The 142,537-nt window shown below is 36.7% G+C and overlaps 6 protein-coding genes and 2 long non-coding RNA genes across 20 annotated transcripts; 3 read left to right on the forward strand and 5 right to left on the reverse strand.

Annotated features, from left to right (window-relative positions):
• Nucleotides 1–1,315: 1,315 nt before the first annotated feature.
• Nucleotides 1,316–13,852, forward strand: apba1b (amyloid beta (A4) precursor protein-binding, family A, member 1b). Of its 8 annotated transcripts, none has more exons than XM_065290246.1 (13): nucleotides 1,316–1,445; nucleotides 4,130–5,734; nucleotides 6,781–6,882; nucleotides 6,965–7,004; nucleotides 9,004–9,149; nucleotides 9,646–9,678; nucleotides 9,892–9,975; nucleotides 10,073–10,279; nucleotides 10,361–10,540; nucleotides 10,647–10,859; nucleotides 11,844–11,963; nucleotides 12,046–12,186; nucleotides 13,356–13,852. In XM_065290246.1, exons 2-13 carry the CDS (start codon nucleotides 4,175–4,177, stop codon nucleotides 13,425–13,427), a joined length of 2,898 nt encoding a protein of 965 aa, XP_065146318.1. In that variant the 5' UTR covers nucleotides 1,316–1,445; nucleotides 4,130–4,174; the 3' UTR covers nucleotides 13,428–13,852. The 8 variants fall into 8 exon arrangements, with proteins under 8 accessions (XP_065146318.1, XP_065146320.1, XP_065146319.1 ...); XM_065290248.1 differs by having other exon boundaries at nucleotides 10,076–10,279; XM_065290247.1 differs by having other exon boundaries at nucleotides 9,895–9,975.
• A 2,856-nt stretch (nucleotides 13,853–16,708) lies between these two features.
• Nucleotides 16,709–58,521, reverse strand: tjp2a (tight junction protein 2a (zona occludens 2)). Of its 3 annotated transcripts, none has more exons than XM_065290241.2 (24): nucleotides 57,973–58,521; nucleotides 42,098–42,227; nucleotides 33,885–33,938; nucleotides 31,957–32,081; nucleotides 31,702–31,804; nucleotides 30,269–30,983; nucleotides 29,543–29,646; nucleotides 29,267–29,420; nucleotides 28,851–28,962; nucleotides 26,748–26,875; nucleotides 26,504–26,594; nucleotides 25,619–25,769; nucleotides 25,409–25,517; nucleotides 25,088–25,307; nucleotides 24,820–25,004; nucleotides 23,848–23,943; nucleotides 23,675–23,754; nucleotides 22,861–23,071; nucleotides 22,340–22,440; nucleotides 22,032–22,253; nucleotides 20,686–20,787; nucleotides 20,284–20,568; nucleotides 17,720–17,802; nucleotides 16,709–17,644 (listed from the first exon to the last, which is right to left on the reverse strand). In XM_065290241.2, exons 3-24 carry the CDS (start codon nucleotides 33,927–33,929, stop codon nucleotides 17,479–17,481), a joined length of 3,588 nt encoding a protein of 1,195 aa, XP_065146313.1. In that variant the 5' UTR covers nucleotides 33,930–33,938; nucleotides 42,098–42,227; nucleotides 57,973–58,521; the 3' UTR covers nucleotides 16,709–17,478. The 3 variants fall into 3 exon arrangements, with proteins under 3 accessions (XP_065146313.1, XP_065146311.1, XP_065146312.1); XM_065290239.2 differs by lacking the exon at nucleotides 57,973–58,521 and adding an exon at nucleotides 43,819–44,134; XM_065290240.2 differs by lacking the exon at nucleotides 42,098–42,227.
• Nucleotides 50,294–51,168, forward strand: LOC135779831 (uncharacterized). The gene is made up of 2 exons (XR_010544875.2): nucleotides 50,294–50,450; nucleotides 50,954–51,168. It is a non-coding gene; the product is annotated as an uncharacterized lncRNA (long non-coding RNA).
• Nucleotides 58,522–58,653: 132 nt separating the features above from the next.
• Nucleotides 58,654–83,024, reverse strand: pip5k1ba (phosphatidylinositol-4-phosphate 5-kinase, type I, beta a). 3 transcript variants are annotated; one of them, XM_065290242.1, is made up of 16 exons: nucleotides 82,892–83,024; nucleotides 75,280–75,420; nucleotides 74,482–74,608; nucleotides 73,838–73,906; nucleotides 68,134–68,264; nucleotides 67,198–67,315; nucleotides 65,276–65,428; nucleotides 63,815–64,111; nucleotides 63,528–63,724; nucleotides 63,107–63,187; nucleotides 62,961–63,009; nucleotides 62,788–62,872; nucleotides 62,562–62,702; nucleotides 60,550–60,685; nucleotides 60,269–60,374; nucleotides 58,654–59,754 (listed from the first exon to the last, which is right to left on the reverse strand). In XM_065290242.1, the coding sequence occupies exons 3-16, from the start codon at nucleotides 74,503–74,505 to the stop codon at nucleotides 59,752–59,754; spliced, it is 1,590 nt and encodes a 529-aa protein (XP_065146314.1). In that variant the 5' UTR covers nucleotides 74,506–74,608; nucleotides 75,280–75,420; nucleotides 82,892–83,024; the 3' UTR covers nucleotides 58,654–59,751. The 3 variants fall into 3 exon arrangements, with proteins under 3 accessions (XP_065146314.1, XP_065146317.1, XP_065146316.1); XM_065290245.1 differs by lacking the exon at nucleotides 74,482–74,608; XM_065290244.2 differs by lacking the exons at nucleotides 75,280–75,420; nucleotides 82,892–83,024 and having other exon boundaries at nucleotides 74,482–75,267.
• A 5,079-nt stretch (nucleotides 83,025–88,103) lies between these two features.
• On the forward strand, nucleotides 88,104–101,393 carry LOC135779830 (uncharacterized). The gene is made up of 3 exons (XR_010544874.1): nucleotides 88,104–88,241; nucleotides 91,092–91,138; nucleotides 100,548–101,393. It is a non-coding gene; the product is annotated as an uncharacterized lncRNA (long non-coding RNA).
• A 17,500-nt stretch (nucleotides 101,394–118,893) lies between these two features.
• LOC135779454 (polymeric immunoglobulin receptor-like) lies at nucleotides 118,894–122,024 on the reverse strand. The gene is made up of 6 exons (XM_065290168.1): nucleotides 121,939–122,024; nucleotides 121,515–121,811; nucleotides 121,104–121,427; nucleotides 120,718–121,017; nucleotides 120,384–120,638; nucleotides 118,894–119,060 (listed from the first exon to the last, which is right to left on the reverse strand). The coding sequence occupies exons 1-6, from the start codon at nucleotides 121,976–121,978 to the stop codon at nucleotides 118,894–118,896; spliced, it is 1,383 nt and encodes a 460-aa protein (XP_065146240.1). The 5' UTR covers nucleotides 121,979–122,024.
• A 12,683-nt stretch (nucleotides 122,025–134,707) lies between these two features.
• Nucleotides 134,708–141,066, reverse strand: LOC135779829 (polymeric immunoglobulin receptor-like). The gene is made up of 4 exons (XM_065290744.1): nucleotides 140,604–141,066; nucleotides 140,200–140,517; nucleotides 138,792–139,106; nucleotides 134,708–134,996 (listed from the first exon to the last, which is right to left on the reverse strand). Exons 1-4 carry the CDS (start codon nucleotides 140,803–140,805, stop codon nucleotides 134,794–134,796), a joined length of 1,038 nt encoding a protein of 345 aa, XP_065146816.1. The 5' UTR covers nucleotides 140,806–141,066; the 3' UTR covers nucleotides 134,708–134,793.
• On the reverse strand, nucleotides 135,280–138,674 carry LOC135779828 (E3 SUMO-protein ligase ZBED1-like). 2 transcript variants are annotated; one of them, XM_065290743.2, is made up of 6 exons: nucleotides 137,899–138,674; nucleotides 137,236–137,783; nucleotides 136,860–137,004; nucleotides 136,343–136,752; nucleotides 136,125–136,205; nucleotides 135,280–135,937 (listed from the first exon to the last, which is right to left on the reverse strand). In XM_065290743.2, exons 1-4 carry the CDS (start codon nucleotides 138,435–138,437, stop codon nucleotides 136,473–136,475), a joined length of 1,512 nt encoding a protein of 503 aa, XP_065146815.2. In that variant the 5' UTR covers nucleotides 138,438–138,674; the 3' UTR covers nucleotides 135,280–135,937; nucleotides 136,125–136,205; nucleotides 136,343–136,472. The 2 variants fall into 2 exon arrangements, with proteins under 2 accessions (XP_065146815.2, XP_065146814.2); XM_065290742.2 differs by having other exon boundaries at nucleotides 136,125–136,208.
• Nucleotides 141,067–142,537: the final 1,471 nt, after the last annotated feature.

Consider the following 142,537-nt stretch of genomic DNA (forward strand, 5'->3'; position numbering starts at 1 on the left):
CAATAGCTGCAGTATAACACTGCCAAGATCCGAGAATAAACCACAACAGCTGGAAATTATAAACAGAAAAATAGCTGGATGGGATTAAAAATGTATGTATATATTTCTTTAAAGATATTAACTGAATACAAAATCCATTGATAAGATCACATGACCAAGTAAATCCCTAAAAGCTAAGAAGTGATTAATAATGAAACAATGTTCACATTTCAATAATGACAAAGAGCACCTTAGGAGTGAAACTGAAAAAATATAGTGAGAATTAACTTAATCCATGAGGAATTGATTGGATAATGAGGAGTCAGGTGACAGGTGGCTGGAGAAAGAGAGTTGAGAAATACAGAGGGATTGGGAGGTCACATATAATCCACGGACACAGATTGGTAACATGATATAAACGTGTAATGCAGTCAGAATGTGAAAGAGGGCCAAAGGAGGGTGGATATTAATCGTACTTTACTGGGTTCAACTGAGATGGGTGGGATTTTTGACCTCATCAAAACAATACCCTAAAGGATTCACACGAACTTAAAGTCCAAATATGCAATTTCTCGTTTCAAAAGAGTCGAACTAACATAAGGCTCTGTATTGCATTTTCAAGCACATTGTTGATACAGTGAGTAATACTTGACCAAACCTTGACTTTTGGATTATAAGGAGTAGGCCTATACACTAAAGCTTAACTATTTAAGACCTGTCATGGCAACAGTATCGGTGCAGGGACATTTTATTTTAATTAACTGTGCATTACATTTGCAAATCATAATAATATTATAACAATTTATGATTAATTAAATATAATACTAAACTGTACAATTGTTAATATTCTGAAATGTCTTAATGACGTATTCAGCCTAAAAAGGCGACCTCCGAAGTATGCAGCCCTCCGTTTGAGATCACTGCCAATCATCTCTCATCTTTAAACGCAACTACGTGATACCGGATTTGGACCAATGAGATTCCACTATGGGTGAAGCTCCCGGTTCCGGACCAATAATATTACACTTTAAATTTGGCTGGAGCGATGCGACATTGTTATTAGTACAAAATAAAAATACCAGAGATGATTTAATGTTTTTTAATGTTTGTCGCTTTATCCTGTCAGATAGTTGGTAAAGAAATATCCGCTATGAAGTTACTCTTGAATTGACATGCAACAGAAAAGTGGATTCTGGAAAAAACTCCGAGAAAATGAATGAACATAATAAAAAATGAAAAGTCGTTTAAAAGAAAATGTCCCAAAAGAACACCAGATGGTGCGATTTGTCGGGTATGGTTTGGGGGGCAGAGAGGATATTTAATGGTGTATAATCCGCTCTGATGTCACTGTATGCTGAAGGAGGGGTCTGGGATCCGCTCGCCTAATCCCAGTGTGTTGATAAGAGCAACCGACGAAGATGAAAGCAAACCGAAGAGCCCTCCTTTATCGCCTGTATTCATAACAGGTAAGCAGCCGTGCTATACAATAAACGATGCTGTGAACAGATGTGTCTATAGGTCTATACGCCTTTTACTGACTGTATCTGATTGTACTGGAGGTGCACCTGCCACATACATCCATTCATTGGGGATGGACGTCTGTACCAGCACCATAGCGCAGGCCCGTTTCGTTACAGAATAACACGCTTTTAACTTTTAGTAGCGTGAAAGTCGTCAGATAATGTCTTAAAATCGGTTACAATTTGTGTTTCAAAGTGCAAATAGTTTTTTTTTAAACAAAGCACAAGTTTACCGCGTAGAGAGGTGAATGGCGCTATATATGCTACCTGTACGAGAGACCACTGTGCCGCAGCGAATACAAATGAATCAATAATCGTAAATCGTAGCCATTTGTAAGATACAATAACGTTACGTAAAATGCGATTAAATGATTTTTTTTCCTACTGTCATGATGAATACAGATAGACATTGTTGCTTTTTTAAGAATTTGGTATAATTGCGCATTAGGTGATACGAATATTGTACGTAATATTTGTTATTGTTGCATTATTACCAATATATAACACAATTAACCAATTTAACCTGCTGTGCAATAATAATAATAACTTTTATTTCTCATTTTAAAAAGTATTTAAAAATAAATAAATGATTTTTATTACAATTAACCAAATATTAATATGTTACTTTACTGTATAATTTATAAAACATATGCTTCCTATATTGTGTATAATTTCACTTTTGACTGACTGTAAAAAGTGACAACATTTGTTACATCCAGTGCAGCACATAAACTGAGTTGATGCACTCTGTAAACAATAGGCCTACAATACGAATAAAAGTGGATCTCTTGTTAATAGGGAGGTAAATCCCTTGGCTTTGGGTTTTCATGGGAGGTTTGACAGATGAATTTGCTGAACTCCAGTACTGGTGAAGTATGACGACTGCCCACAGTGAGGCCATCTGGGACCGAGCCACTGCCATGATGAACTAGCTCTCTGTACAGCAAGACAAAACAGTTTGATACTGTGATATTATACAAGCTACATTATTTAATTGTTCCTGTAGCTCAATTGGTAAAGCATTGTGCAATGCAAAAGGTCATGAATTTGATACTAAGGAAACACGTGAATAGCTTAAATGCACTGTGTTTGTCAAACACATTTAATGTAAATGATTAGAAAGTCAGCTGGATATAAAGCATATGTTAGGTGAATATTGGCGATGTGTGATTTCAATTTCTGACCAGACTCTGTTTATCTCTGTCGTCCCTCTCATTATTCTTGTGGTGAATTATGATAAGCCATATTGTGAGTCATAAAGTTTTAAAGATGACTTCTATGAACATTTTAAAGATTAAATCTTTACTAAAAATACAATGCTATTACCATGTTTTTACACATGATGTCATAGTGAACATCCATATCATGATGTACATCAAAGTAGTATTTACCAATACAGTTGAAATTTTCAATTTAAATGTATTTTCTATAATCCTGTTCACAATTGTGTGTTATTGCAGCAAATCAGCCTTACAGTAAATATAGAGTAGTAGTACAGGCAAATACATTATAATATTACATTTATATTAATAGTAGTATTAAACAAGCCTTTTATTTTTCATAAAATGTTTACCCTAACAGTACTAACTGTAAAAAAAAGTTGTCTGTAGGATTGTAATTGAAGGTTTATTTTGTAGTGATATTAAGCAAATATGCATTGCATACCAAAAGGTATATGATTTAAGGTGTGTGATACCAACTACCATAATAAAATTGTCCAAAAAAGCTGTCCCTGCGGCAGAAACCTTCAAAAAGGTCCTAATATGGACCATTTACATACAGATATGCATACATTTGGTAAAATAAATACTTTTGAGGTGCTAATATGCATGTTTGAAATACTAAAATGCACTTTGAGGTACTATGCACTCTTAGCTACCAATATGTACTTCTGTTCTGAGATACTTATATGAACTCTTTAGGTGCAAAGGTTTATTTTTTGGCAGGGTACCACCTCTTTGACAACTATGGGCCATTTTGTGTCCTTGTAGTTGTCTGTAACATCGTAATCAGAATGTTAACTTAAAGGCAACATACCATGAAAATCTGACTTTTTCCATGTTTCTATTTGTCCCCAGTGATTATATTAACCTAGAAAAATGTGAAAAAGAACAACCCATTAACTTAATTTTGGTAGACCATTCCCTGCAAGCATGAAATTTGAAAATTGTCTCCCCTTGTGATGTCAGAAGGGGATCTTATTGTAATAATACCACCCCTTTATCCCAACCACCGCACTGCCATTTAGTGCAGAGAGAAAAAATTATTGACCGCACAATTAAGTTTCAATTTCAATAAACCACTATCATTGTGATCAGTGTTTGCTTTTCATTAGCTCATTTGTATTTTAAAGGACACACCCAAAACGGCATTATTTTTGCTTGCACTTACAAAGTGGCAATTTTAACATGCTATAATAAATTATCTATATGATATTTGGAGCAAAAACTTCCCATAAGTACTCTAGGGACACCAAAGACTTATTTTACATCTTAAAAAGTCTTGTGAAATGTTCCCTTTAATAGCGCTAATAAGTAAATATGCATATTCAATTAAAAATAACTATAAAATAAACTGTTTGAAGAACTCAATCAAGAACTTAACCATGGTGTTTACTTTGTGTCATTCAGGCTATTCTGAAGCATCTAAAGAATGATCAGTGAGTGGGCAGAGTCATGAGCCATAGGGAGGAGCCAGATGAGGTGGGTCCCAGGGGTCCTCCCCCTCACCGCAGCAAGCAGCCTAATGGGACTTCCCATGAGGGAGGTCGAGCCAGATGGAGGCCATGTCAGCTCCACAATCCGGATGCAGAAAGCCAAGGCCACCATCACCACCATCATCACTATCATCAACCAGCCAACCAGCAACAGTCTGGATCTAGCCGAGCTCCACCGCGTCATTGTAGGCGGCATGTTCCCGGTCAAGCACAACGCAGGCGGACTGAGAGTGTAGATACAGAAGCAAAAGCTGGCCAACAGCCCAAGCCGGAGGCGTCAAGACACCATCGGAGCAGATACAGACAGCAGCACAGAGAAGAAGAACAACAGGCAGTCAACTCTCCTCCAAAAGATCAACCTTTAGAAACTGTGTCTCCGGAAGATTCCTCGCAAGAACTGCTGACCCCTTCTCCTCAGGGTGAACCAATCACTGATAAACTGAATGAAGACAGCCCAGATGCACAAATTGCTCACGATCCAGATATAGAAGAACCAGAGTCTTCAAAGCAACTGTTGGAGGAGAAGGTGCAGTGTGAAAAATCAATGTTTGGCGAAGAGAATAAGGAAGACCAGGATTACCCCAAAGAAATACCTGACCGAGAGGAGGATTGCGGCACAACAAAGACTACAGCTTCAAAAAGTAACTTTCATCCTGAAAGCAAAAGAAGCAGCCCACTAAGAGTAGATGTTCCACCATTCGCCACCAACAAACCTATTTTTAAGTCTCAGCGATCCTTCACTGAGTCACTTCGAATGTACAATGCTGAGCTGATGTCTAACTCTACTCATTTTAAGATGGGTAACACTCACACAAACAAAGAAACAGAAATTGATAGTAGATATCATGATGAAGACCACCAAGATGATCTTCCAGACTCTAGTCCTGAGACCTGCACTGATTCATACTCACAAATAAGCCCTGATTCACAACTAGAGACTCCAACGGAATATCAGACAGAATCTGAGGAGCCTCAAACCTTTGAGAGGACCCAGAGCACATCCATGGAGAAGTACGACAACCAGCATGACCCAAATGACGTTATTCAGCCTTCTTCAGTGGGCTCTAGGTTGCACCACTATGATGAACAGTCAGGAGATGAAGCTGAAAGCTCAGGGAGAGATAGAGTACAGGTCACGAATAGTTCAAGTTCGGTCAGTCTTTCACAGAAAGTTCTACCTCAACAGGAGCAATCTGAAACTACCCTCTTAAGTCTTTCACCTGACCAACAACTAGAAGCAGCAGGAGGACCTGACAAATCATACACTTCAACACAGCAACAATCAACAGAGTCTTGCAGGGTTGCAGGAGACGCTGTGTCTTTGGCCATTAAGGACATTAAGGAGGCCATCGAGGAGGTGAAAACCAAGGCTGTGCGTTCACCCTACACACCCGACAAGCCTACCGAGCCCGTGTGGGTGATGAGACAGGATCTGAGCCCCGTCGATGAGTTTCAACCTCCTTTTCAGTCATATCCAGAGTCCCCATCACAGCACTCAGAATCTTCTCCACAGAAAACGGTTAGTGATGGTTCTCTTTCATGGTTTCTAGACGTAATTGGACAAAATGGAACAAACTAGACTTACAAAATGTCTCAAAGATGATTTTGTTTAATGAGCACAGATATGAAGTCATGGAAACTTCTTATATAAAATCTCCTAGTTATGCTGAAATCTAAAATATTTTACAGCCAAGAAATTGCTTTTAGTGAAACGCACATGAAATACATAAATTTACACTGCAAAAATGAATCTCACTTAGCATTTTACACTTCTTTTCCTGTATTAATATCTAATGTTTTTTAATTAATTAAAAGGAATTTGTCTCTCGACCAAAACGCATCTTAATAGCAGTTGTAAAAATGTTATGAAGACACCGCTTGAATGCTGCCGCCTGAACAAGAGACCCACTGACTGTAGTGAAAGGGTTGGCTGGGTTACTTTTAAACAACAACGAAAAAAATGTAATCCTATCTTCATTTGTTTTTTATCATCTCTTAAATATTGTTAGGTTTTTTCAAAAATACCAAATTTTGAGCAAAAAGCTGAGATAAATGCATTTTTGTAGACGACTTTTGTTAGAGATTAGATTCAGAAGAGTCTTTACTGTTTTTGAATTCCGTGGATGCTTAAGTGTTTTACAAGTTGGGTAACAAGAGCCCCACCTAGTGGATAATAGTGAAAATATGGATTGCCGTAAAAACTCGTCATTGGTAGGGAAGCATTTTCTCTTAATTGACGAGATAACTCATCAATGACAGTGAAAGATTTAATATACTATCTTGGGTCATTTTAAGTATCAAGTAAATGTACCGGTATCTCAGATTTTTTTATATTTATGATGAAAACAAGACAAAAAAGTAAAGCAATAATTATTTTTTTTGCAGTGAAGGAACATAATTATGTTTAAGTAGTTCTCCTTAAGTTTATTACTGGTTTTATACTGTAAATAATCTCATATATCAAATGATTCAAATCAAGTTATCTGAAAAGACCATAAATGATAATCCTGCAAATGTAAACTATTACATATAGTACACAAACACCGGTTCTCTTCATTTTCATAGGCTCCAGTTCAAGATGTTGTTCTTCCTGTGGGAGCAGAATCCTCCAGTGTTCATCATCATGACCCGGACACAAACACGATTCCCAACATGCCAAGTGAAGAGGTAATACTTGACTAAGACTTGGTATAGGCTATGTCTTACACTTTTACTGTAAATGTAACTATATTGTGTTTTTGGTTCTCAGCTGAGGAGAAATTTGGCCTCTTTCCCTGCATATGTTGATGGTAAGTTTAAGCATACCAACCTCAAAAAATATTTCTCTAAATAGGAAAATTCTGTTTTGTTTAGTCACCTTTACGTTACTCATAACCTCTATGAGTAATGCTGAGTTCAAACCGCACGATTTTCAAAGTAGTCGGGTCACAGATCTTTTCACACTGCATGACTATCTGGGGTAGCATTCAGTCGGTGCTGTGTCGACACTGCACGATTGATTGGCGACAGGGGGTTTCAAACTGCATGACTTTACCACAATAGGAAGAATCGCCGACAATTTTGTCCTGATCTGCAAACTACATCTCACAAACAAACACACTCGAGTGACAAGGAAACACGCAAGTGTGTGTTGACTAGGGGTGTACTGGATCGCAGTTGATCCATGATCCATACAGATCACGACCCACGGTTCGGCTCGCATGGGATTTGCAGATTAATACGCAGACTTAAATAGGGAAAGTTGATCATTTACATGTGTTTCAAAAGCTTGGTATTGTTAATACTCAAGTGAATTTAAACAATTTAACCACAAAAATGTGCTAAAGTCAGCAGTTTCTGTACCCACAGATGCACATGCGTAATTAGTAATTTGTTTAAGCGCACTCAAAAGTGAATACTGTACATGTAGAGACGCGTTTCAAAATCCAAGCAAACATAAAATCTTTTAGTTCTTGATACAAAATGATCTTGAAATACCACAGTATTCTTTCTCTAATAAAAACATTGGTTTATGTCTTAAGTGTATGTAAAGATTAGAGGCAGAAACCAGGTTCGTGCTTATCTTAAAGAGACTGTAACCTCAATTATCCTATTTAAGTCTGTGTCATTAATGTTAATCAAACTATCCAGGACAAAAAGAAAATCACTTCTGTAGCTTTTAAAACATAATAATTATATTTAATTTATACAATAAAGACAGTGTTTTAATCATTTGATTTGATTTTTTATGCTAATTTTAGCTCTTTACTTAATATGCAACTTAAGTAATTTCTTTATTTGTTCTTATTAGATTTTCCCACCCCTTTTTAGATTTTCCCACCCCTTTTTCCAAAAAATTATCTGATCCGTGCCTCAAAAAAAACGCAATGTGATACGAACTGTGAGTTTTGTGATCCGGTACACCCCTGGTGTAGACAGTGTGTGAACACAACCACCCTAGAATAAAACATTCATCACACTTTTATCCTTATTAAACCAAAGCAGATTCTCTTGTTATTGTGACTTCACACTGAAAGCTCCGCCCATGGCAACTGATTGACACGCCTGCATTAGCATAGTTTCTGCCCTCATGGAGTTATACACTGTCTGCCATATCTCAATACTGAGATACTAGTGTCTCAGACAGTATTTACAAGAATCAGATCTTTTTTAACTAAAAGCGCTCACTGTCTCTTTTGTTAAGAGAGTGAGGAGCAGTTGTTCATATGCATTTAAAGCTACAGACACAAAAAATGATCTGTGGGGTTTTTTAATCTAAAACGGCACAGACAGATTATGGAAACACATGAGAATTATATTACATGTTTCCTAATAAATAAATTCTAATCTATTAAACATTTTATACTTTCCTTTGACTATGAGATGTTTAGTCAATAAATATATAGATAAAGATTATTAATAGGTAAAATATTACACTATTATATATATTACACATCTTAGATAGAAACGACCCTTAAATGAAGAGTGACATGACAGCACAAGTTTTACATTACATAGAGAATTGGCAATAATACAATGAACAACGGTGCAAAAATATTATTATTAAGTACATCTTAGCACAATACAATTAAAAAAAGTAAAATAATGAAACTTGAGATTTCAAAGAAAGAAGTCATACAGGTTGAAGCTACATTAAATTGAGTAACTGAAGACAGAATTTTACATTTTAGATGAAAAAATCCTACTTATTTTTAGATTATTAAACTATACAAGGAAATTTGTGCCTGTGGAGCAGATTGATGTTCACTTTTCTTTATTTTCTTTGATATGATTGACTGTTTCTCATAGTTCCTGGCCCATGTGACCCTGAGGATTTGATTGATGGCATCATTTTTGCTGCAAACTACCTTGGTTCCACCCAGATGCTGTCAGAACGAACACCCACAAAGAGCGCACGCATGCAGCAAGCCCAGGAGGCTATGACCCGCGTCCGGGTGAGAATCACACTGATATATATATATATATATATATATATATATATATATATCAGAGTTTCCTCTGGTGTACAGTACTAATTATTCATCTGTCAATTTAAAACACGTTTGAACATGTGCTATACACACAAACCCTCGCTTTGCTGGTTTCATCTAATTTCATATAAGGTTAAAGAAGAAAAACAATTCAGCCATCTCTGTGTTAACAAATAGATCTGAGTGACAGCTGGCTGATTCTGAAAGTCAGATTTTGTCTCTGGGGCTGCAGTGGATGTCATTCTGATCAGAGCTGAGGTTTAAATCTTAAGCCTATCACAATGCGAGAGACTCCTTACCATGACATCCCACCCATCCTTTACCCCCTTTGCCACGCCGTCCTATTTTGTTACAACACCACCTCCAAACCAATCACGTCGTGTCTGAGACCCCCTTTATGTTTGTTTGTTTGCATGCTTTCTTTGACCATTTTGTTTTTATTTTGTCCCTAACCGAGCAGACAGCCCAGAAACAGGCCAAAATTCGAAAAAAGGTACAGTATCTGTTCCAACGTGTTTAGAAGGACAAACACATCTGTGTCTACACTATCGTATTTTCTGCTTTTTTACGCAGTTTTATTTAATGTTTAGTTTGGTTTAAAAGTAGAAGATGATTTTAAATTGATAAATCTCTCTTACCGATCACATCTAGAAAACAATGTGCTATTTTTGGAGGAATAACCGCTTTCCTTTCTTCATGGCATCAGCAGGATACAGAGAGCGGGGCGGCATCAGAAGTGGATCTGTTTATATCTACGCAGAGGATCAAAGTGCTTAGTGCTTACTCACAGGTACACTTTAAAATCACTTTATGCTATGAATTGTCTTGCAGAACTAACATCAATAGAAGTCTGGCCAATTTAAAGTGTATTTTAATCTTTATTTTAGCAGGACACCATGATGGACCATCCGCTGAGGACCATCTCCTACATAGCTGACATTGGCAACATGATTGTGCTGATGGCACGCAAAAAGATGATTCGCTCTCAGAGCGCTCAGGAGAACCTGGACAGCGTCGAGACCCAACACGAAAACCCGGCGCAAGACAGCCAGCGGCAGTACAAGATGATCTGCCATGTTTTTGAATCAGAAGACGTAAGTGTGCGATGTTTTTACTTCGTCCTTCACGAAATGCTGTTGGTAATTGATCTTGATGCAGTTTTATCTCTGCGCCAGGCTCAACTGATCGCTCAGTCCATTGGTCAGGCCTTCAGCGTTGCTTATCAGGAGTTCCTGAGAGCCAATGGGATTGACCCTGAGGACCTGAGCCAGAGAGAGTACAGTGATCTGCTCAACACTCAGGACATGTACAACGATGACCTCATTCACTTCTCCAAATCAGAAAACTGCAAAGATGTAAGTTTTACAGCACTACAATGTTACAGTAACAAAAAACTGCTGAAATTTGATCTAGTTAACATGAAAAGCATAAAAATAAACGGGCATTTTATGGCTGTGTCAGGTGTACATAGAAAAACAGAAAGGAGAGATTTTGGGCGTGGTTATCGTGGAGTCCGGTTGGGGTTCGATTCTTCCCACTGTTATCATCGCTAGCCTGATGCACGCTGGACCTGCCGCCAAGTCTGGAAGACTCAACATCGGTGATCAGATCATGACTGTTAATGGCACCAGTCTGGTTGGACTTCCCCTATCCACATGTCAGAGCATCATTAAAGTATGTTTTCAGTTCTTCTGCAATGTAAATTTTTAGCTAACACTTTAGCTACAAAATCAGATGAATGGGATTCTGGGATTGTCTTATCCATAAATGATATGTGCGATGCTACTTTAGAATTATGTTAAAATTAGGTATCTTACATAGGGGCATAATGTTTATCCCTTTATACCAGACTTTCAAGTCTACACTGCAAAATATATGACTTTCTTACTTAGTGTATTTGTCTTGTTTTCAGTAAAAAATATCTAAAAATTATTAAATTAAAATGTATTTTCTTAATGAGCAAAATGACCTATGAAAATAAGTGGTTTTTAGACAAAAAATATAAAATGTAAGCGAATTTGTGCTTAAAACAAGCAAAAAAAATCTGCCAATGGTATAAGAAAAAATTTATTGAATATTTATGAAAAAGTAAACTTATTTCAAGATTTTTTTGCTTGTTTTAAGCACTTATTTACTTAAAGTTTATATTTGTAAAACTATAAAAATAGACTTATTTTCCGAGGTAATTTTGCTCATCAAGAAAATACATCTTAATTTAAGAATTTTTTGATATTTTTACTGAAAACAAGACAAAAACTCTAAGTAAGAAAGTCATTTTTTGCAGCGTAATAGGTCTACACTGCAAAAAATTAAAGTTAAAAAAGTATTTTTGTCTTGTTTTCAGTAAAAATATCAAAAAATTCGACCCAAGAAAATAAGTCTAGTTTTTAGACCAAAAATATACAATTTAAGTTATTTTGTGCATAAAACAAGCATGGGGTAAGCAAAAAATCTTGAACATTTTTCTTAAACACTAAATTCAAGAAAAATTCAAGAAAAATGTGCGTATCCCATTGGAACATTTTTTTGCTTGTTTTATGCACAAAATCACTTAAATTTGATATTTATGGTCTAAAAACTAGACTTATTTTCTTGGGTCGTTTTGCTCATCCAGAAAAAGCATCTTATATGGCTGCATTTTTTTTTATCTGTCTTCAGGGACTAAAAGCTCAATCCAGAATCAAGATGAACATCGTCAGGTGTCCTCCTGTCACCATGGTCCTCATTCGCAGGCCAGATCTGCGCTATCAACTGGGCTTCAGTGTACAGAATGGCATTGTGGGTACTGATATCAAATGTTTATGCTATGCTGTTTGTACTCAGTTTATGGAGCTTGATAGCGTTTTTGTTTTGTTCACAGATTTGTAGTCTCATGCGAGGGGGGATCGCAGAAAGGGGAGGGGTTCGTGTTGGGCACCGCATCATCGAGATCAACGGTCAGAGCGTAGTGGCCACACCCCATGAGAAGATTGTACATATTCTGTCAAATGCGGTGGGAGAGGTAACGCACACTGAGGTTTTAAAGTTGTAATATCAGATGGGTGATTCTCGCGAAATCCAGATTTAGAAGGAGTCATCAGAATTTTTAAAACGCCCTTGAAGCCAATTTATTTTTTGCACATATAAAATTAAGGTCTGAACTTAATAACCACTATTTTTAGAGGATTTAAAAATATTTCCTATAGAACTATTTACATTTTTTAGATTATCATTATCAAAAATTATCATTACCGCAACATGATGTTACATTAAATATACACATTTACAAACATGCTTGCTTACCTGGTAGCCATCTTGAGTGTCACAGTCAATTATGTCCCTTCCAACATTTTTGTGGAAAATGTTAGTTCCTTGAGGGCTTAAACAATGATAGAAAATTGTTGCGGAGGATGAGAAAATTGGTCTTGGACACATTTATACTCCTTATTATTGTCTTTACATTTACCAATGATCACCAAACACCACATGTTTCTTTATTGTAAATGTTTATAGTATAACATGCACTGAAGCTTTTTATTTTTTAGATTTTTTTATTTATAAATATTTCCATGTCAAAGAACCCAAATCCGATCATGGACATGTTGTGGTAATGAAAAATTTCCTCTTAAATGTGGAAAAAAACAAAATTGGTTTATATGATGTCATTTGAAATCATGTGCAAAATAGTATGAAGAGATGTTTGTAACTGTATGCTTCTTATTTTGATAGCATTTACTTTTTTATAAAAATGTTTCATGATGTCTAATTTTGTGAGAATCACCCAGGTGTGCCTAGAATGTGTCTGTGAAGTTTTAGCTCAAAATACCCCACAGATTATTTGTTATAGCAAAAAACATGTTTCCATGTGTGTACCTTTAAATGCAAATGAGCTACTGCTCCTCGCTCCCTTACCAACAGACAGTGAGCACTTTCGGTTAAAAATAGATCTGATTTCTGGAAATACAGCCTGACATAATGGTATCTTTAGCTGCAATGTGCTAACAAACAAATTAAGAAGAAATCTTAGCATTTAAAGTGGGCAAATATGTAAACATTGGTTAGACAGTCGGATAGCAGAGGCATTTCTAGGCTGTCTAAAATAAAGCTGACACAAAATATTATGTCCGTCGGAGATTTTAAAGTAAGTTGAATATTATAATCAGTTCTGATGTGGTCTTTATATTTCCTCAGATCCATATGAAGACGATGCCTGCAGCTATGTATCGACTGCTCACTGCCCAGGAACAACCCGTCTACATCTAAATCTCTGCAGGGCTTCAAAAAATCATCATTACATATGCTGATTCATATTTATTTAAATATTAATATAAGAGTTTACATATTTATTTAACTGGATGTATTTATTATTCCATTAGCGTAGAAACCAAACCATTCCTCGATCATTTGACTTGCCTTAATCTCTTTGAGTCTGAACTGGTATTTAAAAGCTTACTATCAATCCACTGGCATTAGTTAAATGTGTTCAACCAAGTACCAAAGATAAATGAATGATAACCCATCACGTGCCCATCACACTACTGGACCAGAGAGCTGAATGACAGCGAGCACAGTGAGAGTAATGTTTGTTATAAATGTCTGTATTTTGTGTTGCTACTGTATGAATTGTTGCTGACACAGATATGAGCTGTAAGATTGCCATCAATAAACTAAATGTAAGGATGTTTTAAGTGATTTTTTTTATTTTAAGTCCAAACAATATTCTTCTGCGTAATAAAAATGAGCAAATGTCTAAAGAGTGCTGCAGGGATGAGATATTTTGAAGGACAACCCAGAAGTAAGTTGGACCATGGGCGTCAGAAGCTAAATAAATGTGTGGGTCTTGGTTCAGACGCACATTCATTTTCCTATTCACCTGCTGTCCGACTTCCGCTAAACTGACACGGCACTTCCGGTAACTAGCTTCCCACCTAACAATTTTTGGTTCACAAAATTTCCCCCAACGTTAGTTTTTGGTTTCCAGAACATTATTTTTCAAGGTTTGTTTTTGTTTAGAAATTTTTCTTTACGAAAATAGAATGTTATTTTTAGGTTGAACGTTATGAGAATGCATAGGTGTCATTTACACTGGGGACGCTGGGGACATGTCCCCACGACTTTTTGAAATGGCTGATTTTGTCCCCACCACTTTTTGAAAGCATTTGGTTAAAATGTTCTGAAAATCAAGCAATACCTGTGCGACTTACACTGCAAAAATGACTTTCTTACTTAGTATTTTTGTCTTGTTTTCAGTAGAAATATCTAAAAATTCTTAAATCAAGATGCTTTTTCTTGATTGAGCAAAATGACCTAAGAATAGTTTTTAGACAATTTAAGTGAATTTGTGATTAAAACAAGCAAAAATATCTGCCAATGGGGTGATAAGATTTCTTTTTTCTTAAACACTTAATATAAGCAAAAATGTCACACCCCATTGGCAGATAATTTAGCTTGTTTAAACTAGACTTATTTTCTTACGTCATTTTGCTCATCAAAAAAATACATCTTGATTTAAGAATTTTTAGATATTTCTACTGAAAACAAGACAATAATAATTAGTAAGAAAGTAATTTCTTTGTAGTGTACAGATTTTCAAATTCTTATATTAAGATAAATTAATTTTAGTTTTTAGACCAAAAATATCCAATTTAAGTGATTTTGAGCATAAAACAAACATAACAATTCAAGATTTTTTGCTTACCCCATTGGCAGATTTTTTGTTTGTTTAATGCACAAAATCACTTATATTTGATATTTTTGGTCTAAAAACTAGACTTATTCTCTTAGGTAATTTTGCTCATCAAGAAAAATCATCTTAATTTAAGAATTTTTTGATATTTCTACTGAAAACAAGAAAAAAATACTAAGAATTTTTTTTTCTTGAAAATCATTTTTTGCCGTGTACGAGTGTATGTTGCGTTGTGTGCTTATGGTGTGTTTTCTTTTACATATGTAATGAATTTCATTGTTATCATTGACTTAATGTGCTGCTGTTTTCTACAGTATGGTGCTTTGGCACTGTTCAGTTAAGCTGGTGTTGCAGTTACATGTGCAGTCGACATTGTTGAGGGTTTTATGCTGAGTATTTTTGTGTTGTTGACTGGCCTACGCTATGCCTATGTTGATGCGCCGTTATTCAATATTTTTCCAGTCCTGCTGTAGTGTTTTTTATCTGATCTTTTGTCCCCACCACTTTTCAACACAAACTGACGCCCCTGTGAGAATGTTATACTAAAGTTAGGGGAACATTAAACTAACATAAAAATAAAAATATTTCATAAAGAAATCTTTCCTGGCTAACCAATTACAAACCTTGGAAAATAAAGTTTAGAAGATTGTTTAGGCTATAGTTAACTATGTAACTTAAGCTAAATGACAAATAACGTTAAAGCAACACCAAAGAGTTTTTTTTCCTTAAAATAATGGTTCCAAAAAAGTTTAAGTCGTTCGAACCTTTGAAACAGGTTGAACGGCACTTTCACATTCGCTTTGCAGCCCTCTATTGGCCAAAACCGCACTTAAGAAGTTTCCAACCATCGGTTCGGGGTCCTGTAGTTCGAATGAAAACTACAAAAACTTGATTTACGGCAGACCTACAATCCAATCAGAGCCAGCTATGCTGCAGTAGGCTAAATTATTTATGACAGTGGTTATGGACAATTCCGCTTCCAACCTGTAGGGGGAGCAAAGAGCAAAAACTCTTTCGTGTTGCTTTAATGCCGTAAATGTTTTAAACTGGGAGCATAGAGGAAACTTTATATGATGCTTGGATGGTCTCCCAGCTTACAATTGTTGGTCCCCAAAGCGTTCCCCTGAAGTTAGTTTTTGGTTCTCAAAACGTTCCCCTAACATTAGTTAATGGAAGTGTGTCCTGTTAAATGTAAATGTGCTGATGAAATGCAAACAATGATCGCCATGATGGTGGTTTGTTGAAATTGAAACTCAATTGTGCTGTCAATTATTTCTCTCTCTCTCTCTGCATTAAATGGCAGTGCCGTGGTTGGATAGTACAGATTAATAAGGGGCGGTATTATTATAATAAGATCACCCTTTGACATCACAAGGGGATATCAATTTCAATAATCTATTTTTAAATGTGAATGCATGCAGAGAATGGTTTAACAAAACTAAGTTACTGGGTTGTTCTTTTACCCAATTATAGCACTTAAACTTGTAAAACGTCAGATTTTCATGATATGTCCCCTTTAAAAAGTCACGAGTTGGTATTACTGGTGAGTGTTGTTGTAGAATAAAACTGCAAAAACATTCTGGACTTATGTTAACCCAAGATTTTATTTTAGGAGTTTAACTAAATACCTATTCAAAAAAATATAGACTTCGGGCAATGGAACCTGAAGTGCTATAATGCTAACTTTAGGGTTTTGCCTACAAAAATAAGTTATCCCTGCAGAACTCTCAAAATCATTGCATAACAATAATCACTCAATATATATTGTTATGCAAGGGTCATTCATGGTGCGGCATGTTTTTAATACTTGGTGTAACCTCAAAAATGAACAATAACAATAGTACAGGAAGCAAAGTAATAATATTAAAAGTTTGGTTTATTTATTTTTTCTTTACACTTAAAAACAGTTTTATTTCCCACAAATCTGTGTTTTAGTGGTAAATCCAAAAGATTGATCATAGTAATTTATCAATAGTGTTAACATTATACGTGATACTCTCATATTCTGAATGAATCCAAACTCTGAACGATATAAAAACAGATATAACACATCTTTATCATAAGCATGTATGGCAATCATAGCACAGTAATATATGCAGGAAATATAAAAGCATTTATTAAACCTAAGACCTACAGTAAGTCAATAGCTGTTTGATCAATGGCGTTAAGGCACTCAAAGTTGTTTTGAAGTATTTATCCTACTATTACTTTTGGTTGATGGTAAATTGCAGTGTTAAAAGGTAACGCTAACTCCATCTTGTAGCATTTCATTATACATGATGGTATTGTGGGCAAATTGAATCAACTAAAGACATACAAACAGACATAACTACAAGCAGATATGAAGCATACACTGAAATATTCATATAAAACATTGCAGGTATAAAAGTAAAAACCCTTAACAGTGATTTAACTGTGCTTCAGTAGGAATATAACTGTTGTATTTATACTATGCATTATTTATATGCATTTACCAACAGCTGGTAGTGTTTAACGCTGCATCTGCTTTGTCAATGGTTCTAAATGACACTTTATAATGACATGCATAGAAAATACACGCACATGCATTTGAGATTTAACATGTTATGACATATCACAGTGAAGGTCCACGTGTTTACAGAATATGGGTTACAGTTCAGTGTCGTTATATTTCTGGGGGTTGTAGTATCCTTTGCGGGTTTGATCGGCTAACTGACGTCGATAAACTTCCTCGTCGTCATCGCGGTGGTGGGAGCGGCTGTCTGCATGCGGTGGTTTGGAGGCTGAGCTGAAGGATTCTGAATTTGAGCTTGACCTGGGGGGAACAGATTCATTACTAATGAGATGTTCCAAAAAAATTAGGGACTGACACACATTTAACACAACTTACCCGATAGGTTGGGGTCTGTTTTGATTGGGTTTTGGTTTGTGGGGCACCGCGTAAATGTCCGGATGTTTATGAGATATCTCAAGCTGTTATTCAAAGAGAATAGAAAGTTAGTTCAATTTTCAATAAACGGTTCCAATATGAACAATTTAATTGATTTGATCAAAATCAATATTATCGAATGAATGAATAAATGTCCATATATTTCCTTTTATAAAAAGTAAATAAACAGAATTTTGTTTCTTTAGAACAGATTTCCTCTCCAAATTTTTGTTAAATAAAAATATGTTAATACAATTCAGTACATAAACTATGATGTATTGTTTGCAAAGATATTCAACAAGTGCAATATTTTTGTTTACATGCCATTGTAATGTTGACTGGATGGGTAAAATGTGCTTGATTGTCATTTTAATTAGGGGTGTAAATTGGGGAGCTCATCACGATAATCCGATACAATTCGCTTACCCATGGATACCATGTTTCCCAATATTTCAAAAAATTATGTGAAACAATGTCAATTTGATTCAAGGGTACATCAATTGATTTATTGATATCTAGACATCGTTCAACATCAGACACAAAGGGTAACGCTTTACTTGAAGGGGTGTTGTTCATAAGACTGACATGACACCTTCATAATCATGACACAACACGTGCCATGAACATGAAGGAGATTTTATGCAAATTTATGACAACAGTCATAAGTGTCATTTGTTCGATTATGTCATTTTTAATTCAAAGATGACATTGTTTGAAATGTCTTTATTATGACAACTGGACACTTACCAATACATCATAACTTGTCATAAATCTGTCATAAACATGACATAGCAGAATAATGATCAAACTTAAGAAACTACCTAGCTTTATGTCATTTAAATGTCATTAAGGGTTAATACTGTCAATTAATTTTAAATACCTTAACAAAATGCAACAGACATTTAAAAATATTATACTTAACTTTATGTACGTGCACAATACATAAAAAACTGACAACTAACAGAGCGCGTTCTTCCTCACACAGAGGGTTCTAAAATGTTCTGACACAAAACAAAACTTTTAATTAACTAATTTAATGTAATTAACTGTTTTTGCAGAGATATGGACCCAACACTGCATGGCTTAACCCATTATTGTACCATTTTCATTTAATTTTAAGTGAATCGGTCTCATAATGCAATTAAATATAATTGTATAAATTGTATTATTATTATTATTCTTGTTTATTATTTTTGTTATGGTTATTATTTTATTATTTATTATTTCTTAAACACATGGAGAAACATTATGACCTGAAGAATATTCATGACACCATTATAAAACTATTTGACAGAGTATTAACACTTAATGACAAATTATATTTGTATCACTGTAGTTGAGGTCAAGAAAAATATTCATGACGCTGTTATAAAACTATATGACAGAGTTATAACACTTTTGACATTTTTACGACAAATTCAATTTGTATCAAAGTGGTCAGTTACGTTGTCTTGGTAATGTCAAGTTGTCATGACAAGTTATGATGCATTGGTTAATGTCAAGTTGTCTTAAAGACATCTCAAACAATGTCATCTTTGCATTAAAAAGGACATAATTGAACAAATGACACTTGTCAAAAACGTGCATAAAATCTCCTTCATGCTTATGGCACGTGTCATGTCATTTATTTATTTATTTTATTCTTATTCATTCATTTAGCTGACGCTTTTATCCAAAGCGACTTACATTTGCTATATGTCAGAGGTCGCACGCCTCTGGAGCAACTAGGGGTTAAGTGTCTTGATCAGGGACACAATGGTGTATCACAGTGGATTTGAACTCGGGTCTCTCACACCAAAGGCGTGTCTCTTATCCACTGAGCCCATGATTATGAAGGTGTCGTGTCAGTCTTATAAACACCCCTTCAAGTAAAGTGTTACCACACAAAGTTTTGTACATCTGTTTTTCGCTGCTACCACCTTTTTATTGTTGCGTTGCAATCTGATGCACTTGCAGATATATATTGTTAGTAGAGATGCAGCAATATTACAGTTTTCCACCGATAACAATTATTGCCAATTATTGGGACTGATATCTGCGGATACCAATTGTTTGGTGATTATATTAACTACATTCTGAAGATTCAATTTTATTCAAATGCTATTCATTCATATAGTGATCATTAATATTGAACTTTAAACTAGTGATGTTTCTTTACATTTTCTATACACAGAGCTCAAATTCATTGCATTTCCAGTTCTCTTTTAATTTTAATTAAACTATGGTGTGAAAAACAGGGTTTATCGCCCGATACGGGTTATTGGTCGATATATCGGTGCATCTGTAATTGTTATTAAACGGATATATGTGCAATGCTAAAAATGCATAGACGAACATTACATAAACGTGTCAAAATAAAGTAGGGACCTCGTATCAATATTTTACGTGTGGCATCGATAGAATGTATCAGTAAACATTTGATCAGTGCATTAATCCATATCGAAATATTGTAACACCCCTAAATATAATGTTTAAAAACCCAGATGCAGGAATGTGTGTGAGATGGATTCAAATAGGACACAAACCCGTGCTTGTTCAGCCTCCTGTAGCTCAAGCATCCTTTTAGCTCGGGCCAGGTGATCCATCTTCTCAAAGGCCTTCACCTTGCCCATGAACGAGCGGTTTGCTGGGTCATCGGCAGGGTCGTTGGAGGACGTGTCGTCAGCAGGGGCTGACCGCATGTTGAAGCTGGGCTTTAGGGCTACAGGCGGTGGAAGAGGTTTGGTGCTTACAGGCACGTCACTGCTGACTGTACTGCTGGAATGAGAGTCCAATTTTTTAGAGTCTCCAGCACTTGAACTCAACCTGACCTGCGGAGATGGGAATAGTTTGATTTTTAGTTGTTAAGGGGATCACAGAATACTTCAAAGAAAAAAAGAGATAGAAAGGTACAAGGTGCTCGATGGGAATGTAACAGGACTGCTTACTTTAGGGGGTTCTGGCACAAACGATGGCGGTGGACTTGGATCCTGCAGCACTTCTTTGCTTCCTGCTCTCTTAATACGAGCGTGAGGAACTGGCATGGATCTCTGCATGGGTGTAAAAAGAGAAGAAAACAAAACAAAACTGAGTTAACAGTAGAGTCTTGGTTTTGAAACATAAACAGACATGCAATGATGGAGGAATGTAAGAACAGCATTGCATTTTACCTTATAATGGTTACTGAAGAAACAAGATTTTTCAGAAGTTCAATATATGAAACTTTTATAACATGAATTGAAGGATTGCTCTTTTAATCTGGACAAATTGGGAGTCCTATCTGTCCACCACAAATCCACATTAAAGAATTAGTCCATTATTTTTGTTTAAATCTCGATAATTTACTCACCACCATGTCATCCAAAATGTTGATGTCTTTCTTTGTTCAGTCGCGAAGAAATTATGTTTTTTGAAGAAAATATTCCAGATTTTTTTCATTTTAATGGACTTTAATGGACCCCAACACTTAACAGTTTTAATGCAGTTTAAAATTGCAGCTTCAAAGGTCTCTAAATGATCCCAAACGAGGCATAAGGGTCTTATCTAGCGAAACAATTGTCAAATGTGAGTTTCATATATGTAACACCTGACCTTTCCACGTCATTAAACAATTACGTGAGGTCGCGCTGGCTCATCACACAGCTGGAGGAAGACGAGAAGTTGTGGTTTAAAGTGCATATTTTTTATTGTTCTTGCCAAAAATGAAAATCTTTTTGCTAGATAAGACCCTTATGCCTTGTTTGAGATCGTTTAGAGTCCTTTGAAACTCTGTTGAAACTGCAATTTTAAACTGCATTAAAACTGTTAAGTGTTGGGGTCCATTAAAATTAAAAAAATCCTGGAATGTTTTCCTCAAAAAACATAATTTCTTTTCGACTGAACAAAGAAAGACAACAACAATTTGGATGACATGGTGGTGAGTAAATATCTGGATTTTTTTGACTAATCCTTTAACCTAACCATTTTAGTAGTGTGCTAGCTAGATTAGGTGTCTATGCACTGTATGCAGTTTTATGAGTGACCTGTAGGAGTCAGTGCAAAATCTTGATAAGACAACATATTTAGCAGGGACTGTTATGCTACTGTAACTGAATACCAACCAACCTCTAATCCCGGATATGAATCATACAACTGACAGTGATAATGAAAGTTGGATGAATGACAGACCTGATAAAATGATGGTTATGGTTACGGTGGTAAAAGGTGACTAGACCTTATAAAACACATTCTAAGCAATCCTAAAAATGACACACAAGCAAGGAAATGCTTATAGATGATGTAAAGGTGAGCTGACCTCCTCGCTAACAGGCTCAGATGAGCGATGGATGGCAGATGTTGGCTGCGGATCGTCGGCGGGCTCGTCAAGTTCGTTATCCGTATAGGCTCCGCCCTCGTCGGCCGTATCATCATAATCACTGGTCAGACGGCTGTCCATGCTCAGGTAATCCGCTCCCATGGCTGACAGGTATGACATACGGTCGTCATTGAGATCCAGGTCTTCCTCTGATCCATCAAGCTGAAACGGCACAGTTTTCCCTTTAGAATGGCTTCTCGTGACTTTTTCAATTATCTCCTTTGTGTTTAAGATGAACTAATGCTTACTTTGCTCTCACAGACCCAGACAGATTTCTCTTGTTGTTCTCGTATGATGTCCTTCAGACTTCCAAACCAGGCATCATGAGCAGAGTTCAGATCAATCGTAGCTGGACAAAGAAACATGTTTAAAATATAAATAATCACTTATTCAGATGATCTGAATGAATTGAGCTGATTCAAACTGATTTCGATGGACACTTCCCAATACTGGATTTTATAGTTTACATTTACGTATTTTTTGGCAGACACTTTTACACTTTTTGTAAGTTTCTTTTATCCAACCCTTGACTCAGAATTGAGCAAAATTTGGTGTGGCATTTTTTGATGCTGATCAGATTGATAACATTATTGATTTAAGTAATATACTTTTCAAAATACGTTTAAGTCTCATCTTTTTTCACACATGACAATGTTATGCATATATAATTACAGCTAGTGTTGTACGATGTCAGCACCACCTCGTCTTACTCATAGAAATAAAGTATAATTCCTCATAGTTAACAAAATGAACACTTGATCAGACTAACCTGTGAAAAGGTGCTGGCAGGTTTTGCGTAGTTTAACCGCTTGCTCATAAAGCTTGCGTGAACTGCGGGTCGATCCTGGAACTAGACGGTTTCTCATGGTCTTCACTCCCTGCTTGCTATCAGGGTTCATGAAAATGACGATGGGATACCACTGAGTGTAATTCAAGGTGTCAACAGCCTTGGGGGTGACGTCGAGCAGAGCGTGTAGATCCTGAGAATAAGAAGTTTTATCAGATACTAATGTTTTATATTCATTCAATCTTAACTCTATCCCCACCACTGACGTGTTAACTCGTCAATTAAGAGAACACACTTCCCTACCAATCTGTATTTCCGCTATCATTCACCAGGTGGGGCTCTCACCCAACTTATAAAACTCTGTATATGTTTTGATCATCGCTCTGAATCTGATCTCTATCAAAATTCCTTCACAAAAATGAAATTATCTCAGCTTTTTGCTCAAAATTTGGTATTTTTGAAGAAACCTACCCATATTTGAGAGGTGATAAAAGAGAACAAATGAAGTTTTTTTTTAAAGCAGAGGGTCTGTTCTTTCATTTGATATATTGTATGTTTATATATTTAAATAAGAAAATTTTCTGAAAGGAATTAAACTTTTGAGAAAATCATAAAAAATACTGGTGCTGGCTGGCAACTTAAAAAAAAAAAAAAACACGCTGGCGGGGAAAGAGACAATTCCATCATCTATGGCGATACTCATGGCAAGAACCGTTACCCAGAGTAGACCTAGACTGACAAAGAAAGATGCACAATATTATTAAATAATCATCTAATTTGTGTATGGGATATTTACCTGTTCAATAATCTGACGAATAGTGTTGAGCCTGACCACACCTGACGATTTCTCTGTGCCTGCGTCTTTAGGTTCGGTTTCTGTCAGTGCAAACATGCATAAGTTAATACACATGCACACTATGAACGATCACATTTGTAAAAGGAAATTCATACTGGCTATGAACTGCTTACTTGCTAAGACAAACTCATCTGGAAGTTCATTGGCAAGTTTATCGTTGGCAGCATCAGCAATCGGTCCAAAAATTACAACAGGTCGTCTAAACCCAGCTGGTGAGAGAGACAGATAAAAACTAATGAGTTGGGTAAAATGTTAAATGCTAAAACGGTGCACGAAAAATATTTTAAAAGTAAATATTTAAAAATGTATTGCGTTGTTTTACATTACAGATGTTAAAAAATTGCCTTAGAATATTTACAGACAAACTACGTAATGTAGAACATTAAGGAAAAAAATAACACTTTAATATTAAAAAGTACTTAATGTATTTATTATTTTTATTTAATTTAAATATTAAACTATTAAAAAATATTCACCTAATCATAAATATCCCATAAATATGACTACATTTATATAGGTAACATGTTGATTACCTAAAGCAAAATAACATAATAAGCAGGACTTAATGTATTAAAAAGGACTTAATGTATTTATTATTTTTATTTTACTTAAATATAAAATATTCTGATATTAAAAAGTGTTTATTATTTTTATTTGAATTAAATATTCTGCTATTTAAAATGAATGAATGTATTTATTTATTTTATTTTAGTTAAATATTAAAATATTCTGATATTAAAAATTATTTATTATTTTTATTTGATTTAAATATTCTGAAACTATTAAAAAATATTCAACTAATCATAAATATCCCATATTATTTTTATTTGATTTAAATATTCTGAAACTATTAAAAAATATTCAACTAATCATAAATATCCCATAAATATGACTACATTTATATAGGTAACATGTTGATTACCTAAAGCGTAATAACATAATAAGCAGCATGCGCTTTTGCAATGCGTGGTGATGTCACAGACTAAACAAACTGATGATGACATTCGTCAAACACAATTTTCATTAACTATTATTATTGATTATTTAAATAGTTGTCGCAACCCTAATATATATTTTGCATGTACCTTCTCGCAGCACCACTCTTTCATATGCTGGGAAACGTGTAGTGACCGGTGTTGCACTGAGATCCTCTCTGCTTTTGCGAAGATCTTTCTTCTTGGCTGCCCTTTGACCCCTGAGTCTCCAAAAGTCGCCTCTGTCATTGCCTGCCCCTTTCTGCGCATTCTGAACGTTTGCCATCTGTTCAGCCCTAATAGTGTGCAAAAATATCAATTAAAACGAAACATTACACTGAATATCACCTACATCTACACCATCTTACAATCTTCTCACCTGCTTTTGCTGGGTATGATGCCCTTCTCCAACAGCTCGTTGTCTTTGTCGGTGCGGATGGCGAGGTAGTTGCCCAGCTTTCCGTCATAAAGGGTGTCCACTACTTTAAATATCTCTCCTCTTGAGAAGGTCAAGCCCTGAGGGAGCTCTTTCTCATATTCAAAATGAGTTCTAATAAAGAAGTTATCTCCTCTCCCAGACTCCAAGATGTCTTTAAAAACTACGAAACCACAGGAGAGCTTATTAGTAGGAACACTACCTTCTTAAGATACAACACAGATTTGTAAACTTTGTTATTTGACTGAATGGAGGTGTGTTTACCATCAGGTTTGGATTGAGCCAAGATGGTCACATCCTCTCCTTTGGGAATCTCTAGTAAATTCAAAACTGCATCTTCGCGGATCATGCCTCTGAAATCGGTATTGTTCACCTGCAGGACAAAAATGAAAATGCTAATGATATAGTCTGCATGACAAATAAAGAGACATAATACTTAATGTACATATAGTACACTTGAGACTTTGTTTGTACCTTCACGATCTGGTCCCCGGTGCATAGTCCCTCAATCTCCGCTGCACTGCCCTCTTGAATGCCTGCAATAAAAATGCCCACGTCGTTTCCACCAGCCAGACGCAGGCCAACGCTCTCACCCTTCTGGAAGCGCACCATTACAGTATTGAGGCTGTGGAAGAATTTTTATTAGATTCATATGCATGTGATAATTCTCAGGGTCTAAGCACAAGGGTCACATGATCCCTATTTTAGAAACATTCTTCTATATGAATTTAAATTATGCTTACGGCATGTAAGAATTACTCCAATGACAAGATTCTACTTGCAAAAAGCGTTAACTTGTAAACGTTGAATTTTTTGAGCGCGCTAACTTTGCCACCTTACCAATTGGCATCAAATGGCACAAAACCTTAAAATGGCAGCAACTTCAGGAGTAAAATGTAAATTACACTTGTCTTGCAATATATCTGTTTAGTAATCCTTATACTTAACTATTGTCAATGTAGACAACGTATTCATTCAAATTTAATATGAAATAACTAAAGATGGATGTATTTTGGAGCAACAAGTGTTACCATCCTAGTCCATAAACATGAAAAGTGTGGAATGTCATGGACTGCATCTAGTAATTACGACATGGCGTGAATGCAGCAATAGTTTATCAGCAAAAGTTTACCAAGTTTTTATCCTCCTAGAATGGTGGCTGAAATTCAGTTGGCTATTGGAAGTCTTTTTTATTAATAGTCAAGGATTGATTTTTATGTTAACATTTGCACCACTGAAGAAAGAAGTTAATTCAAAGTTCAAAAATAGCTTGAAATCCCCAAATTACAGTAAAAATGTAAGCATTTTGTATCTTAGAATCAATTGTTCATATATATTAAGGTTAAGTTTGATACAAACCCATATATTTCCAGGTCTTCGGGACTGGGTTGCAGCAGGACCTTTGGCAAAGGTTTGGCTTTAACTTTTGGAGCAATATTTACCACTGGTACTGTTTAAAAACACAAAATGAAATGCATAAATCATTGTCATCTATTTGGATTTAACAACAATAATTAATTTATAAATGTAATATTTTTTAGTTTTTAAAGTTTGTGAACACTATTTCCCAAAATTCAGTTCAGTGTGGTGGTATTGTTGGTACCTGGCAGTGGTGATTCACTACGAAGCTCCTCCTCTTCAGGTGGAGGTGGGGGCAGTGACTCTGCTGGTGCTGCTCGGAATGGAGTCGGCATGGCTCCCATTTTAGCCAGTCTATTGGGAGGTTCATCTCTAACAAAAAAAATATATATATATATATATATATATATATATATATATATTTGTTACCTCGTGAACACAGCTTGAATGTCATATCTTTAACAAACAGCATAGTAGGTAGTAACACAAGTACATTTTAAGTTGCATAAATGTAGCTCAGTCGTTTTAATACAGTGTGGCTGTATCAAACTTTTCAACACGTAGCAGCATAGCATGACTTTCCAGTTGAAATAAAATCCTAATAGTTTTCCCTGTGCAGCAACTTGTTTTCTTATTGCAGTTATTTTGCAGCACTTAACAAAATATGTCAATGATAATTAGTTAAGCAACCTTGGTTAACGTTAGTGTAAATTTGTGTGTGTTGGTTTAACACTCATTTTATTTATTGCATTTAATATGATATTGCGACCTTGAACAACTTAAATACAACCCCAAATCAGAAAATGTTGGGACACTGTAGAAATTGTGAGTAAAAAAGGAATGAAATAATTTACAAATCTCATAAACTTAACATATCATATCAACATATCAAATGTAGAAAGTGACACATTTTGAAATGTCATGCCAAATATTGCCTCATTTTGGATTTCATGAGAGCTACACATTACAAAAAAAGTTGGGACAGGTAGCAATAAGAGGCCGAAAAAGTTAAACGTACATATAAGGAACAGCTGGAGGAGGACCAATGTTTAGGAATAAGAATGTTGTCCCATTCTTGTCTAAAACAGGCTTCTAGTTGCTCAACTGTCTTAGGTCTTCTTTGTTGCATCTTCCTCTTTATGATGCACCGAATATTTTCTGTGGGTGACAGATCAGGACTGCAGGCTGGCCATTTCAGTACTCAGATCCTTCTTCTACGCAGTCTAGACATTGTAATCGAATCAGTATGTGGTCTTGCATTGTCATGTTGGAAAATGCAATGTCTTCCCTGAAAGAGACGATGTCTGAATGGGAGCATATGTTGCTCTAAAACTTGGATAAACTTTTCAGCATTGATGGGCCTTTCCAGATGTGTAAGCTGCCCATGCCACACACACTCATGCAACCCCAAACCATCAGAGATGCAGGTTTCTGAACTGAGCGCTAATAACAACTTCGGATGTCCTTGTCGTATTTAGTCCGGATGAAATGGCGTCCCAGTTTTCCAAAAAGAACTTCAAACTTTGATTCGTCTGACCACAGAACAGTTTTCTACTTAACCAAAGTTTACCATTTTAAATGAGCCTTGGCCCAGAGAAAACGCCTGTGCTTCTGGATCATGTTTAGATATGGCTTCTTTTTTGACCTATAGAGTTTTAGCCGGCAACGGTGAATGGCACGGTGGATTGTGTTCACCGACAATGTTTTCTGGAAGTATTCCAGAGCCCATGTTATGAATTCCATTACAGTACCATTCCTGTATGTGATGCAGTGCCGTCTCACGGGCATCCAGTATGGTTTTCCAGCCTTGACCAATTTTTCTCTGAGAAACTATTTTTCGCTGCAGCATTTGGGGAATTGGTGATTCTCTGCCCATCTTGACTTCTGTCAGACACTGCCACTCTGACAGGCTTTTCTATACTCAATCATGTTGCCAATTGACCTAATAAGTTGCAAATTAGTCCATAAGCTGTTTCTTATGTACATTTAAATTTTCTGGCCTGTTATTGCTACCTGTCCCAATTTTTTTTGGAATGTGTAGCTCTCATAAAATCCAAAATGAGTCAATATTTGGCATGACATTTCAAAATGTCTCACTTTCAACATTTGATATGTTATTTATATTCTATTGTAAATAAAATATAAGTTTATCAGATAAGTAAATTATTCCATTCCTTTTTTACTCACAATTTCTACAGTGTCCCAACTTTTTCTGATTTGGGGTTGTAGTTAGCTTTTCATTGCTAACCTCTGAAAGGCTGTTTACACTTTGTATTAAGATGTGTTTTTGGTCGAGTGGATAAAGACAGCTAAACATGGGTCTAAATGTGCCGTTCGCCCGTATTACCTGTTTTTGTCTTGTAACCTCTCGTTGGAGGAGTGCGAGGACAGGTCAGAGTGATCTCTCCGCCTCTCATCCTGAGGAGAGTACGAGCGGTATGACTCAATCTCTGAGATATCTGCAACACAAATGTACGCAATAGATGTGTTCATCACAATGGAATAACAAGATGGATAATTTGTGTAAGTGGATGACTGTGTCACTTAGAGAGGTGTAAAGGCTGTAAGACTGACTAGGACTGAGGGTGGAGATAAAAACAAATCTGTAAACATGGCATCATCTTAAGAAATATCTATGTACAAACAAAATACACTTAAACTGGAGAAGACGACTTAAACCTTGTTGTTGTTGTCCATAATTCTGCAGCACAAAGACAAACATGTAGTCATGTAAATTTCCTCCCGTTGTGGAAATTCACTTACCATCTATTTCAGAATCACTGTCTACCATGGGTGGGACTCTGACGAGCACCTGACTGCGATCCCTCTGAACCACCAGTTGCAGCTTTCCACGAGACTTCTCTATTATCTTTCCGGCATCGCCGAGGGAAAGGTTCTCTGTGACTGTACCGTTAATCTGAGACAGGAAAACTAGTGTTAATAATTTACATTCTATAGCACAGCTGACTGAAATAAAACATTTCAAAGATTTGAGATTAACATAACATTTAAATTTTTTTTAATTAGTTTTAGACATACTTTCAGAATAACGTCACCCTGATGTAGTTTCCCCTCTTTAGATGCCAGGCCGGTGCTTGTCATCTCTTTGATAAACAACTGACTGCCAAGTCGAAGGCCATATTCTGGATAAATACAATAAAACAGAACGTTAGAGGTTGGGCTATTGGTTGAAAGTTTTTTAAAGGGGCCATGGCACAAGACTTTTTTAAGATTTAAAATAAATCTTTGGTGTCCCCAGAGCACATGTGTGACGTTTTAGCTAAAAAAAAAAACATATAAATAACTTATTATAACATGTTAAAATTGCCCCTTTGTAGGTGTGTGCCAAAATGTGCCGTTTTGGGTGTGTCCTTTAAAATGCAAATGAGCGGATGAAGTGCTGATCGCAATGATGGTGGTTTGTTGCAATTGAAACTCACTTGTGCTGTGAATTATTTTCTCTCTCTCTTTTTCTCTGCACTAAATGGCAGTGCTGTGATTGGATAGTGCAGATTAAGGGGTGGTCTTTTTATAATTAGAGCTCCTTATGACATCATAAGGAGAGACAAATTTCAACGACCTATTTTTTCATGTGCTTACAGAGAATGGTTTACCAAAACTAAGTCACTGGGTTGATCTTTTTCACATTTTCTAGGTTGATAGAAGCACTGAGGACCCATTTATAGCACTTAAACATGGAAAAAGTCAGATTTTCATGCCATGGCCCCTTTAAATAAAAAACAGCACAAGGTGTCATGCATCTACCATCAGTGGGTCGGTTCTTTAGAAGAGTAACATTGAGGGGCTTATCCAAAGGTTCAAGCCGCTGTGGTGGGGAGGGTGAGCGGTCCAATCGGTCTCTACTGTTACTTCTCCTGACTGCGTTGTCTTGGCGAGGATCGTATTTCTTGCGGTCGTCTCCTTCGGCCAAATTCTCTCTGCTGTAACGTGAAGCTGGTACTGGCCTGTACTGTGTATCTGGACTGTGCGTTCTGTTCAGTGTCCGATCGCTGCGGTATCGCCTGTCTGGACTCCGATCTCTGTCCAGATTGTGTTCACTACGATAGCGTCGATCAGGACTGTAGTTGCGGTCCAGTGTCCGATCGCTTCGGAAACGAGGCTCCGGACTGTGGTCACGATCGAGGGCGTGCTCACTTCGATAAGGTCGTTCTGGGCTACGTTCACGGTCGAGCATCCGTCCACGGCTGCCGTCTCGCCGGTACTGTCTATCGGGGCTCATGCCTCGGTCCAGGGTCCTCCCTCGACCGCGTTCATAGTCACGGTCGTGTACGTCTGCATAGCCACCTCGCTCTCGTTCTAGACTGGCATCGCGATCGGGGTAGCTACGTCCACTGTAAACGCTGTGGCGGTCCTGGTCGTAGTCATAATCGTCATTGTAGTCGCCGCTGAAGACGCGGTCGTCCGGTGATGGGGCTCGTTTGAGAAGACCGGCTGGGATTTTTCTAGCCCTCTTAACTGTCTGAATAAGAGGACATAAAGATGGCATTTAAAACTCAATATTTCAGGTCTCAAATTCAACTACACATGATGAGCTCAGATGCAAAAGCCACTAAATGTCACCTTGGTCAAAAATAAGATAATGATATTAAATTAATGCTCTTGACACGTATTATATGCCCATATATAGAATTGTGTCGCTTCAAATATGATTACTCCCATCCTCAGGCTATTCAGAAATACCAGTTTGATGGCAGAGTCTTGAAAAAATGCTAATTTACAAGAAAAAACGTCACTTAGAGGGTTTTGCATCTCAGCTCTTCAAATGTAACTCCCAGTTCAGTTATAAAGTTTTGTTTAATCATCAAATGATCTTTAAAAAATGTTTTAAGTGTAAATTTTGTAATTTCGTTATTACTTATAGTACTGACTATATTTATTCTATAATTATTATTATATTCAACTACCTTTCTACTCCAACTACCGCCACTGGTTAAGCCAGTGGTTCTCAAACCTTCGTTGTACACCTCCCCTTGTGTAGGGTGCACCCAAACAGAACATTCATGATATAAAACAATCTCAAACGTAGAATTTATATTAAACAAAACATTAAATTATACAAATGTAGTGCTGCTGGTTTAATTACACAGAATTTATGATAAAGTGTATGTATTTTATAAATGTAATAAAACTGACCCCAAGCAATATCTACCCCCCCAATATAAAAGGCAAAAACTCACAATTTTGGCAACTTTGCCACACTTGCGAAGAGTCTGTACTGCAAATGAGTGTGGGACACCATCCATGGGCACAGCGTTCACCATGATGACTCTGTCATTTTCACTACACAGAAACAAAAAAATGCTTATATTCTTTATAATGCAAGTTTGACAAAAAAACTTGAGTACCAAGTTATTGGTACAGGACAATGAAAACCATACAAAAACACTTCCACGTTCATCACAAATCTTAACAGCAGTGCAAGTTTAACTTACTACAACAAGCCATCTGCTGGACCTCCCTGAAGCACATCGGATACAGTGATTGATGTTTCTCCGCTCTCTTCGTTTGGGTTGTCGCGCCCGCCGGACACAGCAATGCCAAACCCCTTCTTGGAGTCCTAAACCAAAGCAAGGAATACAGTGTTAAATCTTTTGATTGGGTCCCTAATAAAAATTTATTAAAGACATGAACACACTTTCAACTAGAGGACAGTTTAAGAAGCTACCCTGGAATTACTGCTTCCTGCATTTGGGAATGACTTTGTTGCAACAATGACATATTTAATTCAGATCACCAGGACATGAACAGTGAAGTTGTAATTCTTTGTGTACTGTGAGAGAGGACCAGCGCACCTGGCCATGTTTATTTCACATTACTGAATAATTCTGATGAGATTTCTAGCATCCCTCCCCTCCACAATAACAATCACAGCTTAGCTCTATATGTGTAAGGCATTAGTGTTTCATCCAGATGGCTGAGAGAGGGACAGAGAAGAGAGAGTGAGAGAGAGCGAGCGAGCTAGAGAGAGAGAGACCGCGACCGTGTCTTCAGCAGTGTCCTAGCACCATAGGTTGTAAATCAGTATAACGTACATGCAATCGGGCAATGGTAGGTACACTGTATCACTACTGATTAGGACAGTGATGACTTGTTTTCCCACAACCTGACTACTTATACATGTCATGATACATAAGATATCTCTCAAGAGTTTATTTTGGTTAAAGTACAATATGTAAAACACTTATTCTGTTACATATCCATTAAATTTAATTGTTAATGTGTTTGTGCATTGCGTTCCCTACCCGTCTAGCAGTGCGTGTTGCTTAAATCATTATATATTTGTCCTTTCAAAAGATCAATCATATTTCATGATGTTAGTTGGTAGAGAGTTCAATTGATTTTTGCTAAGTTTAATGGTTCCTTGTTGTTGTGTTGCATTAGGGGATTTTTATTATAAGAATGAACGTTTCAGTCGACTGGAAAGATTTTAGGATTGGGACAGCCCTGAAAATTGCCGACTCTCTGATCACTGCCCTGACTACTGAACAAGGGACCTGAATGAGATGCACCCCGATTTTTTGTCTACCAGTAAAAGTCGTCAAGAAAAAAAATCACATTTCTGTTAAGCATGATTTTTGTGACATGTGTTCTTTCTCTAAGTGATGGAAATATGCAAAAGCTAAATAATGCCACTGTAAAATCTATTTAGCATTATATGTGATTATTTATTATCATTTTGAAAGCCAGAAACAACACAAAGACTGACAAAGCAAGGCTAGGTGGTATATCAAGTTTTGGTAATTTAGCAGTATTTTTTTCCCAGCGGGACATGGAATGAGACATACCGTAATTTTTTGTATGTTCTAATATGACCCACAGAATTTTCAAACATAAACTTTCCAAACAGCTTTCATGTTGTGCAGCTGTGTATTTTTAAACATAAATACAACCTCTGTCTTTTGATTTTAATTTCATCTGCTGTTTTAATAAAGGTGCATGTAAACATTTGTAGACTTTTGGAAAACACAGATATGGATCACATATATTCATTCATCCCAAAATTACTGAGATATGAATTTGGGACAATATCACCCCGCCCTATCACAGAGTTATGTGAAAGCCCTCATCTAATTGCCATCACATTAAAAAAATAACATAAATGGCGTAAAGAAATAAAGGAAGAAGAAGAAAAAATACATAGGAACTTTCTAGAGTAATCATTCATGTCTGTAGCACAAACACTTCAGGTACATGCCAAAGTTTAATATGTTTCCTTACCCTCAGCCTAAGCAATAACAGTGACACATGCCCTAGCAAACACACCATAATACAAACCGAATCACAGTACGTTTCGATAAGATACATTATTCAAACGAACAAAACTTTATACTTTACAGGTATAATATAATGAAGTACTCACCCGCTGTAGGGTCACAGTATACTGCTCCCACACAGTCTCCTCCATTTCTGGGCTCTGAAACAGTACAAACAGGCTGATATGTAAAACAATGATGGAAAGAGTCAAGTTACAGTGGATATCAGCAATGAGGTGAAATCTGCAACGTGGTGCTGCACCAGTGAAAAACTATATGGCTGTTCTCATACAGGGTAATCTGAATACTGAAAGAACCCAATGAACTGAGAATGTGTGATAACGGTGACATCAAACACATACTTTCTGTGTTCTGTAATATTTAGCATAACCAGTGAAATGTCATTTAATGTTATAATTATGTGTTTTACAGGCATGCACCAGTATGACAAAAAAACATAGGCGGCCTACAGGACTGTTTGTGCTCCTCAAGATATAGAGTTAAAACTTCACAAAATTATAAAGTTTAAATATTATCGTATATCTAAACAAAATTAGATAGACGTTCTTATTGTTCTATAGAGGAATGTGTATGTATGCAGGCATGTAATGTTTCTTTACACTTAACCATCTACTGGCCTGCCCTGCAAAACTTTAATAATTTAGTCATCGTCGATCCTTGCAAACGCGGATCTTTATTTTAAAGTAAATTTTTGGGCCATTTTGCCTTTATTTGATAGACAGTGTACAGGAGGGGACAGAAAAGTATAGGGTGGAAAGAAGGAGCACTGGATGGGCAAAGGAACACAAGCACTGCCCATCACACCATTGGCTCCAACAATGTGGATCTTTTGACAGTGTTGTCACATATGTATTATATTTTTATATTTTTGCGTTATATGATGTAGCTTTATGAAAAAAGTTTAGGGGAGATCATTTTTCTAAAAAGAACAACAAGTTTTTAAATGCAACTGAATGGAGCAGTTGCAACGAGACTCTTGTTACAGAATTACAAACAAACTAAATCAACAATTCACAAAGAATTAAAAAAAAAACATTAATAAAAAAGTTCTTCTCAATTTATGTATACCATTTGACTTTTTTTCTTTTGAAATGAGACCTAACCAATGAGTTTAGCAATACATTTGCCCCCGTCAGGCCCTTTAAAAAACCTGCACGCACATAGCCCTACACACACACACACGAACACAGATTATGATTGTTGCACTTTAATCTTCTCAACCACGTATGTATTCAACTATTCCCCTAAATCATCCATAGTCAACTGGAGACTTGGACTAATATAGTAAATATTGGTGAAGGGATGCAACAATGTTGTGCAATGCATCAGATCAACAAAGCAAATTTATTTTATTGCATTAAAATTTTGCCAGTTTCCAATAAATAACAATCATTGCATAATCCTTGACCTGTATGAGTTTTAACAATCCGTAAAAATAAATGGTCTCTTCAATTACATGAATGCTTTTTAGCATTACTTTAAAATACTTAAATTGTCAACACCACCAAAAACAAAACTTAATGCTGCATCAATCTTCAATCATAACAAAAGGCTGATCGCCCAGTCAATATTTACATCACTCACAAATACAACATCATTCAGTTTAAGAATCAGTCAACTCTAATCATTAACCCTTACTGACTGCAGTGGAAAACAGGCCATTTGGCCAAATCAAATAGTCCCAAATAAATAAACTGAACTTATAAAACTTTTACGGTGCAAGACATTAACAGGTTAAACTGTGCGCTTACGATGCCCTGGAGGATGCGAATGGCCTTGATGGTGTGCACCCATTTTCTGTGCAGCGAGAGGACGGTCTTCATTTTGTCACCTCTCCCGTGAGCACAATGAAGACTCTGGCCCAAAGCGCATCACCCTCCAGCACAATACATCTGTCTGCCTTTGACGTAAGACTGATGCTGCTGGCCTACATACGGCACAAATCCAACCATCCAGGCCACACAAAAATCTCCTGCCTTTGTATTAAATTAAAATTGCTTTTAAATTCATCAAATGATGCTGCTGGGATGATAAGCTTCTTGTGGGTTTCAGATGGTAAGTAACACCTTTGAAGCACTGGTATATCAAAGCTGATGCTTTTGAATAGTGATCTCTTTTGCATGATGAGCTTTAGGATGTGCAGGACTGTTAGATAGCAGATTCACCACTGTAATTATAATTTATAATGATTTTTCAGTTTGGTGAAATACTACTTTTTAAGAAAGTAGAACTTACTTTAATTAAAGTCTAAAGTCTTACTTTAAATAAATTCATTTCAAACAGCGTAGAATAAAATAAAAGAACATAACATTTATTTTTTATTTGGAATGGATTTTTAAGTCTGAACTCTATCACTACCCTGACATTAACATTGACAAATTTTTTGCATTTTTGTTTTAAAATGCATTACTTTTTTCAAGTTTTTGGGCCTCGTAAACAGAGACTTTTGTGTAAACACTGCAGACCCGGTTTTTGACTGCGTTTACGTTTTGTTGTTTTTGTCATTTAGTTTCAGGTACATGCAGCAACACTGTCAAAAAGATCCACGTTTACACAGATCCACAGAGGTAACAAAATACACTGTATTGCATATGCATTATGCATGCCAGGCCAGTATATGGCGATGTTACCTTAATAAGAAACACTACATGCCTGCTCACATATGCATTCTTTACAGAGTTAGAAATAAAAACAATTAAGATCAACATTGAGGTAAGTTTATTACTACAAAAGTGACCCTGGACTATAAAGTGCCAAAATTGTGTAAACTTTGTTGGAAAAGTGTTAAAGCAACACCAAAGAGTTTTTTTTTACCTTAAAATAACGTTTCCAAAAAAGTTTCAGTGGTTCATCCACTCAAAACAGGGTGAATGGCACTTTCACATTCGCTTTGCAGCCCTCTATCGGCCAAAACCACACTAAAGAAGTTTCCAACCGTCGGGTAGTAGTCCTGTAGTTCGAGTGAAAACTACAAAAACTTGCTTTACGGCAGACCTACAATCCAATCAGAGCCAGCTATGCTGCAGTATTTACGACAGTTCTAATGAACAATTACGCGTCTAACTTGTAGGGGGAGCAAAGAGCAATAACTCTTTAGTGTTGCTTTATAGCTCACCAGTTTCATTGCTAAATAACAATTTTATTTTGTGTACTTTGTTTATGGTTAAACACCACATTATTTTCCACATACCGTACATTTTTGTAGCTCCAGATTTCATTCTCTTCCTAAAACGAACTGATTGTATACAAAACTCATCGATTTGAAAAGCGCCTTGTCCCTGATTGGCCAGCTAATCTGTACGTTGTGATTGGCCTGAATACCTTTGACGTCAGCCGGAAATGTGATGCTCCTCACCATGTTTGAAAGATTCGCTCACAAGTGCAATGCTAACAGGAGTCCAAAGCGGAAGGAATTATGATAACATCGGTCTTGTCTACATCACCAATCCCAGGAAGTAAACTGTTGCCTACCATACAGTTTGCTTTTCAGGACCCCAAAATACTGTTTTATTATAAATAAACAGTGAAACCGCAAAACGTTCCAGTTTAAGGTTGAAAACGTTGTGTAAACGGACCCTTAGTTTGAAAACTCATGAGTCACGCTGCAGTGTAGATGGACCTTAATGGAGACTTGAAGTCCTGATTGGGTGTTTTAGATCAAGGGTTTTCAAACCTGTCCTGGAGGACCACTAGTACTGCACATTTTGCATGTTTCCCTTTTGTGACACACCTCATTCAGTTACCTTACACACCCAGTTCAGGTCTGAGCTGAAGATTTAAACCAGGTGTGTCTAATGAGGGAGACATGCAAAATGTGCAGTACTAGTGGTCCTCCAGGACAACCCCTGTTTTAGATCATCGCGTATTCTTTCCTGATTCACCAAGCACCTATCACATGGTCATCACACTGCATTAAGCACATTGTGTGTTTATTCATGACACAAACATGGTCAAGTGATCAAAAGTATTTTGCTTTTTTAATAAAAAAATGCCTCTTTCAAGAGGATAGCAACCCAGTCTAGATCAGTCTTTGGCCTGTTTCTTTTTAAAACAAAACGCATTAATTTAAACAGGGCTTAAAATGGGATTTAACTGTGGCGTATGAGCTGCCCTCATTTCTCATTGTGGTAACCAGAAGGGATTACCGGAGAACAACATCAGATATTGATTTCTCACAACAGTTTTTGACTAAGCATTGCATTATAGACCAAAGACTGACCTAGATTGGTTTAAATAAATATTGATCAGATAGTGAATATCTGTGTGTGTGTGTGTGTGTGTGTGTGTGTGTGTGTGTCCAGTATGCAGAAAATGTGTTTTTTTTATTTAATATGTGCAGAGATGTAATTAAGGCAGTGTGTCCACACTTTTAAGTGTTTCTAAAAATGTGAGGAAACGGTCATAAGTGTAGTAATAGCCCACTAAGTTATGTTCAATTATTTTTGAAACAATGTATACAACATCTGGACTTGCAACATGCAAGCAGCAGAAATGTTGTTATTACTATGAAAAATACAATCAAGAAACAAAATGCCACCATCAGAGTAAACAACAGATATGCACTTTGCTCAGCTGTATTTACCTGTAAACATATAGCATCACAGAAAACATTTTAACGGTAAGACTTTTCACTACAAAAGTGCCCTTAAATGTCAACAAGAAATAACTAAGCTGTGTTTTAACCCAATTTTTACCCAGAATGGGTGAAAAACATCTAAGCCATTTTTTAAGAGTGTACTCTAATGCGGAAACTGGCAAACCCATATAGATAGCGATTACAATTCAGACAAGCAACATAACACATTTCTTAGTACTTGGTTAACTAGCAACATTGCGTGCAGACAGCACAAGCAGACATTATTCCCTCAATGCATTATAGATAAGCAGCTTTAACTGTCTATGTCCACTAAAACTGATTGAAATCAGTGACCACAGTAACCTTTCATTCAGTTATATCATATAGGTTTCTAGTCAAATATGAAACGATGGTACATAACAAAATATTACATAAGGCATGTAAATACAAGCATGGTCAAATACAATTCCTTTAACATAAATATTAAATGTCTTTTAAATGTGGCTCTTTGGAGGTTTGTGGGGCAGGGGATGGGGTATTAGATTTGTTCAGTTTGGTCTTGTAATCAAGTAAATAAAAAACAAACAATTAAATAACTCAGATTCATATTTTTGTTGAGGCTGTCATATTTTAAAAGAGGTGCAGTGGGCCCTCTGCTGGTAATTCAACAGATTGTTTGAGACGTTTATTTTAATGTATTTTAGTCTCCATACTTAATATTACTGTAACTAATAATAGATCATACACCAACCCAATATTCACGTCTTAAATCTGATACATTCAAGTTAATACTTAAGGTAAAACATGTATTTATGAGCAAATACTTAATTCATGCTAAATTAAATGTGGTTTATTAACACCTTAGACTATTTAATATTTGCTAAACAGATAACTGCAGCACTTTTCAATAGTTAAAAGTATCAGTCAATATCAATAAATATATTTTTATACATTTTGTGGAATGTACTTTTTAATAGTTATAAAGTGTAACACAAAATAACCAACTTATTTTACGCATTAAATGAAAGTAACTTACTGTAGATTTATGGTTATCGTTATTACAGAGGTAGCAGGTGGTTGATATATAACGTGGTAGTAGTAACACGCGCACGTGTGCCTCTCATAAAACTGTTTATAGTTTGATATAAACGCCTGCCTTTAAAATTCCTAATAAAGGCTGAGCAAGTACTTACATGAAAATACGTCTCAATATTTCTATTCAAAAACAGCCGCCGCCCCACAGTCACAGGCATTTTGGAAACTAGGTTTACCTCAGCGTCACAGACAAAGGTTCAAACAAAGGTGCTTTAAATAAATGAAACACTTTAGTATTTCATCGTGACGGCGTAAATAAACCATCACAGAAACTCCGATTCACTGAATGATACAAAGCGCCTTAAACATTCAAACTCTATTGTATTGTAAATCCCGAACGGACCAATACATCTCTGGGGGTCGACTGTTCATGATATAAACAGTATTTAAAATCTCTATCATTAAGAATAGCATTCATAAATACTTCAAAACATATAGTATCTATACTGCCATCATACGTAGTTTATTATGTTTTAAGCAACAAAAACTCGGTACATGTTAACAAGTAATATGTTACATGTACTGAACCACCCTATGCAGTTAAATGGATGGTTCTGGGTTAGCTCATAAATATTAATTAGAACGCGCAGGGGTTGCCTGGTAACCTTCCTGTAACGTCCAAGCACGTATCTTACGTAATAAATATTAATTAGCCAAACCTTTTCGCATAGAGACAGAGCGCCGATATGCAAATTTGAAAACCACGCCCACCGGGGGGAAAACAATCCAACCGTCTCCATTGACTTTGTATTGCGAGAGGCTGCCTCCTTGTCATTTCTGGCTTATAACAAAAAACAGAATAATGCCTAAAAGCTGCTGTGTGACAATATGTACAGCTAACAAGCCAAAGAACCCAGAAATAAGTTTTTATAAGCTGTCGAGCCGTAAAAACCAGCTTTTAAGGAGAATAAAGTGGATCGCCGACTACGTTTCCCCCTAGTGGACGCAGTTCTACTAATAGAAGTACTATGAAAAGTTGCCTGTTTCCACTTTTGTTTCTTTAAACGCTCGTTTTATGAGGTCGACAGCTTAAAAAAAACTTATTTCTGGGTTTTTTGGCTTTTTAGCTGTACACCTTGTCACACAGCAGCTTTTATGTATTATTCTGTTTTTAATTTTAATCTGTAAATAAGTTTTTATAAGCTGTCGACCGCAAAAACGAGCGTTTAAAGACACAAAAATGGAAACAGGCAACTTTTCATAGTACTCATATTAGTAGAACTGCGTCCAATAGGGGCAAACGTAGTCGGCGATCCACTTTATTCTCCTTAAAGACAGGGTTTTACGGCTCGACAGCTTATAAAAACTTATTTCTGGGTTCTTTGGCTTGTTAGCTGTACATATTGTCACACAGCAGCTTTTAGGCATTATTATGTTTTTTGTTATAAGCCAGAAATGACAAGGAGGCAGCCTCTCGCAATACAAAGTCAATGGAGACGGTTGGTTTTTTCCCCCCCGGTGGGCGTGGTTTTCAGGTTATGACGCGCGGCGCTCTGTCTCTATTGTTGGACGCAATTTCAAGACCTTTTTAAAACTTTTGTAAAAGCTTAAAATAAATAAAATTAAATAAAATATAAAAAGTGTGTAGCTGTAAAATATATAAATACATTTTTGGTCATGCAATAAATTTGCACTTCTCAAACAAGCACATTGTATTGTTTCAGTATCATCCCATTAAATAAAAGCAGAACCATTGCAGAACCACTTACAAAGATCTGCCATTGTTTTAAAATACATAACATAATGCAATCACATGTAAACAGTGACTGAAATATTGACATTTCTTGTCAGACAGAATGTTTACAAGCTTTCAGAAATTAAAATGTTAAAATTATATTTTTTATAGATTATCAGCACCACATATAACATCTTTAACATGCAGATTAAATACAGGTTCTCAAACATTAATGTAAACATCACACAAGGGTGAGGCTGTTAATATGTAACATAAACATACATTAACCAGAATACCTGCATTAACAAATGAGCACTACAGATCTTTGCCAATTAAGCTTTTCAGATTTTAGTACATTATGTGATAGTAACTTCTGTACTTTCAAGTACTACACCATGGCTACTGGCTATATGAAAAGAGGGATGAGCCTTTTAAGAGTAACTAAACCCCAGACCAACTTTTTTTAGTTAATGATCTGTAAGAATGATGTTTTATTAGTGCTGTTTATTGATTTTAGTAATTTTTTTGACATTTGGATATAAAGTGTTTCAATACTGCAATATATGGTGTAAAAACATCTGAGTGCTGCCCTCTTCAGGTTGAACTGTGGCTACTGCAGTTGAATTTTCCCATTGGATGTTGGGTCCAAAAAATGACTCGTGACGTAAGCAGGTTCAAGCTCACCACCCCCTTGTTACGATCTCACCACACACTTGGTACAAGCTTAGTTCGTCCCCTCTATCTTCGTAGGGATCTGCCCACTTTTCTTGCATTTTTCAAATATTGCCAGTGGGTGGAGTCAGCCTCTGACCAGGGGTTTAGTTACTCTTTAAATACACACATTCCTATTTCAATAAGAAATGCTGCACTTTTGTGCATTTTCATCAATTAGCTCATGCATAAAAATAACATTATTTGTCTTCTTTGTAAAAACGATGTTTAGAGTATAATACCTGTTTAATTGCTCGACAACTTGGAGCAGAAAGGCGACGAAAGCACAAATATTGAGCTTCGTGGGTTAAGGAAAACCTTTCCCAGCTGGAGCGGCTTGACCGGAATAACTCAATCTGGTTGGACTGGTCTCTGTAAATAAGATATTTTGTAGTTAATAACATTAATTACACACTGTCGAAAAAGAGCTTTCTCCCCTAAACGGACCCCAATAAAAGGCTTGCTCGACTTCATGTGGTGCCGTAAAAACCGACAGGTGAATGACATCAAAATACAACGATGATATACTCTCACGGTAATGTGATGTCATCTGCCTTTCAGTTCTTGTGGCACCACATGAAGTCAAACAAGCCTTAAATCTGGACCTTCTTTTGATAGACCCACCCCACACATAAGCAACCCAGGCAACAATGTTGGTTAGTAGACATGCCCCTTAATGGCGATTGTCTACAAGTGTGTTTTGGTACTGGGCCCCGATTCCCTTTTTCAAAGTTTCTTTTTTTTTAATCATGCATATTTGGCGTGCTGTCCGAAGGGGGGGCTCCGAGCACGGAATTTTAGCCTGAACCCAGAGTACTCCCCCCTCTCTAAATGGGATAGATGAACTAGCCGAGAGCGAGGTGATGGGGTGGAAGAGGGATGCTGAAAAAACTGTCACGGGACAAAGGTGAGGGGTGGCTATTTATAGACACCTCTTTGCGCTGATTGGTTGGATTACATGACCATGCTCCGCCTGAATTTAGTTAAATAAATTCCTAGGGATGCACCAATAACTCGACCGATGATGCTTGTTATGCGCTTCTCAATTAATTACGGTGAAATCCTGCTACATACAAAAGCCAGAGGGTGCTCTCGTGCAGAAACTCAATAAGTGCTGCAGAAGAAGTACCATTACAAACATAGCTCCTTCAAACCTTTTCATGTGTTTTCATGAATATGTATAATGATTACGTTTAACGAGTGATGCTTTTTCAAATGCATGTTATAAAAGTCTCAAAATAACAGTGATTTCAGATCAATAATGATTTACTGATCAAAAGCATGTTGTACATAAAATAGCTGTGCATAATATCGGCTGTGCAATTCATACTATTTATCGTACAGGTAATATTAGTGTATATAAGCATTTATTGTCGCATACCTACTTCATTTGATATAGCGTGCATCACATATTGTAAATTATGTTTATACTAACAATCATGTCTAAAAGCTTGACAGGACCAATAACTTATATGGGAAAAATGTGAGGATGATAAGATGACTTTTCTTTTAACAGAGGTTTCATGGATTCATGAAGAGGAAGAAAACACGTTTCACAATGCATCGACATATGCATCAAGGATTGCAAGTAAACACATTCTCTTCAAACAGCCATTTAGTCCATCAAGGCACATATCATAGACTGAACTATTCATAAGTATAAGTAACTAATAGTAGTAATAGAAATGGTACAGAAACGTATTCAAAAATGTCAAAACAACTACTTAAACTACACAAGAAACAAAAGTTAAAAACTGGTGCAGCAGCACGTTAGCGACAAGAAGGTTGAAAGGGTTCAGTATGATTTAAAAAACATAACTTGTCCTTAAACATCCAATCTGACTTGATGACTTTAAATGTCACAGATTTAACAGCCCCGAGTCGGTCATGAGCAAACACATTTAACATGAACTTCCTGGTTTCCTGGCCTCGTGCATCTCCAGCACCTTTCAACATAACTCACCCTGAGGGTCTCCACAACCTCCGGCCAGGCGGTAGCAGCTCCCGTTTGTTGAGAGGCGCAACCCCAATGGCTGCTTGCATGATGGTGATGAACTTCTTGTACTTCATTTTAAAAGTTCTTGCTTGTTCCTGTGAACTACGAGGATCTCAGCTACATTCAACCACCTAATTTACACTGCCAACAATGCAATAATAAAGCCTTATTTTAAGATAGTAAACAGTCATTCTGTTGACTCAACACCACACAAATATACTCAAATTTCTCCCAGTCTGTAGAATCCAAAAGATGCCCATTTTGTTCTTCTAGTAGGAGAAGAGTGGGGGGAAAAGAGAGAAAACACGAGACCACGTTGGGCATGCTGATGCAGCGTCACTCTTACATAATTCTGGAGCTCTCAAACATTAGTCTAATGAAAACTCAGCGAGGGGGGGATAATCGTGGTACTAAGCCATAACAGATCGTGGACACACCATGTCTCGTTTCTCTGTAATCCTCAGCCACTGCTGGTAAATCCCACCCACTCTCCACCACAAATGCCTCATCTTCGCACAAAAAGGTCACGCATGCACACTTTTTACCATCTGCCCATCCACGTTTCCATGACAGAGGTGTTGAGTAACCAAGACACTCCTCCATCCAATGAGAGTACAGGGGGATGAAGATGTCACCCAATGGTTTGCACATCTGGATTATGGAGAGGAGGAGATTGAAGTCCCCTATTGCAGTGGCTCTAAAATCCCTGTCACACTTCAACACACACAAATGACTTAAAGTCCCAACCTATTTTTAGGTTTGGTTACAAGTGTGCACTGTGTTTAAACATGCATGGGCTGTGTTTTGACAAACAGCTTTTGGTAAAGTCAAAGCAATCAGACCACAACTATAAATATAACAGAATTTTATCATTTAAAGTCCCCCAGTGGTAAAATCAACTCATTATTGTTGTTTATATGTATATATGGTGTTTTTAATATGCTTACGACAAACCATGTGAAAAATCATCATTCAACACCACTGCAGAATATTTTCTCCATAAATTTGTAGTTTTACAAAGCCTAATTTCTACATCACAAACATGTTATCAATCACATCATCACAGCTGAACGTGTGGATCAGTAGTTTGAGCCATAGATATTACAGCCATAGATGCAACAGACCAGAAGCGAGATGAAGAAGAGAAAAAAGTGGGTAGTTGCTGCTTTCGCCATTCTCTACCATTTTTGCTCTGTATGCACAGCTTACGTATATGCACAGATGTCTTAGCTAGAATTATTGTTCTTAGCTAGAAATACAGTACATGTAATGCAAATTTTGTCATCAGAGTAGTTTACATGCACTGTACACATACTGCCGGAGTTTTGTTGCACATGGGTGTACTAGATAATGTAGTACGTAGCCCAGGAAATGCATTGCATTTGTCGCAATGCCCAAACATCTGTGTACACATACAAGTCAAATAAACTATGCTTTGCAAGGGTGTGTTTGTCTGTGTGCGTCCGCTTCCGTACATGTAAAAAACAGACTATACTCTGGGCTTTATGATGTCTGTGTGAACAGGCTGCGCAGTGAACACACGCTGACTGACAGGAAACACATATTAACATATTTTTTTAAAAAGGGCAATGATTGAAAGAACACTTTTTGATATACTGAACACTATATTGATTTACATTTACAAAAACAGGGCTTGCAAAATTTCTAAATCCTTGGGAGCCAGTCGGGCATAGGGCTGTCACTTTTTATTCGATATTCGAATATGCATTCGAACATGACGTGAAATATCCGTATTCGAACTATAAATAAACCATCCGGTTTTTAAAATGCCATGTGTGGCGCATTTTTTACAGGAACACCTCGTAATAGGAAGGAGGCTGAGAGTGAGACCGACGACTGCAACTGTGCGCAAGAGAGGGAATCAAATGGGACCAAAATGAACCTCATGTGCATGTTAAGATAGAATTATAGTTTGTATATAAAATGGCATATTGTTTATAGTGTTAAATATTATAGCAGAATAAAAATACGTGTTAATACGTTCGCATTATGAAATTAGCATGTATGAAGATAATTTCATCATTTTTACAATGCAATGTAAACTTTATATTAAACAACAACAGCATTCGTCTTGTAAACGGATTTGAAATGATGATGTGTTGACTGTCGCGCGTCACATAGACGAGAGAGTCAAGTGAGATCTGCTTAACTCATCTATAAGTTTAATTTCATCTCAAGTTTCAAAGGGTTTGTGCTCTCTATCATTAAAAACGGTCAAGCAAACAGCATGCGCAGAGATAATGCACTTGTCAATGACGGCTCACAAACGCGCGGGTTATAGGCTGTATGTGTGCTTGTTGTCAATGAGATTACTTCTCACAAACACGCTCAAGCGCGGGATATGTGTGCTTGTCAATGACGGGCATTAAATCCGTCGAATTCCGCGAAGTTTTCTGCCGAAATCTGCGGGCGCGAATTCCGTTTGGGTCTGCATATACTCCTGCTGCTATTTAAGTTGTCACGTTATTGTTTGTAACTGTTCTGATTCGTTTTTTCTATATATATATATATATAAGTTTGTTATTCATAAGTGATAACCTGCTGTTTCAAACATTAAGTAAAAAAGTAATCCAGACAACCCTGTTTATGACTGTCACTGTTAATAATTTTGTGATTGAATCTCCATTACGGTGGGGTTTTTATGCGCACGGGGGGTGGGGGGGGTTGGGTGCTAGATATTCGAATATATTCGGATACATTGCATGATATTCGAAATCCGTTCGAATTTGATTTTTCTGAAAAGTGACAGCCCTAGTCGGGCAGGCACTTTTCAGTTTTTGGTAGCCCCAAAATAAATAGCCTGAATATAAAATATGTTACTTTTAATGTAGAATATATACAAAACATCTATCAAAACACAAATAACACACATAAAATATTTTACAATCATGAATTGAAATATTAGCTTCTAATTGAACTGGAATTTCTATAAACTTGAAATATTAACTGAAGTCACAGATAAGAAAATACCACTCAACGCCACAGTTTTCACAACGGGCCAAATTTTGCCAGTAAAAAGCCTATAGCCTAACCAAAACTCACAGTTTGGATCATACAATGCTTTCCAGTTACAGATTGGATTATTTTTCTGCAAGTAGCTTTTTTCGCAATTCTCGTCGCTACACATACAATCTATATGCTCAGGAGATTTCATTTTCTGTATGAGGATAGTAATGACTGAAAGGACGATAATGGAGGAAATCAAAAGTCAAGATAGCCCAACGGGCAGGGGGGATGCATTTTGGTAGCCCGACTGAAAAGCACAATAGTCCCAGGACGTCGGGCTAGCAATGAAACTTTTTTTAAATCACTTAACACTGTTATTTCTATTAGGATGAGAGCAGACATTCATAAGCTTCATAACAAATTTTTTTTTGTAAAGATTCACCTATTACACTTTTAATACAGTTTTAAAGTGCCCATCTTATAACTGCTTTTCCACAAGTTAAATAGGTGTATGAGTTCCATAAAACTTGTTTCAAAAGTTGTTTGCTCGAAATAGCTTGTAGGAAAAGATTGTTACCCATCTCTAGTAGCCTCTGTTTCATTGCATTTCAGATTTTGAGCCGTTTTGAGCTGGTCATTACATATTTATGAGCTGCTGCTCCTTTGATCACGCCCCACTACTAACGTCATGTGCGCATGCGCAATGTTATTGACACATAATGATTCCACTATCATGACACATAATGATTCCAGAGTAAATTGTGATGTAGAAGTCTCAACAATACACTCGTTTTCCCCGGACAATGCTAACATATTCCCGTTATAAAACATTTTCAAACGCATTATTTTCGCAAATAACAGAAATAACAGAAAAGTACGGAAACTGGTCACTGACTTTGCAGGAGAAACCACGCTGCAAACTAACTAGCATAGCGGTTAGCCACCTCGTCGTTCTCCATGGCAAATGACTGCTAAAAGACACACACAAGTTCACCCACTCGATGTGCACCAATTCGTGGGCGGGATGATGTCAGTTTTTTTCTGCTAACAATATCTTATATAGCCTACTGTCTACAAACATGAATAATATTAGCATTACTATACATCGTTTAAAAAGGTATAACTTACAGGTTTAGCATCAGTGTATGGTATCTGTTTTGAGATACAGATGCTCTAGCATCATAAATGTTGTACTTCGTGACAGAAGTCCAAATGAGAACATGCAAAATATAAACGTAACTTCTTACCTTTATGTTGATATAACGATTCAAAAATTCAAACGGAATGTGACGAAAAGGCTAGTTACGTCACAACGAAGCTGATTTTGAAACGGTGCAATCTGAGACTTAAGGCAGAGGACATTCAGAAACCTGTATCTCACTCAAAACAGCATGGATGGATTTTTTTCCAAGTTTGTATACGTGTGGAAGCACCAGAGACACAAAATAACACCCCAAAACCCAGAAAATTGAGTTTTTCATAATATGGGCACTTTAAAGGAGGTTTAAAACACAATCTGGTCGCTTTACAAGGGGTACATTATACGAACACAACTATTGTCTACAGGGCTCAACAAACGAATGCCTGATGGCCCGGGACCAGCATAAGAGACATCAGGCCAGTAAACAGCATCGTCCTCAGTCACTAAAATATATTTTCTGCCTGAGGCCGTTTGTCTGTATGTTTTTTATTATTAGTTTCAAAATTTAAATTAACAAACAAGGCACCAAAGTTTAAAAAAACCTTTACATTACATTGTAAAGGAACAGGCGCATACAGCAAGGAAAAACAAACATACAAAAAAATAAAAACTAGCAAACAAACAAAACAATAATAATAAAAATAAATAATTTTGAGACCTTGGGTTTTTGATCAATGTCATATTCTTTAATTATGGAGAAACGTTTAGTGGCATTCTTGTTTTGCATAATAGTAAGGGCTTTGGTAAAGAAACCAAAATCATTATAAAATGCCTGAAATGTAGGTTTAACAAAAATTTAGATTTATGTAAAATTTTACCAGCATGACTATAATATTAACCAAGTACTTATCAATTTTATTGTCCAAAATCAGTCCATGTAATGTCCTGTGAGGAAAAACTTTAAAGATGAGGCAATTTATGGTGAAGCCAGTCATAAATATCCAGCCATAGTTTGTCAATATTGACACAGTAGTAAAATAAATGTTTAGTGGTTTGACTTTCATCACAAAATACACATGTACATTTACTGGTAGAGCAAAGAGACGTTAAGATGGCCGCGGCACTGGCACCCTCTAATTTTGAGGCCAAATGAAAACTTATTTATTTAACATTTTGGAAGCAAACATTTATTTGGGTAAAACATAACTGTTTCCAAGTATAGTCAGAAGCCTTGGAACAAGCATCTACCATAAACAAAACCTCGTAGCTCATGAGAAAAGCCGACAACACATAGCGTGCATGGTGGTTTTTTGGTGGGACCAGTGAAAATTTTGGCAGGGCAAGTGGAAACCTGAACCACTGGCCCAACCAGGCCACTAAAAAAAAAATATTTGCAATGAACCCTGGTCTATGAGTTTGCCATTTCATTGCTGTACAAGAAATGCAAGGCAGAAGTATTTCAAAGTAAACTGAGCTTTTCAAATCATCTGGTGAAGTCATTCAATATTTCTCATACACTGTAAAAAATCCAATTAATGAAATGTTGGAAGGGCAAAAATATATAAGTTAAACCAACTTTCTTGTTTGGGCTTAGTTGAGTAGACATATTATTTTAAGTCTAGATAAATCTGTGTTTAAAACATTAAGTGAATGGTTATTTCCAAATTCAGTCAACATTCAGAATGGCTATGTTGACTGAACTAATTCAGACAAATCTGGTCAATATGTGGACTTATGACAGCTATGTTTCCTGACAACAAAATGCTCACAATATTACTGTTATTTGGTAAAAAAAATGTAATTTTAAGAGTTGTTCAGGCGTGAATGTATGTGCTTTAAGTTTAAATATGCGGTCGGTTAATATAGATAGCGTCTATTTAAAAATGTGCTCGGACACTTTCGGACGGAGAAGAGCTCCAGATGAGCTCGAGAAAATCACAGACACTTAAGCGCTTACACCCCGCCCAGCGCAGCCTCGCCTCGGCAAGCCCATCAGAAACCGACTGCTGGCTCTGATATCTCTGTGGCGTTAAAACATGCGATTTAATTCATTTTAATTTCTTATACTTAATAATAAAAGGTTTACCGGTATGTTTTAAATCATATTTTAGGATTGCACTTAAATGATATCGCTGTTGAATGATATTTCATATCTTTCACATTTGTTATAACTGGGCTGCCTACTGCCTGCGATTTTGAACTTCAGAGCTGAAGGTGCGAGTGGAGAAATAGTCCCAATATCATAACAATCTTAAAACTTCTAAATATACCCGTGTGTGTACCCGTGTGCGTGTGTGTGTGCGCGCGCGCGTGCATGCATGTATGTATATGCGCGTGCGTCTGTGTATTTTGAATTTAAAATGTTTTAACTCGGAAGGATCTGGATCACAGGTCATTTCATCTGAGATCAATCCGCACGCAACAGCTGGAATCACTTACTGATTCACACAAGGGAGGACACAAGTCAGCCGTTTCCTCAAGTTCACGTCAGGTAAGTGTTTGTAATTAAATGTTAATTTTAGAATATATTAATTGGCAAAGACGCAAATACTCGACGTTTTTGTAATTATATTTTTGTAAAGATACATTAGAAGTGTGTTATGTTACGTGACCGAAGTAAAGTGGAGCTATTTTAGTTAAGATAAAAAGCCTGGATATAGGTTTGGTTTACCGGACAAAGTTTAGAACTCGGTCTTTATTATAATTGGGACATTTTTACAAACAAACCTTATATAATACAATACTGGCGTGCATTTTGAGACAAAACAATAGCACTCATATGTTAAGAGATGTCAGTTAGTTATTTTAGTCAGTGAAAAGCCCTGTCAGAGAAAACCGCCCAATAGTGTTTAATTATGTGTGATGTCTGAGGGAAATTTGGCCTAACGTTAATGTTATTTTAGGGAATAAAGTATTTCACAATCAAGCTTTATTATATTAAACATGTTATTTATGTATGTGTGTGTGTTTATATTCCTCTGTTTATCAAACCAGAGCGGAGATGATGTGAGGGGCAGACCAGAAGGATACATATAGCGAGACAGTCTCCGCTTGGACTGGCTGAGGAAAGTCTCCTAAATGGCCCTGGAGATGTTCTGACTGACTTTGGAGGCTTTTTGGACTGTTTTATGCCCTCTATTTAAAGAAGACTTAATTCTGTATGTTCAGTCTGTATGATAAGTGAATAAAAAGCTTTTGTTTTTATGTGACTGAAGTTAATTATTTTGTTTACAACACCAGCATAAATTATTTGATAAATAATTTAAAAATGTTATTAAAAAAATCCCAAATAATAAATATGAATTGAAGTAACACATAAAACATTGAGTGAATACTTAAAGTTTAATTGACAGAGTCTTTGCTGTAAGTTTTTAAAGATTCAACTGATTAAAACATTTTAGTTGAATGAACTATAAAGCTAATTGAGCCAACATACTTTTTTATATTTGAGTCAAATTTGGGCCAACTAAAAAACATAAATCCAGGTAACACTTTGGAGTCAGAAATTGAGTGAACGTAAAATTTCTGTGGAACTAGTTACTAAAAAATAATTCATTGAGCCAACAATTTATTTTTTACAGTGTATGTACATTGCAGATAAAATATTGCAGTGCTATGGTACAACCCCCCAAATCTCACGGAACCCAAATTCTTAGTATTTCTAAAATGAACTGACCCAAAGAGTATAGAAGCACAAGATGTGAAACTCTGATGCATTTTTGGCAACAGTCACCAGGTGGCGCTTCAGTAGCGTGGCCGCCATTTTGGAATGAAAATTCTCACAGCCAATTTATTCTCAATTCATTCTCAGCGAATCTCACAGCCAAATCAGAAGCGCAACAGTAAGTTTCTTAAATTAAAATTTTGTTCACTTGCTACACCTACACGAAATGCTGTATTGTCTTGTATGTATGTGTTGTGTTGTTGTTATCAGTTGTGGAATCCAATCATTAAATAGATACACATTTGAGGTCGTTTTCTCTTTATTATGTAATTCTATTTTATGCTACTTTACACATTTAAAACTATTATTAGTTACCAACTCCACTAGGTATGAAATATATTTTGTACATATTAATCCCATTGATCCCGCTGCAAACATGATAATCTTATAAAACATGATGCATTGTTCTGTCTGTTATCCTACAGTATAATTGCCACTTTTGGACAGTGGCTGTGTTTTTTTTTACTTAATCCATTTCGAGCAATTCAGATGTATATGTGTGTATATGTGTATGTATATGGAGCCAAAATATTATGTGTGGATGTATGTTTATGTCGGTATGTTCGTATGAAAAATTAGCCTATATAAAAGTGGAAGACTTGTCTAAATATCTGAAAATAAGTTGTAAAAAGGGATTAATGATCACTGGTCTGATTGTATGTTATTCTGTGTTTTCATCATTCAGTTTGAATTTGATATTTTAATGTACAAAGTAGCTGATATTGCCATTACTTCTAGTTGACTCCCGAGTCGCTTTCATTCCAAAATGGCGGATTCGTGGGGCTGCTGCTGGGTGCTGGTGTTGCAATGGAACGTTCTATTGACTTTCACTTCTTGTCAATATAAGTTCTTTGACTGACCTATGTAAATAAGTCTTAGGAATCATAAAACTATTTACTGTATAACAAACATTACTTAAAAGATACAGTCTTGTTCAAAATAATAGCAGTACAATGTGACTAACCAGAATAATCAAGGTTTTTAGTATATTTTTTATTGCTACGTGGCAAACAAGTTACCAGTAGGTTCAGTAGATTCTCAGAAAACAAATGAGACCCAGCATTCATGATATGCACGCTCTTAAGGCTGTGCAATTGGGCAATTAGTTGAATTAGTTGAAAGGGGTGTGTTCAAAAAAATAGCAGTGTGGCATTCAATCACTGAGAAATCAATTTTGTGAAGAAACAGGTGTGAATCAGGTGGCCCCTATTTAAGGATGAAGCCAACACTTGTTGAACATGCATTTGAAAGCTGAGGAAAATGGGTCGTTCAAGACATTCTTCAGAAGAACAGCGTACTTTGATTAAAAAGTTGATTGGAGAGGGGAAAACCTATAAAGAGGTGCAAAAAATGATAGGCTGTTCAGCTAAAATGATCTCCAATGCCTTAAATTGGAGAGCAAAACCAGAGAGACGTGGAAGAAAACGGAAGACAACCATCAAAATGGATAGAATAACCAGAATGGCAAAGGCTCAGCCAATGATCACCTCCAGGATGATCAAAGACAGTCTGGAGTTACCTGTAAGTACTGTGACAGTTAGAAGACGTCTGTGTGAAGCTAATCGATTTTCAAGAATCCCCCGCAAAGTCCCTCTGTTAAAAAAAAAGGCATGTGCAGAAGAGGTTACAATTTGCCAAAGAACACATCAACTGGCCTAAAGAGAAATGGAGGAACATTTTGTGGACTGATGAGAGTAAAATTGTTCTTTTTGGGTCCAAGGGCCACAGGCAGTTTGTGAGACGACCCCCAAACTCTGAATTCAAGCCACAGTACACAGTGAAGCATGGAGGTGCAAGCATCATGATATGGGAATGTTTCTCCTACTATGGTGTTGGGCCTATTTATCGCATACCAGGGATCATGGATCAGTTTGTATATGTTAAAATACTTGAAGAGGTCATGTTGCCCTATGCTGAAGAGGACATGCCCTTGAAATGGTTGTTTCAACAAGACAATGACCCAAAACACACTAGTAAACGGGCAAAGTCTTGGTTCCAAACCAACAAAATTAATGTTATGGAGTGGCCAGCCCAATCTCCAGACCTTAATCCAATTGAGAACTTGTGGGGTGATATCAAAAATGCTGTTTCTGAAGCAAAACCAAGAAATGTGAATGAATTGTGGAATGTTGTTAAAGAATCATGGAGTGGAATAACAGCTGAGAGGTGCCACAAGTTGGCTGACTCCATGCCACACAGATGTCAAGCAGTTTTAAAAAACTGTGGTCATACAACTAAATATTAGTTTAGTGATTCACAGGATTGCTAAATCCCAGAAAAAAAAATGTTTGTACAAAATAGTTTTGAGTTTGTACAGTCAAAGGTAGACACTGCTATTTTTTTGAACACACCCCTTTCAACTAATTGCCCAATTGCACAGCCTTAAGAGCGTGCATATCATGAATGCTGGGTCTTGTTTGTTTTCTGAGAATCTACTGAACCTACTGGTAACTTGTTTGCCACGTAGCAATAAAAAATATACTAAAAACTTTGATTATCTTGGTTAGTCACATTGTACTGCTATTATTTTGAACAAGACTGTATATACAAGTATCTATACTGTAAATAATTGAGGATTATTTAACTGAGGTAAGGTGCTCCAGGAGTTTAAATAAATACATTATTAATCCTAAAGACAAATCATTAAACAAAACAAAAAAAGAACTATGAGTAAGTTAATCGAGTCAGCGATACAAGCTAAGACCTGTTGCTCATGTCAGCAGTGTTGCAACCTTCATACACACATGCCTGTATATGTCTCAAACACTATAAACAACAAAAGCTCTACTTCAATAGCGTTCATGCAGGGACCATTTAACAACTACAATAAAGAAATGATTCGAGAAAAGAACTGGTTCTTAATGGGAATTATATGATTTACGGCATTCAGTTCCGTTAGCGGTTTGAGTAAGTTAGTAAAATACTTTCCCCCGGTTTCACATAGGTGTAGGCTAGACTAAACCACATGTTTGAGCTGTCTAAACTGAAAATAACTGGCACTGAGAGATCTTAAAATATGCCAGTGCCGTTGATTTATCTCAAGGTACACACCAGTAACATCTTTTGCATAAGCATCTTAATTTAACGTGGGACACACCAGGGTTTCCCACAGAAAATTTGATAGTTAAGGTGGTAGGGTTGTGCAGGTGGGTGGGCCGGGGGCATGGCAATCAAAGGGGCGGGGGAAGAAACTATGACAGAAAATGAACACATACTAGATTATTAATGAATTAAATGTTTTATCAACAGGCTAGTTATCCTCCAGACATTGACGGACCATGTCTTTCTTTCATTTCGGCCATGTGGCGCGTGCCAGCTTGCAGTGTGAAGCGCGTCCACGCAATTCTCCGAGATGCACTTTACGGCCGTTTATGCAGGGATTTTTTTTTTGACAACCTTGTTAAGGTGGTAGGGTATCCCAGCTTAGGTGGGCCGCCCGAACTGAAAAGTGCTGTGGGAAACCTTGCACACTGAATCAAAAGAAATTAGGAGGTCTTATCTTTTGAGTTTATATTCTAAATTGAATGTGATGAAGGAAAAAATGTATTCTTAAAATAGTGCCACCAAAAAAAAACTCAAATAAACAATAAACCAAAAATGTTCCTGTTAAATTGGTCACTCACTGCTGGTGGCACACAGCATTGACAAATATACAATCATTACACAATATTTCAAAGCTTTTGTACTCAGAGTACATATGACTAGTTCAGTTGCTAAATTGGTTCAATACAACAGAGCCCATTATAATACTGTATTATTTACTTTCAGACTGCTGAACAAAATGAACTTTGTTCTCTAACACACCGTAAAAGCTATGTTTTCAGTCACTGAAACATTCACTCCAAAACTGAAATACACTTTAAAATATAAGTCAGTATATTTAACTATATTTTAAGATTTTATAATTGTATAATCAGCAACCACATACGTCTGAATAGCAAAAAAAAGCATATTTCTTGGACACTTAAAAATGCTATCACACGGACGACATGTTTTCTGCATTTGCAAAGTGTGCTACATTGGTTGCTATTTGATCACCTCATTAAAAACACTGTTCAGAAATATATTAGGCACTTTCAAATATTCAGCTAAACATCAAAATTGTTTCTATTGTATAGTTTTGGTGGCTGGAAATTCGGTGTATCCCTGGCTTCTCTGTAAAAATATTAATTAAAAATGAGTTAACTTTTATATTTCCAAAACTTTGACTGGTACTGCAGAAGGCATTTAAAAAACATTTGTTCAGGCCTGACAAAAGACGCCCTCGCCACAATGCCAGATGCACAATTCTATTCCAGACAAAGAAACTAAAAAAATATATTCAAAACATCATAGAGGTCAAAATGCCCTTAAATGCAATAAATCAGGACAAGTGGATTTACAAACACAAACGGTTATATCATCCTTTGCTCACAGTTCTGAATTCAAATAAATCTTTAAGGCTTATATAAAATGACATAAAACAACATGTTAGAAGCCTTAAATTAATATCCTTTTCACAGGTAAAGTATTTTGTGTATTTACATTACATACATTACTGTATTTCAAGTATAGTTAAAGTGTTTTAATGCCTTTACGTAAGATGTCCGAGCACCATAAGCCTTTCACCACGTGTTCGGCTGAAGCACAATCACAGCATATATTATGCAATACACATAATGCGATGCTTCTCCCCCTGTCAGATGCATATTTTAGAAGATAAATCACAGAGTTCATTTATATTCTTGTGCCCATTACGCAAGGACTTGTAGCCGACTGTAAAAGCTTTGACCAAAATTATACTTTACAACACACATTACCATGCATTAGAGTTTTAGGGGTCGTGACATCTTAAAGGAAGCCAAATCTAGCTTTCATGTGAAACCCAGAGGCTTTTTTCCTGATTTAATTTCTTTCATAGGGGAAGATGATCTAATCTACAGCCTTGTAAAATTGCAACTGTTCTCATGTGAGTCATATTATACTATGACTCAATCACACTGCACACCTAGACTCTATATGTGTAAGTACATGTAAAGACAAAGGGGCGTGGCACAAGGCATGTAATTAAATATTACCAAACTATTTCAGCTATAAATAATTATAACAATTTGATTCCATATACAGCATCCTTCTATAGATCGGTAAATGTATGATGTATATGTATAATTGTATACATATATTAAAAATAAATATAATACTGGCTAAGTTGAAAACTATATTGGCAAGCATGATTTTTGTCTATGTGTTAACATCCTAATAATTCTAATAATTTATTTATTTGATTATTGATGACTGGACAGCAAAGAAAGAGTGTCTAGAATGATTTTTATTGCAAAGTCTGTATGATGTTGCAAAGTCTTGACATGTACAAGGAGGTTTTGGGAACCAACTGATGCTTTGAAAAGACAACATAATAAAGACCCAAATTCTACAAAGTATATACAATAATGAAATGACTATTTAAAAAGGGACATTCACTTTAAATTGGTGTCAACAACCTTACCACCCAAAGAAAATACAAATGCCAATGGTTTGCATTCCAAGAGCTGTTAACCATTAATACCATTACTAATTCCTTTATGTAGTGAATTTTGTGGAGTGTAGGATTTAAAGGTCTATTGGTTTCTATCTGCCAGATTGTGCAACAATTAGCCCACACAAACCATTATAGTTTCTATTAAAACCAATACAGTTACCAACCTTTAAATTGGGCAACTAACATGATGATGAAAAATATACGACAAAGTATAAAACAGTTTTGATTTGACTTTAAATTATATATCCGTGTTATTTCAGAGTTTTAAAATAACTAGTTCAAAATAACTTTCCTTGTAACAGTTACAGGTCTGTTGAAATGTTTATGTTCAGTACTCAAACCTGCTTTAACGCATACATGTCCAGAAAATAGATTCAGTGACCTTCACGAGACAAACATTCACGTTTGTCAAAACAAATATACTTTCCAGTACAAAACCTCAGTATAACGTTAGCTAGGAAAAACTGATGCATAATTAGTTAAAGTTACTGAAGTTTCGTGATTTACTATAACTGTTAGGCCTTTTGTTTCTCAAAAACGTGAGAAACGCAAACGCGTGTCTACACATTAAGCAAAAGTAAATAAATCTGTAGCCTACTAGAGTTTAAACTCCTGCAGACAAAACAAACCCCTGTTGTTTTATGTTTCTTTGACATTAGTGCGGGTTTTTTTATCAGCCACCTCCCTAAACAATGGACAACCGAAACCAGAGCAAGGGGAAACGTGAGGTAAACAAGAGGAATAAAAGTCCTTCAATATGAAAGCACGTACCTTCAGACTGGCCAAATTCCGAAGCTCCATAAACTCTCATACAGACACACGAGGATCCTTAAGACTTATAAACGACTCAACATTTAAAAAAAAGTACGACTGAACTCGGTTTTGTGTACAATCCCTGGTTTCCTGAAACTTCCAGGTACGGGCGTGTCTTCGAACGCGCAGGTGAGTCCACAGTGCGTTCCCAAACCACGTGACCACAGAGGACATTCGTACCACTACACATATTTACTTTTACAATTGGGGCATTTTATTGAATAATCTAAAACATAATTAATTACAAACACGAGATTAGTTTTAATGATAAAATAAAAATAATTTGCGATTTTCTGAACTAACGTTACACTAGTGGACATCTGTTTAAACTTAAGGGCAGGTGCAAATGTTTACATCCACAAAAAACACATTCACCTTGTTGGTAAAATTGAGAAAAATAAATAAATAAATAGGCTCAGAAAAGTGAAGTTAGCTTAAGCATAATTTGTTTGCAGATGCTACTATTAGGTATATCGAATATATTTGGAAATAATGCACCGTATGGGTGCATTATTTATGGGTTTACATTCTTTTCAAATAACTCAAGGGTTCATCGTCAATTATTCCTTACAAATGCTCATTACCATGTATCTTAATGTCTTCATGGTATCATGTAGAAATCTTAGCAATTCTGATAAATTGTATACATTTATTGACGTATTTATGGTCATATGTATATATGAATTACTTTAACAGTCTATCATTATTTTGTCAAAAACGTAAAAACTCCAAGCCTGAATAAAAAATGTAAATAAGCATCAAACATACAGTGCCTCCTAGTGGAGACTATGTCTACCTGCCCACAGCTTTATACAATTAGGTAGAGGTAAAAGCATTCATATATTTTTAACTAGTGGTAATAATAATTTCACCCTTTCAAAATAGTGACATCCATTCAATAATGTTTCGATTCTTTTTTGTATACTGTATTGCTTAGATTGACTTCTCAGAAATACTGAAAAACTTGAAGATATGCATTTAATAGCTTAAAAGCAACTGCAATACACTCTACAGAGTTATTTATAAGTATTATAAGTATCTAATCAAAATATATTATGTTTTCATAAAAGTATTTAAAATTGACTGGTTTGTTACTTTTGAACCAATGTAATTATTTACAAAAAGTCAAATTAAACATTGCAGTGGCCCTATTACATCATTGCATGATCAAAACTCAATTTCATTCATGTTCATTTTTGCAACCATTACCATTTTTTGGCACTAATCATTGTACTGTAATAATCGAACAAATGAATAAAACGATCACTTAAATAATGCATTGTTAGAAGTGCTTCAAAGATAATTCGTGATTATTAAATAATAAATTACATTTTCTGTTCTGCACACATCCCTTAATCATTTATCACACCGTTGATAAAGAATAACAACAATGCACACATCAGATAGGTACAGTACATAGGATTCTAACTAACATTACATGACGAACATTGCAAGTGCCTGCAAGTAAGTACAAAGTGCACAGAGTCTGCGAGGCACTGCTTATATATAGTGTGGCAACTGCACTGCCACTTTTTCAGACATAAGATCTTTATCTTACGTGTATTAGCAGCTACAAAATATCTGTTGTGCAAAATATCTAAGGGCCTGGCGAGGCAGCGAGTTTCAAGATTTGCCATTATCTGTTGAAATGATTTTTTGATAATAATATGAAATGTGTTGTGTATATCCACTTGTAGATGTACTGGTGGTCTGGTCCACTTCAAAAAACTTCACATATCACTACAAAAACAAAGAAATATGAGCCATTAAAAACATTTCATTATCGATTGTAACATCTTTTGATCTATGAAATTGAGTACCAAATTGGGCAGAGAGGCAACAAGTCAGCTGCTTTAAGATGCAGCCGTTGTGTTTTGTGTGAATGCTATAATGTTGTTGGTGGTTTATATAAAATAAACAAATCTTTTTTATAAACAAATTTAATAAACAAATTAACTTTTTTAATCACAGAGCTTATTTTTGCGATAATCCAAAAGTCTTTGGGAAAAAAGAATAGGCTTTTTGGAGAGGGAACCAGTGTCCCACTAACTTCCGGGGTTGGCCTACAAAAATATGTCATCCCTGCGGCGGTCTATTGCTAGATGGTTTCTAGGGTGCTTAATTAGTCTGTTGATATGGTGTTATAAATTAATGCGAAGTAGTTACTCATGCAGGCCATATAAAGAGAAGAAATAGAAAAAGATTATAAATGACTAAACTATAAATTAGCAATAAAATAAGAATAAATACTGACCAAGTACACATCTAAACCAGATTCAGGTGTGCTCCCCTGAGAATTTGGAGTTGGAAGAGCACTATCCTCCAAAGCTAAAGTTGAGGTGGACGTTCGGTGATTTTCACTAAGGAAAAGAATCACCATCATCAGTCATACATACTATGTTAACATGGGTAAATTTAGTAAATATATTTTTCATAAGCTGTATAAAGTTAAATTAAGTGTTCTTAAAGAAAAAATATACATTTACAATAGTTATGATATAAGTTGTACAGTAAGCGTGTCAGCTGAACAAAAACCTGCTATCGGAATCTGCTTCTGTTTCAACCTTCATATCATCTATAGAGGAAACTGATGAAATGCTGTTCACGGAAATTGCTGGCTGGATGCTTATGGATTTTAGGTCAACATCAGGTGTCTGAGAGGAGTTTGGATCTGTCAAAGAAAAGCAGATTTGTGTTTACATTTATCTACATCAGCATTTCACTATTTAATAAATTATGTGTTTTTATAATTATGACTTTTTTCAATGAAATTGTAACAAAGCATTATAGGATTGATACATTCAATGATGCCCTAAAAATTTGCCAAAATGCTGTATCTTAGGAAAAAATTGTGTCATTAACAAGCCTATAGACCCTTTTACAGCTCACGTGATTAAATAGCCTGCGCGCACATTTGGGCAACAGAAGTGGTGTTATTCCCCATTAGTTCTAATGTGTTAGCAACTCAGAAAGTTTATTAAAACGGTTTCCCAGCATCAAAATGTCTGGTTGTTGCGTTTGGTTGCACTAATATAATATACTTATATACGTCTATATGTATCTGGCAACTATATTTTTGGCCATCTGCTAACGTCTTCTATCCACTCCACTATAGTACACGGACAGGGCCGGCGTCAAGGGGGAGCATTCGCGGGCCGTGCCCCCCCAAAAAGGTTGTTGTGCCCCCCTACAAAGTTTTTTATTAATTTAATATATATCAAGAATAATTAAAATAAATGAAACATTGAATGTTTCATGACTTGTAATGTAATCAAATGAGGAAAATATAGTTGATATATGTTTTCTATAATTAAAATAGACCAGTTTCTCTGATTGGATGTATTGCCGCGTCTCATGCGTCTAACGTCTTTAGCATATTTGTGACTTGATACTAGCAACGTGTTTTTTCGCGGCATTTAATGGATCGTGTAAAATATGGATATTAGAACATTTAGAACGAACCAGCACCGCCTGCTTCATCTGACTTCATGCAAACACAGACTGGCTCAAACTCTGAGATTAGAGATCGAGGTCGAATTTTCAAATCTACAGGACACTGTTTTAAGAAAGTTTAATGTTCATAAACGCCATCTTCAGCTATTTTAAAGGTAAGTTAGCGTTGTTTTAAATTACGTAAGCTTAAATGTGAAGTGTGGCTATAGACCGTTAACAGCATTACGACGTGATTATGGTAAAGCGGCTTTTAGGACGCGGTGTGCGCTGCGCTATGAAACCCATTCATTTCGATGGCTTGCGCCGCAGGAGGGTGGTTTGTTGTTGCGTCGAGCAAAGCGCGAGCGCAGCGGAGCTCAGCTTGCGCTCACACCACGGTCAGTTCAAAATAGTTTTGTGCATAGTTTGTGGTCTTTTGCACTTTATACGGGAAATGAGCTGACAGTCTGTACCAGTTGTATGAGTGTGTGCTTGCACTGTATTTATTGTTTTAATGTCTTGTTTTTGCAAGTTATTGTTGCTATTGTGTGCCCCCCCGTAGAAGCTACATGCCCCCCTGTTAGTTATGGTCTGTACACGGATCTGGTAGCTATGTTGAAAAAGTTGATAAAGTCAACTTTTTAAAATAACTTTCTCTATCTGTGTTGCTTCACTGCTGATTCTTGCCATACTTCCGTTGCCTAAATGCACATGCATATGCTGCCACGTCATCATTGTGTACAAACAGTAAAAGGGTCTATTATGCCTTATGGGGGGGGCAGAGTTCACAGGAGGGGCACAGGATCTGATATGCTTTGAGCTCAAATAAAGATGCATAAAATGTTCAACTAATAATAAAAAAATATGTATTTTTGAGTTACTTACAACATATGCTTACAAGATAAGGTCATTAAAATATTCTCTTATGTAAAATAATTATATCAATTTTGCTCGCTCCATCTCAACGTGCTGCAGTAAAATCAGAAGGAAAGATGGATGTTGGGGGGCTCAGATTGTCATATATGTACGTAAGTAAAAAAGTTGGGAACCACTGCCTGTTGTCTGTGTAGCTTACAGTACAAGGTGAAAAGTATTTAAAGTGCTCAAATAAACACCTGGGTCATCAAGGTTTTCGAGACTTTGTGCTCTCCTATCTTGAAAACTCTCTTCTGTTAGGGTTGGCAGAACTTCCTGTGAGGCAGATCTACATGGCTTGATGGAGTTTTTCTTCCTTCTAGAAGAGGCACCACGGATTGCTAAAACAAAAAATGAAAAGGGCAAGGAAAATTAAGTACGCACTTCAAATGATTAAGACGTTTAAAAAAGGAAGTGTCAACGTACGATGAATTTTTTTAAATACTGTGCTGCCCATGAACTTCAGGAATCTGTCAGCATAGAAATTAGGTCTGTGGACGGATACTGTATCCTAGAGAAAATTGAAAAGAGGCATAAATCATGATGATGATTCAAAGGAAATGCACAAGAACTTCTGGTAAGAAACAGAGAATACGTACGCCGTCGTGTACCAAAGCCTTCCAAGAGTGCTCAACTTTTTTTATAAACCTATTTCAGAGATAGATGGTTTAAATGTTGAATACTAAAACTTTCAATACTGCAATATTTCAGTACTCATATGCTTTGATAGACATGTGAACTATACCTGTAAGACTGCAGTATGTCAATGATTCCTAAAAAGATCAGCAACTTCTCATCTTTGTGTTTGGCTGGGATGCCACCCATCCTGAAACCAACATTGTTTATTGGAAACACATCCAACATATACATAAAATATTTCATAAACAACAAAGACGCTGCCTGGACTTTGTTTTTGTGAGATTTGCTGTCAGGATCCCATTATCTTAGGTTTGATTGTGTCTAGCACATGTTTTTTATTTGTTTCAATCTATTTATCCCTTTCGTTGTATCTCCTCCCATTAAGACTTAATTACCTTTAACAGCTCTCCTTGTTTTTTTCAATATCTAGTGCTTTATGAGTCTGTCTATACTGTAATGTTTTCCTCTTCCAGAGCTCCTGTCTGGACTTTTTATATCTTGCAACCAAACTCCCTTTTAAGACTCACGTGTCATCATCAGTGTCAGCGAGAGGCTCGGCAGCCTTCCCATCTCCTTGAATTGACTCCAAGGCGGTTGAGTACAGAACCTTTTGCCCACCTTGACGTTTACTGTCCCCTCTGCCTCCCCTTCCCCTTAACCTCTTATCCAGGACATGGATTCCCAGCAGCAAACTATAGTCCATGATCTTAAAGCTCTCCAGCACCTGTGAAACATTATGGATATAGATCGTAACCACAGAGAATTCCTAATACCAAAAAGCAATGCAGCACTATACGCAACAAAGCCAACTAACCCGACAATCTCTCTGAAGTGTCTTTATTAGAGCGTTGTATGTGTCTGCATCAAAATAAAGACCTTCAAACATCTCTTGGAAGTCCAGGTCCTTGAAGGTTGGAGAGGACTTGGAGCGCTCTTTCCGCGACGCTCTTCGTTTGTAAGTGGAGCCTTTAAGATCGTACTTGTAGTGCATTATTAAGGACCGGGGCAAAACGTTGTTCATCACCACCAAACGGATATTGACACCGCTGCTTTGGATGCAGTAGAGCCCGTAAAATTTCGGTAGGAGTGTCCTTGGGTTTTGATTTAGATTCTGTAATTAAAAGTGGATCAATATCACGCAAGTATCAGGTAACTTTTCATAAGTAACATGCACATCATAACAGAGGATAGGAATACATGCAGCTGGAAAGACATTTGAATAACCCCCATAGCAGATCTAGGCAGTTGGTGCTGGGGGAAGAGGGGGGCTAAGAATAATCCCATGGCAAGCTACATTGGGATGAACCAGGATGGAATAAAAATAAATAGGTCACATTGATAGGAGGGGAAGATAAACTGGCTGCACTTCCAGGTTTATGAGAACTAGTCAGCCGCACAGGACAGTTTCATAACTGAACTTGGCATTTATACTGGTATATTACCATTAGAGTACCGTTCAAAATACTATACTACCATTTAGCTAATATTTTTTCACATTTTAGGAAAATTTTATTATTGCATTGAATGAATTCAAATATAATACTACAACAAATGGGATTTACAGTAATATTTTTGCACCAAATGAATTAATTTCAGGCATTTAGCATACACGTTTATCAATTTAGCAGAAACTTTCATCCAAAGAGACTTACAAATGACAAAGGCCAACAATAAGCCTAGTATACAAAGATATGTATACTGTCCAGTAGAAATAGAAATGGAGCTAATGGAGAAGAGAACAGCATAGAAAAGGAAAGTAAGTTTTCTATAAATAATTTGTTAGAAATGTTAAACAATGGAAAGTTTAGGTTGAGGATTTGTGATGTGAATTCGGAAGAAGTGTCTTTTGTTTATTAAAGGCTTCGATATACAGCTGATCAAGATTTGCACCATTCCAAAACAAATTTACTCAAGTGACGTAAAATTTTTAAATGTGTGGTCAGCCTGATCTCACTAGAAGCTCACGTATTTCACGAGTTGGCTAATTTCGTATTTATTCGTACGAATTGAATTGTACAAAAATAACGAAACCTCACCCCTATCCCCAACGTCACAGGGGGTAAAGCAGATTGTACAAAAATGTACAAATGTGATGGTACGAATTAATACGAATAAGCCACCTTATAAAATACGTACAAATTGACACAAGATAGCATTGGTGGGGTATATATGTTTTTCATTATTGGTGCCTGTAAGGTTCTCAAAGCAACTGTAATTCACTGGAAAACACAGTAATCGCTGTAATATGATATTGTGTAGTGATGATGCATCTTACCATGTAGTAACCAGGAAGTAACTTCTGTAGAAATTCAGCTTCTTTATGCTGCACTGTCTTTATGATGAACTCATCATCACTGGTTAAGTAAAACCAAGAACTGCTCGCTCCAGGGTTTGACAATTCAATCAGAGGCTCCTTGCAGATAGAGTACTGAAGATCCAAAAGAAATACAAAATAACATTAGATCTTACACAAAACTGACACAATTTACAAACACACACTTTGGTCATTCTTAGGAAACTTCAATGTTGACGTTCATGTGTTCATGAGTATCACATGCAAAAACAGATATGGTTTGTGGAAATCCCACGGAAAGTCCCATGTAAATTCGGTAAGATCTGGTGATATGTAAATGAGGAGGAGTCATATCACTGCCCGGTTAAATACGGCGTACCGCAGGGATCAGTTTTAGGTCCTATCCTGTTCTCTTTATATATGTTACCTCTAGGAGACATAATCAGGAAACATAAGTTTTCACTGCTATGTGGATGATATACACTCTTTTTGTTCCTCCCAGGCTAAAATAAAGTCGGGAGGTTTCTCTCCTAGGGGGGTTTTCAACCCCAGGGAGTCAGCCAACATTGGCTTAACTTAGCACCCTCTTGTAATGTAAAGCTGCTTTGAAACAATTACCAATTGTAAAAAAGTGCTATATAAATAGAATAGAAAAATTTTATTGAATATGTAATCCAGGTTTTTATAGATGTGTATTAACAATAAATAACAACTGATGCTTTAGTTTAAGAATCTGCCATTGCAAGATCACTTGTTGACCCCTAATTTGAATAGTAAGGGGAACATTGCCCTATGATGGTAGTTTCCCAGTGACTATGACCCAGTTTTATCCCTGGCACTTCGGTCCTAATGTTTGAATAACATTATATGAAATATGATTTCTTGTAAGACTAACCTTTTCTGATAAAATGTTAATCTGGACCACAAAACCATAATTTGCTTAGGTATATTTGTAGCAATACATTGTATTAGTGAAAATTATAGATTTTTATGTCAAAAATCATTAGGATATTAAGTAAATATCATGTTGCATGAAGATTTTTAATAAATGATTTTTAATAAATGTCCTACCATAAATATAAAAACTTTATTTGTCATTAGTAATATGTGTCGTTAAGAACTTCATTTAGACAACTTTGACTCTTTCCCTGCCATTAACGAGTAATCAATTAAGAGAAAACTATTCCCTACCAATGATGCTTCCCTGGCGAGTTTTTACGGTAATCTATAATTCCGTTATTATCAACTAGGTGGGGCCCTTACCAAATTTATCAAATTTCTATTCACAAAAGTCCACAAAAGTCCCCACAAAAATGCAATTATTTCAGCTTTATGCTCAAAATTTGGTATTTTTGAAGAAAGCTACCCGTATTTGAGAGGTTATAAAAAGAGAACAAATGAAGATAGGATGAAACTTTTTCTGTTTTGTTTGTTTATTTGTTTGTTTGTTTGTTTAAAAGCAGAGGGTCTGTTCTTTCATTTTAAATATATTGTATGTTTATATATCTAAAGAAGAATTTTTTCCTGGAAGGTATTTTGTAAAACTATTGTGAAAATCACAAAAAATGTTGGCAGACGACTTTTTTTTAAAAAGGCTGGCAGGGAATGAGTTAAAGGCGATTATCTCAGTATTGTGATTCTTTTTTTGCACCTTTAGAATACAGATTTTTAAATAGTTGTATCTCTGACAAATATTGTCCTATCCTATCAAAGCTTATTTATTCAGCTTTTAGATTATGTAGATAAAAAAATTGACCCTTAGGACTGGTTTTGTGGTCCAGCGTAACAAATGTTTTCCTTAGAATAGCTCAACAATTATGGTTCTACTGAACAGGATATGTAGTCATCTGACATGAATGTATCATTATGTCACTGTTCGTTTCCTGTTTAAAAAAATCCTTTACCAGGTAATCATCTGGCTTAATCCCAAAGAGCTCCCGAAAATAGCGAAAAGCCAGAGGGGCATATGTTTTAAAGCGAAAGTCAGGGTAGTGGTGAGCTGGGGTGAGATTACTTCCTTCACTGAAAGACAAAACAAACAATATTCAAAATCTGCAATGCTGTAGACGTGCATATTTTAAATGATTTTTTTACTTAATAATATCCAGACAATTCCATATAAATTAAACATTCACTGTTTACCTAATATCTGTTTAAGCTGTGTATTTTATGTTTATTTGAGCACTGTGTTGCTAACTTTAAATTGTATTTGAACTAATTATACTATAAATGTGACCACAAAACCAGTCCTAAGGGTATTTTTTTTTTATTGAAATATATGCAAAAACATCTAAAAGCTGAATGAATAAGCTTTCCATTGGTGTATGGTTTGTTAAGATAGGACAATATTTGGAAAATCTGGAATCTGAGGGTGCAAAAAAATTAAATATTGAGGAAAATCGCCTTTAAAGTTAAAGTCCAAATAAAGTACTTGGCAACCCAAACGACATTTTTGATATAATAAGGGTAGGAAATGTACAAAATATCTCCATGAAACATAATCTTTACTTTATATACTAATTATTTATTTTTTTGTCCCATACAATGTATTGTCGGCTATTGCTATACCCTTTGGACTTATGACTGGTTTTGTGGTCCCGGGTCAACAGTGCAAGTCATTTGAGGAAATTTCAAAATCAGCTATCAGTGAGTACATCAGTAAAACGTAAGTTTTGTTTTATTTACTGATGAATGTTGCCAGAAGGTAGCAGGATATATAACTGTTAGTTTTAAAGGCATTGTCTCTTTGTTTGAATAGTGAGTTCATGGCAACCATGTACATTTGCATAAACATCTGTCAGGTGTGCACGAACAAAACATGCCACATGGCTATTAAGTACCTGGGAAGAAAGACACTCTCGACAACGTAAAAGTCTTGCATGAGAACATCTCTGTCTGGTTTGGAGGTCAAATTGCCAACTGTGTATCCAATGCCAAGCTGGATGGCCCCTTTCAAGGCTTCTGCTGTGGGCTAAAGCCAAATATACACAAAGTTAATGTACTTTAGATGAGACCTCAGATCATGGTGAGAGAATATTGTCACATACAGGAAGAGGATCTGTCATTGTGCAGAGATAAAGGTTATTATCATCAGTGCTACCAATACACATTGAAAGGAAGTAGAAGACAAGGAAGTTAAGCCACATTAAGTGGTTTGATTGTGCATTTACAATGTTTAATGTTCAATCTTTAATCTTTAATACTGGTTAGGCAAACATTACTACTAATATTGCTGACAGCATTTTGGTTTTGCTTGTAAGCAACATTCTAACAACCACCTTAAACAACAACAACCACATAGCAACCAACTATAAAACCCTTTGCACACCTTACCCAGCAAGCAAAAACCAAGACAGTGAAATGATGGCTAACTATAGATCCAATATAATCCGGCAATGAGTTACCCACTTCTACCCTAAATAACCTTAAATTTGGTGCCTAAATAAGTTGGAAGTGTACTATATTCCATCATATAAGCAAAGTCAACAGGTGATTGCTTTCATTTCTTTTACATGGTTTAAGCATATACGCATAATCTGCTTTTGGGCTATGGTTGGACGTCTATTAGACTTTTACTGACAGCGCACATTTTGCTGCCAAAATTGCTTGCTTTGTATCAACCACATACTGTAGCAATGACATGGCAACCACCCGCATCATCCATAGTATTGTTCTACACCATCAATGTAAAAAATAGCTGTAATTATGCAGCTGGTTGCCAGTAACTTACTGTAGAAGACAAAGAATGAAAATGTTTCATGTTCATTTAACTTTGAACAAACTGTTTCCAGTAAATAACATAAATGTAAAATCTACAGTAAGTTACTGGCAGCTAGTTGCCAGTCATACTGTAGTTTCTACAGAAATTTTATACAGTGTAAAGTTAATCTAAGTCACTGATGCATAATTAAAGCTTTTTATTTTTTAAGCTAATAACAGTTGGTTATCCTTATCATCATCATCATCTCCATTATATTCACAAAAATCTTGAAAACAACTCCTTATGTCACACTAGTCCCTTAAACCCCAATCACATGGCAAGTTGATTCCAGAAAATGGTCAGTGTGCCTTCCGTGTGAATGTAAACGCATCCCACTATTGTTCCTGGTCCTGCAAAGAGGACCTAATAGCATTGCCGTAACATTTACGGTACGCATCCTGTTTTAAATGCAGAATAATATTCATGACCAGCGGCGTCAGACTGGGGGTAAAACCAGTACTGATTACCAGGGCCCCAATGGAAGGGAGGGCCCTTGAAAAGTCTGGAATATATTATGGGGGTGGGGCATGGGGGCCCATCAGGACTGCCTATGCATAGGTCCCGAGATCTTGTGCCCCAGTTCATGATGAAAAATGTCTGCAAACTGGAATGAAGCAAAGATCAGGTAGCTCTCACTATCAGTGCTAAAACTGTGATTGATTGCCAGCTTAATATAACAGCACATCATGCGCTCCTTTATGATCATATTATAAACAAAAATGCACATGTGTGGTTTCTCGAGAAGGAAATCGCAAATAATTATCAACTATAAGAAGCTTTCGGATAAAATCCACCAAATGCACGATTGCACATACAATGCACGTCATATGTCTTTATGGGATCTGAACTGTACAGGGCTTGTGTAAATGCACACACAGATTCTGGAAAATCATTGTTGTTTTAGATGCAGGTTATGACTCAGTTTGAAGTCATCTAATACAATGTTGTTTCGTCAAGAGCAACTGCATGTATTTACCACAGAAGTGAAAACAACCAACCACGAATTTGAAATCATATCCCACTATTGTTTACAAAATACAACTGTGGCTTTGCCGCACGTCGATTGAGAGGAAACTTCTGCTTTCTGACGGAGTGTACCTGTATTTTGGTGATGTGTGAATGATATCTGGTAAAAAGACAGATTGTTGTTGCTTGTGTGAACAGCACATTTGTGTAAGTACTGGTAAAATCACTCTGGTATTTTCATGGTAGTTTACGGAAATTACTGTGTGAAAGAGGCTATTGATTAAATTATTATTCAGGATTGAAAATAAACTCACATGAATGTAATCAAGGCCGCCTTTATGCACGGGCTTACCTGGGCTGAAGCCCAGGGGCCTCCCAAGTTCACGTTCATATTGTTTTGTAACTCGTCAGGTTATCTGTCAATCACTCTAACTGCACGTTACATGGCTGCTGATTGGTCCGTGGTAACTTACCGTGAAATAAAATATCAGACGTAACAAATGTTTCTATTCCGCGTAATGTATTTAAGTGCGCATTGTCAACTTGGCATTCCTGCATGTTAGACTGAGTGTGACAGAGAAACGGGAAATAATCCACCAACAAATTAAAGAGTAATTTCTGAAATTTCATAATAAGCACTGAGGTGCAGGTCTCTCTCTCTCTCTTTCGCGCGCGCGCTCGCTCTCTCTGTGCTCGTACAGCTGAGTCTCTGGCATGCAGGAGTGTCTCCAACTGTGTGCAAGATACTGTGCCGTTAAATAAAGAAAGGAGTTCCCGCACATATTAATGCTGTTCTTTGTTATAAAGTTGAAGTTTACTCGCGTTTATATCAGTGACGCGTGCGCAGCTGGAGCGATGTAGTTTGACGCAATGTAAGCTCACAGTACACACATCTGTTGGTTTAGAAAGAAGACGCAAAGGAAAATGTGCAAGTCAAAGCGCAACAAGACCATCTCAAATGATCATACCCTGATCGCACCATTCATATTTATAATCTCCTTATCTAAAGATCTTATATACAGGTAGGTTCCCTGTCTGTTTTGTGCATAATTATTCATACGTGTTCGTTTTACATGCGTAGTATGCATAAATACTAAATACAATGCATACTATATCTTCAATAGCCTACAAAATAAATATCTGATTAAAAAACAAGATTCTGTCTATAAGACTTTTCTTTTGTTAACATTAATGCATTTTCACTTTAAAACTAACTTTAACTCCTTATATTTTTAAAACTGTGGTGAGCATTTAGTTAGTGAATGGCAATTTTCTGCAAATTTGTATATTCCAAAAACTATAATAAACATAAAGATATATAAACATATACTCTCATACATTTTGGTTTTATTTTCACCACAAGTTGCTGTGTGTGGTTGTTAAATAAAGTGTCTTGTGTTTATGCTCAAGTGGGCTCAGTGATATGTTAATAACAATATAATGGTGTTTTTTTGGTCAAAGAGGGAAAACTCACTGTTGTATGTATTGAAAGAAACTAATGCATTATGTGATGTAGATTAGATATTACACTTTTTTTTTAAATGAGACTATAAATTGAGGTGATGGGGGGCCTCCAAAACCTCTCAGCCCCAGGGCCTCACATTAGGTTAAGGCGGCCCTGAATGTAATGCAAAGCAGGACTCTAAAAATAAGGATTATTCCTGTTGGCCTGTTCGTGCCAGTATTTGGCCTGTAAGTCCCACTATTGCGAAAATAAGGTTTTTATTTTTGTTTATATGTCTATGTGGTTTATTTAACATTTTAAGGGCCTTGTGGAAATTCATCATTCAACACAATTGCTGAGTATTTTCTCCATTAAAAATTGGGAAATAATCTCATTCCCACGGTTTAAAATCGCATTGGTTTCCAAACATATAATCAATCATATCAACACCGTTGAATGCGTGGATCAGTAGTTGTAGAGTTATAGATATTATGTTTGGATACTTCATAGACTCAATTGCAGCACATCTGTTTCAGCTCTGCTTCTGTGCTGGTAACACATGCAGGGTGAGTGCTGTAACTTGCTAACATCAGTGTTAAAGATTAGTGATTCAAACGCGCAGTTCACGTATGCTACAACTGCCAAATGTATCTATCTATCTATCTATCTATCTATCTATCTATCTATCTATCTATCTATCTATCTATCTATCTATCTATCTATCTATCTATCTATCTATCTATCTATCTATCTATCTATATCTATATCTATATATAATCCAAGGTGGTGCAAAAGAGTGGAAGTGGGGACTAATTTACATATTCATATCTATGGTCCGAGCTGTGCGGTTGAGTGGAGAAGGGGACTAATTCAGATCCATGCATACTAAATGAAGCAAGGGTGTAGAGTTACATTCAAGCTGTTTTAAAGTATAAAGAATTATGATAAAACGTTTACATGTGCTATTATTATGCTCAAAGATGAGTTTGAACTTATACAATTCTGTATAAAAAACATAAAACCCTAAAAAACCCTAACAAAAATAATTTTTGTCAGGTCCCTGTAGCTCTATGGTAGAGCATTGCGTTATCATCGCAAAAAGGATGTGGGTTGGATTGCATGCAAACACTGGTAAAATGAGTAATGCATTTTAAGTTGTTAAATGCGTCTTTCATATAAAAATGTAAACAGCTGAAAACTATAGTATGTGACTACACTATATCTAAGTGTACTGAAAAGTTTACTGTAAACTGTAGTTAAACATACACTGTGATAGATATGCTAATGTTGTTAGCCTGTTTATGATAGGCACATGGCACATGATTGTAGTACGGTCATCATTATGTAACAGCGAGAAGGAAAACAGCACTTTAGAGTGAAATGACAAATCAGAGTGGGATGTGGAGAAATCAAATCCCACCTAATCCCAAGAGCTCATGGTACAAATGCTACATTGTGCCTGTCGCACAGAAAAACATGTTGTGCTCAGCAGAAATAATCTATAAGCGGCCCAAGACCTAGAAACAGTTAAGCAGGCAAATCTGAAAACAGGTTTTATCTTGTTTTTGTTATTTATTTCTCACTAATTGAATACATATATTTAAAAAATATATATGTTTGAGTCTCATTCAACGTGATGCACCGCCTTTGTCAGCCTAGCTACCATCGAATGCTTCCCATTTTTTTTACTTGTATTTTATATATACTTTTTATATAGGCCTATATATTTTATATATTACTTGTAATATATATAAACAAATGTTTTTTTCCCATAAAATGTTATAAATAAAGTATCTAATATAAAGTATATCCTCTATAGAATCAGCTATGTCTGGCTTTCTCTTTATTTCCCTAAAAAAGTTGAGGGTTTTTTCTTCTAGGAGTTTTTTCAACCTTTAGGGGGTCAGCTGACATTTGCTTAACTTAGAAGACTCTTTTATACATTACATTTTTACAATGCTTGCTAGTACAGTTTAATCTTAGCCGGTGTACTCTGCTACTTTTGTTGTCCACCGATTGTCTGTGTTTTCTCCTGCTTTTATTAATGTAAGCTGCTTTGAAGCAATTAAATAATTGTGAAAAGCGTGATATATAAATTAAATTGAATTTAATTGAAATATAGTTAATATTGGAGTTCCCAGTTGCATTTCTTTTAAGTCTCAGAGTTATAAATGAGAACTTCACCACGTGTCTCCAACATCTAACACAACTGTACTTGTTCACAAAGAGTTCAATCATAGCTAAACTTATTTACTGTACTTTATTGTATCTGGCAATTTAGAAATCAAATTAGAAATTAACAAAATATTCATTTATATACTGTGATAGAGACACAATTCTCAACATATAAAACTTTGTTTTATAATTCACATACCTTTTTGTGGTCTTTGCCGGCAGTTTTTTGAGGTCTTCCACCTCCGGTGTCACTTGATGTTGAATTCATCTAGTATTTAAATAAAATATGCAAAATTTTACTTTTTGTACCAGCTCCAAAAATAACCAATTTAACCATTAAAAGTACTATTTAAGCGAATGTGTTTAATAGCAAATGGCTTCATTTGTTGATGCGTGCATGGTGCATCATCAAACAGGAAATGAAGAAGTGTAATGTTCCTGTTCTGGGTACTTCAAAGCTGCTGATGCAAGAAATGCAACCATAAAGCTGCTCAGTAGAAATGTGAGCGCTTCCTCCCGACACAATTTAAACATTACAGAGTAAAATACCTTTATGTTGCACCACGTACAGTAAAATCACACACAATTCAGAGAAGTTTGTAGTTCTGTATTTGACAGGATCATATTAACAAACAAAGAAGGGAAATGCTTTCTTTAAATAATGTAACATGCAAAGCTATTTGTTAGGGTGAATGTATCCAGTTCACTTTTTTCTTTGTTGTGAAGAAAAGGTAATGGTTTACCTGCCATAAAAACAATGCAACAATTTTTTTTTAAACCATTATCAAAGAAAAAAAGTTTTTGATGTATTCAATGTATTCCTACTAGTAGTGTCTTCCTTACCTTGTAAACCGCTCTCTTGTTCATTAGTTAAAGCCAATGCATATCCAGCTAAAACGTCTCCAGACGTTTAGTACGGGAGGAATAAAATGAACACTTGTAGGTGTCGGGGGTCCGTGAGTGATTAATACTGAAAGTAGAAGACGGCATGCACAGCCAAAGGAAACGGTGTGATAGTGAAAGTAAACAAAGATGGAAAGAACATGTTTATGAGTGGGAGGAGAAAGCCAACAGACAAGCTATAAATACACACACAAACCAGGCTATTTTAACATATGCTCTCAGTATAGTTTGACTGTTACTGAAGCTACCAAATACAAGCCCACAAACCACTGAATGTTAAGGAACAGATATTCAAATACACTGGGCGACACAGCAACATGATGTTCCTTCCACTGATCACATGGCGACCGAACAATCGTGTTTGTGTCCTGTATTTCAACGTTTAAAGGGCTGTTTAAAGTTAAATTCCAGTTCTTAGCAAAAGTTCAAAACCTGAGATTTATCTGCTTAGAAAACGATAAAAAATATTTTTTTAAATAAAGTCACAGTACCAAAAGTAAGAATGAATTTAGGTTTGTTTAAAAAAAAAAAACAAGCTGTGTGTTTCTGATAATAACAGAAGTTCATGGCAATGTCTATAACTGTATGGATAATTTTTCTGTGGTGTCAACATTGCAGTGTATTACAACTGCTATTGATAAAGCAAAACTTAAATTGAACATTTAACAAAGCACAAGATCGACTTCAAACAAAGCTATTTAAAAACTTGAATCGCAGACGTTGAAGGTGCATACAGACCTTGAGAGTGTAATTTTCGGGTTGTGATTAGTCTTTGCAATTTTCTTGTCCTTGCAATCCTGGCATTAATTGATGAAACTTCTTCACTGACGTCAAAGTCAGGACCCCATATTTCGCCGCATATTTGTGATACAGTTATACCTTGAAATACAAATGAAAAATAAGTTGCACGTATGTTAGCAGCAGTAACTGTTACTAAACAATAGATGCTTTTAGTTCTTCTTTGCATTGTCTGGCTCCAAACCCACAGAAGAAGGATTAATTATGAAATCTCTCCTAAGAAGGTCTGTTCTGCACGTCCCTTCCCACAAAACAAACAAACAATCGCAGCGAGTACGTAATAGGGCACGGAGTTAAGAAGGATATTGCCTAAGACACTATTGTTTTCAATGCTTTTCTTATTTGATTGGACACAAATATCTATTTTAGCACTGCAGGTGATCAGTTATACAGGCCAAAGTTCTCAACATTATAAAAACTGTTTTTATGACAAACTGGGAACCAATTAACTTAAATCTCAAATCGAAACCAGATTTGTACAACAAATACACAAAAGCTTTGGGAACACAAAACCAGAACACATTAACATTAGCACGGTGAGTTTTTCCTATGCAAGCAACACAAAAAGAAAAATCTAATATCATAATCATCATTTAATTTGCATGCTGATTTTCACAGTATATAAATAAAGTTATATAATAAATTATTATTCCATAATTTTTCTCATGCAATTCCAATTGCCATTGAATTATATAGTGCAGTGGTTCTCAAACTGGGGGCTGGGGGACCGCGAGATGTACCGGGGGGCCCCAGTTTTATAAAATACCAGGGCTGTGACGATACATCGCGTTCCCCATTAAAAAGACCTGCCTAAAATCGATTCTGAATCGCAAGGCTCTGATTCTGTGTTTCATGCACAGCTTGTGCGTGTACTACGGTTCTGTGATCAGTACTAAAATCACTATGAGTTTGAGTCGTTTATAATGTGAATTTAAAAAAGCAACACTCGTCAAACACAATCATTCAAAATATTTTTATTATCATGAAAATACCAGAAACAATCTGAAGAACAGCGATATAAATATCCCTTTAGACATTTCCTGGAATAGCGTTCGTAATGCTACTTCTTCTGTGGCACAAATGCTGTTTCTACACAAGACCGCCCTCTGGCTTTTAGATGTGGCGGCATTTCACGGTAATTCATTTAAATTCATTCATTGAGAAAACGCGCATTTGCACAATTAATCGTCACAGCCCTATAAAATACATCAATTTATCATGAATATGTGTAATTACACCCTAAAAAAATAAGGCTACTAATCAACAGCACTACTTTGTATGATTTAATATTTTTTGTTTAATTAAAATTTAAAGTCTTAGAACTGATTTTGTCATAAATTTTCTTTGGCTGGGTTGCAAAGAAATGTGCCGTACACAAGGGGGGCCGCACGCTGAAAAAGTTTGAGAACCACTGATATAGTGAAGCTCCAAAAATGACACACTGTACATCAACCAAGTAATTGAAATGAGTCCAGTGGGTCTTCTGAAGAAAGAACTATGTTTGTGAGAGAAAATGATTATATTCTGAGATTTTTTTAGCAAGCCATATATCATGTGTTTAAATATGGCATGTTGATGGCGTCAAATTTCAATGGCTCTTAAAGGGATAGTTCGGCCAAAAATGATATTAAACCCATGATTTACTCAACCCCAAGCTGTCCGAGATTTATATGTCCATTGTTTTTCAGACAAACACATTTTCAGATATTTTAGAAAATGTTTTAGATCTTTCAGTTAATTAAATGTGAAGTGACGAGGTCCACGTCCTTCAAGTCCAAAAAATGTGCACCCATCCATCACAAAATAAATCCAAAACGGCTCCAGGTTGATAAACAAAGGCCTTCTGAGGAGTTTCAGAGTAGTGTACGCACTTTTCTTAGTGACGTATGACAAATTCGGAGGGCGGGGGCACAGAGCAGCAGCAGAGAAACCTCCGTAAGCTGCGTAAAGCTCTCATCTTGAATGTGGACGCGACTAAGATGGTGGCATTACCGGAAGCGAGTTATTTTCATTTATAAAGTTTTAAATGTGGATATTTCTACAGCAAAACTGTGCGGATTACCCTCAGAAGGCCCATGTTGGATAGTTCACCCAAAAAGTTGTTTTAAACCTGTATAAACACAAAGGAGGATATTTGCTATCAAGCAGGAAGCGGAAGCACCACTGACTTTCATAGGAAAAAACACTATGAAAGTCAATGGTGCTCCAAAACTGTTTAGTTAGAAACATTGCTCAAAATATATTCCTTTGTGTTCAGCAGAACAAGGACATTTATCCAGCTTTGAAACAACTTGAAGGTATGTAAATAATGACAGAATTTTCTTTTTTAGGTAAACTATCCCTTAGGTAAAAAATGGTAAGTGGATCCTGATGTAAAGCAAGAAAATCCACATCTATACACCAGTGGCGGCTCGTGACTGCTCTTCCGAGGATGCGCTAATTCAAAATAAGTGTTCGGATTGTCATGTGTGTGGTTCCCTTTTCCAAAATATGTGTCCTGCGTGTGGAGAGTTCCTGTGTGCATCACGTGTTTTGTCAAAATAAGTGCCTGCTGCACACGCGTCAAACCATTTATAAAAAAAAAAAAACGCTCACGTTCCCAAAATACACACAAGACACTCCCTTAACAGTAAACTTTGATTACGCATGAGATTATGCGAGTATCTGGCAAACGAGAGCGTCTCTTTTCAAGTTCAAGGCAGCAGGCACTTATTTTGGCATGACATGTGATGCACACACGATCTCTCAAAGGGCAGAACACATATTTTAAAATAACGAACCACACACATGACAAGCTACATGTTGTGACAAACTTCGCATCATGCGCTTCAAAACAAGAAGTCAACAGCCACCACTGGCATACACATAGTTCAAAGAGTAAAAAAACTTTATTATATGACAGGGCTACATATTAAACACCACACCAATGGATTTCAGCCCAAACTGGCCTTCGTCAGGGCTGAAACTCATTGGTATTGTTGTTTAATATGTAGCCATGTCTTATAAAAAGGCTTTTAACCCTTGGAACTATGTAAGTGCCTGAATGTGGATTTTGGATCCACTTACAATTTCTGACTTTTTGTTCCCCTTCTGGAGCACCCATAGTTATGATTGTGATTACCAGATGTGTTTCTGTGTGATATATTTTTCTCTATCCCTTCTTTATATTCTTTCACAAACAACATGTTTTGCTTCAGAGGACATGTGAGAATAACAGATGCAAAAGCCGCTAAATGCCAACTCCGTCAAAAATGAAGTAATGATATTACCAGAATGCTCCCGGCACATACGTACATCAAATACTTTCGCTTCAATTCCGGTTAATCCTGGCCTCAGCCCATTCAGAAATATAGCTTTGTTGGCAGAATCCATTAAGAGCCTGTCAGACACACTTAGAGGGTTTTGCATCTTAGCTCTTCATATATTAATCCACTGGAGTCACTTTAGCGTTTTGGGGCTTCAAAACATCTTACCACCATTCAACTCAACATTAAAAAGCTAGGAAAATAATATCTTAGAAAGCTATTCCCTTAAGTAGAGGTCACAAGCTTGCTGTAAGGTCATTTCATTTGTTTTATAATGAGTATCAACCACAGGATTAGTCTAATTAAAGTTCTGTTGCTTTACACAACATGGGCTCCGATGCACTCATGTTCAGCAAAACACTGAAATCTAAGATAAATAAGGGCATTAACAACAAGTAACTTCTGGCGCATCTCATGGTCCAAGACTTTGTTTAGCTTTCATGACCCTTTATTCCAGCTCTCATGACCCAGCGATTGCACAACTGATACCAGTTCATTTGTTATGGACATATTTAAAATAGCAAATCCGAAAATCTATGGACAAGTTCCAGAACATGAATGAGACCAAACACAACATAATAACTTACGTAAAACCGGGATGTTCTCTATGGTGACTGAATCTTAAAAGTCTAATCCCGTTTTTAGACAGGGATCAAAAGGTTTGCCAAAAATAAGGATATTTAAAAACCAAATCACAGGACAACAACATCAAAATTTGTCAAATCCATCAAAATATACATCAACTTTTTTTAAAACTATCACGTCACCATTGACCCTCACACGCGGCCTGATGTGAAACAATAGGTCTTTATCAGTGTGGAGAGGCGTGAGCAACTGTTTGCATTTGGTGTGGAGTGAACAGATCATAAATGATACATGACGTGAATCTAGTCACATGATCCACTCAGATCACCTCTGTAAACACTGTGGACCTATAAACCATGGAGCATAATAGCCAACACATATAATACCCAAACAGGATACATACTGAATGGAAGCAGAAGTTTACATTGGAAGTGTTGCTGTGACTTCTGTCTAAATTCTGTTTGTAATTTATTCCATACCTAAAGCCCAGTAATCAAACCTCTACACTGAATTTGTGTAGCAATATTGTTTAACGCATACATGCAAATGCATACAATGTAATACATGCATGTGATATATACAATATGCAAAAGGATAATGCTTCATGTTTAACTTTACTAAAATAACTTTAAAAACGGAAAATTACATATATACATATGGTTTACATTTGATCATTGATCATTTACCATACATAACAGAAACATGCACAAGCACTAACAATTGTTTACCAGTTTTTTTGCTAAAACTTTTATTGCCGTAAGCATTTTCCATATGCACTTCTGCGATATTACTATCATTTTGGTATACTGTAGTGCTGTGTTCAAAATACCAATACGACTATACATCGCCATGAACGCCTGATGATGCACAGCATCGATACAGCACATTCCGTATCGATTCAGATGCACTTTTGAAAGTAGCATGACAAATCACTGTTGATATGTGATTCATATGTAAAGGATGCTTGTGACTCGCGGAGTACGTAGAGTGAAAGGTAGCGGGGTAGCCTATACTTTCCGTGTCCGTCTCTGCACAACTTGCGCGCCGCGTACTCTCTCTCCCTCTCTCTCTCTCTCTCTCTCTCTCTCTCTCTCTCTCTCAATAAACAGATATTATAAATAATAATGTTAATAAATGTAGAAAAAAAATGTAATTTCAAATTATCTTGAATCATGATGCATCATACCGTGGCCTTGTATCGGGATACGTATTGTATCGGGAAACTGTTGGCGATACACAGCCCTAGTATACTGTATTCCAACCCTGTATCATTGTATCTATAGTCATGTCATTTTGTTAGTGTTTTCCGTGACACTGACGCGCTTTTCTGCCTTTTTGCGTGAACATGTCACGTATTTCTGTTTACGTGTCACTGTCACCAACATGATCACACAAAGTTCCGTGGGAAAGTCACTGAATTTTTTGCTAATTTTTCCATGGCATTCTCAAGGATCTCCGCATTTTCCATGGCCTTGCCACGGACTTTCTTTTCCGTGGCATTCTCACGGATTGGTTACTCAATTGCTTTTTCCTATTTTCAAACCATTGACGCTTCGGTTTAGGGTAAGATTTGGTGTTTGCATTAGTATGTCACTTGAAGTATTGGTTTATAACTTTTTTCATAATTTATTTTTTATATTTTATGATTTTTAAACTGCTGTGCAAAAAATCGGCTGCGATTCTCATGCGTGTTTCATCAGTAAAGCCGGTTCGGTGATTAGTATTAAATCGCCATCAGCTGCTTTCAGATGGAGCGCCATTTACTATACAGAGCCGTAGTTCACAGAGAAGTTAGGCAAAATCGGGTTCAAAATAGAGGAAAATTGACTCCGATAATCTATGCGATTTTGCCTAGCTTCTCTGTGAACTATGGGTCTGTGTAATAAATGCCGCTCCATCTGAAAGCAGCTGATTTAATACTAATCACCGAACCGGCATTACTGAAGAAACACGCATGAGAATCGCAGGCGATTTTTTGCACAGCCCTAGCATTAGGGTTAGAGTTGGGTTTGGGTAAAGATATCATTTTATGTAAATCTAAACCTAAACCGAAGCGACAATGGTAAGAAAATAGGACAAAATAGTTGAGTTGTAACAAATACGTGACAGTGACACATAAACAGAAATACTTGACATGTTCATGCAAAAAGGCGGAAAAAAGTGTCAGTGTCAGGGAAACACTCACAAAATTATGTGACTATAGGTACGTAATATTGTGCAGCCCCAATAAAATGTAATATTTTCTACACGGTCAAATTAATGAATAATATTTTGACTTTTTTTGAGTTGATAAGGTAAACTGCTCCACCTCACTCATATTCTCTGTGCCTAACTGTGCAATGCGACAAACATAGTGCAGCCTGTGCCCACCGTAGCCTCAATTTCCTGTTCTTAGTTAGCAGGAGAAGCACCTGGTGTTGTGTTTCAAGGTTTGACAAAGATGGTTGATGCACTTCTTATTTGAGTTACTGTCATCTTTATATCAGCTTGAACAAGTCTCACCATTGTCCTGACCTCTGCCATCAACAAGACATTACCACTCACAAAACTACAACTCACTGGATATTTGTGACCCTGTCTGTGATGAAATTGCATACTTTGAATCCAGGCTAAAGTTTCATAATGTAATTATAAGATTTAGAGCATCAAATTTGATTTCAAACACTGATTTCACATTGATTTCAAACTATATTTCATATTTACACATAATGTTCTTTACATTATGCAGGATGATTCAAACAGTAAATTGCAACAAAGACTTTAACTGAGATTGTCTACATGCCTATTGCAGAGGTTCTTTAACCTTTTTAGGCCAATAACGCCTTAATGGATAAAGAGGAGCAAGGACCTGTATCAAATAATATTGTATTTATTACTTAGCTATAACACATATTTGTTATCATGTTACAAAGATATTAAGATAATAATTTTTGACATTGAATTTAACTAAATTCTAGATTTTATCAAGGGAACGTTATGCTCTTTATTTTTAGCTTTGATTTTTATTATAAACTTATTAATGCATTTAGTTTAATGCCTATTTTTTTTGAGTTGCTGCCACGTGATTGGTTGGAACATATAAACAGATTTACCTAACAAAGTGGCTGACTATTTCTAGCTATGTGTTAGCTATTATCTGCTCTGCTGGTCGACAACTCATCATATCGGCTACAAGTACTGTCCTCTTGATGTGGCCATCGGATAAAACCTGTGTGGAAAACCAGGTTGACCAACCAGCACAACAACGGCACTTTCAATTTCCATATGTTTGATGCATAATATGCAAAAATATACTGGGATAGCATGCAAGCCTTAAATGTTTTGAGGAAGTAAATTTCCCTCGACTTATTATAAGCGACTTTTCATACAGAACAAAGGGCAGCCCAGTTTAGTCATTAGGTTTTGACGGTACATTAAGAGGATCCACGCATTATGATATCCAGAACAAAAATCTTAATGAGTAGGCTACCATAAACAAACAAACATTAATACAAAAAGAAATATAAAGCAACAAGTCGATTTCCTTTTAACTAGTTTTTCCTTCTTGCAAATGTCATTAAGTTAAATCGCCGTGAGCGTGACAACATTTGAATGTTATAATAACAGTTGCATTAAACAAAACGTATAGCTGTGTAAATGAAAATGATAGATATAAAACATACCGTCACCGTTGCTTCCTCAAAAAGACGTTTTTTAGGAATAAATATACTTCATACAGCCACAGTCTGTTTGTCTGTCACTTGTGAGCGCGTCGAGCTTCGCTGTCACTCTTCTCACGCACGCGCACATGTAGATTATTCAACAGGACAGTCAGCTGTTACAGGTCCTACTTACTCGCCTGCCACGTTTTAGATAGAACATATTTACTCACACGTTTATATATCAATCGCATACAGTATAATTGTGCATTATAATGTCCACGTATTAAACATTTTTAAAATTAAAAGTAGCAGAAACTACTCTGCTGAAAAAACAATAGAAATGGTTTCCATTAAAATACCATAGGAATAATAAGTGTTTACCTTTCAAACCACAACAAAAAGGAATTTTGGGACATATTCCATTAGGATTTAATGCCCCCACCAATAACCCACAGAGACCATTATAGTTTCCATTACAACCAATAAAATTCCTATTAAAACCATTAACTCCAATAGAATTTCTGTGATGGTTTCTATATTCTTTACCTAGAGTACTACTGTATAGGTAGTTTGGTTTGGTCGCACAGACTGTTTATTTTTTTATCATCAAAACAATCATTAATATATTGTCCCTTGCAGCATTAGGTTATCCTGTAACTAATGTTTATTAAATTGAATTAAAGATTATTTAATTTGTTTTTTTCCTGTTTTTAAGTGTTTGAATTAAAAGATCTGCTTGATTTTTATCAATTTAAAATGAAAGTATGGGAGGGGCTAGCACAGCACATTAAAAAAATCCTGACCTGTCCCACATTTCCAGTCTTACCTGTATTATTGGCTTGAATTTATTCTTTTATTTTGGTGGAGCTGCATGTAATTACATGTTTATTGTCTATACTGTCTGTTACAACAGTAACTGTAATAAGTTAACAAGTGTAACCATTCCTAAACATACTGTATGTGGCTTATGTTTAATTTGTTCTTCAAAATACATACAGTATAGTAATTTCTAAATAAATGTTTTAAACACACCAATTTGTTCCTATTTCAAACACACAAATGCAAAATGCATAGAAATTTGGAATGCACCTAAAATATTTGAATAAAGAACGTCAATGTCACCTATTCACAGTTGAACATTATATCTAGCCGCTATGCTGTTTAAGATGTATCCCAAGTCTTTAAGTAAATCAACAGTACTGAATGCACTTTTTAATTTTACAATCTCTCAGCTGCTCTCTTGCGCGAAATAAACACTTCTGCATTTTTACTTACACCTGCCACTGCTACATGTACAGGAGTGTTAACGTAAAACCCAAACTTCTTCAGATTTCTTCAGAGGAGGTTTCAGTAAATGTTTGTCTATTCCACACACAAAGCTATAGGTACAACTTTAGATGAAATCCATTACAGTAAAGCAGTGGTTCTCAAACTTTTTTGGGGTGTGCCCCCCCTTGGTGCATCACTTTGTGCCTACCCCAAAAATCTATGACATAAAACATTCTAAAATTAAAAATTGTAATTAAACCAAACTTATTAAATTATACAATGTAGTGCTGTTGGTTAGTAGCCTCATTTTTCTGAGGTTTAATTACACAAAATCTATGATAAATTTATGTATTTTATACAATGTCATATCCCCCCTGGGGACCACGGCGCCCAGTTTGAAAACCACTGCATTAAAGAGCATTGTCTGAGTACTAGTACTTATACCTATTTTCTGAATATCACTTGTTCCTCAAATTTCTTCTTGTTCTTCTTATATTTCAGAAATCTTTTCTGATTGAATTCCTGTGCAGTAAGTTCAGATTCCATTGTGTCTTATTAGTTGACAGCTTTATAAACACCAACAGTGTTACTACACTTTACTTATCTCACAATAACAGAGTAACATCCACAAAGATAACCCAGCAAGTGACCATGAACTATTGCAGCTATGTACTATTTACAAAGAAAGGAATGTTTATAGCAGTCACCATTAATAACAAAGTTCTGTTACTTCAGGGATTCAGTGGTTTAATATCACATTTCTCATGATTGCCATTTTCAAAAAAGGATACATGGATACAAGTTTATAATGTAGATGCTGTTCATCAAACACATTAACCTGTTTGTTTTTTAATATTTAGTAAACAATAAAATGAAGACTTATTGCACATATTTTGTAAGTGTTGAGGCAATTCCAATTTTTAACACTAGATGTCCACATAAGTTTCCAGTTTGTTCATGCACCCACAGTTCACATGTGACTAAATGACAGGAGGGAATGTCATCTATTCACAGCCAGTGAGTGAGTGAGACATCGCAAGAATGAGATAATACAGTTCAGCAAACCATGACCGAACCAAGTTTCCCTCATTCTGTCTCTGGGTGGGACATATGGAATAGCTCATGTATAAGAATCTTGTTAGGGTGTTGAAAAGGTGAGATAGTGCTTAGACCAGCAGAAATTAAGTGTTTCTTACTAAAAGCTTTACTTACACAAAAGACAGACAAGCAATGCAGACCACAGAGACAGGAAACAGGTCCCATCTGTCAAAGACTTACAGGATAACAATGAGTAAGATGTGAGATAATGATTATATAACTGCTGTCCATCAGAGGAGTTGTATATGGCTTTAAATACACTGTAAGACTAGAAAACCACAAATATGAGTTTTCTTTGGAAGGGATTTTGTATTGGAATGTTTAAATTTGGTATTTTCTGCTTATTGAGCTAAAACACTTTAGAAATATGCTGTTTAATAACACGTTTCCTATGTGACAACTTACCCCAGCATTAACATGCCCTGCTAAGGTCATTGCTTCCTCATACCTGTTTTTCTAGACAATGATGGTGAAAATGTTCAGTAGACAAAACTGTTCACTAGAGTAAAAACTATGAATTTTGAACTTCCAGAAACCACTCCTGTATTGTTAATTCCCTCTCATTTCTGAAAATGATATAAAAAACAATCCCTTCAGCACTGTTATCAAAGTCTAATTTCTTCCACAAATTTTCCATGCTTGATGGGTGGGTGGCATTGGTTCCCGTTAATCGGACATCTGGACTTTGTTATTTCAATGTGCCAACTGTTAAATTTGCAAGGAAGGTCAGACTAACTTCATTGGCAAGGGCAGCCCACGTGGGCTACAAAGAATAAGCAATGATATGAGGAAATTTTATTAAAAACAGAGAGAGCACATGTAGACAGACAGAAACACTCTGTCTGATCCTACAACATTATAGTGTGAAGCACATATGAACTGCATCCATGCTGCAATAAAGAACCTGTGCCAGGTCAGGAAGATTTCTCTTTTTCGTTCTTTCCTTCTAAAATCCTTTCTCCCACCATCTCCCAATGATCTTTGCTATTTATTTTTGAGGGCACATTTGCTACCCTTACATGGTCTGGCATTGGGTGCAACTCTTTCTGGAAGACGCCCACAGGTCTGCCCTCTGTCTGTTTCAGTGGCAGGATGGGAATACCAGACATTTGAAGTCATCAATTTAAAGGAACAGTCCACCAAAATGAAAAATCTGTCATTACTCTTATATATTTTTAGCACTAGTGATGTTTCCAGCATGCAGGCTCGTCATCAGACTGATAGTCTGATGAAGAGCATGCATGCTTGAAATGTCACTACTAACTTATAATAAACTTGTTGGTACTTTTGGAGCTTTGGCCTTACCGCCTTTCATTTAAATATTTTTCCGCTCGTTTTTTTGGTAGAGCACCTAGTTGAGATTCATGTGCGTGCTTTTGCCTGCTTTTTGTCATATATATTTTTCCCTATATTTTTTCTGTGCAACATGATGGGAGAATATTATCCTCATAGCTCTATTTTCCATACAACTACAGAGAGAGTTTGTGAGGATAAAGTAATACACAATTAAAGTAAAACAAATCATGCATATTCAAAGGCAACTTTAGATGAAAGGGCATCACAATGTTTGATCATGAAATGTGAGAATCAATGATATTGCACAATTGCTTGAAAAAATGATTTACAAAAATATGAATATATTATATACAGTATATACAGTATATATATATATATATATATATATATATATATATATATATATATATATATATGTATATATATATATATATATATATATATATATATATATATATATATATGTATGTATATATATATATATATATATATATGTATGTATATATATATATATATATATATATATATATATATATATATATATATATATGTATGTATATATATATATATATATATATATATATGTATGTATATATATATATATATATATATATATATATATATGTATGTATATATATATATATATATATATATATATATATATATATATATGTATGTATATATATATATGTATATATATACATATTAAATTGTTGTGCTTAAACCATTGTATGGCTTGAGAAGCCTTGACTTCAATATCATACATCACTTACTGAATTATTATGGTGTTAGTGTACATTCTAAAAAATGCTGCATTATTTTCAACCCAGCGTTGGGTCAAAAAGGGATGAGCCCCATCGTTGGGTTGTAATTTAACCTATGCTGTGTTGTTTAAACTCAAAAGCTGGGTTGTTTATAAACAAATATAAACATTTTCTGGGTTAATTTTACCCAACAGCGGGGTTCATCCGTTTTTGACCCAACACTCAGTGACACAATAACCCAGCATTTTTTAGAGTGTATGTACTTACATTGTATTGAAAGAAGTGGTAAAGATCCATCAACATCCTTTGTGTTTATGTTTGATAAAATATTGCTATTAAAAAAATTGCATTAGGATTTGCTGACACGGATATCTGCTTATTAGGACAAGATTTCTGGCAAATAAATACAAGCATTCCGACTTTATTTTGTAAAATAATAACTATCAGGATCCATAGACATTGGATCCAGTGTTGAAGTTTACCCATCATGTCAACTCTCTAAACAATGATGATTAAATCCAATGCGAGTTCAATAAACATCCTGCACACAAATGTAACTTCACTATCAAAGAATGTTTGATGCAGTATAAAGAATGAAAAGAACTATTCGCCCGGTACTCGCTCATGACACTTAGAAAGAAAGAAAGAATGAAAGAAAGAGAGAGAGTGCCCAAAACTTCCCACACAGAGAGCGGGTGGTGAATGAGATGCATTGTGGCTATTAGGACATTGCAACAAACCGCTCATTGAATTGTTGTGTGGTAAGATTAAGGCATAAACAGCACAATGCAAACTCATAAAGACCAATTTAGAAGAACGACTTGGAGGCGTCAGGCGCCTCACTCTCTTTACTCTGGTTTAATTGAGTCACAAGGACGAGATTTTTGCTATCCATCATAAATTTCTAGCAGGCTTCTAATGTTTAATGCGATTTTCTGGGAATGGTAAGTTTTATCTTTTGTGTCACTACCACACCACACTCTTAAAAATAAAGTGCTTAAAAGCGATGCTGTAGACCAACCATTAGAATGCTAAAACGTTTATTTCATACCTTTTTACAATATCAATAAGCTTTTTTGGAAACTGAAAGGTTCTTCGGAAGTTTCAGGTTCTTTATGGAACCTTTAGCCAAAAATGGTTCTTCTATTGCATCGTGAAGCACCTTAATTTTTAAGACTTTAATTATAAACCATTGCTTATTTGTAAGGTTTTGGGATTTTCAAGATGCTTAACTTTAAACCTGTGCAGGTATCTGTTTCTTTTAGTTATACACTTTTTTAAAAAATTGCTTCAATGTGCCATTGAAGAACCATTTTTTGCTTAATGGTTCTATAAAGCACGGGTGTTCAAACTGGGGTCCAAGGGGTCCCCTTTCTGTTGCTGGGGTGGTACCCTAAGGTATCGTTTTGTTCCTTTACAGGTATACATAACATAATACAATGTTGTACCTTTTTGGGTACATTACTGTTCTTTAAGGATGTATTCCACAGGGGTCTCCAACCTTTTTGTGAGAAAGGGCTACCACAATGGATACAACCAACATGATCTCACAGAAAGTCGTGTTATAGTCACAAAAAAATTATTAATTTATTTGTGTCCATGGCACAAAAATGCAGTTTTTCCATGACTTCAGCACGAATGTCTTTTTCAAGTCACTCACACAAATTTCTATAAATAGTTTTTCGTGTCTGTGGCACAACTTTTTATGTCATTTTATGTATTGTTTTCTCATTTTTTCCTCCTATTTTTAAATCATTTTGCTTGGGGTTGGGGATAGATTTCGGGTTTGGATATACTTTTATGTAATGGTTTCTACATGTTTTTCTTCTGCTTTTAAAACTATTCTCGCCTGTTGGGGTTTGGGTTAGGATGTTTAAAAATGTAACCGAAAGTGATTCTATACCCAACCCCAAGCGACAATAGTAAGAAAATAGGAAAAAACAATGAGAAAACAATGAAATGAAAAAGAAAGCCGTGCAATGGAAATGAAAAACTATTTATAGAAATTTGAATGAGGGACACGAAAAGACACAACCCTCCGTGAGATCAGTCGGATAAAATCTGGAGGTCTACTTTTTTATATAGTCTACTCAAAACTTTTTAGGTTTACTTGTTGATTTTATTTAATTTTACTTGTTGATATGTTTTATCATTGTTTAAAATGTTAATATACATAAAAGAAGCTAATACCTTTAAAGGTACACAACAGACCTGCTGATTCTGTAAGATACGCCTAAAACCCATCTCTTCCGCCAACAATTACTTACCACAGAGGTTAATATCTTTTTCTATTTTTCCATTTTAATCTTTTATGTAAAAAAAAAAACCCCTTGGCTATTTCTAGTGCTCTTATCGCTTCTATTGTTTACATCATTTGTAAAACGTTTTGGACAAAAATGACTAAATGTAAAAATGTAAAACTGTTTTGAACCCCTAAAATGTAACTGGTACAAAATTAGTTTCTTAAGGTACACACTGGGTCATTACGGTATACTATTGCACCCCAAAAGGTACAACATTTTAATTTGTACCACCCCAGCCACAGAAAAAGCTTAAATTTTGTAACTTTATTTTTGATGGGGGTGGCCAAACTCGTTTAAGAAGGGCCCCTACAGTTTGCCCTATTTCAAAGCCACCAGATATTTGTCTAAGGAACGTATAGACTTACCTTGAAAGCAGGAGGTGAGCCATATAGCGACTAGAAAATCATACAGATTTTTGCATGATATTTTGAAAACCTTATACACTGTGTTTATTGTGATCTACTGCACCATATTCAGATAATGAAATGTGCACTGGAAAGGCGGTAATGAATCTGCTATTGGTCTATTCTCCAAATAGGCTGTGAACAGGATATGCTGTTACTGTGTGTCCAAAGGTCTTATTACACTTTGTGCACAGGATTAAGAACCACACAATAACTACATTAAAGGTAGACAAAAGAAGTGGGCGAAGGCAAAAGTGTTCAGATTACATATTACATGCATGATTAGGCTATAGGCTCATGTGTTGAGGTAATGTTCTGTCACGTAAAGACAACAAAAACTAGATTTTAAAGTTTTTTTTTATGAAACACAAATAACTTGTGTCAATGGAAATGCTAAAGTTATAGGTAGTTCCCTGGGCATTGTTTTGCGGTTGCTAAAGTTTTTCGAGAGGTTGCCAGGTTGTTTACTGACACTGGCTTTCTGGTCAGGTCCTTCCATGAATGCGATCAACTTTTTGCCTGTTTTATCTTCGACCATGCGTAAACTTAATAGAAACTTAACTGCCCAGCCACATGATTTGGGTTTTCATTCATGTCTACAGCACAGAAGTTGCAGGATAAGTCATGCAGCAAAGTACAGGGCTTTGCCCTATATGAGCAATGGTAAAGCTAAAACACTACTAATAACTTTCAGAAAGGAAAAGAGAGAGAGAAAGACCTGGGCAAGAGATCAGGGCAACGAGAAGCAGCAATGCCTGGCATTCAGCTCACAATTGGGTGGGACTGGCAGGAAAAGTGGCGATGAGTAAAGCTCATGTTCCCCTTTATGAGGTCCTCATCCAGCAACCGCATTTGATTACAGTAAAGCCCAGAGCGGAGAACTTTTTTAAAGGATTACCGCCAGTTTCCTCCAGCACACATACACAGAGTCATTCACTGCTAGATGCTAGACCGTCTCTTTGAAACCTGAGTGGGTGAAGCTATAATGAGCAGTATGAAGAGATGATGATGAAGACTCACTGAGGCAGTGAAAGAAAACAGCAGGGAGTCTCCATTCTCTGATCCTCTTATCCCATTTGTCTTTAAGGAGCACACTTGGTTTGATCTTGGAGAAACTAAAGAGCAAATGTACAGGTAAGAATGACTTTTTAATTTCTTAAAATGAATGACTCGGCTGATTCATATTCTAATATGATTAAAGCTTGTGTGCCATTGTTTAAATTGTTTATATTAGAATCAATGAGATTAAATTTAAAATTTTGTTAAAATCTCCTACTTTTCTTTGTACTCTTCTTGAGTTTCTGCAGAGATCTTAAACAGTGTCTCAAACTGTGCTCAGATCTGTTTAAAAGTTAAAGTTTGCAATATTAATTTTTTATTCTAAGACTTCTAATACTTTTACTGTGTCTATACAATTGTCTGACTTGTTTATCATGTATAATCATGTCTGTATCTACTGCCAACAATTCACGTGTTATTTGTTATGACATTTGCACAATACATAAAAAGCATATTCATTTATAGCATGGAAGCACCTATTTATGAAAATGATTGTTTATGTTACATAATGTTTGGTTGCAATCTTAGTGCAGACAGAAACCTAGTTGTCTTCATATGTGTCACTTTTATTTAACCATATGTAAACATTATTAAAGGATTACTCTACACTCAGAAATAGAGGTACAACAGTTGTCACTGGGACAGTACCCTTTTAAAAAGGTACACCTTTGTACCCAAAAAGTGCATATTAGTACTTCAAAGGTACATATTGGCAGTTCAAAGATACATATTTGTACCTAAATGGTACATATTAGGACCTTTTGTAAAGGGTACTGCCCCAAGGACAGTTCTGTACCTTTATTTTTTACAGTGTACTTTCAAAAGAAAATGTATTTATAATTTACTCACCCTTTGTCATCCAAGATGTTTATGTCTTTTTTCTTCAGTCAAAAAGAAATAAAAAAAATTCTTTGTTGAGGAAAACATTCCAGGATTTTTCCTCATATAGTGGACTTCAATGGACCCCAACGGTTTGAAGGTCTAAATTGCAGTTTCAATTCAGATTCAAAGGACTGTAAACGATCCCAACCAAAGCATAATCCAGACGAACCTCAGCAGCTCATGTGCGGATTCGGTGCAGATCCGGCCCAGAGTCGTCTGGGAAGGGTCTTATCTACACTCTCAGAAAAAAAGGTGCATATTGGTACCTTAAAAGGTACACATTGGTATCTTACACATACTGTTTCCTCAAAAGTACATATCTGTGCACAAATGGTACAAATTAGGACCTCTTTAAAAAGTACCGTCCCATTGACTTTTGTATCTTTTTTCTGAGAGTGTAACAAAACAATTGTACAACATATAAATGTACTTTTTAACCACAACGTCTCGTCTTGGTCTTGCACTAGTCATGTGATGCGCCTCTGCAATTTTACATATTACGTAATCATATCGAAAGTTCAAGCATGATGTATGGAAAAATACTGCTCCAGTGTATAAAAGTGTGGAGAAGGAGGACTGTTTAGAAGTAGTTGTGTGTGGAATGATAGTAATTAATGTCTTTCTCATATGTCATGCGTGAATACGTAAGGTCAGAGGCGTCAGTTTGTGTTGAAAAGTGGTGGGGACAAAAGATTGGAAGAAAAAACATTACAGCAGGACGGGAAAAATATTGAATAACGGCGCATCAAAGATGGGCATAGTGTAGGCCGGTCAACAACACAAAAATACTCAGCATAAAACCCTCAACAATGTCGACTGCACATGTAACAGTCCCTACAACACCAGCTCAACCAAACAGTGCCAAAGAACCATACTGTAGAAAACAGCAGCACGTTAAGTCAATGATTACAATGAAATTCATATGTAAAAGAAAACACACTATAAGCACACAACGCAACATATGTGACCCTGGACCACAAATCCAGTCGTACACTGCAAAAAATCATTTTCAAGAAAAACATTTCTTAATATTTTTTTCTTGTTTTCAGTAAAAATATCTAAAAATTCCTTTAAAAAAAATTAAGTTGCTTTTTCTTGATGAGCAAAATGACCTAAGAAAATAAGTCTAGTTTTTAGACCAAAAATACCAAATGTGATTTTGTGCATAAAACAAGCTAAAAAAATCTGCCAATGGGGTAAGCAATAATCTTGAACATTTTTCTTAAACACTAAATTCAAGAAAAAATTGCTTACCCCTTTGGCAGATTTTCTTGCTTGTTTTATCCAGAAAATCACTTAAATTTGATATTTTGGGTCTAAAGATCAGATTTTTGCTCATCAAGAAAAAGCATCTTAATTTAAGAATTTTTAGATATTTTTACTGAAAACAAAATCTGACTTTCTTACTTAGTATTTTTTGTCTTGTTTTCAGTAGAAATATTTAAATATTCTTAAATCAAGATGTATTTTCTTGATGAGCAAAATGACGTTAGAAAATAAGTCTAGTTTTTAGACAAAAAATATACAATTTAAGTGATTTTGTGCTTAAAACAAGCAAAAATATCTGCCAATGGGGTAAAAAAAATTGCTTAAATTAAGTGTTTAAGAAAAAAGAAATCTTATTTTTAGATTTTTTTTCTCATCCCATTGGCAGATATTTTTGCTTGTTTTAATCACAAATTCACTTAAATTGTATATTTGTTGTCTAAAAACTAGACATTTTCTTGGGTCAATTCTTGATTTAAGAATTTTTTGATATTTCTACTGAAAACAAGACAAAAATACTAAGTAAGAAAGTCGTTTTTGCAGTGTAAGACGCACATGTATTGGTTGATTTTTCAGAACATTTTAACCAAATGCTTTCAAAAAGTGGTGGGGACAAAATCAGCCATTTCAAAAAGTGGTGGGGACATGTCCCCAGCGTCCCCAGTGTAAATGACACCTATGCGTAAGGTCACAGATGAGCATCACAGGGCTAGTGCAAGACGGGATGTTGTGATTATAAAGTACATATTTAAATTTTTTTTGCAAAAATGACATGTTGTTTTGCTAGATAAAATCCTAATGCCAAGGTTGGGATCAATTAGAGCTGCACTGAAACTGCAATTGGAGCTTCAAACTTTTAGGCAACTACCCTACTGCAAAAATCCAGCATAAGCTGGTGAGCTGGTTTTAGCTGGTTTCCTAGCTTGGTTTTAGCTGGTATTGCTGGGATGACCAGCTGAAACCAGCTACTGCATCCTTAAAGTTTAAACCAGCTAAAAACAGCTACCAGCTTATGCTAGTCTTAGCTGGATTTTTCAGTAGGGTAAAGTCCACTATATGGAGAAAAATCCTGGAATGATTTCCTAAAACAAAATAATTTATTTTCAAGTGAAGAAAGAAAGACATATACATCTTGGATGGCATGGGGTGAGTATATTATCGGGAAATTTTCTTATACGAATGGAGCAATCCCTTAAAGGATTATGGGATCTCATATTATGAGATCTTTTTCCTGATCCCATTTTTCAAACTTTAGTTGGTGTGTAATGTTGCTGTTAGAGCATAAATAATACATGCAAAATTATAAAGCTCAAAGTTCAATGTCAAGCGAAATATTTTCTTTAAGTCCCCTTTCAAAGCCTACAGCGGATGGCCGGTTTACAGCCCTCTACTTCCTGGTTGAATGATGTCAAAGCAAGACTGTTTGACTAAACTCCGCCCACAGGAATACATCAGTCGCCAGCTAAGCTCAAACAGCTCCGGCTAAGCTAAGCTGCTGTCGAATCATAACACACTAAATCATAAGCTACACAATCAGAACTCATTACATATTTCTGAAGGAGGGACTTCATAAAACAAGGAAGACATCAGCCCGTTTTTAGGACAGTGAACACAGCGCTATAGATAAGTAAGTTGTGTGAAAAATACAGTGACAGGGCTCGGGGTGGTGACTGAGTATTCCTGACGTCACGTTTTTACAGAAGTCACAACTGCTTGTAAAAAATCACAGCTGTACTTCAAGCAGGCTGTGTGCATTTGAATGTGAAATTATTGTTATGAATCAGATTTGAAAATATGGGACCTTTAAGACATAACCTTGGCATGGGTAGCAACCCACAATACTTCAGAAACAATAATGACTTCTTTTGACTACCTTTTTGGGAACAGAAAATTATTCAAACTCACAGGGGTGTTGCGCTGCATGCGAGGTAAAATAAAGGCTAACCAACTGGCATATGATATGTAAGGGATAATGTAGAGGCAGCCGGTAGTTATCGGGAAATAAGCCCCGACAGTGTGATCAGGACCCGACGCGAAGCGGAGGGTCTTGTATCACACTGAAGGGGCTTATTTCCCGATAACTACCGGCTGACTCTACATTATCCCGCTTATTACACGGCTACTTGTCACATAAGAAAAAAACCTGGACATGAATATGAATTTGAAACATTTTATTGGCATATTTGTTTTAAATTAACATTTTTATCCTTCCGCGAAACTTTGCACAGATGCATAAAATGATCGTAATACCTTATTAAGATCCTCTGCTTCATACTTGTCTGTCTCCATTTTTTCTCTTTTAGCCAGTCTTTGAGAAGTTTTAATGCCCATTCTGTATTTTTTTGTGTGTTGGCTTCGTAGCTGTCATGCTCTATTTTGTCAAGTTCAGTCTCAGTAAGCTCTCTGTGTCTTGTCGTGGTTGTCGAGTGTTTGTCACAAGATGGCGCCAAACAGACAGTAATCTTTATTGATCTTTATTGGCGCGGAGCGATCTTACTCGTAAAGTAGTACCGGCTATGCGTTATTATTTTGGAGCGGTTATTATTCGAAAAGAACGAACCTGCAAATGTCTCAACTGACCAATCAGAATCAAGCATTCCAGAGAGCCGTGTAATAAATGGCACTAAATGTCAAGTGTGAAAGGCAGCTCTCTAATTTAAACTAGCAATCTTGACTCATAGCCAGAAAGGCTATGTTGTTTTTTGGCTTTGAAAGAGGGGCCAAGTTGACTAAACTCAGCTCTATCACATGATAAGGTCAGCCCAGGGTTGATCGAGGGGTCTTGGCTGTTATATGTTGAGGGTGAATATTCCTCATTGGGGGTTGGTACAGTGTTGTTGGATCAGCGGGATGTGCGGTTATGCTGTTAAGGGGTGTACGGTGAGGCAGACGTTGTAATTTCCCGGATCATCTCCAATCAGTTTGCTTGGTTCCTCATTCATTAGCATTCCCAGGACAGTCCTTCAGAGAGGGAATGAGTGAGAATAAGAGGTGGGTGGCCAGAAACAAAACAGTGAAACAAAAGATCAGTGTGGAGATCAAGGGATACAGTATGTGGACCAGCCAGTCATACATTGGGTCACAATCCCTTTCTTTTGCTATTTGACTTACCGCTTGGCGCTTTGACATGCAGATGGTATACTCGGCAACCCAATACCTTTGCAACCACTCTTAAAATACTACTATATGACTCTGTCTGTGAAATTCTATCTAATTATAAGATTTGGTGCATCAATGTTCCATTTCCCGGTTTGCAGTTTCCCGGACAGGGATTAGACTAGTCCTAGACTAAAATAAATGTAAGAGCTGTCCAAACTGAAAATAACTTGCACTGACATATCTTAAAATACATCAGTGCCCTTTGTTTTGCATCAAAATGTACACCAGTAATGTTTTTAGTAAGGCATGTTTGTTAAAACTAGTTATATTTCCTAATTAAACCAAGGCCTAGTCCTGGCTTAAGCTAATCCCTGTCTGGGAAACCACCCCGTTAACCTTACTCAGTCAACATTAAAGATTTTTTTTCACAGAATGTTCTTTACACTCATTCTTTAAAGCACCATCTGAAGCATCTTTCTGTTTCACCAAAGGTTCTTAAAGGTGAAAAAAGGTTCTTCAGATTATAAAAATGTATAAAGGAATTGGTTCTTTAAATAATCTTTGACTAAGTGGTTCTTTGTGGAACCAAAAAAAGGTTCTTCTATGGCTGTGAAGAACCTTTGGGGGGTTAGCACAAAGGGATGCAGCTTACACAAGTGGGGCCACACATGTTAACATTAGTAAATGCATTAGCTAACATTAACCAACAATGAGTTGGGTTTTCACAGGCTGGGTCACATATAACAACACACTTAAACTACTCTCATCCTCAACACCCTAATAGTGTGGCAGCCAGTTTCGCATGCACAAGCACCATTTCCAAAAGTGTAAAAAACAGCTTTGATAAAAAATTATAAATCTTTGTTGACCCACAACTCAAAATCAATGAAATTGCTTATAATTGATGTCACAATAAGGCAATTGTCTGCATGCATCACATTTCCTTCCATCTGTTTTAAGCAATGCTTTAAAGTTACAACTCAGCTGGGACTAGAAACATTGTGCGCATTTCCAAATGCAAGCATATTAGCAGTGTGCATGCATCACTTTCGATAATCCTCATTTTGTTAGCGATTTAAAACAGAACCTTGTTCGGTATCATTTGTGCTACAGATATGATAGATACCTAAGCAGAGGTATGCTATCAATTTATTAGTAACCCATGGCTATGTATACTGTGTTAGACTTGATGAGACTATTTCCAGTGCACTTATGTATTGCTGTTCTTGTGTTGCAATAATTGCTTCTATTGTTTACCTCATTTGTAAGTCGCTTTGGACAAAAGCATCTGCTAAATGATGAAATGTTCCCTCAAAAATGCTGTTGAATCTTGAAGAAGTGTGTGCACTTATAACCATATTATAGGGATTAAATGTGCCTCAAAATGCACACAAGGCATGTTTGTTCAAACTAGTTATATTTCTTAATTAAACTAAGAACCAGTCCTGGCTTCAGCTAATCCCTGTCTGGGAAACAACGCCTATAAACTATAAAAACTTCGGGTAACGGGCAATGCGCATTTACCAGAGAGTTATCAATGTATTCCCAGCAAACACAGAATGTTCCCCTAACGTTATTTTTGGGAACGTTCTGGGAACGTTATTTTTAGGTTTTATTTTTGCAACCAAAAATGTGCAACCAGAACATTCTCTAACGTTACTATAAACATTATTATAACGTTAGGGAAACGTTAAACTAACCTAAAAATAACGTCCTATTTCCGTAAAGAAAACTTTCCTGGCTAACCAAAAACAAACCTTAAAAAATAATGTTATGGAAACCAAAAACGAACGTTAGGGGAACGTTTTTAGAACCAAAAAAAAAACTGACGTTAGGAAAACGTTTTGGGAACCAAAAATACTGAACTAACATGAAAAAATATGAATAAATGCTGTAAAAGTATTGATCCATTGATGTTAGCTAATGCATTAACTAATATTAACAAATACAATAATGAAGAAAGTCTAACAATGTTACAATATGACTTCTATTCAAGAACCTAAAACAATATTAAGGACACTGGAGAGCCGGATGCAGCTGCATGCTTGTACCACGTAATGTAATATTCCCCTATTTTATAGACATGTGGTCATTTCTGCACCCGCACCCCTCCACACCCACATTAAGGTTCACAAAGAGGCACGGAAGCAACGTTTGATTAGTCTCTGTAATCAGGGCCCACTCCAGACACAATAATGACATTATTACAGAATTACAGATTCTTATCAAAACCCAGAGGTCACGTCCTCAAAAGACCCTCAGGACAGCACTCAAAACATTGGCATGCATACTACTACTTCAACAGTTTATATCAAGAAAGCCAAAACAAGGGGCTGGCAGTTAAGATACAGAAGTCAAAATATGTTGCTTTACTTTCTGGATGTTGCAATTATTCTTTTTTATATGATATCTAAGTCGTTTTTGTATATCCTTCGATATGTGTGGTTTTATGTATGTATTTATTTATTATCGGATATGTACAGTTCTATGGTCAAGTTTCTTTATTCTGTTGAACACAAAAGAATAGATAAATAACAAGATATTTGGAAAGCACAAAGTTGACAGTACCCACTGACTTGCATAGCAGGAAAAACAAATACTACTATAGAAGTCAATAGGTACTGTCAATTGTGTGCTTTTGCATAAAAACAAATAATTCATTTTTACGTTTTTGTATTTATATTTATTTCACTTACTTTCTAGATGTCGCAATTATTTATATATTTTTTTTCTACAAGGATTTAATTTTACACTTTATTTGGAAGGCTAACTTTACACTCTTAAAAATAAATTATTTTAATAAACCGACTTCTTTACCTTGACCTATTTCCAAGTGAAACAAAATATTACATAAAAAATATAGCGGGTGTGAGTTGTGTTTCTACCGTGAATTGATTGTATATACGAAAGGAGGTGTTTTTATTCAGAAATGGACAGCAGACTGACAGTTGGAGGGGCGGAGTTAACGGAAAATACCGCCTGCTAAAACTGAAGGATCGCCACAAAAGGGTGAAAGTACATACTCCGATTTTGATTAAAGTTTATTAAAATGACCCACCTGGATAAATTGTTTATAACAAACACTGTAATATTTCATAAAATAAAATAAAAAAAGTTGTTTTGATGTCATGTTGAAATAAGCAAATAGTCTACTAATAACTGGTAGTTGACAAGATGTTAAATGTACAGTATGGGTTTTAATCGGCATTTAGTGGTGGGATTGCGGATTGCACCAACCTCAGTTTCGAAAAAGCAATGAGAAGATACGGTAGCTGTCAAACATGCCAGCGTCGGGACCATAGACTGTAAAAAAATATGGATGTAGTTTCCGTGACTTTGGTAGCTGTGATACTTCAGCTGCGAGCCGGTTGGTTGCTGTGGTAATGTCCCGCCCCTCCTCCACTGTGATTGGGCGGCCGTGTGAGAACTGACATTGACGAGCGGAGCTTTTCTCCCAAAGTTGAATCTCTTTCAACTCTCGACGCTCAGCGCCGAGCACGGAAAAACCGCCGAGCGCCGGTTTTCAGCGTGGAAAAACACGCTAGCTGCTGGCTTATTTGAAAAACGCAGAGCTTCCATTGGAAACAATTGAAAACATGCGCCGGCCGCGGGCGTAAAAGTTTTGGTGTACACAACCCCTAAGGGACCATTGACTTCCATAGTAGGAATAAAAAAATATGATGGAATTTAATGGGTATGTCAACTGTGTGCTTACCATCATTTATCAAAATATTTTCTTCATCATTTATCACAATTCGCCCAAAATATTTTTTTCCTACTATGGAAGTCTATGGTCACTTACTGCTGTGTGTTTAAAAGGAATTCATACAGGTTTAGAACAACATGAGGATGAGTTACAAAAAAATTCACCCCCCTCACAGTTGTCATGAAGGGCAAAATTAGCAATACAGACCAAAAACACTTTTTGTACCATATTATTTTCTACTGTAAAGTTGGTCTTTTTAACATGGGAATTGACTCCCTTTTGGAGCCAGCCTCAAGCGGCCAGTCGATGAATTGCAGTTTAAGTCACTGCCGTATTGGTTTTATTAGAGAGATCGGAAAGGTTGCCCCTTGCATTTTTTGCATTCTATTGCATTTCTATCAAGGAATCCTTCTAAAAGTCCCAAATTTCACCATTAATATAACTTCAAACTATCAAAATAATGATTTTATTTATTTATTTATTTTCATATTTTGGACGCATAACTCTAACCAGCATTTACTTTCTTTTTAGATTCATTCCTGTGATTTACTCCACAAACATCCTCCCAGCAAGGATCGTGGGATATTTCTGAAGAGCAAGAAGCATTATGACCAGAGAATTACATTCATTGGAGTATGCGAAGCTTTTGGATTCTACATCACACCATCTTATATCCTACATTATTTTAACACAGTCTACTTCACCCCTTTTAATTTCATGTGGCATTTCATAAACACGTCTTTAAATGCAAACTATTTCATTTATAAGTAGAAATGTCAGACAGAGGACTAAATTGTTCTTTTTTCAAAGGCACTTTACAAACCGCACAATTTGATTTCCTAAAATTGCTTAACCATGTGTGCTCCACTTGGGTGGTAAGTTTTAAGACTAAATGAGGGAGTAGGAGTTAAACTGTGTTACCTAATCAGCTATGCGGCTAAGATTCAAACCAAATGCACATGCTGCTACACCACTTCCACAAAAGCATTTTTTTTTTAAGATACTTTCATGTTATATAAGTACTAGAGAGTAATCTGTGAAAATACTCTTAAAAATAAAGGTGATGTCATACCTGATGTCATACAGTAAACTCTCAGAAAAAAGGTATAAAAGTTGTCACTGGGACGGTATGTTTTAAAAAGACCAAAATGCACCTTTTGCTGTAAGTACAAAGTGTACTTTTTGAAAAGGTACTGCCCCAGTGACAACTTTTGTACCATCTTGTATCTTTGTAGACAAACCATTTTTTTGCTGGATGGTTTCATAAAGAACACTTCTGTTTAAACAACCAGCCACAAATTGTTCCTCTATGGCATTGTGAAGCACCTTTATTCTAAAGTGTATGCAGCACTTTGGCATGTATTAAATACTATGGTTGAAGAGAACATCTTCAGCTAATGCACTGTATTTACTGTTATTACAGGAAATACGTAATGGCAACTGTTAATTTTAGAGACTCGTATCTTCCCTTCCTTTTTAAGAGAGAAAAATTCCCGCAAGTTTCTTATCTGTATGTGCTGGATAATAAGGGGGGAAATACCTCAAGTTAAGCCAAGCATACAGGAGGCAGGAGTTGGGGTGGCGGGGGTAACCGACTTCTTGTTGTGGCTGTGTGGGTTCCTGGCATGTTGATTTGTGACTTTAATGAAAAATCACATTGCCAGGGATTACCACATTGCCACCGCCTTACTGCCAGTCCCAGGACTTTGAGAAAATGGAGTAAAATAGAAAAAATTTGATAAAAGAGCATCCAACATGACGGTAACGGCGAAATTATATTTGAAGAAAAAACAACAGCACTGTCTTTCTGAGCGGGTGCAGAGCTTAGCTGATTGGTGAACGTGTATGGTCTGTTTTCTTGTTCACAGTGGCTAAGTTCTTCATCTGGAAAGAAAATTTGTATGCACTTTTTTATGTTAAAATGACTGTAAAATCCAGGCTTTACAGAAATATACTGGATGGGATTTCACACAAAACAGTATTTTAAGTCCCTGTAAAGTCAGATATTTCATGTGCAAAGGGGCAGAAAGTTTCCGGTAATTTTTTGTAAACTTTCCATGGAAACTTAATCTGGGGAATTTTGGAAATATTCCAAACGTGAAAGTTAACGGGTATTATTGGGAAATTTAGGGAAATTTATAATACAAATATTTTGTTTGGTCATAAGCAGACATGCGTGCAAGGTAATACAAAATTTTAAAATGATGTTTTGACTGATTTAATTGTAAAAAGAACTTTAATTGATTATTTCATTGAGTAACACAAAAACATAATAAACATTATTATAGTTACTATAATAGTGCTTGCTTACATTTAGATATCTGATTGTTTGACTCTGTGGACCCTGAACCGGGTCCAGAATTATCTTATTTTGACTTAATATAAAATATTCCTTTAATTTTTAATGGTCTGTCATGGACCCAGTACCACATATGAGATACTGTTTGAAAGCTTAGACTCTTCACTTTCTGCAGATATGCATCACTTTGACATATGTTTTACTGTAAGAAAGTTATTTACACTTAATTTACACTATCACCCCCCCGACAATTTATTATATGATTTAATATTCACATGTTTCATATTTTTCAAGTAGGACAAACATGGGCAAGTCTTATATCAAATGAAAGCTCTCATTCTCAGGAATAAGGCTACATCGTAGCGTTATTTTTGCTCTATTATTAACACATATCCAACAATCGTTGAATGAATAATAAGGTAAAAAATGGTCTTTTGTAAACATATGTGAAACTTGAGTGTGGACTGCCTCAGATAGCACAGATAGCCACAAATGATACATCATCTTTTATTTTAGGTCCTACTCTAAACAATGAGTCCATTCACAGCATTTTCTTTGGTTGTGTGCATAATTAATCCCTTGCTATTTATTATATGTGAAAAACAAAAAATTTATATTTATATGAAAAATGTATTTTCGCACCCTTCAGTAAAATAAGAATATCTTTTGAATGCGACATGCTAAAGAGTTCATTCTTTTTTGGGGTGTTTACTGTCTGCTGCTGCTAACAACCAGAACTGTCTGCAGTCTGCTAGAGCACCCAGAACCAGAGTTATACACTATCAAAGACAGTATTTACAACATAAAAAAGAAAATTTGGTGTTTCATCATATGAAAAACAACATAAATAAGAAAATTTGTCACCAACAGCAGCTTTTTATGTAACTTCAAAGGGTTTTCTTTAAAATGATATAAAGAAATTGCATTTATTCCACTGTATGTGGTTATGGGAGCACTTCAAATGTTTTTAGGCAGAAATTGTATACAAAAAGCGTATTATTCCTCCCATCAGTTGGAGTAAAATAACTTTTGCATTTATTATAATAGAGAAAAAATTCCTTTTTCCTCTGTAAGCTGACAATTGCTGGAATCAAACAAAACTGTCTGCAGGTTTCGTTACCACTCAGGGCCAGAGTTATACACTTTTAAATACAGACTTTAGAAAAAAAACATCAAAAAGCGCCTATTTATTTTTGTGTTTATTAGAGGACTGACAACACATACAACCATGTTGAGCACTTTAAACAGTGTTTTATGTAATTTCAAAGGGTTTCCTGTAAAATGATACCAAACTTTTGTATGTGCACCTCTGCATGTGGGTATGAGAAGCTTTTGAAATTGGGTAGGCCAAATCCAGGCGGAAATCCCCAAAATAGCCTCAGAGTGTAAGTTACATTTAGATATCTGATTTACTGGCTATAGCTAGCTACTGTATAAACTTGATTTAGGTATTTGCTAGTTAAACTGTTAAAATGCAGTGTCTTTGTAAACGAAAGTTTAATGTATTTTAGGAAGGATTGTTCCAGTCAACCTATACACCCGACCCACTACATGCAGAGATGGACATTTTGACATTATTTTGTGTGCAGGATTCAAGAGAGTTCAGCATTTAATTGAAGAATACAAGTACATGCGGGGAGTGTGGTCACAATGGCCCTTCAGAAGCTGTGTGTGAATGTGACTGAAGAACATGCAGGGTAGAAATTCAACTGAAATTGCATTAAATCTTGTTGTTTTAAACAAAATATGCAAATTCCCAGTTTATTCCCGTTAATTCCCATATATTCCCGTTAATTCCCATGGAAAGTTTCCAGCCTTAAAAATGAGCAGAATTTTGCAACCCTAGTTCTGAATTTGTCACGCCACCGAAAAATGTGTTATTAACCACAAATTTGCATACTGGAAAAAAATGGCAAGTACATAAAATAAGTTATTAAAATATTAGAAAAATAGGCAGGATTCTCTTCTCTCAAACCGTGGGGCCCTGTCCGCTGAAACTATGCCCACTCGTGGGAAAGCTGCCAACTCTCTCAACTTTTAAATATTGCTACAAACTGAATGGATCCCCGCGATTGGGTTGCCATCAAGCCACCGTTTCAGGCTTGCCTAAAAAATCCTGAACTCAGAAATGGTAAAAAAGCTATCCAACTCAATTCAGCATAGTTTACAGTCTTTGTGGTGATACAAGCAAAACATTTATGATGTGTTTAGAAACATTTTTCAAGACTGACTTTACAGGGACTTTAAAGAATGTGATTAACCTTTAAAGAATATATGTTGGCCTGAGGAGGTGAAACTAAATAATGTATGAGGCTGTTTTTCTTTACAGTACATGTGATTTTTGCCACCCTGTTGTTTGTATATCAATACAGTTTAAAGCACATTTTTTTCTTAATGCTACTTTCTGGGAATCACAATATTAAACAAATCATACAATGCGATATATCTATAACATTGGACATTAATATACGTTATTTATTTAAGTACAGTTAGGTGTACTATTTTCATTCACTGATTTTGTACTTAATATGGGTTTTACTTTCTGGCTTTAAAGAAGTAACAGGACACCAATTGTTTTATTCATTTATTTTTTATTTATTTATATAATTCATGGAAGTGCTGAATAGTGGAGATTCATATAATTTTTTAATATGCATCATTTTTAGTGTGACAAAAATAAAGATAACATGCAGATCTTGTACTGATAACATGAGACGTTAATTTTCCTTACAAAAGTGTCAGTAAAGTCCTACCAGTAAATTCTATTATGCGAAAGGTTAACAATTAGAGTCTACATTTACATTTAAAGGAACAGTATGTAAGAAATGTATATCAATTAATCATAAAATGGCCCTGATATGTCACTAGATATTAAGAAATCATTTTCATTTCAAATACTTAGATCACTTACAACAGTGGTCTGGACAGGATCTTGTCATTTAAAAAATGGAGTTGCAGCCCTCAACTGATGTTTATGTTGTCATGTTGTGTATTGGCCACCAGTTGTGTAATTGCAGTACCAGTTTGTGCCACAAGTTTTGTGATTGCAATACCAGTTTTGGCCACAATCCTACATACTGTTCCTTTAAATTAAAGATGATAGATGCTCAACTGTTATAATTAAACACATATGATTAACAATACTGTCTGTTTAAAACATTGCTCTCATGTGTGTCTGCATGTTTAACACAATCTCATGGCAATTTGTAACCACATTCGTATGTTTTTGTATGATTTGCTCCTTACAAATTCATACGAATTAGACAACTTGTGAAATACGTACAAACTCCTGTGAGATCAAGCTTTCATTCATTGTCTAAATAACTCCTTCAAAGAAGACAAGTATCTTTGCAGGTTAATAAAGGTGTGTAACTTCTGCACGACAAGCATCAGCATCAGATTTTAGGACCTGAGCTCCAGTGCCTTCTGAGCTGACATCAGTTGTAGTAAAATACTGGCTCAGTTCAGCAGGAACAGGAGTGTGGCCCCAATGCCAAGACTGTGATCAAACAGTTATAGACATGTAGTACTTTATGACTTTGAATGACTAAGGAAGCCCTTTTGCAAAACATATAAACATTGCAAAGAGTATGTGCATGTGTTGTCCCCTAAAAATGAATGCACTTGAATACTTTGACCTTGAATTATCCCAGACACAGATGAAATGAAGATTTATAGAGGAAGATTTCAGGTGAATTGCTGTCACTTTTTAATAATAAAAGCACTATTTGAATATTAACTCAATATTAACTCAATCCATTACTGACGTAAACCTGCTTTTGCTTTAAATGTAATGAAATTAAAGATGAGACATTAGTATGACCTAGCTGTCAGACAGGGCTATAACAATTACACTGGGTTGAGGCAGGTTGTCACATTCATATTGTGGCAGGTTTATGAAGTATTTTATTTGTTTTTATGTTTTTACCATTCATTAAATACATTGTCTGTTGGCTAATAGGTCAATAGTTGGTCAAAATTTACCAGCTTTGTCTAAGAAGACAGAGTAAAAATTAAACAGACCACTTGGTCATTAAAAATCATGGCTCAACTAAAGGTACTGGAGGTTACTACTTCAACTAGCTTGGAAAACAGGCTGTGCCCAATGGATTTAATGCACCATTTTAAACTGTACTGTATATTAATTTTTTTACTCACAGAATTATGTAATAAATGTTTAGGCACAATGCATTAATTAATACATTGAGACACTATAAACTTATATAGGTCTATATGAGGAGCAGCATGTTGTGAAAACATTTGAAACAATGTTGCCTGCACATAACACACATGCAGTATACACATACAGTAGACTTATACACAAAAGGATTCGTATTAGTAAAAATAAACCCATGTTTAGGATTTGAATGCATACATTACTGCATTAAATATGTCAAAGTTAAAAAAAAGTATAACAAATACACTACTATGATTTTTGCATAGTGGTTCAATTGGTACCTTGTTGTATAATGTGATTGTCATGTTACATGAATATGGTCATAATTTCAGTACCACTGAATACATTAAAGTTCCTTTGCAATACCCACAAGAGGTCATGGTTATTTTCAGCAGTGAGTCCTGATTTGATTCATATTCTCTGTGTGTTTCTTATGTTTGACATGTTCAAAGGCTCCACAGTCTGTACCTGTTCATTCAGTACATGACCAAGTTTCACCGTAAACTTTTATGTGAGGACATTTTTGTGACCCCATCATTACCACCAACTTGGTTACATTTGTCTGTGTTGCAGTACAGACTTTTAGAGCCACCTAGTGGTAGCAGGTGAAAATTCTCTATATTAAATATTATGGAAAAAAATAAACACCATGAATAACGGTGTTGAAATAATCGTCTATGATTATAGAGGCATCCAGTGCAAAATCGTCCCAATTTAATAAAACAATTCACTTTTTTTCGCAGAAAACCTCTATACAACTACTTTGTAAAGTGCGACAAAAAGTTTTAATGCTACACTGAGATGTGAATTTAGTTTAAAGCACCATCTTGGCACCATGTTGAACAACATTTACATTTATATATTTATGCATTTTGCAAGCACTTCAATCCAAAGACTTACAATGCATTATAAGGTGTACATTTTAATCAGTATGTGTTTGGTGCTGATATATCACTGAGCTAAACAAGAAGACAAATGTTTTTCATTTATGTGCATATTGCTAAAGGAGTTCAAACCACATGTGATTCAGTAGTTTTCTAGATACACTCCAGATAAATGAAACAGAAGCTTTGTTCAGTGTTTTAAATATTGCTGATCAATGGACCCTCGCCCTGGGAGGAGTTTCAAACAGCTAATTCTCTGACATCTGTATATAGAGTTTTCTATCAGCTCACTGTTTCAACCTCCATCACAGCTCCGGTTACTCATCCTCTCCTCCTTCACCTTCCTCCTCTTTTATGGGTCAAGAAGGGTGGAGCCCAGCAGTTGGGTTCAGTTAACACAAAAATGTTTATTTTGAATCAACAATGTGATAAAATAACACAGCACTTTTGGGTAAAAACAACCAACCATATATAATTACAACCCTGCGACTATGTTTGTTAAAATGTTGTCATTTGTACAAACTGGATGCAACACTGGATGATATTGCATATCAATTTTGACTAATGTTCCTTATCTCCATGTTGCTTTGTCTTCTTTTTGAATTGAGATTTTTTTTAATTGAGAGTCATAAAAAATTACTTCACCCACCCATAATGCACTGCTGACGTCACACAATTATTATGACGTCAAACATTAACTGTTTTGTAAGCACTGTGTCATGGATAGTTTTTGAAGTCAATAAAACATCTTGTTCAGATTAGCATTGGTTCATAATTCAGTGTATCTGGTTAGCTACTCTATATAGATTTTAAGTGTGTGCTCCTGAAACTTAACTGGAAGAGATGCGAACTGAGTTTTATTTCTAGGAAATCATGGCATTTTGGTCGCTTTCTGTATATTTATTCGCAGTTTCATTAATGCATTTAACAGCAATATAATAATTCATAAACATTCTCTGCTTATTAATATGCCACATAGTTTTTAAATGTATGGAGGTAAACTGTACACTGTGTTAATCATCCACATCAGCAGATTCATCATCTGGTAGTACCATATTCATCCACTGGGTGGCAGCATTGACGTCACATCCGTCCTTCACTGCTCTGTAGGTTTATAAGAAAAAATATTACATGTGGCCCTGTCTGTGAACTGATGTCAGTTTTAGGTCACCAAACATTGACTTTATCTGGGTTTTCACATGCAGGCTCACATATCAGTACAAATATAGAAATAACTAGCTATAAATAATGTTATGAAAACCCTATAACATTTTGTTAACATGATTGTACACTCACCTAAAGGATTATTAGGAACACCTGTTCAATTTCTCATTAATGCAATTATCTAATCAACCAATCACATGGCAGTTGCTTCAATGCATTTAGGGGTGTGGTCCTGGTCAATACAATCTCCTGAACTTCATACTGAATGTCAGAATGGGAAAGAAAGGTGATTTAAGCAATTTTGAGCGTGGCATGGTTGTTGGTGCCAGACAGGCCAGTCTGAGTATTTTACAATCTGCTCAGTTACTGGGATTTTCACGCACAACCATTTCTAGGGTTTACAAAGAATGGTGTGAAAATGGAAAACATCCAGTATGCGCTGTCCTGTGGGCGAAAATGCTTTGTTGATGCTAGAGGTCAGAGGAGAATGGGCCGACTGATTTAAGCTGATAGAAGAGCAACTTTCACTGAAATAACCACTCGTTACAACTGAGATATGCAGCAAAGTATTTGTGAAGCCAAAACACGCACAACCTTGAGGCGGATGGGCTACAACAGCAGAAGAACCCACCAGGTACCACCCATCTCCACTAAAAATAGGAAAAAGAAGCTACAATTTGCACGAGCTCACCAAAATTACACAGTTGAAGACTGTGAAAATGTTGCCTGGTCTGATGAGTCTCCATTTCTGTTGAGACATTCAGATGGTAGAGTCAGAATTTGGCGTAAACAGAATGAGAACATGGATCCATCATTCCTTGTTACCACTGTGCAGGCTGCTGGTGGTGGTGTAATGGTGTGGGGGATGTTTTATTGGCACACTTTAGGCCCCTTAGTGCCAATTGGGCATTGTTTAAATGCCACGGCCTACCTGAGCATTGTTTCTGACCATGTCCATCCCTTTATGACCACCATGTACCCATCCTCTGATGGCTACTTCCAGCAGGATAATGCACCATGTCACAAAGTTTCAAATTGGTTTCTTGAACAAGATAATGAGTTCACTGTACAATATGGCCACCACAGTCACCAGATCTCAACCCAATAGAGCATTTTTAGGATGTGGTGGAACTTCGTGCCCTGGATGTGCATCCCACAAATCTCCATCAACTGCAAGTTGCTATCCTATCAATATGGGCCAACATTTCAAAAGAATGCTTTCAGAACCTGGTTGAATCAATGCCACACAGAATTAAGGCAGTTCTGAAGACAAAAGGGGGTCAAACACAATATTAGTATGGTGTTCCTAATAATCCTTTAAGTGAGTGTATATGTTGTTTAATAACAAATAATAATCAACATCAATGTCATGTTTCTGTTGATTGTGTACTCATTAATTTTTGTTTATGAATCGCAGGTCTCACCTCATCTTTGACCTCTTTAGAAACGCCAGAAGGAGCCACTATTGGTGTGTCATGATCACGAGAGACTAGACAGGAAAAAAACATCAGATTTTTTATTTACACAACAATTTGTTAGGGACCACAAATCCACACATTTTTCACGTTCTTCTCAGCATGTGAGCCACTTTTACATTAGTATAAAACAACTGTGTCCCCTTAGGCCTATACGAAAATTAATCATGGTTTTATTGTGGTACTATTGTGTACTATGGTTTTACTACACTAACCATGGTTTAACTATGTTTTTTGAAACCATAGTTGTCAAAACCATGGTTTGTGTTTACCATAGTTTTACTACAGTATGTTTTTTTTAACTGTAGTAAAACCATGGTTATTTTTCGTAAGGGTCTAATTGCCTCAGATTTAAAGTGCTTAAATAAAAAAGAAAACTTTCACAGAGAAAACACAGAGAACAAAGAAATTATAGAAATAAACTGTTGTATTGTAGGTACCCATGGGATTCAGAAAAAAATGTGGGTTGTTTTGTTTTTATAGCCTGAAAGTTTCGAAATGGAGTTTAAAGGTAGGGTAACACATTTTGAAAAATGCTAACGGTAGCCGCCTAGCAATGAAATCCCGATCCCACCCTCAAGTCAAATCGCCATCCAAAGTCACGCCTCTTTCCAAACACATGAACACGCACAGATCAGACGGTCACGTCTCATGTCTCATTCAGCAGTGAGAAAACGTTGCAGTACAAAGTGAATAACACTTCCAAAATAACCAAACAACTGGTTTACATCAGAATTAGTTTAAGCACACATTCGATTGTGTAGACGTAGTAGGTAGTAACTATATCGATATGCTAATCCGGAAAACGAACACAAATTTCACAAGCAACACAACGTTTCATCAAAGTAGAATATCTGAATCCATCTCAATACAAACATATCGCGTACCTACCCTACCTTACGACCCCTTCAGACCCTTTGCCTCCTGTAGCTGTTTGCATCTCGCGGTAAAGTTACCGATGTTAATTTGGGTTTTTGCTCTTGCTGATCCAGGCAGTTTTTGCTGTTGTTGTTATAAAAGATGCATTAATGGCGCTTTTCCATTGCATAGTACCCCAACGGTTTAGTTTAGTTTGGGTCGGGTCAGCTTACTTTTGGGAGCTTTTCCATTGGGTGCAGTACGTAGTACCCGATACTTTTTTCGTACCACCTCGGTTGGGGTTCCAAGCGACCCGAGCTGATACCAAACGTGACGCGAAAACACTGTAGGTCACTGATTGGTCTGAGAGAATCGTCACGTCATCGCTATAATGTAAATATTAGCTTTAGCTTACTGCTAGCTTGCGCTGTCTCAAGCAAACATGTTGTTATCTGTGTTCTGCTATAAGTTTCCAAACACCCTTTTAGCGATGAAAAACATCCGCAGGTTGAGAATCCGGGACACCATAAGTTTTTTCCAGACTTGCAATTTGTGGCGGCACATTCGCGACGTGCACGTCCGCATTATATATGCTTAAATGCAACTTGAATGAGGCTCAGCGGAGCGCCGTCGACTGACGCCACGGGTCGGGTGTTTGAACAGAAACTGTCATGTGAGACAGAGGTTGTTATAAATGCGATGTGCAAACATCTATTTGTGGTGGCCAATTTTAATTTTGTGGCAGACTGAGAAATAAATGAATGTATGGGAATGTACAACAACGCTCTCACGTGTACTGTATGATGTCACAGCAGTAGGCAGCGTAAATATAACGACACGCCTATAATCCCTCCCACTCCGAAGTGATACTAAACTCGATGGAAAAGCTAACCACGCCAAAGTGAGGTGAGCTGACCCGACCCAAACTAAACTAAACCGTGGGGTACTATGCAATGGAAAAGTGCCATTAGTTTTGTTGCTCCTGTGTAGGTTGTCAATTCAGCAGAAAAGTTTGCTGTTCTCGCTGTTTACAGACAGAGCGCACGTGAACGCGCCGATGACGAATGGTATCTGCGTGGACTCGCTGCGCGGTGGGAATTCAAATTACGCTTACGTATGAGGGACATAAAAGGAAATGTCCGTTCGGACCGAAATCTATGATTTGTTGAACATTTTTTGGTCCTACGCCTTTCACAGATGACATACATTTTTACAAATACATTTAAACAACTTAACACAGTGATTGCTATCAGAATGTGAGGAGACTTTTAACCAGCATAACTAAAAATGTTTCAGTATCAAATCTGTTACCCTACCTTTAATTTGTATGAACTCTAAAGAGCAGTTTCCTGGACAGGGATTAGACTAGTCCTAGATTAAAATATTTTAAGAGCTGTCTAAACTGAAAACAACTTGCACTGACATATCTTAAAATACATCTTTGCCCTTTGTTTTGCCTCAAAATGCACACAAGTAATGTTTTTAGTAAGGCATGTTTGTTAAAACTAATTATAGACTACAGTATATTCTAATTAAACTAAGGCCTAGTCCAGTCTTAAGCTAAACCCTGTCTGCGAAACTGCCCCTATATGAGTCAAGTGGAATGAATTTGAGGAAATATCAGCATGGAAATCAAGGCTGCAGCTAAAATGCAGAACGAAGTGTAATTTATTAGGGAATTCCTTTAGCGGGATGGATTTGACTGACGGCGTTTTGACAAGTAAACAGACATATGCACTAAAAAGGAGACAAAAGAGAATGGGCCAATTTCATTGGCCTTAAAAAGTGGGTTGGTCTTGTCCCACACACATATAGGGCCCTATTTTAACGATCTGAAACGCAAGTGCGAAGCGCAATGCGCAAGTGACTTTGTGGGCGGATCTTGGGCGCTGTTGCTATTTTCCCGGCAGGAGAAATAACTCTTGCACCAGGCGCAAATCAATAAGGGGTTGGTCTGAAGTAGGTTCATTATTCATAGGTGTGGTTTGGGCGTAGAACGCTATCCAACATTCCCTTTAAACGCAAGGGCGCAAGTTCCATGGCGGGTTGCTATTATTATGACGGATTTACCAGGCGCACGCCAGGAGCGGTTCACAGCCGAGAAGACCCACGTTCTTGTAAGAGCAGTCAAAGACAGAGAAGTTGTTTTCTATGGGGATAGGAGAAACCCGCCCAAATCAGCGTAGGTTAAACATGCGTTTGAGGAAATAGCCACAATTGTCTCATCAGCTGGCATCTCCAGGACGTTGTGCCACAAGCGCTACAATGATGTCAGGAGACGGGGGAATCCCAAGCTTGCCAGCATAAATCGGGCACGCCGTGTAACGGGAGGTGGATCTGCCTCAGGACCTGACGCCAGCAGAGGACATCGCTGCATTCACCCTCACCGCTGAAAGGGTTTGGGGGCTTTGAAATCGGACCCAAGAAACGCAAGCAAGATCCAACCCCAAAGTACACTTACAAATCAAGTTCATATACATTAAGGTTTCTTATGAAAATATTTTAATCGTTATTTGCATGAGAATTTTTTAACGCAGCCACACAATAAATAAAAACTATCAACACAATGCTCACCACAATGATTTCCCTTATCTCATGTGTTAATATTTTTTATTGTAACAATTTATGATTTGCAAAAATAACTGTTGCATCTGTGTAGATTAGATAAGCAAAGTGTGTGCGCGTTGTGCACGCTATACATTATGGTCAATCATAATGCGCAACGCGCCACTGACTTTAACCTAGTTTTTTTTGGTCAGTGGCCCAATTGTTTTTTGAAACTGCAAAACAGCATCAGGGATGGTTTGCGCCGCAACACGCCTCCTTTTTTGCGCTGAACCGCCCAGGGAGCGTAAGTTCATTCCCTAGTTTGCCGAAGTGCGTCTGTGGAGGGAAAAACCCGCTGTGCGCCGGTGCAAAATACGAATGATACATGCGTCACTGACAAAGTCAATTGCGCTGGGTGCAAGATAGGGCCCATAGGGTTCTGACGCCCATTGGTACCAAACATGAGCAGCCTTGGGGCCCTCTCATACACCCGTCGCAATGCATGATGCAAGTGTTTTTTGCTAGTTTCTACCTGCCGCAATTATCATTTTTACGTTTATCCCATTTGCGCCCAATTTCGAGCCCATGGCCGTTCAGGTCTGAAAACTAGGTGTGTAACTGAAAACTAGTTGGTGAGTTGCTATTTTGAGGCAACTAAAATAAACTATGCTAAATGATAATTGTGCTAAGTTGAAACTAGCAAAAAACACTTGCGTCACGCATTGCACTGCATTGTGCCAGGTGTTTGATCGGGCCCATAGACTGTGGCATTTTCCCCATCTTTAATTAGCAAAAGTGGATTCGGACACACACTTTTAGACTATGTGCCGTGCGCTTTAGACCATGCGATTAGATTGTTAAAATAGGGCCCTATATTTTGGTACAGACTGATCTCATGGAAAGTTGTGTTATAGTCACGCAAAATTTCATGAATTTATTCGTGTCCATGGCACAACATTCTGTCTTTTTCACGAATGTCTCAATTTCTATCAATATATTTTCATGTGCGTTGCACAACTTATTTTTTCGTTTCATTTTATGTATTGTTTTCTCATTGTTTTCTTCTATTTTCTTACCATTGTTGCTTGCGGTTGGGGTTATAATCACGTTCTCTTACATTTTTAGACATCCTAACCCGAACCCCAACTCTTACCTAAACTCCAGACGAGAATAGTTTTAAAAGCGGAAGAAAAACATGCAGAAACCAATACATTAAAGTACATCCTAACCCAAACCTCAAATCTAACCCCAACCCCAAGCAACAATGATTTAAAAATAGGGGGGAAATGAGAAAACAATACATAAAATGACATGAAAAAGACTCGTTAGGCACGTTAAAAAGCTGAATTTTGTGCCATGGACACGAGTAAATTGATAAAATTTATATAACACGACTTTTCATGAGATTATGTTGCTTTAGTAAGGGGGCGTGTTATATAATAGTCCCTGAAAACCATAAATTAATAACTAATGTTTTGGGCTAAATTACCCAAAATATTATCAGTGTGTTTCCTTTTCACCAATACAAATACTCATAATGTCACCGGCTGAGAGCTTTATGAAATAACATTGAACTAATCGTGAACTGTTTCTATAGCTATGCAGACAGCAATAGGAAATTAATTAAAAACAACATTGTTTGTGGGTCAGCAACCACAGAACAATTCAGTTGAAGTTAAGTTAACATGTAGATAAGCAATAACACACTTGCAACAATGTACTGAATATCAGCACAATATCACGATATTGATAAAATACACTTTTTATAAAGTGACTACTGTAACAAATTGTGATAAATCATAAGGAAAAAAAGCACATTTGAATGAACATATACTTACAATTAGGTCTTGTATCGATGCTCTCCTGTCTAAGTCCATTATACTGCAGCTTCTTATCCGATCTGGTGGATTGTTTTTCTGTCCTCTTCTTCTCTTCTTCTCTCTCTTCAGTCTTACAATGAATTAAAGTCATCAAATAAACAATAATTTTTACCTGTATTTTGTCTAAATAAGATACTCTTGTGGTTGACAGTAGACAAAAAACTATAAGCAGCAAATGTTTTCTCAGCACGTAGGTCCCACCACAATGTTGCTATCTAAGTATAAAAGCTCTGAATGAAAAGGCTGTAAAATGTAACCTTTATCTGGTTTGCGATGGCACGTCCACCAGCCATTCCTAGAGAGGGTGCTCCTCTAACCACAAATAGTAATCAAATTGATGATGTCATGCATTGTGTATGTAACTAACAACACTTTTGGAAGTTAGTGGCAGGTAGATTTTGTATTCATTTAGGTTGATTGCTACATTGACAATATCTTTTTACAGTAGTTGGTTCTTGTATTGTCTAATATGTTGATTATTGCAGCTTTGTTACTGTTTTCATGAGTATTATATGAAAGCTTATTTAATAAAGACTTTGGACAAAAGTGTCTGCTAAATGACTAAATGTAAAGACTTTCTGTTCATGTATGTGTATTGCTACACAGCAGATAAAACCGGTTTGACTTATTTTCATATTAAAAGCAGTTCCCATTCTAGGAAAGAAAAGAGTAAAGTTATGGAGGCATAAATGATTTGAACTGCAGAAATGTAGTTCGGTTAAGAAAGCTAAGATATTGTGGTAGATCACTGTAATGCATTAGAAAATATTTATTCATGCCACAATGCATGCTGGGAGTTAAAGATGAGTTTTGTAAAGGAAAGTATAACTACACAACTTACTGCACCTAAATAAAAAGTGTGCTATTTCAGAAAAGGGGACATTTATGATGAATATTCATTTACATCAGTGTCCGAAATCAATCACTAATTTCGTGAACTTTTCCCTATATTGATTATAATTGCTATATGGGAATAGAGGAGTGAGTACTGTAAGTGGTCTATGCTTCTGACAATAACACGCAGATATAATTTTGAGCTACTTTGACTACAAATCTGAGTGAGCTGTTCTTTACTTTCATACACTTTCATGTAAAAAAAACAAAAGCATAGATACAGTACTGTGTGACTTTGACACATTTTATTGTTTAAGGGTGTTTTCACATATAGTTCATTTTAAAAGAACCAAACCCAGTTAACTTAAAGTGAACCAGAAAAGGACCTATGCAAATGTGACCTCTGTCCTTTTGGTGTTCACAATATAGTGGACTCAGAAGAGGACCCGGTTCTTTTTTTGGTCCTCTTCAGAACTGAAGCAATCCCAGACCCTTTCTTGTTCACATCACAACTTCATAAGAACTCAGACCCCAGCTCTCTGTGCAGCAGTTGATTTTGAAAAAAGTGGACCTAGACCACATTGATTTCACATCTCAAAAAAAATCGGACCACTAAAGAATCCAAAAGCGAACAGGACTCAGACCACCTACGGACGTGGTCCGAGTTTGGTACGCTTTCAGGTCCTTTTAGGGGGGTCTGATATTACTTGGTTTGTTCACATATACACCCTGAACTGCTTTGAGAACGTTTGGAGGGCACAAACGAACTAGGTGTGAAAACACCCTAAGTTTTTAAAAGAGAACATTTGCACTTTGAAAAATACAATGTTGACCCACGTTGAGAAAAACACATTTTGTGAGAAGATTTTAAAAGCAGGATTACACAAGCACAGATAGCCTATATAACCTCTCAGAACATGTGATCTGATTTATCCAAAATAAACTTGTATTTATATGTAGTAAGAGTGAATGAAAACAAGTACATTTAGACACAACTTAAGCTAATGTTTGCCTTAAAATAATAGATAAATGCATCGTTCATCCACAACCTAAACACAATACCAACAGCAATCTGATTGATCAAGAGGCCTAAAGTGACATAACTTTGTTGCATAACTTCATGCACATCTACACAATTATCCAAACCAAATAAATGAATCTAGCTTTCTTAATGTTAACTCCACCCTGGAAATGATTTGACTTTTGCCTTTTAAAAATACAAATTGAAATCATATTTATGGGGTTAAAACAATGAGTAACACCTTTGCAATGTTCACTTTGGCTTTCATAAGAATGGGTGTAACGTGACGTCTGTCGGCCGCTTTCAATTGTTCAAGAGCATGCATGAAATTCCACATCATACAGTGTTTTCATTAACAATTTCTATAAACATTTTATTGGATGCTATTATTATTTTTTAACCTTGTGTTCACTGGGTTCAAACCCGTGACCTTTTGTGCTTGACATAAGATCAAGATTTAGTCAAATAATACTCAAAACAGAAAGGAATTCAAAATGTGAGGTTATTATTATTAATTGTTTTTCTCATATTCTCAGTAATTCTAGCTTATGCATAAATCTAAAAGAGGTCAAATATACAATTAAGACTATCTAGAGAGAAGTGAACATTTACAGTTTTTCTGAATTGCTAAAACACATTTTTTGAAACCATCACTCATTTTTTCAAAACCTTAAACACAAATCCCAATTTTAAACAAAATTCACAGAACCCCTGACTCTTCTAGCAAAGTCAAACAATTCCCTCAAAACCATTTCACCTGTACTCAAAATCAAACTAAGCTTTCAAATCATACACACATAAGTCTATAATATAAAACACTACAAGCATCCATTAGACACTACCTTAAAAAATGGAAAACACAACATCCAGGAGATCTGCTTACAGAAAAATACATGTTTATTGTACATAACAACACACTTGACAAATACTGTTAAAAATCTCTATTACTGCAATCACAAGTTTAGTTCAGTGAATATAGCGAATACTTTACTGTAAGTACTGCAAGTAATAGTAAGTTTTCAATATTACTGTAAGCATCACTTGTATTTTGTAAAAAGTCAGCAATCCAACTGCAAATTTTGCCAATTGCATTGTCTCTGGTGTCCTTTTCTTCCTCATACTCTTCATCTGCCTCTCAGACTGTTTCCAATCCACACAATTGGTAAAAAATACCATTAGATAAAAGTGTGTAGAATTTTGCGTTGTTGTGTCTACTCGATGATAACGGTGTTTTAGTTGTGTTCAACTTTTGCCTGCCTGTGTTTAGCATTTATACAACAAGTGCATTGCAGTGTGAAATGTGTGTTTTAGTGAGAAGTTTGTGTTTAGAGTTTTGCAAAAAGAGTGCATGATTTGACAAATGGGTTTAGGCCACTATGAATTTGGTTCAGAGATTGGGGTTTAGGGTTTTAGCAATTCAGAAAAACTGTAAATTGAACTTTCTATTGTTATCACACAGATCAGAAATCATTGTACATTTAAGTAAAGACGGATTGTAGGAGGGCGAGATGTGTAAGGTTGATCTGGTTCTGAACTGAATGTGGATAAAAGGCTTTAAGGTCAAAACATCTGAATGTAATGGTAAATATCATGAACTCAATAATATCAACAACACAGAGTATCACAGTTAAACATAACCATAGGATCGCCACTCTGACCCAGAAATCTTCACATGACATGTGACAAAAAACTTTATTATTCTTTATTTTTTTAATACAGAAATGGCATTTAACTTTGTTTACATCTGTCTGTCTGTCTGTCTGTCTCTCTCCCTCTTTGTGTGTGTGTGTCTGTGTGACAAGGGGACGGTCATCATTTTTATAATGCAACATAAAATCACCAGCAGCATTATTGTTTTAGTCAGCAGCAGGACACCCACAGAAATCAAGATGTTATTAAACAGATCTGAAACAAAAACAATCAGACAGAAAACAGAAATTACAATCCAAACACTTGAAAAACACGTTATTAAAAATTAAAACTATGTTTTGCATGGATAATTGTTTTTGATCTCATCTGTCCATATCCACACAAAATGTATTACTTATGCACACTGATCTTCTAAACACGCGATTTGTCTTCTTGTTTTCTTCTCTTTGTAATCCCCTTTCTCTCTTCATTAAGTCATGTGGTCAAATGTGGCTTCCTGAGTAACTCTGCTTAAAACTAAACTAAACTCAGACCTCTTCTGTGGTTAAGAGCTGTCCTGCTTCATCACGCCAACCCCTGTACGAACCAACAATGCTACATTTTGTCTTTTGAGATCACCTAAAAATTATAGTGAAAATGCATTGTTTTGCTATTGTCAGCATATTTTGAAATGCAAAATCATTATAGATTAATACCTTCAGTAAATGAAAAATGAGAGTGCATGTAACCCCCAACCCAAGCTGCTCTCCACAGCCTTTCTCAACCACAACTCTTCACTTGTGTAGGTAAAACAGTGTCAAAACCTCATTGCACACAACAAAATGACACTTATCACTTACAGACAAAACTATTCATTAAAATCCAACCTACAGTACTGTATAAAGCATCTATCATTTGAAGGATAAATGTATGTCAGGAGGAGGACATTTGACTCAAACTGCAGGTTGAACATACAGTTATTTTCTTATCTTTGGTAATGGCATATAAATCTTAAATCAGTGGCAGACTGTTCCTGAAACGTATGCCCCGTTCATACAAGCGAAATGTCTCACGATCCTATTTATTTTAATGGAGACCTGGCAATCTCCTGTGACATGAGAGAAAGCGACCGGATGTGGCGTGTCCAATGACGCAACAAAGTTGAAAATCTTTTAAATTTATGCAAATGATGAGCAAGTTTTAAGAAGCAAGGAGAGAGAAGCAGAGTTGTTCACATCCATCTTTCTTCAGTGCTGTAAATGGTTACTCGTTTGTTTATTATTTTTTTATTACTCATTTTTTATTATTGTTTATTAAATTTACTTACTAGGACCACAAGAATTAGGAACACCTCCCAATGAAATCATTGAAATAGTCGAGCAACAAAGTCGCTGATGGTGTGCATGCAGCTTGCACTAACATTTTGTGATAATACTTTTACAAATATGAAGTTAGCTGGATATTGATACAATAAATAGCTCAGTGGCTTTTTTAGTGAACAAACTTGTAAACAGCATCCAAAAAACAACACACAGTGTGCCAATAGGGATGGGAATATTGATGTATTGTTGATTTGTGATGTAAAATAATTAAATTCACCTTTTCTGACGTTTAACTGCACTTTAGTGACGATGTGAGATCCACACCAATATATCCCAGAATCCTTTTCTCTTAGATCACTGATGTTTATAGTGAAGACTCCAGAAGTTTCATCAACTCTCACTGACTGTAATGAAACTATAGCATTTACACACATTGAGGGGTTATGTCCTTTACAAAAGAGTTTCGGATATTTTGCATGATGTTTACACTCGATTGACATGCTGTCTCCTTCATGTTTATTCAAGATCATCTCTGAAAAAAAAACATAACAGCACAGAAGGTTCAATTTAATATTCATATTCTTCGATATATTACTAAAAATGTTTCTTACCCTCGTTCATGATAATAATCAGATGAGTGCAAAGATAAATCAAATCTGTTTCTAATTTTACAGTACAGCAGTATTTCCCAGCATCCTCTGCTGTCAGTCCAGTGATGTTCACAGTGAACACACTTGCTGTCTTGTCATCATTCATAGTCAATCTGTTCATCTCATCTCTCACAGTCTCATTAAGAAGATTTCTATCTGTAGTGGAGCTCTTACGCAGATACTTTGACTTGGATTTATAGATGGGATCATAAGGACAGATGATCTGAGCAGATCCCCCATCATCTCCAAACACTGGAGGCACTACAGATACAGAAACATGATGATGCATGATCAATATAACATATCAAATATAACATGAAATGTTATTGAGAGTTTGTTTTACTCACTCATAACGTTCAGATGAACAGCAGTAATAATGGAGTAACTGTAGGAGTTTCTGTAAAGCTGAACTCCACATAAATAAACTCCTGCGTCTTCTAATCTCACATCAGTAATTCTCACACTGAAGAGGTTTTTATCTCTGTCATCAGAAATACTGAATCTATCTTTCTTCTCCTGTCTGTCAGTGCTGTAGATGTTTACAATTGAGTCTTTTTCTTCTTTAAAAATGATCTTGTCATCAGTCTTGTAATCCTGTGAATATTGACATCTGAAGTTTGCAGTTTCTCCAGTATTCACCATCACTGTCTGTGACGCCCCACAACAGGAATCTGTCAATCACATATGAAGACTTTTATTTCACAATCATCAGTAGATTATGATTAGAAGATTCTTTACACAATCTTCAGATGCCTTACTTTCTTCTATATCTAAATACATATCATTGTACCACTGGCCATCAACCCCAATCCGGTATGTCCCAGAATCCTCTGTGTTCAGATCTCTGATGTAGATCATCAGATTACCATCAATGTTACAAAACAGAGTAAACCTTCCTTCATTAATCCACTGATCATGTTTCTCATGATTTATTATCATGTTCCACTGTTGATGTTCATGCATATATTTAGCACTATTTTTGTGCCAAGATTTTAATGAATTAACAAGAACTCTTCCTTCAGAATATCCAATCACATCGAAGCATCTCACTGTACCTGTCAATCAGATTCATACCGTCATTCTCTGGTATATAAAGGAGTCAGAGAGCACGATGAAATAAGTGTATAGTAACATTAGTAAGCAAAAAACATGATAAGTGCTGCAGTACAGAAAAGTTGTGACCTGAGATGATGAAGAAAATGAAGATGAGGAGGACCTTCATTGTGAGTTGAGTTCAGCTCTGTTGATCTTCTTGATGCTGAATGTCCTCTGTGTGTCTCTACACATCTGACTGCTCTTTATTCAGCTCTTTTCAGTATCAATCATCTTTACTGACCCCGCCTATTACTGAACGCTGCATTCATCACAGTCAAACAGCGCCTCTAGTGGACAGCACTCCTACTGCACCACACTCAGCTCAATACTGTTTAATAGTCTCTGCTGGACAACTTGAGTTCACATAACATTCATATCATACAATAGACTTTAATAACAAACATCTTAAATGATAAAAAGAGTTCTGAAGTCACAGCAGATAGAATAATTTATTAATCAAAAATATTTTCAAAACATGAAAATCAGCTCATTATCAACAGAACATGAATAAACTGAATGTAAATACAACATTAGCCTTTGGTCAGTTTAAATTAATGCATAAAATTGACTCAACCTATAAGAAAAATGTTCTATAAGTAAAAGATATTCTCACAAGCTCTTAGAAAATATCTGTAAATGAAAAGTTAAAGGGGTCAGAGAGGTGTGAACAGCTCACAAAAATGTCATTTGCACTCTGAACAGTAAATAAACATTCTGAAATCACCTCTGTACTGAAGGTGACTGTAACATCACTGACAGAATCTTCATACTTGTGAAAACTGACAGCAGCGTAATTGTGCAGTAGAGTAAAGAGGAGTTGATGCAGGATCTGGGACTGAATAACATCTGCTGTCTGCACAGGATGACTGAAATTTAACACAGAGGAAAACAATAAGAATAAAGTACAGAACCATGGGTGTGTTTAACAGGAAACACACACAAACACATAGTGTTACTTACCGTTTTCATCTGTCTGTGTCGTGTGATCTTGAGCTTTCTTATTTAACACAAAACAAACTCCAAATCTCCAAATACTGGAGACAGATGGAAAATAACAAACAGGTTAATCTGATGAACTTTTAAAACATATTCATTCAAAGTTAACGTGTCTTCTGGCAAAATTTGATCAGTTAATCTATTTTAAGCATGTTGCCTCTTAAACCATCTTAATAAATATTTTATTTTAATTTCCTTCATCATTCACTGATTATTTTTTAACTATTGTATCCAACATTATTGAAATGACAGACTTTACAATCCGTTTAATGCAAACGTATCTGCAAAAGCTGCACCTATATTTTCCAGCATGCAAACTTTAAAAATTAAGTGCAATTTATTTTGTTATATATCACAGATACAAGAAGCTTATATGAATAATAAAATACAAACTGCTTACAAACACAAACACTTGAATGAACTACATCAACTGAAAATAACAGAACACATTAAATCTCTCAAGTTCTCACCAGAGGGAAATTAAACATTGAGTAAATGATGACAGAATTTTAATTTTCATTCATTCTATAATGTTTGTTATTTTAAGGTCAGTTTAAAAAATCACTATTCAAATGGTTATAACTGTTGATAACTTTGATCTACAAAAAAAATCTACCTAGTACATGTGATTGCTCTCCTTACGGTCATCACATTCAATACCTTACATTAAGACTCCGCCCATTACAGTACAACCATTTTGAAAATCACAGTATTTCTTTTTTTTTCTTGTTTCTCTTCTTTCAAATTTTAAAAAATTATTATGAAATTTGGCTGAAATCATCTTTGGAATGAGCCACACAGAAATTGCTTATGCCGGGTACACACCAAAAGATTTTTTACATCTTATAGGATTTTCAAAATGTGATAGACCACAAACATTCTATTATTTATTCATTCCTCTTTGCGCTGTCTGGTGCTTGAGACGACTGCAAGGGAACACCATTTTATTCTGTCGGTTGCTGTTGTGGGAGCGGTCTGCAGGCCTCTGGACTTGAGTTATCGCTCCACGGTTCAACGCCAGGTCTCTCTGGGTTGACCCTGTTTTCTTTTTCCCTGTGGAGTCCATCTCAGTGCCACCCTTGGTAGTGAGTCAGGGGGCATTCTGCAGACATGGCCAAGCCATCTCCATCAACGTGTTGCCATGGTCTCAGCGATGGTGTTTGTGCCAGATCTGTGCCAGAGTTCCTCATTTCAGATTATGTTAGGCCAGAAGATCCTAATGATTCATCGACGCAACTTGGAAAACTTCAAGCTTGCGTTAGATGGTAACAATGGTCTTCCAGCACTCTGCCCCGTACAAAAGGACACTCAACATGTTGCTCTTAAAGATATAGATCTTCGTGTGGATGCTGAGGTTTGTTGTCCTCTAGATAGGCTTTAGCATCGCAAAAGCCTGATTGGCCTTGCTGATTTCCCTTGTGCATTCTCCATCTGTAGCTGTCATGACTGGGAACAGAAGTAATGACACAAGTGCAAGTTCACGATAAATAAATAACATTTAATAACAAACAAGAAACAAAAACACGAGAAGTAAAACAACAGGGAGGTGAGTAAAAACAGGAACACTCAATACATGGAACAGGTACAGACATGGAATCAGCAACAATGAACCGGCAGTGAGTATTGCACAAACACAGGTATAAATACACACAGACTAAATGACAAACAGGTGGAATGAATCAGGTGATTAATTAATGAATGTCCAGGTGACGACGATCAGAACAGAAACAAAACATGACACGGACTAACCGTGACGGTAGCGACCCTACTACCCAGATACATGAATTCATCCACTCTTGCAGAGGATGGTCATTAATATTGATCAAGTCTCCCACTCTGATATTCTTCTTCAGCACTTGAGTCTTCCCTGTGTTGACTCGAAGACCTATACTGCTTGCTGTCTGTGCCCTCTGTGGTGTGGCACATGATCCAGTCAATGGCCAGTGAGAAGAAGATTGGCGAGAGGATACTACCTTGCTTTACTCCGATTTTCACCTTAAATGATTCAGTGAGCTGATTGTTGTGTATGACTCTTCACTCAAAATTATTGTACATGGATTTGATGAAGTTTCTGGGGGATTCCATAATGTCTTAGGATCTTCCACAAGGATGCTCGGTGCTGGCTGTCAAAGGCTTTTTCAAAGTACACAAAGACCACATAAAGGGGTCCATTCCACTCATGGGACTGCTCAAAGATCTGCCTCAGGGTGAAAATGTGGTCGATGCATCACTTGCCCTTTCTAAAACCTGCCTGTTCCTGACGTAGGATGCCATTCACAGCTGCTGTGATGCACTGAAGGATGATGTCATTGAAGATCTTACAGGTGAGGGGTAGTAAGGTGATTCCTCGCCAGTTGTTGCAGTTCCCCAAATCTCCTTTCTTAGGAATTTTGAGAATGATTCCTGTTTCGGGACAGGAATCATTCCATCATCCCCAGGTGCCTTCCCATTTTTCAGCTTGAGGATAACCTGCTTTACGTCCTCAGCAGTGATGGCACTGCAGTTGATGTCAAGGTCCTCTTCTGCTTCAGGGATGTTTAAGATGGACTCAAAGTGTTCCATCTTATCAACTTCTCCTTCTCCACTGTGACATGCCTTCCATTTCCATCCCTTATTGGAAGGTCATGATACCGTACATACCCGCCCCTCAGCTTCTTGGTGATCTGGTACATTGTCTTCATATCTTTCTGTTCTGCCGCTGTCTTTGCTTCCTCCGCCAACCTCTCTATGTATTCTCTCTTATCTTTCCTTGACAATGTCTTCACCTCCCTGTCTTTTCCTCTATACTCCTTTGAAATGCTTTCTTTTAGTTGTGGTTATTTGGAGTTCAGCAATCTCTTCTTAATCTGCCTTCTCTCTTCTATGCGATTCCACATCTCTTTTGATATCCACTCTGTCTTCTTGCTATTTCTAAAGCCTATAACTTCTTCTCCTGTGTCCTTCATTGCTGTATTGAAACCGATGGTCACAGCTGTCTCGTTTTCTAGAACACTAAACCTATTCCTTAGAGCTAACCTAAACTCTTCCTTCACGTTTGTATCTTTCAACTTGGCCACATCGAAGTGATGATTCCTGGAGTTCCCTATCCTCGCTTTCTTAAGTTTCAAAGTCACCTTGCAGGGAGTGTCTCCATTAGCCATTGATTATAATGTGGTCGATCGGATTGTGTGTTTTGTTGTCTGGTGACATCCATGTGAGTTTGTGGATATCCTTATGCTCCAAAAGACAGCTTGGCATACTTGGAGTTCAGTCTGATGTAAAACAGGTGCTCATTTACGGGTTTCCAATGTAGAATGGTTTTTGCCTTGTTCTTGCTGATAATAATGGCAATATTGTCTTTTCTTCTGGACCAGATGATGACCTCTACAGTGTTCAAATTCTGTTTGCTGGCACCAGTCCATCGTGCTTATGTCACACCCATAAGGGTCAGGTTGTAGGGATTCAGTTCGTATACTGCTTGCTTCAGCTTTCCAGTTATATAGAGCATTCGCACATTCCAACATCCAACTCCTATCCATGTTTTTGGCTTTAGGAGATCCGCTATCGGGAAGGAGACGTCCTTGTGGCTTTGGTCTTGATCCGTCATGAATACAGTTGGCTTATCTGCTTCACTCGCGATCCCAGTTGTCGTTTGTTCTCTTGTTGTTGTATCCATAGCAGGATCTTTTTGCTCCTATAGTGTGTGGTGTGCCATGATGTGTCAAAGAGAGCACACCAGAGTCTCGACTGTGAACACAGGAAATCTCGCAAAATCTTGTGAGACTTCAGAATAAGCATGGTGGACGATATGCAGGAAGACATTTCAATGATAGTGTTTGGAATGTTTTTTATATGAAATTCAAGGAAATATAAGAAAAGGGTTTGGGTGGAGTTAGGGAGACAATGGGAACATGGTCTTTACAAGTTTACTTTGGATCAACTTCACTTTGTGCTGCACCATGACTGCTTCCGTCTTCCATCATCTCGATAAGATAATCTGTAGAACCATCAAGATCATCAGGACATAGCTAGGATTGTTGGAAGGGGGAAAATCGACCCAAAATCAGCGCGATTATCTTTTGGTGTGTACCCAGCATTAAAGGCATGATCTCTGAAAGCCAATGGTGACATTTGAAATCACCTCAACAAATACGCCCCTACCCCCCATAGAGTCTGGCCTTCTTTTGATTGACCTGCCCCACACATACGCAACCCATGCAACAATGTCATTTGGTAGACACACACCTTACTGCTGACTGGCTACAAGTGTGTTTTGGTAGACTCCCTTTTCCAAAGCAGTTTTTGTTTTTTTGAAACCGTGAACTCTGCCTTTAACAGAGCTTTGCTAATTATCTTTGTTCAAAAGTTATAACTGTGTAAATGTTTTGATGTTGACATTAAATTGGTTCTGAGGCTGTATCTCATCATTCTTTGATCAGCTGAGAATAAGATTTGAAAAATTTATGTTTTTGCCTGAAACTATTCAAATGTTAAAAAAATTATGATCTTGGTGTCTATGCATTCCTTGGCTCATGCCAGACCTGTCAATATATATTATGGCAGGACTGGATGAACCACCTGTCCGCCATTGTGGAATTTATTATAAATTGCAATATCTATTAATCTATATAACATATCGGTGCAAAATCTTGTAGGGACCATAGGCATGATGTTGTGCACAGAGGCGATTCTAGGGTCTATGGGGGCCCCAAGCAGAAAATTCCCTGTGTGCAAGAAGTGTACAATACTTCTATACAATGACCTTTGCTTAAGCCACTATTCTACAGTGCAATAGTTACTGCGAAAGATACATATAATCCTCATCATACCTAAAATTATTAACATGTTTGGATGCATAAATGGCATAACATGTTTGGAAATAATGACAGCAGAGAAATATTTTCTACATTAAACAATGATAGCAATGATTAATGACTTATTTTTACAAGAATATTTTAAGAAACCAGCCATTTTATGACTGCTACTAAATAATCTCAGTCATAGTTACTGCTAACTGTTATGTTAGTTAGTGTCCTAGAGTTAAATATTAGTAAACTTAATATTAATTTCATATCTGAAAATACAGAACAGTATAACACATACATCTGTTGATTTTCTCAGCAACAATGCAATTCTACAGACTTGACAAAAGGTTTTCCTGAGATTTGTTTGATAACGTTTGAGACCTGACAGGGTGAGGATGTAGTTTGTCTTACCTCCCTTAATGAACTCATCATCTCTCATTTCTTCTTCCCTTTCCCTGCTTTGCACAAAACATTTCTGATGTATATCTACAGAAACCAATAATGATCGAGTCAAAATAAGATTAGCATTGTTATTTAGAAACTTCCTTTAGTCTCGTCATGTTTTCATAAGCTAACTCACTCGCGTGGCGTCTTTTGAATGCGGTAGTGCGCGAATGAACGCAAAGACGCGCGCGGACATGAATACGTGCGTGCACGCGTCATTGCTACTGCTTTGTCGCTTTTACAAGCGTAAATTGGGTAACTACATTGCATATAGATCCGTTTTTGCCGTTATTGTCTTTGTAAAGGATTGCACTAGTCTATCACAAGAACTATCACCTGGGCTAAACCCACTAATCCTCCTCGACAGCATCTTGGAAGAGGAAGAAGAGGAAGTCCAGATAAAAACATCAACACAGGAGAGGTAACATCCTGGGAATCCTACCTAAAGCAAATGTTCCTCGGAGAACTTCAACCTGAAATTTCAACAAAGGTGAAGCAAACCTGCATCGGATGGGAATCAGGAAAGCTGAGTGAGGTCATTACACATTCTCTACATGCTGAACGCCTGCATGACGAAGAAAAACGAAAGAAGCAGAGAAAGGCAAATCAACAACTATCTTCAGCTTTTGTCAAGATGGGGCAAATGTGGCCAGCAACGACATAATCAGCACAGTTTCCCTTCACAAGGACAACGTTTCCAGGAGAACTGGCAACAAAAAGACTGAGAGAAAAAGAGGCAAAGCAGTGGCATGAAAATCAGAGAGAGAAGATTTGCTGGTATTGCTGGTATTACACTTGAAAAACCAATGTTTTCATTTCCTAAATTCTCAAGAGCAACCAGAATCCCAGGCGGACGCGGGAAACTTTGCGGGGTGTAAAGAAAAAGGGGACTGAAGCCAGGAGGGGGAAGGAGAGAATCGGACGGAAGGGGGTAAGTCCAATCTTGTTTTTTCTGCGGTTCAAATGCCATATTATCTGCTTGCTAATTCTGTTTTTCTGATGTGTGTGAAAGGGAAAGAAACGATCTATGCAATGAAGAACTTGCTTTGCTTGATGTTGAACGGGAGGCATACTCTAAACTGCCTCTCGAAGAAATAATGGTTGAGGGCCAGGCATTGTTGTTTATGGTAGACTCTGGTGCAACCAACTCTGTCATACGCAAAGATGAACTCCCATTTGTCACCTTGAGTGGGCAGTTTAACTCATCTATAAGTGCTTCGGGGCATATAGTGAGGGAAGAATTTACTGCTCCACTCTGTTGTATGCATGACGGTAATGAGTTTATGCATATGTTCCTTGTATCTGACGCGTGTCCGGTAAACCTCATGGGGAGGGATTTGATGTGTAAAATGATTGCTAGCATCTTATGTAACAACCAAGGCCTGAATATTTCTTGTTGGGATCCCAGAATGTTGTCTATGTGTGTGTCTCTGTTATATGTGTATGAATGGGCCTTTCTGAATGAAGAGTTGCATGCTGAAGGGAAGATAAGATTGCCACAAGCCAGCGAGGTCATTCCAGCTGAAAACATGGATTGCACGCTCATGTTGTTGAAATAACAGAGAGAGAGTGGCAAGAGAGATGGTTTTCTGTAAAGACAGAGGGTTTTGACTTTAACCCATATATGCTGGAATGACTCATGGTGTGTGGCACTCGTTCAGTTGACAGGAAAGCAGGAACAAATTTTTGATTTTGACAATTCAGTACCCCACATCTCCATTGCAAAAAATAATAGTCAGCCGTTAGAAAAAGCAGGTGAATTTGCAAAGGCCTGCAGCGAGGCTGTTGATTGGGAACCATTGGCAGATAGCATACAGTTCTCAGAGCAGTTATCAGCACACAGAAGAGATTATGCTGCTTTTTCATGGCTGAGAGAGAGAGAGTTGTAATACAGAAAGCTGTTTCTGCAGATTTCAACTCACAAAACAGTTTGTCAGTACACATGACGTGTGCTAGTATTGATTTAACGCAAAAAGTTCTTGACAATGTACCTGATTACCTGTGGGCTAAAGACAAGTATGATGTGGGTTTGATTAAAGGGTGTGAACCAGTAACTATCACCCCAAAGAGTGACCATGTAAACCCCAATATCCTCTGAAAAGGGAGGCGCTTGAGGGTATAAGGCCAGTATTTCAGGCCTTATTGGAAAAAGGGATAATTATTCCCTGCCCACACTCACCTGTGAGAACACCCATTTTTCCTGTACAAAAGGTCAGGGATGCAGGTCAGCCCACAGAGTGGAGGTTAGTTCAAGATCTCCAAGCAGGAAATGCTGCAGTACAAGCAAGGGCACCTCACGTGCCAAACCCTTACACAATTCTCTCACAGATACCAGCTGACTGCCAGTGGTTTTCTGTAGTGGATATTTCAAGTGCATTCTTCAGAGTTCCTGTCCATTCTAATAGCCAGTTTTTGCTTGATTTTACATTTAAGGGGTACAGCGAGAGCCGCACTATTTACAAACTCTGCATTGCATTGTTCATTACAGAAACTTGTGTTGGATGATGATGTTGCTTTATTGCAGTACGTGGATGTCCTCTTGGTGCCAGCACCGACTCAGCAATCGTGCACAGACAACACCATACGGCTGCTTACTCATCTAGCTAAGGAAGGTCATAAGGTAAACCCTAATAAAGTTCAGTGCTCAGTCCAGAAAGTAACCTTTCTAGGATATGAAATTACACCAATAGGTAAGCCTCTCTCTCCAAAGAGAATAGAGGCAATAGCTAATATACCAAGGCCCATTACAAAGAAACAAGTCATTTTTGGGTATGACATATTGCAGGACTTTTATTGCTAACTATTCTGAAATGCAACAACCATTGCATGACATGATTTATGAGAAACCTTTGGCACCATCAGAGAAGGTAGAATGGACAGAGAAGGCTGAAAGGGCATTTGTGGAACTAAATTAGACATTACAGCAGGCACCCACTTTAGGGTTGCCAGACCCAAAAAAGCCTTTTATTCAAACTGTGGATGAAAGAAATGGCTGTATGACATCTGTTTTGTTACAAGAACATGGTGACAAGTTGAGACCAGTTGCATATTTTTCAGGACGCCTTGATGCGGTGGCCAGGGGCCTACCAGGATGTCTCAGGGCAGTGGCAGCTGCGGAAAAAGCTGTACAAGCCAGCAGTGAGTTTGTGGGATACGCACCGCTGTGTCTGTTGGTTTCCTCACTCTGTGTCTCATATACTGCTTGGACAGCGCACATCTCACTTGTCTGCAGCAAGATGGCTGCGTTATTCCTGTGCATTGTTACAGATGTCTAATGTCACAGTTGAAAGATGTACAGTGCTAAACCCGGCGACATTGTTACCTACACCTGGTGAAGGTACACGACATTGTTGTTTGTCTGCCCTACGGGAAGTATGTACACCAAGGCCTGACCTTGCTGACACACCCATACCTAAATGCACCCTCACATATTATGTGGATGGTTCCTCTTCCAGAGATGACAGAGGCATAAATAGGATGGGGTGGGCAGTTGTGTCTGACTTTGAAGTAGTGAAATCCGGATGCTTACCACCTCACAAATCTGCAAAGGTGGCTGAATTGCATGTACTAACACAAGCTTGTCAACTTTCTACTAATCAATCTATAACCATTTACATTGACTGCTCATTTTACTGACAGTTTCTCTCCTATAACAAATTTTACTCCTTTCTCAAATAGCTGTGTGCAAATGCAAAGCACACACCAAGGAACAGGACGTGATCTCCAGAGGAAATGCACGCGCGGATGCGGAAGCATCTCTCATTTCTACTAACAAAAACTTTTCTCTTACGCAGATTTCCCAGGAAAATGAAGCTGAAACAGCACAGGAGTCATTAATAAGCATGCAAACATTTTCTCTTTCAACAGAAACAGGTCTATGGAAATCGTGTGGAGCAACCAAAACTCCTGAAGGGATTTGGATGGGTCCAAATCAAAAACCTTGCATACCTAAACATTTTTATTCCCATTTTGCTAGGTTGACACATGGGAACCACGGTGACAGGCGATACTCTTCAAAATGAAAATGACATGTTGCAGTATTGTATTTCTATGTCCTCTGTATTTCAAAATATCTCCAAAGCAGGTTAAAGCAGCCCTACCCGTCCAGTAGAAGAACCATAACACAACATCAAACCAGGGGATTACGTGGTGGTAAAGAACCTCAGGAGGAAATCCTGGAAAGCCAGATGGTGGGATGGGCCCTATCATGTTCTGCTGACAACTCATACCACCATAAAGATCGCAGAGCGTGCCACATGGGTGCACGCTGCCCATTGCGCTGGAATCCAAGGGGTGATCCAAAGGGAGGACGACTAACCGACTGCGTGGTGTGGTGGTACCATACCCGAATCTACAGAGGGAATTAATCATCAAGGGCACACGACCCCAACTATAACTGTGCTCAACATCTTCAGAACAATTCAAAAGACCCTATGCAACGATGAGAGTCATGAAGTTATGAATAAAGTGTAGTGGAAGATTTTTTATTTTTATTTTTAATTATAGTTTATGAACTTATAATTGTTAAATGGAAAATCCTGTTCTTCTGTTCTAGTGAAAGATTTCTGTTCTTTCCATCTGTTCAGTAGTAAAATGGGTAACACTTTATTTTGATAGTCCACTTTAAACATTTTACTAATTATAAGTAACTTTGCAACTACTTATCAACTACCAATCTTTAGAGAATTAGTAGACTGTCTGCTTTATATCTACTAACACTTTATTGTGATGATATCTCAACAAACTTTCAACTGACTATAAGTATCTTTGCAGGTGCATGTCAACTTATTCCACTAACCCAAACCTCTTCCCTAACCCCAACCTTTACAGTCTACTAATACACTAATGACAGTTAGTTGACGTATAGTTGCAAATTATTGAAAGTTAGTTGACATGTAGTTGCAAAGTTGTTTATAGTTAGTAGAATGTCTAAAGTGGACTATCAAAATAAAGTGTAACCCAAATGATGAACAAGTGGAAAAACTCAGTAAACGGTAGTTTCACTGAGAACAAAATAATTTCTTCTATTTGACCAGATGTGCTTCAACTGATAGGTTTCTTAGTCATTGATAAATTGAAGGTTTATTTTCTAAGTGACTCTGGAACTATGATGAAATCTTTGGATCATGGGCGGAGATGGGATGACTGTGTTTTTCAGTATCTTACTATAAATATGTGCTCAACCTTGTAAACGGGGCTCTTAGGTTTTTAAACTTCTAGCACCACGGGGGTGAGAGCCTATTCTGCAGAATATACTAAATTCAGACAAAGAAAATTCTGTCGACAGTGTGTCTGTGTGATCCTTGACTTTTGCTCTTAGTGAGTATTATTTGATGCGGCTAAAATTCCACGACACTAGTTAACTGTTAAAATTTAAACTTGAGATTTACACCAGAAGATTTACACTTGGGCACATGCCTGACTGGAGCTGGACCGGGCACATTAAACCACATGTGGGTACAGAGGGCTGCTCACTTTAGCGCCTTTTATATGCGGTTAAATTGTTTTAAATCACTTGAGTGTTAGCACCTTCAAGCCTTTGAAATACGTGCCAATGATAAACTTTTCCTATTTAAATTTGCGTATTAATCTGGCAATCACATGCGAGCCAAACCGTGGGTTGTGATCCATACGGATCAACTGCGACATCACGACTGAACGAAACAACGTCACCCATTCGCTACGTTCATTTCGAAACTGGCAAGTTATCCACCTGGGTTGGATTTTGACTGGAGTAAGCCAATGTCAATCAACATTCCATCCAATCGGAATTTTGATATGCAGTCATGTTGTTCATCTACCGGGTGTAGCTGGCCATCCGAGAAACAAACTCGGGGGCCCTCTAGTGGCTCGGGGCTCCAAGCAGTTGCCTGCCTTGCCTGTTGACAAGGTGCGCCTCTGGTTGTGCAGGAACCTAAGAAGTCTGACTACAGTGCCACCAAGCATTCATTAGCTTTAATAGTTTTTATAAAAACACTTAACTTCTGAATAATAATGAATTTTCTTTATGACATTTCCCTGGTTTATGCCGATTGCAACAATATTCTCATTTGTCATTTTCCAACATTCTTTTCATGTGATATTTTAAAGCATATATAAAATAGTTTTTTGTTATTTCTTTTACAAACTTTGTCTTATTTATGCCAGAGTTTGCTCATGCAATCTTTGGTCCAAACCACACAGATTTTTTTTGAGAAATACCTCTGTAAAGTTAACTGTGCCTGTGACGTAATATTAAATCTGACTGTACATAGCTTTAGATTTAATAGTTCTCTTTATACAGTGTAGGTCAAAATATATTCAGTAAATAATAAAATGCTTACTTTGCTCCCTCCCTTATCTAGTGCACAGAATATTAAGTCAATTAACAAGACAGATTTACCAGTATTTTCAAAATGGTCCTGTTAACACATGAGCTCTTTACTGCAATTTACCAGTAAAGACTCTATGTTCGAAAACAGGTATTGATGCAGTGTTGATTTTTCATCCAAATTATCATGATTAAAAAATTCAATGTTTAAAGCTTGTTAAATTAGAATTGACAATATCAAGAAAACCAATTGGACACTCAAGTACGTGATAAAAATTCATGAAACTAATCTGAAATTACTCACCGATCAGATTGAGTTGAACTTTAGTGGTCAGAGAGATGAGACTTAAATCTCTCCCAGTGGTTTCTGCTCCACACCAGTAAACTCCAACATCTCTCACCATCACATCACTGATGGTCACAGTAAAAACACTTTTGTAAGGGTAAATCATGAAGTTTAACTTCAGATGTGTTGATGTTTTGGCAGATGTGATTTTCATCCTCTTTGCAGAAGAGTTTTGGACTGACTTGATGTTCCTCTGAGATCTGACAAGTAATATTGACTTCATCACCAAGATGAACAGATTTATTAACCAACCAATGTGCCAACGCTGTAAACCACAAGAAAATCACACATACATAGAAATGTAGTAAATATTTTAATTGATGTTAGACAGGGATGCAAATGGCAAAGATCAACTAGGTTGGAGGATAGGTTCTGAGATATGTTTAAAATAAAAATTTTACATGTTTTCTTGAGTATTTACGTCACACAAGCATTTACCAATTTAACAATACATTTGTCCTCAGGTAAAAAAAATTGCTGTAAAAATTAGGGATGGGAATTGATAAGATTTTATCAATGTCAATGCCACTGACGATTCTTCTTATTGATACGATTCTTTAACGATGCTCTTAACAATTCCTAATAGGTTTTGGAAAAAAGTAGTCAATTGCTTTTTCGTGCAAAACAAGTGGTTTTATTTGTTTTAAAGTTTACACTTGAGTAAGAAAACTAAAAAATAAATAAGATTTACAAAATAAAATATTCTGTAAACATAACAATCTTACAAGTCATAAACTCTTCCTCCTAATATAGAATGAACAGTTCTCTATAAAAATAGGGATGGAAGCCTAACAGTGAAAAACTGGCTTGCAATGAAATATGTCTGAACCAAATTTGATTCATTTAACAATTCTTATGAAGAAAAATAAGCATATCTGCTTTTTCTGGGAGAATCCTAGCTCTCTCTCGATTAATAGTGTCTCCAGCAGTGGAGAACACCCTCTCAGAAGGGGTAGAAGATGCCTGAACACACAGATATGTTTGGGCAAGATCAGCCAAAAGAGGCATCGTGTCCCTCTTCTGCCACCACCAAAGAGTAGCATCCGCTGATACAGAGATGGAAGGTATGGCTCTGTACATCAGTATTTCTCGGTCCAGTCGTTCACAAAATGTCAGAGTCTGTTGTGGGGCTGTTTGTAAATCATGCTCCTCCTCCGCAAACAGCTTCTCCAAGGCTGTCTTCCTGGGGTGTTTTATATGTGGTGTCTGAAAGGTTTACCAAGTAAATCTGATGTCCAAAAAACAAATATACTTATGTACTAATTCTATTATTAAAGCTAGTGCTACTGGTAAGGGAACTGTTACTTTACAACCAAAATGTTTAGATTAATGATTTGATTTGATTAGTTTATTGTATCTTCATGCCACATTTACTATGAGTAAAAGGACTTACATAGTTTTCTACCTCCTCCTGTTGCTTCTCTTCCACCTCCTGAGATTGTCCTAGACTCGGTATGTTGTCTTCCTGCTCTGACTGCTTAAAAGAAAAATAGAACATGTCAGCCCTATGAATGGAACCAGAGTTGAGCATCACAACAGAAATAAGCCACAAACTGTAAATCAAAAACCTTTTCTGTCTCTCTGGGTGTGGCTGCTACAATTGCTGCAGACCTCAGCCTGTCCCAAATGGCATCACTGTCTATTTTCAACTTGAACCTAGGGTCCATCACCGTTGCTTCTTCCAGGAAGTTATGGACATTTTCATTCTTAATAAAAAAAAGTAAGAAAGGACAACGGTGAGTCATTCACATGAAGACTGGAAATAAATGAGTATCTGTAAAGAAACCTGGTAACGTGCTGAAAGGTCAGTCCAGATTTTCTCCTTAATGTTTCTTGCAAATGCAGAGTCTTCGGCCTGGACTGCATAGTGGGACTCCAACTTTTTTAAAATTGGAATGATTTGGCCACATGTAGGGCTTTTTTCACTAGATACACAGAGTGTCGACGTGTAGAGTACAGACATCAACTCCATGAACTCCTTTGCCTTCCTGAAGTCCTCCATTTGCAGTTTCTCAAGCAGCCTATAATTATATATAATAATTTTACTTAAGCAAGGTAGCACAATAAGTGGTCCTCTCTTGCACCCTACACTAATTTAGTAGTAGTAGTTAATTATTACAGAACTTACTTTTCCTTCTCAGATTGTTTTTTTATCCGCGGGTCCATTATTACTGCTTGAATAGCAGGGAACTGCTCATAGAACCTCTCAATCAACAGATAAAGAGAATTCCATCGTGTCTTTACATCAACAATTAGTGAGTGCTGAGCGAGGTCTGTGAAAAAATTAATATTTTTGTTAGAATAAAATGTAACAAAACATTATAATAATCATATTAACTATTTTGCTAAAATCTGATATAGAGAGAGAGAGAGAGAGAGAGAGAGAGAGAGAGAGAGAGAGAGAGAGAGAGAGAGAGAGAGAGAGAGAGAGAGAGATTTTTTACATAAAAATATTAACATTTTACTGTGAAGTAAAATAAAAACAGAAATTCATGTGCACTTACTCAGTAATTGCTGCTTTTCCTTCAAAATGACCTTTGCCATGTGGGACCTCTTCATCCAAACAACTATAGCCCGTACTCTTGCAGACCAATTGCAAACAATGCTGCATTTGTTAATTTTTTGTGCGGCGAGATTTAATGTGTGTGCAAAGCAGCTGATCTTCAAAACCTGCATCTTCTTCACAGCAACATCCATATTCGCTGCATTGTCCACTGTTGCTGCAACAACCTTTTCTCTAACTTCGAATTCCTTCAGCATTGCTTCAACTTCTTCAGCCACAGCATCACCAGTCTGGGCTTCATATACTGCTTTAGTTTTAAGGACTTTCCCTACAGTAGTGCCCTGTCTGGTGTAATGGAGTGTGACTGTGAGGTAATGGTCCTGGGCCAGGCTAGTCCATCCATCTGCTGTGATGGCTGCCTTTGTAACATCCTTGACAGCAGATAACAAGTTTTCTTTTTCAACTTGGTACCATGCAGGGATCAAGCTGTTGCTAAGGTAGTCCCTTGAAGGTGGCTTATACCTGGGGTTTATTGTCCTGATCATCTCCCTACAGTACACATTTTTATTCATGTAAATAATGTGATAATTATAACTCTGTTTATATAAAAGTATTAATTTGATTTAATCAAAAAGACTTGCCAGCTTAATATTTCACCACATACCTAAAATCTGGTTGGTCCACCGTTGAGAATGGGTGTAACCCTTTCACCACGAACCTGGTTACTGCTCTGTGACACTCGTTTACCTTCTCATCATTTAGTTTTCTTCCCATAGCAGCGAGTGTGAATGGCGAACGCATTTCTTCACTCGTAACGTTACTCGAGCAGCCTGTTGACTGGGAGCTAATGATTTCATCCTGCCTATCATCTAAAATGGATATTGCGAGAATAAGTATACACAAACACAGTAGAGTGTTTTCGTACAATATGCCTGTTATTTGTAAGACGCCAGTGATGTGTAATGTAATGACATTACCCTGTTCAATGGAGGTTACGGTGCTGCTAGCTTGCGCAGTTGTACGCAGCGGATCAAAAACACGGCATTCCTGCAATTTAGTACCATGGGTTAACATATGTTTAAGCATGTTGCTTGTATTTGCACCCTTACACGAAATCACCGCCTTGCAATTATTGCAAACGGCATGATTTTCGTCACGTTTTGTGAAATAAAGCCAAGCTTTGGATCGCTTCTTTCTCTCCATAATTCCCTCCTTTGCTCAAATCGCTTTGACGTCATGATGGCACGCAGATGCGTAGACGCCGTGCTATCTATGGTGCGCGATAAAGGACAAAGGGACAATTGCGACTCGAGTGCACGGCTGTATTTGGCTGGGACTCGGAGCATCGATAAGAGGACTCGTTAACGTTCAGCACATACAATTCCGATGGTTCGTTAAACTTAGAACCGGTTCTCGAGTGGAACCGGGTTTCGATGCCCATCCCTAGTAAAAATTTAGTTAATGGATATTCTAAAAAAGAGGAAAAATCTGAACTCCATTCTCCCTCAAAATTCACTCTCCAGACTCCTGATAAATAAATGATTTGAAGTTCCTCACCTTGTTTAACACTCAGCTGGATTTCCGTGAAGCTCCCAGTATATTGAGATACATTCACTCCACACCTGTATGTTCCAGCATCTCCAGCATTCAGATCTCTAAAATACACCAACAAGACTCCTGCTGTGGTGTCATCATATAGAGAAACATCTTCATTGTTCATCCATTGATCCTGAACTGATGGATATTTCCTCTCAGAACATCCACCTGACTCTTTACAGAGATATTTTAGGTTTCTTTTGTATTGAGGGTGATAACACTTAAAGATTATTTGAGCTCCTGAGTAACCGGTCACTCTGACCACACCCACTTTACCTGCCAATTACAAATATCACATTATGCATCTCACCACACTCTCAGATAAAAGGTACAAGAAGGTACATAACTTGGGGAGGTACCTTTTTGAAAGGTAACACATTTGAACCTAAAAGGTGCTTTTGGTAACTCAAAGGTACATACAGTATCTGCTTCAAAATGGTACATATTAGGACTTTTTTTAAAGATAGCATTCCAGTGACAACGTTTTTACCTTCGTTTCTGAATGAATCGTCAAATATTACAGCAACAAACACAGATGTGTGAATTTACACAAGTTTAAAGGACAAGTTCGGTATTTTAGACTTAAAGCCCTGTTTTCAGATTGTTTATGGTCAAATAGAATGGTTTTGACTGAAATTTCGACATTTTCGGCTGCCCTGAGAATTTTCGCGTGTTTGTGTTTCAGCTCAGACCTCTATAATGGCTTTATAGGTGCACTGGAACAATCCTTCCTAAAATGCATTAAACTTTCGTTTACAAAGACGTAAAAACTCACCGAGTGGTCAGGGGTGTTCACTGATATGCTCACACAAAAATCGCTGCAAAAGACGCATTCCAACAGCTGTTTTAGCATTCGTTGTTAACTTGTGGACCTATTTCCCCAAACGCCTCACACCCGTACATTCTTCCGCTTAGAGCTTGAATAATAAACACTCCAGCCCAGGTGGTGGCGCTAATCCGCCTTTGCCAATTGCAAGAATAGAAACAAAGTTCCCGGCGCGGAGTAATACCGTACCTCACAGGACGTCTGATACAGTCAATGGAGTTGGTAAAAACTACGATAAAACCTGTTGGAATGCGCCTTTTGGAGCGATTTTTGTGTGAGCATACCAGTAAACAACCCTGACCACTCGGTGAGTTTCACGTCTTTGTAAACGAAAGTTTAATGCATTTTAGGAAGGATTGTTCCAGTGCACCTATAGACCCATTGTAGAGGTCTGAGCTGAAACACAAACACGCGAAAATTCTCAGGGCAGCCGAAAATGTCGAAATTTCAGTCAAAACCATTCTATTTGACCATAAACAATCTGAAAACAGGGCTTTAAGTCTAAAATACCGAACTTGTCCTTTAATAGTTTGTTTAACTTACTCATAATTTTCATATAAACAGCAGTAATAATAGAGTAACTGTAGGAGTCTCTGTAAACCCAAACTCCACATAAATAAACTCCTGCATCTTCTGATCTCACATCAGTAATTTTGACACTGAAGAGGTTTTTATCTCTGTCATCAGAAATACTGAATCTCTCGTTCTTCCTCCATTTGCTGTAGATAATATCAATTGAGTCTTTTCCTTCTTTAAATATGATCTTAGCATTGGTATTATAATCCTGTGAATATTGACATCTGAAGTTTGCAGTTACTCCAGTATTCACCATCACTGTCTGTGACGCCTCACAACATGAATCTGTCAGTCACATATGAAGACATTTAGTTCACAATCATCAGAAGATTATGATTAGAAGATTCCCTACACATCTTCAGATGCCTTACTTTCTTTTATATCTAAAGACATATCATTGTACCAATGGCCTTCAACCCCAATCCGGTATGTCCCAGAATCCTCTGTGTTCAGATCTCTGATGTAGATCATCAGATTACCATCAATGTAACGAAACAGAGTAAACCTTCCTTCATTAATCCACTGATCATGTTTCTTATGATTTATTATCATTGTCTGTTGATGTTCATGCATATATTTAGCACTATTTTTGTGCCACGGTTTTAATGAATTAACAAGAACACTTCCTCCAGAATATCCAATCACATCGAAGCATCTCACCGCCCCTGTCAATCAGATTCATACTTTTAGAAACATCACATAGTCCTTTCATTTGTTGTTTCGGTTATATAAATGAGTCAGAGAGTACTATGAAATAAGTGTATAATGACATTAGTAAGAACACTCTAATAAAGGATGTGTTCATTTTTTACACAAAAAGGTGTTAAAAGTAACACTAAATGTGTTGTTCCAATAAAAACACAGAGATGTGTGTATTCTGGGACAACGCATTTAGTGTGTTGTCCCTAAACTAACACTGATTTAGTTGTTTTTAACACATCCGTTCTAAGAGTGCAAATGACATGATGAGTGCTGCAGTACAGAAAGAGAAAAGTTGTGACCTGAGATGATAAAGAAAGTGAAGATGAGGAGGATCTTCATTGTGAGTTGAGTTCAGCTCTGTTGATTTTCTTGATGCTGAATGTCCTCTGTGTGTCTCTACAGATCTGACCGCTCTTCCTCTTTATTCAGCTCTTATCAGTGTCAATCATTTTTACTGGCCCCACCCACTCTCAGCAGTGACTGAATGCTGCATATAGCACAGTCAAACAGCGCCTCTACTCATAGCTGTTTATTAGTTTCTTATTAAAACTTTATTATGTAGATGCATGTTCTCTTCAAATATCTGATCACTCGTCTGATCTCTGAATGTGGAGCAGTCACATCTAGGAGCTTAAAAAAGAACTTCAATGTCTGGAAATAACCTAAGGACCTCAGACAGAAACTTTGGGGATGCCGAAGTATCTAAAGTTAAACCTTAAAAGTGAATAGTGTTTTCTACATGCAATATGTTTACAAAACATTCAGAAATAGTGTTTTTTCAAACAACAATTTAACACTAAATGGGTTTTCAGATTGCCCGTGATGCAATAAAGCATTGACAAGTCAAGGTTTCACATCAAGGACAAAATGATTGTTCACCTTGAGCTATTTCACGCCTGTAAGTATTAAATTGTCAGATTTTTTGGCTGCAGTGGCACTTTGAAGTAATAATAAAGTTACATACAGATAGCCTTCTATTAATCATTCGCATTTATGTAATTATAATAAGCTCTGGTTATGCTGTTATATTTATATACAGTCAAACAAATCTTAATTGTTTATGTGTGACATTAAAGTGCATCTATTTCATTGCTAAAACAATGATTGTAATGAGAGAGCCATCATGACTCCCTCTGCTGGCCTTCAGAGGTTCCATCCATTCATCACCCTCAGGACTCTAGCCGGTTCATCACCACACATGTTTCCTGTTTGTAATTATTCAGACTATATAAACCATGCTCTCACTCACACACCTTGCAAAATAGTGTTAGCAGGCCCTAGTTGTTTCTCAATGTCAAGGAAGGATCCTCGGAAGCCAGAAATTCGAGGATGTTACGTCATCGACATCCGTCGAAGGACTGTTCCAATGTCGAGGATCCTTGGAATTTCAACATATTTGCATATGTGTAGCCTTCGTGCTCTGAAATCACCCACATTTCTATGCGCGCAGCACTGAAAGCACACCTTTTCACTGACGTAATGACGCAATGACGTGCACTTGCTAGCTAGCCTGTTCCATTTACGTGTTCTCTGAATGCTAAATAGGAGCTTCGCCTAGCCTCTGAAGAAAGTGACTTGTAAGGACCAGTCATTGTATCCTTGA

Source organism: Paramisgurnus dabryanus, chromosome 10, assembly GCF_030506205.2.
Source record: "Paramisgurnus dabryanus chromosome 10, PD_genome_1.1, whole genome shotgun sequence".
Taxonomy (NCBI): Eukaryota; Metazoa; Chordata; class Actinopteri; order Cypriniformes; family Cobitidae; genus Paramisgurnus; species Paramisgurnus dabryanus.

What these genes read in the sequence shown, in the direction of transcription:
- apba1b (XM_065290246.1), top strand. Translation starts at nt 4,175, where the DNA reads ATGAGCCATAGGGAGGAGCCAGATGAGGTGGGTCCCAGGGGTCCTCCC. An exon ending in TGCTTAGTGCTTACTCACAG is followed by an intron (nt 9,976 to 10,072) that starts GTACACTTTAAA and finishes TCTTTATTTTAG; the next exon opens with CAGGACACCATGATGGACCA. An exon ending in AATCAGAAAACTGCAAAGAT is followed by an intron (nt 10,541 to 10,646) that starts GTAAGTTTTACA and finishes TGGCTGTGTCAG; the next exon opens with GTGTACATAGAAAAACAGAA.
- tjp2a (XM_065290239.2), bottom strand. Translation starts at nt 43,925, where the DNA reads ATGAAGTACAAGAAGTTCATCACCATCATGCAAGCAGCCATTGGGGTT. An exon ending in TAGTGAATCACCACTGCCAG is followed by an intron (nt 26,595 to 26,747) that starts GTACCAACAATA and finishes GTTTTTAAACAG; the next exon opens with TACCAGTGGTAAATATTGCT. An exon ending in CCGGGGACCAGATCGTGAAG is followed by an intron (nt 25,518 to 25,618) that starts GTACAAACAAAG and finishes TTTGTCCTGCAG; the next exon opens with GTGAACAATACCGATTTCAG.
- pip5k1ba (XM_065290242.1), bottom strand. Translation starts at nt 74,505, where the DNA reads ATGAACAAGAGAGCGGTTTACAAG. An exon ending in TTAAGCCAGATGATTACCTG is followed by an intron (nt 65,429 to 67,197) that starts GTAAAGGATTTT and finishes TTGGATCTTCAG; the next exon opens with TACTCTATCTGCAAGGAGCC. An exon ending in CACTTCAGAGAGATTGTCGG is followed by an intron (nt 63,725 to 63,814) that starts GTTAGTTGGCTT and finishes AATGTTTCACAG; the next exon opens with GTGCTGGAGAGCTTTAAGAT.
- LOC135779454 (XM_065290168.1), bottom strand. Translation starts at nt 121,978, where the DNA reads ATGAAGGTCCTCCTCATCTTCATTTTCTTCATCATCTCAG. An exon ending in GTATTTAGATATAGAAGAAA is followed by an intron (nt 121,428 to 121,514) that starts GTAAGGCATCTG and finishes TGTGATTGACAG; the next exon opens with ATTCCTGTTGTGGGGCGTCA. An exon ending in GATTATTATCATGAACGAGG is followed by an intron (nt 120,639 to 120,717) that starts GTAAGAAACATT and finishes TTTTTTTTTCAG; the next exon opens with AGATGATCTTGAATAAACAT.
- LOC135779828 (XM_065290743.2), bottom strand. Translation starts at nt 138,437, where the DNA reads ATGGAGAGAAAGAAGCGATCCAAAGCTTGGCTTTATTTCACAAAACGT. An exon ending in GTGGACCAACCAGATTTTAG is followed by an intron (nt 137,784 to 137,898) that starts GTATGTGGTGAA and finishes TGTGTACTGTAG; the next exon opens with GGAGATGATCAGGACAATAA. An exon ending in GGAAAAGCAGCAATTACTGA is followed by an intron (nt 137,005 to 137,235) that starts GTAAGTGCACAT and finishes ATTTTTTCACAG; the next exon opens with ACCTCGCTCAGCACTCACTA.
- LOC135779829 (XM_065290744.1), bottom strand. Translation starts at nt 140,805, where the DNA reads ATGCATGAACATCAACAGACAATGATAATAAATCATAAGAAACATGAT. An exon ending in GTCTTTAGATATAAAAGAAA is followed by an intron (nt 140,518 to 140,603) that starts GTAAGGCATCTG and finishes TGTGACTGACAG; the next exon opens with ATTCATGTTGTGAGGCGTCA. An exon ending in CCAGCTGAGTGTTAAACAAG is followed by an intron (nt 134,997 to 138,791) that starts GTGAGGAACTTC and finishes TGTGGTTTACAG; the next exon opens with CGTTGGCACATTGGTTGGTT.